Source organism: Apis mellifera, linkage group LG7, assembly GCF_003254395.2.
Source record: "Apis mellifera strain DH4 linkage group LG7, Amel_HAv3.1, whole genome shotgun sequence".
NCBI classification, from domain to species: Eukaryota; Metazoa; Arthropoda; class Insecta; order Hymenoptera; family Apidae; genus Apis; species Apis mellifera.
This window is the reverse complement of record NC_037644.1, coordinates 409,239-544,019: the sequence shown is the minus strand read 5'-3', so window position 1 is coordinate 544,019 and position 134,781 is coordinate 409,239. Positions and strand designations below refer to the sequence as shown.

General features: G+C 31.2%; 1 protein-coding gene across 4 annotated transcripts; it reads right to left on the bottom strand.

Annotated features, from left to right (window-relative positions):
• Nucleotides 1-21,927: 21,927 nt before the first annotated feature.
• Nucleotides 21,928-130,956, bottom strand: LOC412994 (octopamine receptor beta-3R). Of its 4 annotated transcripts, none has more exons than XM_006557667.3 (5): nt 130,395-130,956; nt 122,027-123,391; nt 119,561-119,798; nt 26,648-26,759; nt 21,928-22,374 (listed from the first exon to the last, which is right to left on the bottom strand). In XM_006557667.3, exons 2-5 carry the CDS (start codon nt 122,669-122,671, stop codon nt 22,164-22,166), a joined length of 1,206 nt encoding a protein of 401 aa, XP_006557730.1. In that variant the 5' UTR covers nt 122,672-123,391; nt 130,395-130,956; the 3' UTR covers nt 21,928-22,163. The 4 variants fall into 4 exon arrangements, with proteins under 4 accessions (XP_006557730.1, XP_006557731.1, XP_006557728.1 ...); XM_006557668.3 differs by having other exon boundaries at nt 130,584-130,956; XM_006557665.3 differs by lacking the exons at nt 119,561-119,798; nt 122,027-123,391; nt 130,395-130,956 and adding exons at nt 45,790-46,090; nt 51,804-52,700; nt 65,607-66,530.
• Between the last annotated feature and the right edge of the window lie 3,825 nt (nt 130,957-134,781).

Below are 134,781 nucleotides of genomic sequence, written 5' to 3'. Positions count from 1 at the left end.
ATGTCGTAGGATGAAAGATCCGAATCGACACGAGTGATGGGTTGTATACGTAGATTTTTGCACAATGACCGCGGATATTCATTATACCCGTGAATAGTAACATTTCTGTTTTATTTATTAGATCAGGATAGATCTTCTTGCACGTCGCGTTTTTAAGATAATATTGATAGTTAATATTAGTTTGATTGTTTATAGTTGAAAATGTTTCTGTAATCATTTGTAAAGTAAAGATTAAACAACTATATGAATCAAACTATATGAATAACTATATGAATGTAGTAATAAAAACGAATTGAATTTTAATTTTAATCATAATATATAATTATTTGATATGTTATAAATATATAATAACTATGATTTGAATTAAATTAAATTAAAAAGTATTCACTTTCCTCCGTAATAAAGAAATCTATGAAATATTATGTGCAAGAAGGTATTTCGCGACAGGTAGATTTCTGAATCAGGGCAAAAAGTTTTGCACATTGATTTTTTATTTTCGAATATATGCTTTTATGAAGAGATCGCCTGAGGTTATTTTCATTAATATTTTATTTAGAGTCAATTATTTTTTATTATTAATAATTATAATAAATAAAGATCTTTTTTATTGTATTTTTACTTTCTAAAATTAATAATTAATAATTCAATAATTCATTAAATTTGTTAAATAAAATATTTATCAAAGAATAAAGTAAAATGATATAATTTTAGTCCGTTTAATTCGCACTAATACTTTTTTTAGCTCAGGATTTTCAGATTTAATCCCTTCCATGTTTATTGCCAGGATCTCACTCACGTGCCCAAGTGCTACTTGAGTGAGAGAGAGGCGATGGACATGATGACTTTAGTTATAAGTTAATAAACATTTTTTAGCGACTGACGATGCGTTAGTGTATCGTGCACGACGTATTTTCCACATTATGTGTGTGTGATTAGGCTGTGGAATTGCGTCGTTTCATTTGTCTATGACACATATAACTTGAAATATTTAAAATTATAATATATAATTATAATATCATTATTATAATAATAATAATGATCAATGATGATCAAATTTTTATGCTACTTTAATAATTTAATTGACTTAAAAGATATATTCATTTAATAATAAATATTTATAATTAAAATTAAGATATACATGTTTTTTATCGCATTTGACGCAATGGTCACTAGCCATCGTCGGTCGATTTCAGGAAAATGGTACGTAAAGTTAGAGTGTGCGAGTTGTGTGCCAAGCTCGGGTGTCGGAGGCGTCCCGGGACGCTTTCCCTAGTGTAGGCTTTTGCGCCCGAGTATTATGCATGAGAATCGTAGAATGAATGTGTTGGTACGCCTGTTTTGCCATATTTTTAAATATAGGGTTAGGTAGGATAGGTAGTCTACTTCTGGTGTGTCTGTTAATTATAAGTAGGTAGGGCCGGGCAAGTTGTCACAGTCTCTGGTCGGGTAGGCGCGTTTTCGCGTGACAACTTGTTTCAGGAAATATAATTTGAAAAATCGAGGATGAAGCTGGAATATACGAATGGAGCATGTCATTCGTATTTGGCTTTATTCATCGATTTTTCGAATTTGCGCGGACGCGGTCGCGAGGTAAATTCGAAACGAACGTTGCGCTCGAGATTCTGCACGTGTACGATCGACAATTGATAGTTGGTCGTCTATGTGCACTTAGCTTCCGCGATTTAGCCTTTTTTTTCTTTTTTTTTTTCTTTGATTTGCGATTAGTGAGTCTCGAGCCTAGATTTAAGTTTCAGCGGGCATTGCGCCCGAAGGAGGAAGACCGAAGAGGCCCCGACAAACTGTCGCGAAGAGGGCTGCAACGAATGGCTTCTCATCTTTTGGATCTGTTTTGGGTCCAAAGGATGGGAAGTCATTGTTACTATTTTGTCATTGTGCTCGTTTTAGCATACGTAGTAATTGTTGTGTGTTGTCTGGCCGATTTGCATGCCGGCCCATCATCATCCAGATCCAGTCATCATGGGCATCGCGATTTTTTATTAGTGTTGCGATTATATAATAACGGGTTGAATTAGAGTTGCGTTTTAAATTTCGCGTTTGCATTAGTGTTTCGTTAAATGAAAATCACGTTTGCATTAGTGTTGCGTTAAATGAAAATCGCGTTTGCATTAGTGTTGCGAATTATAATATGTCGTGATTTTTCTTTTGTTATAAATTGTTACAGTTATAAAATAATATTATAGTTTATTATTAATATTATAAATAATATTACTGGTTATTAATTTCTTTATTTTTAATTATTAATAGCTTTCTAATTGTAGAGATATAATGATTTTTATTGAATTTATTTTCAAAAGTAGTGTAACGTTTATAAATAATCGCGTTTTTTCAAATAGTGTTGCGAATATTAAATGCCCAAATTTCCACTAAGATTGTGGAAATGCTTATGTTCTTGTTCCTGAATCACCTGAAGTGGCTGAAAAAGCTACAGGGACTATAACGACAGCAGTCATTAAGGAGACTGCACTGGATTTTTCGCCATTAGTGTTGCGTTATTTAAATTCGAGTGCATAGAGTAGTGTTGCGTAAATAATTGATTTTCGCGAATATTTCATCTTTTTTTTTTTTTTTTTTTTTTTTTAATGTAAATTAAATAGTATTGGATATTAAATATATTAAAGCACTCATCGCGTTTGATTTCTAAAAAAAAAAAATTAGTTTATTAGTGTTGCGATATAAAATGAACATTCCACTCACGGTTTTTTGCTCGGGTTCATATCGAGTGGAAAATATTTTTATTTTAGTAGCCACTCTGGCTATAGATTCTTTTCTTTTTCAGCATCCCTTATCACTTTCTGCGTTTGTTACAGAAAATATTGCCATGATATATATTTATTTCTATCGCTGGTAAGGAATTTTTTTAAAATTTAAATTCTTTTTATTAAATTTTTTTATAATCAATAATGATGAATGTTCATTATAAAACTTATATTATTCCATATCCATATCATAATATTTCAATTGCTGTTCTTTTTTTGTTTTTTCTTTAACTGTTATACTAATCTTCTAAATAAGTTTGTTTCAGATACATCAACTTTAAAAAGTACCAATTATTTCAAGATAATGATGTGGTACTTCAGTCTGTCTCCAATTAATAATTATATCTTATGGAATTTATTAATTATTTCTTTCAAGGATTATCATTTAAAGAAGATGCATCTTCATATAATACGCCAATTAATTGTATCTTATGGAATTTTATTAATCATTTGTTTAGTTTGATTTGTTTCAGGGACTATCATTCAAAGAAGATGCATCCTTCGTATAATACCTTTTTCCCTTTCCTTGATGATATCGATATCTTTCTGTAGGAGGGGCCCCTAAACAAATTTTAAAAATTTATATAAGTAGATAGAAATTCAAGGTACCTTGAGCATTTAGATTCTATATTTAGATAGGAATCACATGATTGAAAAATAAATTATGTATAAGATCACAAAGATTAATAAAAATTTTAACGAATATAATTTTAATAAATATATTCTACAATAACTTTTATATATTTTATATATTTTATATATTATAAAATAATAATATAATTAATAATATAAGATTATTTTATATAATAGAAAATAAAATATATAAAAAGTTATTGTATTTTATAAAATTTTTAATCTAATCTTTTGTATCCGAGAATAATAATGGAATGAGTGTGGAATGAATACGGAATGGGTATGTAATCAATGAGAGATACTTGTATTTTTGTATAATTCCTTTGATTTTATTGAAATTTTTTTTAGATAGATTCACCTATCTGCAAATAAATTTTTGTTATTGTATGGAAAAATATTTGTAGACTTATTTAAGAATTATCTTTAAGAACTATGGTTACATTTAACATATTTCTATGGATATTAATTAATCAAGGATTTGTGAAATTTTGTTATGTGAAATTCGTAAAATATAAGTATTGGCTTGTAGAAAATTGCTGCTTTAGAAAACTGCTTAAACTGCTTAAAGTAGAATTTGTAACTGCATGCATAATTAATGGGTAATGGTAGTAGTGGTATTAACAATGGTGGTGGTCAATAAAATAAATATAACTCTGTGTGAAATATATATTTAATTTTGTTTCCTTTTTCATTTAGAACCTCGTAATTATCAATATTTTGTATTTTCATGGCAATGAAAATACAAAATATCGATATTTATATCTCACCTAGAGTTATATTTTACATTAGATTAAGATAACATTTCAATTTTAATTTCAGGTTTAGTTTATCGCGTCGGTTTTCCTTAAAATTCCTTTCGCTGTTCGTTTTGCGTAACGATCAAGGATTGAACGTTTTGCAAAACGTCTACATCGAAAGGAAAATTTATCATTGATTTGAAATAAATTTTTGCGCGAAAGGAGGGTGGATGGGACGCCGTGGTTAGGGTGGGTCTCCGATTCGCAGCAACCTCCACGCCGGTGAGACCTGGGAAATCATTATTATTTACTATACAATTCATAATTATATCGTACGATACAATTACAAATTTTATAGCGAATAATATGAGCTAATGGCTGCGAACGCGAATATATTTTTCATACGTGTAAAATTTAGTAAGAAATTAAAGTTATTCGTTAAGTAGATTTAGGTCTATTTTTAGGTCGATTTAGGTCGTATTTTTTGTGCGATTTATTTTCATTCGTGTGTTTAGATTGTAGCATATTTCATGGCGTTAAAATCTCACTCCGATCTTTTTTGATACTTCGAAATATCAGCGATACGAAATGTAAGATGTTTTATTCTCGACTCTGATGATTCGTTCGATGAATGGAGGTTGAAGTAGATGAAAGAATCGATCGCTAGTGCCCTCTCTTAGCAAATAGAAATTAGACAAATATTTTTATTCATTTGCGAGATAATAGCTAATTTTTAGCCTACTTTATCCCTCGTTTCTGGATTAGTATTTTCGATCTCGATAAATGCATCTCGTCTTTGTTCCGTACTTTATCCGTTAGGAATTAATTATTGTTTGCCATTTTTCGAATGTCAATGAAGTTTTCGAAGATTTAAAGTGATAAAGTAGATTAAGAATTGAGAATCTGCTTTATCTTCCTAACGAAGAATCATTTTTCTTGGAAATGTTGGCGCTCACGCTCGATTCTTTTGCTAGTTTGTCGTTTTTCGAGAGATGGCGACAGTGGTCGGTTTTAGCTCTTCTCTATCCTTGTCGTATTATTTGTTTTTCTTGTCTATACGTGTTTCAGCGGTGACGCGAAGATGGCGTTAGTTCCTCATTTTAAATGTTTCTTTTTCTCATTCTTTGTTTTCACTTGTTCTTAGAAAATATTAAGATTCATGATAAAATGATAGATTCACATTAAAATGTGTGGAATGCTTTTTCGGCTTAGATTTTTATATCAAGATTATGAAATATGTAATGTTAGGAAAATTTAAAAATAATTAAATTGTAGTTTTTTTATTTTTTACATATACACACATTCATACATTTATATATGTAACAGATATAACAAAATTTATATAAATATAATAAAATTTAATAAAAAATATTATTTATGTAATTTAATGTATTTTATTATCGATAGAAGCTTTAAAAAGTTTAATTTTAATTTTTCGTATCTTGAAGTTTTTCATATTTTCTCTGATGGTATTTTATTCCTAATATTATATTTCGTTTTATTCATCTTTTATCGTCGTTTAATTGTTATTATGATTGGAAGAAATTGATCAGAATAAGTTATACATGTGATCAGATGTCGCGAAAATACAACATCGAAGCGCAAATATTATTATGATCCATCTACAAACCGATCAATTATGACAATAATCATTTAGATTAGCAATATGATCTGATTTGTGATTTAACGTTTGATTAATGTCAGCTGATATTGGACTGTAGACAGATTCGTAGCACCATTAATAAGGCAATCGCCATCGGTAAAGTATAGCCTGCTTATGGAAGCTGGTAGCAAACAAGGTCACTGTTCTGACAGGACCATTGTACACCTGTCCGGTTAAATACCTTATTAAAGTGGTGAATGTTGTTCGATCCAATCTCTTATTTATTTTAAACATCTTACCATTTTTGATTGTGTGTTCTACTTTACACATTATTGCGTATTATTATGTTGGTATTTCATTTTTTTAAATATTCTAATGTATTTAATTATAATATTCTTGTGTAATTATTTTTTTTTTCATTTGAAAAATTAGCAAGACTGAGTTATTTAGCTGATATCTATAATGAAATAATATCTATTGTAATAATCTAATATAATAAAATGATATAATGATTTGTGTATATAGTACAATAATAATTTTAATTGGTAGAGAATTATTATGTATACATTAAATATTTATAGTATGTCGATTTTCAAATGATCTTTAAGGGAAAAATTGAAGTTTAAGAAAAATTGGAATGTTAAACATTCGTAATTTGTATATTTAATTGAAAGAAGGAATAATTAAGATATGGTAATGAAACGTATTCGAATAATTTGAATGACGAAATTATTCTTTTGCATTTCACTCATTTATACTCATATTTTATGGTATGTACATTGGTATGTTGTACATTAAGTTCTCGAGAAATAAGTATATTTTATATTCGAAGAAAATTACAGTTAGACGAAATGATTAGTAATAATGACAAAAATGAAATTCAAGATATAATTGAATTTATCTTTTAGTGGTTTTTTAAGAAATTAATTTATTAAAAATTATATATTTTAAAAACAATACAAAAAAAGTTTAACTATAATTTCTTTTTTTTTTTTTGACATTCGTATTAATTAAAATATTTTACCGATATGAAAAGTAATTACTACACTTTCATCTATTGCGAATGTTTAATCAAACTTTATCTTTCGCTACTTTGAAGCGCAGATCAATCCACCGTGAAAGAAAAAAAAATAATAAATGTTTATTATTTTTAATATTCAATCAAAGTCAAATAAATTCTGTGAAAATTAACGAGTGCTCGGACCGCGATTTAATTCATAATTAGTTTCTTATTACCGAACGGGTTAAAAAATAGAGTCATCGCGGAAATACGAACAACTTGACCCAGTTCTGTCAATTAGTTATGGTGGCTAAATTTGAGGCTGCTGTTACTGCTCAGGCTCATTCTTTCCTTCATCATCTTCTACTTTACTTCGTGCAAATATTTAACGATATCCGATACACGAGATATATATTTTTTTTTAATTTCTGCAGCTTTTAATAATCCTCATGTCGAATTTATTGATCGTTTTAATAAGAAACTCAGAAAGCAATGTTACGGAGATTTTAAAATTACGATTTCGTGACACGTGATTTCAATATTCAAAATACTTTATAACATTCGAAAAAAATTAAACAAATATTAAAAGACGTTTTTATATCGAGAATGATTTCAATTTTAAATAACTAGAATAACTAGATAGCAAAAAGTAATTAGAAATTAGAATAAATCTATGTGTCGTATATTTTGTATAATTAAGATGAAACACTTTTGCAAATTAAGTGTTTAATTATTAGGTGAATGATTTGAAACTTTGAAAACGCAACATGAGAAAAAAAAAAGAAGATAAAATCACACGAAATGTAATTAAATAAAATCGATTTGTAACGGAATGTTAGTTTCATTAAAAAAAATTCTAATTTTCTGGTCAATATTCCTACATCACTGAATCGTTCCCTGTTGGTTTAACAACAATTACATTCCGCCTCGACAATCTTTATAGTAGTTGATGAATCCAGTTACCCATCGAAATCTGTGCTTTTGTCCAATTACATGTATCGATTGAAAATATAATCAGTATTACCGATATTAACTTTAATCTTAATTATGACAAATACACGGATATTGAATAGCAGTTCGGGTTAGTTATGCTCTGCAATTATCGTTGGATAAATTATTCATCCCATCGAATTTTCGATATCCTAATTCAAAATAGGATATTTATTACTTGAAAAATTAACACTATTCCATTATTTTATGGTTGAAGCGAAAAAAGCTTTCATATTCGTTTTTTTTATATTTTTTTATAACATACGTTCACTATAAACGTTATCATTAATACGTAGAATTGTTTCATTGTATTTTTTGTCATTTTTTGTACGTATCAAAAATCCAATGTACCAAAGATATCTCTCTTCGATTTTTTTCTATTTCATTTTATTCTTCTCTCCTTCGTCTACATCTGTATATATTAAAAAATTTTAATCGTTCGTATCATTAATTCACGAAACAAAGCTTTTTCTTCTTTATCGAAAAAAAAATTCAAGCTTTTCCGCAGTCGTATCGATATTTGTGAAAACGATCGTTCCTTGGCGGAAGTGCACGGCATCCTCGCAGTTTTAAAGCTACCGCCGGATGCACCCACGGAGGCCGTAAGGTCGCTCAAGTGGCGTGCAGTCGATTGTCCCAATTCCAGTTGGAAATCGATAGCGGCGCCGGAAAATTTATTTGCAAACGCGGCCTGGAATCGACGACTAACCGAGTATCGTGTCCCGTGGAAAAATCTGTTCGATTCTACTCAAACGTTCCGAATCCGATCGACTATGATCGAGCAAGATTATTCTTTTTATGAAAAAAAAAAAAAAAAAAAAGAAAGGAAAAAACTTGACGGTGAAACAAGATTTTATTGGAAAACTATATATATTTAAATTAATATTCCAGGTACGCAAACGTATTATAAATTTTAATTATATTTGAATTACAAAGTATTGTATACAATCGGATGATTTTCAGAATTTTCCATTTTATCAAAATTTCGATATGATATCGATAGAGAGATGATCAATATTTTTATTACTATTTATTATTCTCTTGGAGGTATATTCATTCATATTTTATTCATTCTTTTTGAAATTCCATTTCAAGAGTTGTGGCAAAGTTATAATCTGATTTTTCTAATTATCTAGAAAGCTCTTGGTTTGTACGTTTGAATATTAATGTATTATTATTGTAACGAAAGATATATATCGATCGTCGTCGAGGCAAGAAACATCGATGAAGTTTCGCGAAATAGTAGGATTGAAAATGATTTTCACGAGCATATTCGGAAAATGAATATGGATTGTGCTTCCGTGGAAATAGATTCGTTTCAAACGCGGCGTATAAGAAATTGAATTCGTACTTCGTATCGGTGCAATGTTGATTGAAAATAAGGTGGATGATCAAATTTCAAATACGCAAAAAACTTCATCGAGTAATCCTACGTATTATTCGCATTTCAACGAAGAAGTTTTCGTTACGTTTCTATTTCAAAAGTGATAAATTATAAAATGAACATTATTCGTTTTATTATCTTGATTCAAAAAAATTTGTATTTACGAAACTTGGCTTCCTGGCAAATTAAAAATTCCTGGGATATAAGGCTTGTTATTGTGGAACGATACTGTGAAAATATATCCCTTATAAACGTGTATCTGATTAAATTTTGATTATGTAAAGTTCATCAACGCAGATATTATATTATATTTAATTATAATTAATAGAGCGAGCAGTTAAGGTGAAATTATATTATTTTACGATATTAGGAGATTATTTTTACGAATATTCTTTGTAATATTCACATTTTATTCTATATTTTCAAATAACTTTTAAAATTATTACATCTCATTCTCGCCTGGAAATTTTTTTTTATCCAATATATTTAAATAATAATATAATCTAATTAATCAATTCACGGAACATATTTCGTCGAGAGAATTTATTATGTATTCTCTCACGAATAATTATAAATTCTACGTAACACGGTCGTTAGAAATTTATTTAAACTTTTCGCAAATTATAATAAGAAGAATTATAATACAAAAGAAACTTGCAAGAAAACAATGGACATCGATCATCGAAACATCGATCGATCACAAATTCGAATGAAGGTAATTATTTTTACCTCTCAATATCTGGTGGATAAATTAAAATTGTTGAAATCACGGCATTTATATAAAAAAAAAGGAAAAAAAGAAAGAAGACGGAAAAGAAAAAAGCAAAAATGAAGGAAATATTGCGAAGATAGGACGATTTCGCATTAAGTCTGATGATTTTCCAAGAACGTTATGATGACCTTTTTCGTAAGCGAGCAGGCATCGTGCCAGCTGTGATCTACCTAGATCAAGATTTCTTTTTTACAGGAGATAAAAACAGAAGAGAGAAGAAAAAGAGAAAAGGAAGAAGAGAGAAAAATTTATGTCGTTCCTTTTGTCCACCATCGAGAAAAATGGCGGAATTTGCATTTTATCATAGAAACGTATGTTTTGAACTTGGAATTTGGACGAGATTTAATATTTTTCTCTCTTTTTTAGATACACAAAAGAATCTCGGTATGTCTTTAATAAAAATGACGTGAAGCTTGTAAATAGACACGAAAAAATTCTTGCGAAATTATAAATAGAAATGGAAATCATCGTGAAATAGAATAAAAATTGATAAAGATATCGAGAAAGAGTTTTATCGAGGAAGAAGAATACATTGGTGAGATTACAAAAATTTGTCTTCTTGATCGAACATTTGCATTTCATCACGTTTCATTAACAACTTTAATGAAAATGATAATTCTTTTCGAACGAAACAGCAACTATATACACGTTTCGTAAAGAAAGAAGCTTTTTTTCTAAAGAAATTTCTCTAAACCACCGAAAGAATACTTGCTCCGTAAATTGAGCTTTGAACGAATAGCCGAGGGATATTACCGCAAGATAAAACGTTTATAATCTATAAAAATTAAAAATATTATACATATATTATCCACGATAAAAAATATTTTTCATTCGCACCAGTACATAAAATGATATTTTAAACGAATATAAATAAAAATATTGTTTCATATTGAAAGGTATCGTCTTTCTAGAGAAGAAAATATATGAAAATATCGAACGAGTAGCTCGCATTAAATTCATTTTCGAAGCTTGCCATTTTTCATTCTTGATGCAAGTTTTCTCGATGCTCTGATTTTCTTCGATGACTATTTTATCATGGGACATTGTCATCATAAAGACATCATGCTTGATATATGACATTCTTTGATCTCTTTCGCAATAAATATTTACAATATAATGGAACATGTCCATTAATAAAAATGGTTGTCATCAGAAGGTGTCAATTATAATAATAGAATTCAAATTGATGGTTGATGGCGTGTTATTTATGCATATGGAAAGTGAATTAATAAATAAGAATTAAATTTCAAGCAAGAGTTGTTGGAAATAATCATAGAATTGTTTTTAATCAAATATTATAAAATAACGATAAAGATTTATTTATTACAATGGCAATTAAAATTATTGAAGATATAACGATTTCCTTGACTGGCTAAGAACGATAGAAATTACACAACTGTGATTTATTTTTGGAAATCGATGGATAATCAACTTCTGTAAATTAAATTACATTATACTCATTGTTCCTTTTACAATGATTTGACACCAAGTGAAGATAAAAGCATTTCATGCATACAACAAAGAACGCAATTTGTTACATTTCGTTAAATTTATCATGCCCATATCATACGTGATACGTGTTTTCTTAAGCGTGTGTGAATGAACATCCGGAGAATTTATAAATTTATTCGTCAAGAATTATCACGCAATCGCATGATTTTACGAACGTTACAAAATCAAACATAGCCGACAAATAACTTTCCAAAATAACTTTTGCGAATCTAATCTAGATTCCATTTTTACAAATCTATTCTTACGTGTGTTAAAAACAAATGTCATCGATAAAATTATTATATTTGTTCCGTGTGAAAATATATCGCTTTGGAAAAAAAAACAAATATGAAATCACTACCAGAGCAAATATTATATGTACAAATGGAACAAAAATTTTACTCGAGCAATTATCTTGAATAAAACAAATATTTCGTCCAATACCGGATCAAACTTGTTACAATCGATCAAATCTGATTCAATTTAATTAAAAAATTAACAAAGAAGAGAAACTAACAATGCTGCAAAAGGAAACACAATTAAGAAACAATTGAAGAAGAAGATATGAAGGAATATCTTTTGTGAGAAAGAGAATTCTATAAAATTGATCGATTCCTTTAACGTTAAGAGAAGGAAAGAAGAATAGAAAAGAGGAGGAAAGCAATATCAACGGAATATTTAATTTCTGATAAAGTAAAGCTCGAAATTTTACCAGTTGTATAAAAATGCAGGGATAAAAGGTTGAATGACGGAAGTGTGAAGTAAGTTTTGAAGTAACGGTATACACTGCACCATGTTACGTTACTTTTATATGCACGTAACGTAAAAATTATTGCCAGGAATGGGAACGTTGCTTTCAGTTGTAAATACAATCACCAGTAAAAAAGAAGTTTACGCATAGCCGAGCCGATAATAAAATTTTCATCTGGGAATAGAGTTATGCGGACAACAAAGCTCGAACAGGGTCAAGTTGATTATTCGATCGACAGTGTTTTTTTGTCGAGATTGAAAAATGAAGGAGGAAAGGAAAGGAGAATGAAAAATTGATACGCGAGGATTGACGATAAAGCGCTTAGATTAACTTTATTGCGAAATCTGTTTTTAAAGATTATTTGTTTTCCTTGAAAGTTTCCAACTGTTAAATAACAAGGCTAAGTAAATTGTTTGCTCATATCCTCTTTCAACTTTCAACTAATTGGAAAATTGTTTGAAAACGAATTAGATATTTAGAATTTTGTCGGATAAACAAAGATGACTTTACATTTCATTTTTCAATATGATTAAGTCATTAATTTTTTTCGATTTTTTTTTTCTTTTATTTTGAATCGATATAAAAATGTTATAAAAATGTTAAACATCACCAAGTTGTGACAACTCGGCGGTAGAAATATGTTTCCGTGCAGCTACGAAGAAGATGTATAAAAAGATCTGGAAAAATGTCTCGGAGAAAGCAGAAGAATTTTTCATGTCTGTTCTCTTTTATACGATTCAGCAACACGCGAATTTCACGTATTGAAGATTTAAAAAAGAAAAAAAAAGAAGAAAAAAGGGAACAGCAAATTGTAATGCGTGTAATCCAGTCGATTCGAATAAAAAGACACAAAAGGGAGAAAACAAGAGTAACAATTTGAAAACTGCGGCGAGTAAATTTAAATACAGTTTGATTGTCGGACAACAAACAAAGCCATCGAGGTATAAAAAAAAAAAAAAAAAATTTATTCGATGTCTCTATTAAAGAGAATTTCTCTCAAGAGATTCGTAAATAAAATATCACCACGATGCCTTTGTAACATACGTATAACTATATCCAATTTTATTTTTACTTCATTTATCGATTTTTAATGTACGAGAAATCGAACATTTAAAATCGAAATTCTTTTTATTTTATTATATTAATATACAGGATTGTAACTGTCTTACTTTTTAGCAACGTAATTGTGTTAAGAGAAATATGAATTTAAAATACGTCTGAAGATATGAAATTAAATATTAAATATTCGGTAAAAGCTTTTTCAATAATTTTTTTTTTTATCAAACCATTTATCTTACTTTTATCGATATCTGTTAAAATGTTTTAGCGGATTTTTTTGTCGATACTTGATCACATTTTCAGAGGTTTCATTTTCGACCAAGCGTAGTTAAACAACCATATAATTCTTTTATTTCAACCGCGGTAACGGTACTTATTTTCAGAATCACAGTAAAAATCCTTTATTTCGCACAGAAGAGAGTAATTAAAAGCCGGTGGAAGATCGTTTGCGCTAAGAGCTCAAAGCGGATTAATAAAACTATTAAGAATAATCCTGGATTTGTAGGTGTAATATCTTTTTTATAATCTCCACTTTATATTTTTCTTTTCGTCTTTTTTTTTTCTCTCCCCAATTCAAATTCAAATTTGCTTGCAAATATCGATCGAGATAAATTTCATTATTAATTATTAATCGATGTTTCGTGTTTTAAATTAAAACTCGTAGAATTATACGTAAATGGTAATGTAAAGAATTTGTTTAAATGAATTAAAAAAATTCTTTTATTTATGCGTTTGTTCCATGTTCAAACTTTCATCGAATTTTTGGATCAGCTGAATTTCTCTAAGTAAATAAATTCCAAATATCTTTGCGAGTTTGATTTAAATGTCAGGGATTGACGAGCAAATTGAGATTTTTTTCTCGAATAAAACGAAACATTGGAATTATCGACTTGATATGTTTTACGAATTTTTAAGGATCATTTATTTTCGAAACAAAAACACGTTGATAAACTTTTTTCCTTTGACAGTGAAACGAAGTTTTGAATAAATTGTTTCTTTCTTATTGACAAAAAAAAAGAGGAGGGGAAAAAAATTAGATTAAACATCATAGGAAAGAATAAAAGTTGAATACTCGAACTAATAATAAATATCATCGAATAATTCCTCATTTTATTTTAATCCAAAAGAATTCTTATTCATTGTTTTACAATTCGAGAGAGAAGAAATTTTTTTTAAATATTTGTATCTTTATTACGAATACGAACGGAAATCCTCTTCTTTTCAAAAATCGTGATCCTCTTTTCCATTTTTCTTCGTTATTGTTACTCAATTGATATCGGATACCGGTCATGAAAATTTATGAAAATCTCGAGAGCTTTTCATCGAGTTTACACAGTGTTCAACTGTGTCTCATTAAACGGTGTCAAATGAAAAGCCATTCGAAAGGGTGGGGTAGAATATAGGTCGTTACCCACTTATTTTACCCAGGGTCGCTGCTAGGAGGAACATAAGGAATGAGAGAAGGAAAGAGGGAAAGAGAGAGAGGGGAAGTTCTTTGATAACTCGTACGCTGCATGTTAACTCGGTTTCTTTTTATTTTGTTTGAATACTTTCATCGAATATTAGGTTCGCACGTTGTTAACAAAACTTGAAATCGCCATTTTGAACGAGAATTCGAGCATCGGATAATGATGCGTAATATTTTCATTCTCTCGGCATTAATCTCACTTGACACGGAAAGGTAAACGAAACGATTATTATAACTTCTCGATTTTTTTTTTTTTTTTTTGGATAAAATGAAAATTAGACGGATTAAAAAGATTTTTTTTGATCTTGAAACAGAGTTCGTTGAGTTTTTAATTTTCCAAGTTCATTTTTTTTTATTATTGCATACGCAACATATATTTTCGCATCAACCCAAGATTTATTCTCTTTTTTTATTGTATTTTCAAGAATTTTTTCATATTTTTGTCATTGTACAATTTTTATTTTTATTTTATCTCTGTTATGACATTTGTTTTCTTTTTTCCCTCTCTCTTCATCGTTATTTGTCATTTATTTTATTCCTGCCTCTCTCTTTTATGGTAAAATATGGTAATTGTCCATTGATATGATCAATTTTTAATTATAAATTAATTTTTCAAGTTGTGTCTTGGAATCCGAGTAGAAAAGAAAAATTAAATAAGAATGTTGCGAAAATTGCAATACAAAATCATATAAAAAAATTCATTATTCTCCAATGCAACAATATTACTCTTTATTACGTGTTGATGTTGCGCTTTAATAACACCAGTGGTCTAAGCTCGAGCAATTCCTAGAAGAGGAAGAAACTTGTTAAAATTCCATTACTTCGATATCATCGATCTTTATTTATGTAGCATTTTATTTTCACATTTTTCCTCTCGATGTTATTTTGTCTTCCAGTTAAATATTTTTTTTAAAAGAAGTAGATAGATTAGATATAAAAATTATACGTTTCGAATCACGTAAATCATTGCTAGTGATAGATAAAATTGTTCATACAGTAACAAAAAGAAAAACGTATATAATATTACGTACATCAAATTAACATTAAAAATGGATATCGAAACAATAAAAATAAATTTATTAATCCTCCATAACCATGAGTTATATATTTATTTATATTTTTTTTATCTATATTTGTCTTTATTTTTAACGTTTATCACTTTTTTTTTTAGAATCGGATGAAAGTAATCATTATTGATTTTTGTGGGAATTGAAATAAAGGTTTGGAAAAATGATCATTCTCTTAGTCATCAAAGTGTATAAATAAAAGAATTGCGGTTACAGAGGTTTAACACATTTATTACCAACAGTGGATATCGTTTCGAACGTCGATCGAATCACACGTATGTAAAAGTAAAACTTGAAAGAAAGTAGAAACTTAAAAAGGTAAAGGTATTGCGACAGTGTTAAAGAAAAAGAAGAGAAAGAAAAATTTATAACGTGCATTGTACAGTTTACAAGAGAGAGAAAGGAATACAATACTGATCGAGTACAATCGAAGGTAGTAGTAGCTTTACTCTTCGCTCACATCCCTTACAATGAGAAAAATGACACGTCTTTTTATCGTTTCATTTTACATCGAAGCTACAGTTTGCAAAGTTAATATGTACTCTTTGGTATGATTTTACACAGAATCATGGAGGTTGTGTTCTCCCTATTTTATATAACTGTGACGCTGGAAGAACGGAAGCCCAATAGAAAATATCTATGAACGCGTCGACCAATGTAATTCGTACATATAGAAAAATAAAGATCGTGTCGATGCGTCGAAAGGAACACTTGCGCTTAGAAAAATAAAAGCTTGTCATTTGATTAATGGCTGCCAGTAAACTAAATTCTATTCCTAACTTTCTCCGATTCGCTCGAACATTATCCAGATTATTTCCGTCAATTTTTTTCTTCTTTTTTTTTTTTTTTTTTTACTTACTATAGAAAAAGACAGAAAGGGACAACTTGTGTAACGAGCAATTTTTACTGTGTCATGTCCAATAATAGCATCGACGATGCGTTCCATTGATAATTGTTCCGAATATAATTCCTGTTCCAATATTATACCGCTTTTCAGTCAATAACGATATCGAAACGATTCGCGTTGTAGATGTGTGTTATTATCGGACAATTCGAACAGATAGGATTAATCGGAAATTCGAGCGAAACGAGAAGCGACCGATGATATTTAGTTAGGTCAGTGACAGCGTTCCATCGAGTAAAGCAAACAATCTTCTACGTTCAAATGTGTCATTGAAAAAAGAAAAGAAAAACACGTTTAAAATACTTGCATTGTCGCTGATTAAACATTTTTAAAATAATTCCACATAATATGCTCGTAATATGATATTACAAGATTTAAAAATCTTGACGAATGAATAAATTAAAATAAAATTAATAAATATAGAGACAAAAAAAGAAACAACGAGCAATCGATCCAAGATTCTTCAAAACTGCTTCAATTTCTCAATTGTCAGAAACTTTGTGCAAACAATAATGTGATAGAATATCATTTCTCTATTTCCATTTTTTCCAATAGTTAGACTTTTTGTGCACGAACGTGTTACATCGTGCGAATCATTAATCGAGACTTTCGTAGATTGCGAGACTAGTGTACCGTCGATTAATCACCATGCATGCACCAATTCCACGGAGAGTTTTTGCACTGGTTGAAAATTTATTCGGACAGCTGTCACTGACGTATGAAAAACCATTCCAGGTTTTCCTCTCGACGGTCAAAAAATCTATTATTTCTACAAATTATTTCACCGGGAACCTATTCAATCTGCTCGATTATTGGGATATGATGGGAATATGATAATGACGATGATGATGATGATGATGATGGTGACGATGAAGATGACGATGATGATGATAATAATAATAATTGATGAGTTAGGGACGTGGATTAAAGGGTGGATTGTGTACACGTAAGCAACATGTAACACACACGCCGCACGCGAAATGACACGAAATGACACGTGGCCACTTAGAAAAACAGCGATCACAACACGCACTCGGCACACTCGCGAGAAAAAAATTATTCGTCGCCGAATATATATATTTACAGGTCTCGTTAATAATTATTGCTATGGTACATTTATACAGTCTAGACGCGTACAATAGGCCGTACGAATAAAAAGTGAAGCGTTCGCGATTTTTCTTTTCTTTCCTCCCTTTCACCATTTTCTCTCGTTCCTCTTGTTCTAGAAAAAACTCGACTCGCTCTATTCTCCACGAAAGAAAATGGTGGGCGTGACGCTTGATGCGGAACCAAGCGAAAACTTGATCCCTCGTATCATACGTCTAAATTGCTCCACGGATCGTTTTTTACCGCGATTCATTATGTAAGTTATGTGCCGTTGCTGGTAACAAATCGTTCGATTGATATTTTTTTCTTCTTTCTTTTTTTTTTTATCGTAATTTTTTTAAAAATCGTGAAACGAACTAAGTTTCTTTTTTTTTTTAAGGAATCTTGAAGGAATAAACAAATCAAGATTTTTGAGTTTGAATTACGAGCGAAACAATAAACGGATTTAATTGTGAAGTTTTATACGTATAGGAGAATGTTTACAAAAATGCAAAATTCAACTTCGAAAAGTGGATTCTAAATGTCAAAACGGTGAGAAAAGTTTATATGGTAAGTTAACGAATTGTACTTTAAGTTTGCGTTAAACGAAGCGAATAGAAAATGGAGAAAGACTATTTTCATTCTGTCTCGATTTCAACTCGATCTTAAAATATAATTCGTTAGGTAAAATCTTAATGCACGTATGTGTGTATGAATTATTTATCGATATTTAAAATCCATTTTGGAAAGATGTTTCACATTTTTATAAACATTCTATGCATAGGTATATTTGAACGGTATTAAAATATGGAGAAAAATAATTGTAAAATTGATGTACGGATCGATTGTTTTTATATGATATTAGTTTATAAAATTAAGCTCAATGAATTTTGTTTGTACAATTTGTCCACCAACATCGACTTGGTTGAATCTAATTTCAAATTGACTGGAAATTACTTGAAAATTATCAGAGGGTGAGCGTCTATCTTTTTTCCTTTTTTTTTTCTCTCTCTCTTTATTTAACACAACGCTTCTTTTTCTCGCAACAATCTCATTTTTTAATAAGTATCGCATTACAGGTAATACAGCTTTTCTTCTTGTCTAATTACATCTAGATAGCACTGTTTGCTTTTAACCTACGTTTACGACTGACAATTTATTTACAAAGTGAACGCGTATATAAGAATCCTGCACACTGATCTGCCCTCCATATTCGATTAATTCATAAACATAACTTGATCATTATTTGAAATTATTTTTAACAATTTATTAAAACGTCTCGTGATTAATTCGTGCACCAGGAATCGCGAAATAATTATCGATAAAATTAAAAGTTGATGCATCACTTTGAAAAATCACATTACTTTTTTGGAAGACAATTTCATTGAAACACAAATGATGACATGTTTGTATTTCGAGAAACGAAGAAAAAGAATGTAAAACATGTTTTAAATTTCTTCTTTAAAGTAATTGTAGAATAAAAAAAAAAAAAACGTGTTTCGAAATGAGATAATTCTTGAAATCTGCCATAGTAGATTATAAAGAAAAGTCGTAAACTGTAATTGACAAATGAACAGCGTGCAAGATCCCAATTTAACTGGCCCATCCGTAAAGATTTAACGTTTAGGGGGGAGGGCGATGCCTTTCCGGCACGTGATCAATCGTGAAAATTTGCAATTTCGTTGCGTGCCGGCGAAAGACATGTAGAAGAATACTTGTCATTCTCCCCTCGTTTCCGGTTACTGTTGATGACCGCGTCGTTCGCCTAACCAGCGAATTCGTTTATGAGCTTCCGGTTACACGTCGAATCCTTCGAATCCCCTTTAATACGTGCCATTGAACCCAAGAGGCGAGATTCGGTTTCCTAAACTCGTAAAAACATTTCGACACGGAAATGGAGAGGAATTTCAAATCGAGCTATTTTTATTATTCTTAGAACAATTGGGATCAACGAGGATTTCTAATAAAATTGAACATTTTTAATTATTTTTCATTCTTATTATTGAACGATGATGCCCTTTTAAAAAATTTATACATCTTTGGGTAATTATGCCTTATTTTTTCCAGTCCTTCTCTCTACTTTATTAAACAAAATTTTGTTGGATACCAAAATATTCTATGACAGAAAGTATTTTCTATTCTCGTAAATTCCTGCGAATAAATAATTTATATTAAGAGTGAAACGGTGCCTTGGTCAATTCTGTATCGCTTTAAATCCAAACTCAGCAGTCGAACAGTATTTGAACCTTCTGTAATTTCACTTCGTGGATTCAATAGTTCGAAAAATTTTCACGTATCTATTAAATCCAGAATTTCGTGAATTCGAGGAAGGCGATCGTAACGAGGAAGCTGATTGCGATCCACGGGCGAAAAGTATCTAGAATAAGCTCGATTCGAGTCGAGAAATGCATGAATATCAGTCTGAAATACAACACGTTGCACTCGTTCTTCGCGCTGAACAAAGTTCAAACGGCCCCGGATTTCCTGATTAATTAACGCGGCATTGATAGATCGTCCAACCGAGACGAGCAGCTCGATCTTGATCAATTTTATCGACAAGAACGGCCAGTGTTCGCGAATATAAAGCTCAATACGGATCAATTGATTTTGTTCTTGCACTTGAGTCGTTAGATAGATAATTGTTAGATTATCACAAAGTTTGCGAATATTTCTCGAACACATCAAAGACTCTAGTGACAATTGATTTTCAATCGCTTTTTTTTCAAACTTTAAGCCGAAATTTTTATGCGATTATAAGATAGGGATTATAAATTATATATTTATTTGATAGGATAAAATCATCAAAATGTTGGTAATAAGAAATATACAAGAAAATTCATTGGTTCGTATCAAGTTTAAATTGAAAAATCGTGTATTCCCAATCGTGCACGTGTGATGTGATCAAATTGAATTTTTTCGGTGAAGAAATTTTAAATAATGTTCTATTTTTGATTCGAAAGATTCGTGTTGATTTGAAGATAATTTTAATTGATAATTTTTAAAAATAAATAAATTTGATAGTTGTGTCTTTGTTCGTTTCTTTTACGTTAAAATAGATTTGTGAATTTAAAAATTTTCATTTCATTTAGCATAAATGGTAGATTTTTTCAGTATAAGACCACATTTTTAGCATCGAATATTTAACTTTAGATTAATTTAGAACAAAAGTTGGAATTATAATAAAATTGTAATGTTAGTTTTATATTTTGAATGAAACTACAAGAACGTAATTTCCCGTAGGCAAACTGAGTGAACCATTAGTGGAAAAATTTTGTTGTTGACTTTTTTTCAAAATTATCATTTTTTTTTTAAAGTTTTAAACATTTGACACTTTTTATGAACACAAATTTTAAAATTCTGCGGTGAAAATTTGATTCAACGAAGGACTGTAGATTTTTTCAAATGTGCTGGAATATTTTAAAATTTTTTGAAAGATTAAATAAAAGAAAAAGAAAGTATTTGGACATAACTATCGAGTATTAAATATGAATATATATAAAATACTTAATCTTAAAATATTTTCACGATATTAAATATTCTCATAATTCTCGTGAAAATTATTTCGTGAATATTTAAAAGTAGAACAATGCAGATATTTATTTATCAAGGTATAAAAGAAAAATGTTTGTCCAAAGCAATAAAATAGCAGAAACAAACTGTTCCAACTTTTGAATTTTACTAAAGCGACAATATTTATCTACCTGCCGGAAACATTAAAACTTTTATACGTTACAGCCACTATAAATTTATCCTATTTTTCTTCCTTCTAAAACATAATTCCTAACAAAATCAAATAGATATCCAACATAAGCATTGTAGAATATTTTCACGAATATTTGATAATTTGATAATTTCTCAAGTTATTCTTTATTCCCTCCTTTGATATTAAGATAAATATTTTGTTCTTGATAGATATTTCATTCGTCAATTTATTTATCTATTTTTTTTTAAATATGTCCTTGCTATGATTTTAAACACCGATTTCTAACTATACGTGATGATTCATGTTTTTCATTTTAATTGTATTTAATAAATAGATCATGTATAAAATAAGATATATATATAAAATGATATTCTACGATGAACAATCCAAGTAAATTGAATTCTCGCGTTATTTTCAATGGACATATTTATAGATTCGATTTTATTTGTCAATTCACACGTGCACGAATTTTAACGAAAATAACGGAATCTTATTTTTCGTGTTCACACAATCGACGTCTCAAATTTCCCCATCGTACGAAACTGCCACACGTAATAAAAGATTCTCGTACATCTCTAAAGAGGAATCGAATCACAATTGTAAGAAACCGGCTCGACAGGCGATCGACGGTATTATTTTTACCACGTTTAGGAAATCGAGTTGGACGAATGATACCGATATTCCCAATGGATCGCAACATTTTTTGCTCGACGCGATTATTCACGGGGGTTTTTCTCGCTAGACGAATTGCGACGGTGTTTTCCAGCAACTGGCGCAACAGGGGAGGGCGCTCTTCAGCGTGTCCTTGAAGGCCTCGCGGAAGTCGCGGTTGAAGTACGCGTAAATAAGCGGGTTCAGGGCGCTGTTGAAGTAACCTATCCAGAATAGGACGGACACCACCGTGTCTGGACAGTAGCAGGCCTCGCCGCACAAGGACGTGGTTAGATACCTGGAAAAGAAACAGGATTGATGGATTTTAGTAGCATGGTAAAATTCAAACTTTCTTTTCTTCTTCTCATTGCATCAATTGTTTACAGAAAATTAATTCAACATGGATGATGCGAATTTAGATGCGAGGATGGAGAATTTTTTATTCGGATGATAGATTTGCGTGAAGAAAGAAAGAATTTTTTTAAATATTTAAGTTGAGTTTAATGTATTAGCATAACATTTAATCGATTTATGATTGATATTGGTTTTTTTTTAAAGGAAATCCATCGAATGTATTAAATTTAATAAGTTTAATTCGCGATCCTATATCTATCACATTGTACAAAAAGAGAAGAGACACGGTATAATACTTTTCATCTGGAAATTGCCATTCTCGAAGCACTTCATTTTCTATTGTTTCTGCCTTTGATCGGCGACAATATTATTTTTCACATTTTTTCGTCGCCATATGATACTTCGTATCGAATTTTCACGATATGAAAGACAATCTTTTAAATTCATTTCGAGAGACGCGCCATGAGCCAGAAATGGAAACTGATTCGAAGGAACGTTGCGGTCACGTTCTGCCATTTTAATTAAAAAATTGTCCACAAACTCGAAACGTTGCTCTGACGGTATAAATGAGAATTCATCGCTCCGGTAAAAAGTTGCCCGATGTTCTCGCGGATGTTTGGATTAGAATGGATTCGCTTCTTCATAATGTTTTGAAAATTTATAATTGAAACGAGATTTATTCTTTTATTTCCTCGTTTTATTTATAGAAATATTTTCATAAACGTGTTAACTTTGACTTGATAATTATATCTTTTTTGAAATATTATATCTTCATCTTGTTACAAATTTATTCATAGGTTATTTTTTATCTTACGTTTACTTCTTTTATTTCTGAACTGAAAAATAATAATTATAGTTGAAGTAATTGGTGAATCGAAATTGTTAATTCTTTCATTCGAGCTTGTAGGTAGTACACGTGGTTTACATTATTAAGAGACTGTAATTTCGCGAAAATTGAAAATTTTGAACGATTATTCATCAAGTACAAAACAACGATTTAATTAGTATTTTTAAGAGTTGAAAAGATAAAGATAGGAAATGTATTAAAATAAAATAACTCTATCTCGTTTCATTTTGCTTGAAATTAATTTTTATATGAAAGGAAGAGAAAAATAAAGACTTTGTTGCTATATTGTATTAATAATTGCGTATAATATTTATAAATAAAGATGGTTGGCCACGTTGAATTTACAATTGAAACAAATTCAAAGTACATATGAATTGGAGCCAAAATGACTCGAGAAACAAAATTATTACCGTATTACGTTGCTCAGCTTGTTGCTCCATCTTTAAGATTGATCACAGTTTGATGATAGTTCCATTCATCTCGTGAAAATAAATTCACGAAACTTTGAACGTAATTCTTCGTTGTTTCATTAAGACGAGAGTAACGCGGATCATCCTTATCCTTATGAGAAACTTTCTTAACAATTTGTACAGATTCTATTAGTTTTTTTTTTTAAATATCGATGGGAATATAATAAATAGATGGAGTGCGGCCAAGTTGTTCGATTACGATGATCGATTACAACTTTTGCTTCCTGTTCAAGATTTTCTTTTCGTTTATCAAGTAGAAGAGATTAATCTTACTGCCGAGTTTCTTGCGAACTTTAAGTTTCGCCCGCTTTATAAACTGTAATTTAACAAACGTGTAATAAGAAATCAAATCTCTCTTCCAACTTCGTTCAAAAAGAATTATTTTTTAAACAAAGTTAAAATAACAAAGTTACTAAACGTTAGTAGAAGATTGAGAATGACATAAAACAACTTTGTTCTTCTCTTTGTTGTATCGTAGTAACGCGTTTAGATTGGTGTATAGATTATTCGTTAAATAAAAAAATGTCATAAATACAAAAGAAAAGGCTTAGATTTATGTAATCAAGTAAATAAATAACAATAAATAAAGATGGTTTAAAATTTCGAAAAGGAAAAGAAGGGATAATCAAGATTAAACAAAAAGGAACAATCAAACAATGAGAGACAACGAGCAGCAGTTTCTCCTGTAAACGAATAAACGAAACAATGAATTAATCGAGGAATCTTTATTGAGAAATAAACAATTGAACGAATTAAACAATCATTTTTTATCCACGAAGGAATTAAAAAAAAAAGAAACAATGGAGTTGTTTCTCTGTAAATTAATAATACAACATTGAAACGTTTAAGGAATTATGGAATATTTCCCGGAAAAAAATAATTAGAACAATGAAATAATTAAAGAATAAGTACCACTTCCACGAACAAATTTAGTAATTGAGTTAAAAGAAGTTCCTATTCAATGAACGCATGAAAAAGGCATTGAAACGAAAATGAAAAATTATAAGTCTTGCCTCTTTGTTAACTTTCATTTCTAAATTGTTTAAGAACTATCTCGATGATACATTATTCTTATAATTATATATATATATATATATTTTTTTTTAGTTGTAACTGTCGTTAATTCGCGAAAAAAAAAATGAACACCGACATTTCGTGTTAAAATCAGAAATTTGTAAGACGATGTACACACACGTGTATATATTGTTTTTAATTTGTCGAAACGAATGAAACGATAAGAAATAGCGAACAATTTCAGCAGAGATATCGAAGAAAAATAATGGCTATATATAAAATTTTGAAACAATTTATAAATATGCGGGGAGAACATTATTGTGCACTCGCGGCGTATACGGTGACCGCCATAAATCATAAGCTCGTACAGCTCGATTAACTCGGCATGGTATCGGACTCAGGTTTGTGGACCATGGCATATATTTCGAAATGTGTCATCTTTAAAATAAATATTTTCCGCACAGTAGTTGGAAATATGGGATATTATTTATCGTTAATAGGCGGTGCGTTTTTTTATTACTTCTGAATTATTTTTTCAGAAAGTGTACGAAAAGGACAATTTATATTAACATTGGAACATATGTTACACGAAATATTTACTTTTTAAGCAAAAGTTCGAACACACTTTTTGAAATATTTGAATAATGTAATTTCTATTCTGATTTTTTTTTTAAATTTTAAAAGTTTGATACTTTTTTTTTTTTGTTAAAGAATGCGTTTAGATGTTTTATAACAGATATATTAGTTTTTATATTTACAATATCGAAGACTGTATTATCCTGTATCAAGTTGTACGTTCACAAGTACGTTCACACGATTGTGGTTCGTTCAAAAGAAATTTATAAAAGGAAAATTCGGTGAAAAAATTTTCATCTTTATGTTACTTTTAAAACGAAACTTGCAAACAGCCTTTTGGATCGAGAGAACGTTCTGCAATATATATTTGCATTATTTATTCAACAAGACGTGTTCGACAAGACGTAATTCAAAGTGGGAAATTTTAACCAGCCACTTATTTCTGAAAATTTTATCCCCTTTAAAAAAATTTAAAATTTACGCGGAGGAAAATTTCTCCCCGTGACTTTTCTGTAACAAAGTAGAGATCGATTATTGAAGAGGATCCACGATAAATCGAAATTTCACAGAGCGAAATGCATAATTTATTGGTAAAAACGCGTGCATTTATTATGAAAAATTTTGAAATATTCAGGATCGGTGGTTTTTCCTCGTTATTCGTATCGCTAAGAAAGGGTATTTCTCGGGGAAAATGGCGCAATCGCATCGCTTAGTCAAGCAAATAGTTAGATTCGACGCGAGGAGATGGGTAAAACTCGCGATAAACTTGATACACGCGGTTCGGGTTTGCATTAATAATACATGCGGTTGGCTCGACTTTCGCGAGTATTCACCGACTCTGGAAACTTGTTGGTCGATGAAACGAAAGCCCGGTGAACAGCTTGCATCTGGCAAAACTCGTTCGTACGCGAATCCGGGATTTTTCTGTCTTGGTCTTATGACGGGATTCTAGCCAAAGGGTGGAAGTAAGCACAATATTATGGAAATATTTGTGTGTAGAATAAACTTTCTACGAAAGAGAAATAATTCGTACAGTTGTAACAAATCTTTTTCTTCTTCTTTTTTAGTCGAAATTAAAAAAATAAAAAGATGTCACAATTTAACAAATGAATCGATCGAGATGGATTGTACCAATTATTCGTGATGATATTTTTTTTTCAAGTACAATATTTTTTTGTTAAATTTGATGTCGAATCGTCCTGTTTAATGAAGATATTTAATAAAAATAGTAATCGAAAATAACGAACGCAAAGGAATAGTCGTTGGAATGAAAATTAGAATCATTGTCAAAGTACTGACTCGTTGCTTACCAAAGGAAAAATGGCAGCCAACAAAGAAGGAATGCGCCCATTATTATTCCGAGCGTCCTCGCAGCTTTGTGCTCGGCTCTCCAACTCTTCGTTTGTTGTCGTATCGAAGTGCCTGAAAAATCATAAATTTACATTATTAACGATAATGTAATTTACTTTCGAAATTAAAAAGCCGAAGATAATTCTCATATAATACCGCATCTTTTCAAAGTGTTCAAAGCAAAATGTCAGATTCATCGAGCTCATCAATAGTCGCATTGTCGTGATTATATAATGTTAAAAAACTTTCTTAACTTTAGTTCTGAAAGGAAATTTTAACACTTTGTGAAAAATTGTGCGCAGTCCTTTCATTCAAAAAAGTTGTAATCCTTTCACGAGAGTTTCAAATTTTGATAGAAAAGATACGCGAGGAAAGACGCATCGTTGCACAAAAGATTGTCAAGTTTTTGACATAAAAAGTTGCGTAAGTGTTTCCAAGACCTTCAACTTCATTTTAAGATTGCAGAAATATATCGATGATTTCGAAATTTCAGACAGATTTGGCAGAAAAGGCACGCGATGTTATGCGAAACACTGCCAATTTTGACTTTGAAAGCTGTGTTATTATTTCAAAAACTTTCAACGTTATTTTGAGACTGTAGAGAGATGCATTTATGATTTTGAAACTTTAGATATTTGAGAAAAGCATGCGAAAGATAACCAATTTTGGCACAAAAAGCTGCATTGATTCTTAGCTTCGTTTTAAAATTAGCAGAATGCATCGTTTAAAAATTTTAGATAAATTTTATATATTCGTGAAGAATAATATTAATTTGAATTCGAGTATCATAATATTCACAGATCAAGAATAAAGTATAATAAAGGGAAAATAGTAAATTTTCATTTATAAATACATAAATGCAATAATAATATAGTTTCATAGATAGCAAAAGCTGATAGAGAATTTTATAACAGAGAAACTAATGGAGTGAAAATTTCCCATTTTTGTTCGAAAACTTGTTTCGCTGAAATTTCAAAGTACTCGTTAATCGTTGTTCAGTATCACAAAATTTTGATATCGTGAATTATTTCATCGCATATTTCAATCTATTCTATTTCCATCGCTGTGTATTAATCGCTTCGTAATATTTCATCGAAATATAGAACTATTGAATATCAAGAAACATTTAATTTTCTCGTTAACAATTGTTTATTAGTCTCTTGTAAGAGAAAAAAAATTTTAATTTTCCAGTTAATTTTCAAACATTACAATACTCTAAACAATATATTACAACCGAGTATAGAAATATTTTATAATTATTCGTTCTCGGTTAAGAAAACATTTGATCAATAAACGAACGAAAATACACTATTATCACGAGAAATTTTCCACGTTTAACCATCAATTTCATTCTCGTAATATAAATATTCGAAGCAGGCACGATCGTTTTTAACGAGATCTTTTCGTTATCACTCATTGTTCGATTGGAATGAATGTTCACGGGTTTATTAATATCGCGAGAATGGCAATCAATGCAATCGTGTATCACGCACGAATTGCATTGATAAGTAATTTCAATTTCATTTTTACTATTAATTTACTATTTCTTTCTCTCTCTTTCTCTCTCTTTTTTTTTAAAAAAGAAGACGTATTTAAATTTTCTAACGATCTTGAGTAATTTTTTCGTACTTGCATTTCGAAAAGTCATGATCCTAATAACTCGAATTTCTCTTCGAGTTGGTGAGAGAGTTTGAACGAATTTTAGATGAATTTTTTAAGTAGATCTTAAACCAACATTTTTCAAAATCTTGGAAATTTGAAAATAATAGAATTATTAATATTACAGAATAGAGTGAAGAAGTAATAAAGTAATATCACTTAATAATCCTATAAGTAATCCTATTTTCTTTCCTTGAATTTTATTAACAAGGTCCAGGATCTCGTTTTTCTCGGAAAAGTGTAGGTGCTCGTGTGTTTGCTCATTTATTCATTCAACGTGAGAAAATGTTAATAAAGATACGTCGATATGTAACCAGAAATGCATCAACGCGAGCGATAAAATCAGTATATTGGCACATTAAAGCAGCGATACTGATGTTTGTTTAAATATTTATTAATTATGAATTTCATTCATTTAGCAAATATTATAAAACAGATAGTTTGCATTTTATTATTTTGTACAAGGGTTATCTTTACACGGCTCGTATTTTTTCACTAATTAGTATACATTCTCGTTCTTTTTTTCTTATTTTCGATATTTCCAGTTTAGAAAGACGTATTTTTTCAAGCTGATGTAAATTCTTTGTACTTATATTACTGTTTTCGTACATCGACAAAAGTTGAAATTGTACAATACATCATAATTGAAGATGATATTAGAAATTATTATAGCAGAAAGCGTTTCCAAATGAAATTCATTAAAAATAATTACAAGTTTTTGAGATCTGAAATATTATAATGTATGATAGTAAAAATATCAAAATTGGATATAATACAAATAATTTTTTATCGAAAAAAAGAAAGATGGAAAGCGAAATCTTAGACATTCAATTTGTAATAACTTGATCGAATAAAAAAACTTTCTAAGAAATAAGAAAAAATATATAATAGGCGTGATTCTCTCTTTTACGTAATTAATTATTTATTTTTACCAAAAAAAGATAAATTATTCGTTTTATTTTTCACATTTTTTTTCTCCATATTATTTTTATATTATTTTTTGCTACTGGATGGTTTGTAATTAAACCAGGTATATTACCTAATTAGCTCTGGACACAACTTTTCTTCTTGATTTAATTTTTACTTCCTCGTCTTTGTTACCGATCAGATTGCAAGATCTTCTTTCACGAATAATCAATTTTCCTCTTAATTTGTAAAATTATATTCTATCGAGTTTTTCTTTTGTATACCTTTACTACTTTCCTACTTTTCTATTTTTTTTTTTTAATTTAAATATTAGAATATGAGTTGAATAATAAATCTGAATAATGAATCTGAATTGTAATAATAGAATAGAATAATAATAAAATTAGTAGATAAAAAAGAAAAAAGGACGAATTAAAGAATAATCTAAATTTTCAAATCGTATGAAAAATATATATTTTTAATGATAAATATTTTATTTTAAAATTTCTAGAATTAATATTAATATTAATTTTATTTCTTGAATTTGCAAAATTGAAAATATAAAATAATTAATTATTTTTAGAAATTCAGAAATTCAAACAAATCTCATAAAGTTTCCTCATTCGAGTTTCGAGAATTTAAAAATTAAATTCGAATCTATCACCTTTAATTTTTCATTCTTTAAGTTTTAACGAACGATGAATGAATTTTTCATATTGCTTGTATCGTTATATTATTATATCGTCATCTTATTCATTGACGTGAAATATATTTGGAAAGCTGAAGTCCAAAAATAACGAGTTGACACATTAAATCGTGAGAGTTTATGACGCGTGAATCACGGATGGAGAATAAACGAACAAAGTGTTGCAGTATAATATAACAGTGACATGGAACTGTTATAAGAATAAAATCGTTTTTAACTTTATCCTCTCTCTCTCTTGTACAAATTATCCAAGAATTTTTTCTGATGCAATCTTTTTTCGCAATATTATTTAACATTTGAATAAAGTAATTTTATCCTTTATGTTACGTTCTCTTTTATCCACGTTTCCTGCTAACAATTTTTAAAGAATAATTTCACATTTATCGGTTTATACACGCGTTTTTTTTATTTTATTTTCGATTGCAACGAATTGTAAATAATATTATCATTAACATTTTAAAAATTTAATTCTCAATGTTTCGGTGGTGATTTTTTAATTTTTTACAGGTTGTTTTTTTTAATTTAATTTTAAAAACACGAAACGTGAATGAATGAAAACACAAGACGAGCAAGTTTATTTTGAAACAATAAAAATATTTCACGTAAAAATGATACATTCGAATAATGTAATATTATTTTGCAACGAATCGTGAGATATTTACATCTCGAGTAAAAAGAGTTCTTCGTAAACTTTGGACATAATTCCAGAAGTTATTTCTCATTCGTGAATATAAATTTCGTTTTTTAAATATAAAATTCTCTTTTAATGATAAATCGAATCGAATCTCCTTTATTAAATTGTAAGATGTATAAAATTTGTCTTAAAATGAAAAGAGATAGAAATACGAGTTATCGAAATAGCATACAATCAAAAATATCAAAAATAATATTTTTTAAACGGAATTTCGTTTATTTTAAAAATAAATTATTAATATTCAACGTTGCAAAAAAAAAAAAGACTCGATAATGAAGAAACGTGTCTAGATCCAATGACGAACATCGATAAATTTGTAAAAGTTGACAGCAGTATTCTAATTTATTTCCTCATTTTCAATTTGCATACAAACAATGGACCGAAACAAAGGAATCGAATCGTGAAATGAAACTTCTCCCTAAAAATATTTTCGTCCTTTTGGAAAGGTAACGAATTAGTTTGGACGGTATGGTGTTGAGGCAGATGTTTAGATAACGTATAACTCGAGAACGAGAAATCGGTCGCGTCTGAAAGGCGAAAGCTGTAAAGTTGGCGTGCTCGAGCGCAGTCAGCTGGATTTAGGTTGGTTGGTCGATGCTCACCGGCTTCTCCGCTTTCGTACGATCGATGCGCTCGTCTATCAAGATGCAGGAAGCTTCAACCTCGTGGCATGCCCGATTTAAATGTACACACGCAATTACTCGTCGTTTCTATCGAACACGTCCACGAATTTATACGGTTCCAACTTGCAAAAAAATAATGGGATTCGAGGATGGAAAACGAAAATTCTTGTGGCAAGAATGATGAAATTGAATTTAATATTCTTCGTTCGAAAGAAAAATTAATACACGATTAATCCTTTATGAAATAACTCACGTAACGTGTATCGATGAACCGTTATTAATAGGGAAAATTTGATCGGTTTCTATTTATATAACCAATTTCTACTTTAAAATTTTACTTTCCGTTAATATTTTTAGAAAAAAGGCGCGCGCAATTAACCGTATTCGAATAATTTAATATAAGAATTTTTTTTCTAAATTAAATCTCAAAGGCAATTAAAACGCGATGCTGTAACCAGAGACGTCCCCGTTAAGCAAACGTTTTCAAACGTTCTGAAAAATTCACCATGGTGAAATTGGATTCGCGTGTTGTGAGAAACGGACTCTTGTCAATTTGTTTAAACTTCTCATCAATAAAACTCGGCGACGTTTTTAATCGTGTTCCACTCGAGCTTGTGCGAATAAACGGAACCGTGAGAAACCGAATTCTCGAATATAAAAATTTTTTAATAGTAATGAAAGACATCGTAATTGAAACCATTACGAGCGGGGGGACAGGGAAAATTGTTTTGCGGATCAACTTCTGTTATTGTTGAATTCGATAGAGCAGTCCCAGGTAATTTTTTTCTATCTTTATTCCATCTTCATCGATACGAACTTTTCGACAGCTTTCTTGCACGTAAAAAAAAAAGAAAATTCGTATTTGCAAGAACTTAAAAATCTATGCTACTACTCCACTACGCGCTCTAGCGTCGATCGGTAACATTAACGCGTGAACGATCGATATGAAATATTCCTTCGACGCATGAACGATCGATATGAAATATTCCTTCAACGCGTGAACGATCGATATGAAATATTCCTTCGACGCGTGAACGATCGATATAAAATATTCTCGAATTATTCGTAAATTCAGATTTTCAATTAACGATAATTGGAATGTGTAAAATTGAAACTTCGTAGAATGATACAAATTGAAAAGAAGAAACGATATCGGTATCGCGAGAGAACGACGGTTCGAATTCGTATGAATTGAAGGATGCGAATTTAATGGTCGCTATTTTCAATTACCACGTACTTGGAGTGCATTACGAGGGACCAGGTGACTGGATGGAACCGCTTCGATGCGGGCACAAAAACGATTCGATCGTCCGGTCGTCCTCGTAATGTTAACGCGTGTGCCATGGGGAAATTTGGCGCGGAGACACGACGGATACACGGGCGTGAGTTTAAGGAAACAACAGTGTCCCACTTTCGAGTAATGCGCGGCCCTCGTTAAACGAGAATTATACGTATTCCGCTTTTGTTTCGCTACGCGCGTGAGCACGTCCAATTGCGCAAACGCCCTTAATTGTTAATAACTACGTGCCTCGTATCATCGAATGATATTTTTACGTAATATAATTTTATCATTTTTCTTATCTTATTGTATTACAAATATTATTTTCAAATTTGTCTTCTTTCAGAGATCGCTGTTTTTTCACGATGAAATCACGACGATTGCGATATCAGCGAGAACGAAAATTTTAGCAACGATATTAAATTGTTATTATTATTTTCTAAAATAACATTTTAATCAATTTTCAGTTTCGATTCAAGAAAATTTCCAATTATCGAGGATAAATCCCTATTTCTTGGATATACTTGGTTTCGATCTGACGTTTGCAAAATGAATTATACTTTTTAAAGGAAATAAGAGAGATGCTATAAAGTCGATCTTTAAAATGGCCGCGAATGCTTGGTTTGGACATTCGAGACGTGTAACTACTCGGTATTACCGGCAAGATTCTCGCTGTTCGATCGGTCGGTGGGGGAAGGGGCACACGGAGAACAGCGAAATTCAATGCGCTTTCGCCATTGTCGAAATGTTATTCCGCGAGATCGAACGTATCTCGATGTTCCAGATGCCTTGTACCTGATCTGGATCTGGATTAAAGCAAGAGAAGGACGTTTTAAAAGGGGCTTGGACACGTTCCGTTTTATGAACGATTAAATTCTAACGAGAGACGAACCGTAACCGTGAGTTACATCGCGTTTGCTTCTTCATGCTTAATTGGATTTGGGAAGGAACGTTGTAATTTCGTTGTTGCAACGTTGATGATCGCCGTGCTTCTGCCGTAATTACCGAGCGAAGAAGACAGATGTTGGAGATTTTGATATCTCAATTGATGGAAAGATAAAGTAAATTATTGGGTTGATCGGAATGTTCTCTATATACGTGTGTGTGTTACTCGCAAATTAGAGTTGCTAGATTTACGAGATTCCAGATCGCAAATAGAGTTTCTTAAGTGAAATGTAAAGTTTATTCGGAACATTTATTAGTCTCGTAAAAGAGGTTCTCATTGTTGCAGAGTTTGTTGTTAGAATTCAAAAAAAGAAAACAATTTACTACTACACAAACTTTTCTTACACGAAAAACTGTGGATATTTTGTTAAAAATTAAAGATTGCATCGATCGTTTCCTTTTAATGGCTTCTCTTTAAAATAAAGAAAATTTATTTCGATATATTTAATCGACGAATATGATCGAATTTTAAGATTTATAAAATTCTTGATTACATAAATTAATTAATTTCACGAAGCTAAAGTATTTGATCGACAACTAGGAATCGGCAAGTTCGAAATGCATATTCCACGTTTCTGCGAGTCACGAAGTTTAAGGGTTCTATGGCATGGTTCTTATAGAGTTTGGAAGTGGGTTAAATCGGATATCATGGTTTCGGTGTTATAAAGTTTCCATAGAGTAACTCTTGTAAACTTGGAGACTCTATCGTTTCAGGATAGAACCTGAATTGGTTCTTTATAAATAATTATACTTGTTGTTCCATTTGTTGGAAAAATTCTTTATCATTACGACGCTTAAATCTATTAATTTTATTCAAAGTATGGAGATAATTATTCTTTTCTTCAAAGAAAAGAATATTGCGATAATTTGAATATTTATATAGCGATCTCTAAAACGAGTAATATTAAATTAAAATGAACCAACGTGTTAGAAAGACATTTAAACAGATTCATCGACGAGAGAACTAATAAGTTCCTTTCAACATCATCTCTTTCACCTTTCCCCCGAAGATTCTCCACAAACAAGATTCTTTCTTTGTCGAGACGTGTTTCGCTCGTTAACGAACTTGTTAAAACCGCGAATCTGAGAGAAAAAGAAGAAAGAATCCCTTTCTAAGACGCGAGGGATATTACATTAGCGCGTACTTGGTAAAATCTCGGTTAATAAAAATCTTTGATGACTTCTATTCAAATCTTCCGAGCTTAACAAGCTTCGTCTCCCTTTTTTTTCCCCCTCCTCCGCTCTTTTCGCTTTTCTTAAGTAAAAGAAGAAACGGCCACTTTCATCGAGCCTCTCTCTATATCGAATCAATCTTCTCTCGGCGACGAGAGAAGAGAGAGATCTCGTGACGTGGAGAAGGACCACTACCATCCTTTCCTCTCGACGTGGTTTGTCGCGCGATAAATTACTTCGGCCGCTGGGAATTAATGCTATTTTTTTTTCTTGCCGCGTTTGTTATTAAAGACGCGGCTGCCGTCCCAATGAAGAATCGAGCGATTCGTTTTTCCGGTCGCGGAGTATCCTCTTCCGGTTTTGTCGGAGGAAGAAAGATCGGTCGATCATTCCGGGAAAATGAAAAATCGATCGGGAGAAATTGCTCTCCATTTCCCTAATTAACCGTTATTAAGGGGAGAAATATCGCGAAGGCAGATTTATTAGCCGTTTTTTTTTCAGTTTCTTCTTCCAGTTGCAGCGTAATTGGAGATATTTCGAGAAACGGATGTTGAACTTGATAGCAACCCGTGTCGCATTCTTCGCGTTTAAAACGATGCGATAATTTAATAATCGCGAGAGCAATTTGCCAATTATTAGGATTATTTCGTGGTTATAAATAACACGAGAGCTTTGAGCTCTCGGCAAGTTCGATGAGAGGATGAAATAAATCTGAGAAAGATCATTCTAGGAATTATAGCTTTGGTTTGGAGAGAAAAAGGATACGAATAATTATTCGATTCAACGTATTAAGTTTCTTTCGTAGGATAAATTTTAATATTTAATTAAGAACGTAATTATTTTTCATTTGTACACAAAAATTCTATTCTAATTCTATAATTTTCTATTGCAGGAAGCACGATTAGTATGACTCGTAAATAACGAGAAAAGGGGAAAATTCGTGAAATACTCGTGAAAGTTGAAAATTGGGATTCCTAGATCCAATGAAATCGCTTTTATCAACGATATTTATGATTTCATTTGAAACGGCGTTGAATTCCCATTTGACAACAGAAATAGCAGATGTAAATGGAAATTGGTTTTACTACGGCCGTTTTGTTTAAACATTCTTCAACATGTTGTCGTCTATCTACGTTCCACTAAGTTGGAATACAATTGAGAATTACGCCCTCGTCTATTGGTTCTACGCTTTGAATTATCTATTCCCTTGTTTCGTTATGGAAAAGAATCGAGTGATTGTCTTCCTTAAATTGTCAATTGAAAAAGATTGAAATTAATCCTTTAGTGTCTACAATTGGAAAATGAAAGATTCAGAAGAAAAGGAAATAGCGAAATTTAGATTAATTAAAGAAGAAGATTGAAAATACTTTGAGCGTAAAATGTATTATCGATTTCTTAAATTACTCGAAATATTATATCTAAAATAAAAGTAACGAGATTAATTAAACTATGCTTCAAAATCGATATGAATATATTTAAAATATAAATCTCTATATTGGAAATGACAGACATTATAATATATAATACATATAATAATGCGTATGCAAAAACGTCTATATCAAGATCTTAAAGTTGCACTGTTTCGAGCTAAATCCTTATCCGATAAAGAAACATCGAAAGGTCTTCGCTAACGGTATATATCTTATAACGACCCAATTCTTAAATTCATCGAAACCCCCGACTAACGGACTATTTAATTTACGTAGAAGAAATGGAGCTCCTTTTCCAAGAAGCCCCTATACGCGGTGCAAATTGAATCCAACCTTCGTAGATAAGACAGATCTTGCAGCTCTGTCATCGCTCGATCCAGCGCGTTTCTTTAAAATAAATTTTCCATCTCGCGAGTACGCCAGCTGGTCTAATTTGGTTGGAAAGTCAGCCTAGACGCAGCCTATCGTTCATTTACCATCTTCTCGTCGATATTGTTCGCGATGATGGAAAATCGATCATTCGCGTCCTCTAAAAACGAGGTCTTATCTCTCGCCACGATTTCGATCCGCGAGTCGAATCGATAACGGCGAATATCGTTACTTCTTCGTTTCTATTCGTCTCTATCCCTTTATCTATTTTTATCTCGATGACCTTCATCTTTCCGAGGATACAAGGAAACGGGTTCGAGAGATTTCAGAGATTTATATCTACGTTTTTTCCCAGAGCCCTCGTTCCAAGCGCGAGCTTGGATTTTGGACCAATATCTTAGCGTCCCCTTTCGTTCGCCAAACGAATATAGAGATTTAGAAATGGAGTGATTTATATTTCCTGGGATAATTGATTATTTCCAAGAATAATACAAAGATACATCTTTCTTTTAATCTATCATAAATATCTACCTTAATTGTAATCGCGTTAGGGAGAATAATAATTCGATTAGAATTTAAAAATTAAAGAGAAGACTATGGCAAAAATTATATTTATAGTTGAAGAATCCTATGCAATAGTTGAATCATTAAACAGAATTACAGAAATAATAGACACATATCGTTCAAATAGAATCCTGGTAATATTAAATGGATTGGACATATCATAAGCAACGACATCCGCGATATATCCTTTCTTCTCAACATTCACCCTCTTTTAATTCGAAACAAAATCGTAGAAACGACACCATTTCACCAATCCATCGCGATCCACAGCTTCTGCCGTTCCACCACCCCTTCTTTCCGTTAAGTTTGCAGCCGTCGTTTCCAGATATCGAGCGGAGCGAGCGAGCGGAGGGCGAGGGTGTCCCGGGGTGTTCCTACTGGAACCGCGTTCACTGACCTACCCTACCGCAGCCTGCGAGGGATCAAGCCTCTGCCAACGCCACGCACCCCTTCCTTCCACTCTCCTCCTTTTTTCTCCTCCTTTCTCTCCTCCGTTCTCGCCACTTGTTCTCCTCCCCCCGCGTTCCTAGAACGTTCTTCAGACTCGTCTTTCGCTTATGCCAGACGCCGCTTTTCAAACGGAAAGACCCGCCGTTCTTTCCTCCGACTTCTTTGACGCCCTGTTGCTTACCCGAGGAAATGCTCTAATTATTCGAGAAACTCGAGGAATTTCGCTATGGACGATGAGGAATGCTCGCGATGGGATGGGAAATGCTTGTTTCGATAATAGCGTGTAATGAGCATTAAAATTGTACGTTTTCGGATCGTTTCCAAAGTGGACGGGATTAGAGGACGAATGGTAATTGGATCGTATTTATTTATGAGGGTTTTATGAGTTAGAGAAAAGATTGATATTTCTTTCTATTTATATTTGATTTTTGTTGGATGTTAAACATTGTTTTATGAAATATTGGATAAAATGAGATTGGAAAGTATGAGGGTGATGTAGAATTGAAAAATGATTATTAATCTTTCCCACTATTTTTGATAAATTAAATATTTAAAAACAATTCGTCAAATTACTTTTTAATAAATTCTTCAATTTTCAAGGAAAGAAAAAGAAAAGAGATATTAGTAAGTTTTGATGTCATATTTTTGCCAATATTTTTCAAGTTATTAAAAAATGAATATTAATCGTTTCACCGATCGATTCATCGTTTAATCGCGTCTAATCGGATTAGCTTTCGTTGCAATAAAAAAAAAACATTTTTCCATAGTCGTTTCACACGATTTCAATAATCTGGCTTTCGAGCGACGGGGTTAGGTGAAATAAAAAGGGTGATGAGAAGGGTGGGGAAACAAAGGGAGACGAGAAAAGAAATATTTTTCTTGCGGTGTTGGAGATCTCGGCGACGTGACGGGACGTGGTGCGAGGGACTGAAACGGGAAGACGAAGAAAAAGCGGATGGCAAAGTTCATCTGGGGAATAGGTCAGTGCACCTTGGCTTACATTATTCCACGTGAGGGAAATGGTAAATAGTCCTTGAGACGCTCATCATTCATGCGGATGAATAATGAAAGTTACATTATTCGTTCGTTTCTTTACACATCTTATGGATTTACATCCATATTTTGCTTTTCTATTTTTATTTTTCCGATTTCATCACCTTCTGACGACAGTTCAAAAATTTACAATCGATTTGAAACAATATTAATATTTCGTTAAAGGAAAAGAATTAAAGTATAAATTTAAATAAAAATTGAAGAAATTGGAGTCCTAGTTTTCCTAGAAGATTATTGTAAGAAACTTTTAACTCTTGTAATGAACCTTTCGATCGATTATATATATTGTTGTTTGTGCAGTAACTTCTCTTATTTTTCGAACAGGAAGAATTCAAAGAATTCCATCTAATATTTTCGCGAGTAAACTTTTTCCAATCGTTGCCCAAGATTTCTCGAATCCATTGATTCGGAATATAAAGCGATTGTTTCGAGTCAAATCTCGCGAAACGGCTAAGAATTTCGATGCGGCATTCCTCATCGACCATCTTTTTTCACCCTTGTCTTCTTTCCACAAGCATCGTGAAAGTCTCGCTTACAACTCGCCTTTGTACGACCCTTTCTGGGTCAGTTTTTAAATAGGCTCTCCGACTTGCAAAAATCTACCATGCTCGTGTAAAGAGATGAAGATGTTGTCGCGGAAAGGGTATAATTGGTACGAGATTCATTTTGTTTTAACATGACGTTTCCACGAACGACTCGATTAAGATAGAAGATCGTAACGATGAATTCATTACAGCGCGACAAATGATAATTGTATTTTATTTTAGTGTAGCTGTATCGCAAAATTTATTATAAAAATATCACGAAATAACGATACTTTGTACTCGAAAATACGTAGAAAGATTGAAATACGAGAGGAAAATATGCATTATAAATCTTGGAAATGGGAAATCGGAAGAAAAAACAGGGCCAACAGATTTAAATAAACTTCTATAGACTTACGTAGATTTCTATAGACTTTGTAGCATAGAAATAGATAAATGTCTATATTAGAAAATGAGTGAAAGAACGAAATCGATGTTAAGGAAATTAAGAATTCTCGTGAAATGATAAATTTTTTTTAATCTGACTCGAACTTATCCAGATTTTTTAATTAAAAATTATTTTTACACGAAGAGAAATATTATTTTCTGAAATCAAAAACCAAATTTATAATTAAAAATTAATTATTTCGTTTTTTAATACAAGTCTTGAAGTATAATTTAATAGTAGATTTCATAATAAAAATTGAGTTTATCGTGAATCTATATTTGTATCTATAAATGTAATAAATTATTCAATGATTTCGATATCTTTTCATTGAAATCAAATCAAAATTATAAGCATGATTTAATAAAGAATAATATTTTCATATTTCAAAAAAATTAATTGCGCGAACCAGTGCAATAATCTCTCAACAATAATTGTCGTAATTAAATAATTGAATTTAGAAGTGGTTATTTAACAATGTTATTATTAAGTTGCAATTCAATATCGTAAGAGGATGTAATAAGCTTATACGTTTACAACATATAATCTTTCTCATTAATTTTGTTCGCTACACGTTGTGCATCTTGTAGATAATTATTTCACGTTATTCATGTGTTTGTACATATGGAAAGAGTAGAGATAATTAAAATTGTTGGACCAATGGTAAAAAATATATTTTTCTTCCAAATGTTGATTTTTGATGACAATAAATAGAATGCTGTTTCAAAACTATTAAAACTAAATCGAGGGTTTCGAGCTTTTTTGAACTGACGTAGATTTTAAGAATCAATAATAAATGATGGATAAAAAATCGGAAATTAATATTTCTGCGTCAACGTATAATTCGATATCTGAAAGAAATTTGATCATCTCGAGCAAGATTCATCAGCAAGTGGATTTTAGCGTGCAAACGAAAAATCATTCATCGTCCAAAAACATGTTCATCGTTCTTCGCATCCTTGTCATAATATTAGTCAAATAAATCTTTTTGTAAGTATTATATAACTTCGTCTATTTAACATTTTCACAGGTTATAATTCACAGATCTTCGCACAAAGTTATAAGATTTATTGTATCTTGTACCCTGTGCAATAGATCTTTAACATTTCCATATCTTGGATTCAAAAGTTAAATAAATCAGCATTCTATATAACGAAAGAAATCTTTCTATTAACATCCATGTTTTCGTAAAAATCACAAATTAAATCGTGCAAGAGTGTGCACGATTTGCACGACACGATTGGAACCTCATGGTCACGAAATGTCAAATTTTCAAGCTCTTGGCAACGCTTCTGTCTGGCTGTTCTCCATCATGGCGATCGTTCGCGCGAAATGCATTTTCTGTCATCGTCCACGTATTTATACAACGTAGTATTTTCAATTTGTTGCTCGTCACCGCTTTAAATATTACCAGAGATAATAACAAGAGATAACGGGAGAGATAAGGGAATACACGTGTAATATCGGTCAAAGGTTACGACAATGGCGGAACGAGCACGTGACGACTGCAACATAACCTAACTATTGAACGAAGAGATGAGATTCTAACGATTCATTTCTTTTACACGCGTTTTCAACTGCGATAAATCAGCAAAAATGACAACCCTCGATCAAAGCGTTGTCCATCTTCGACAGCATTCGAGACAGAATTCGCGCGACAAACGACGCGTCGTTGGGATAATGTATGCACCGATCATTTTTTTTTTTGCAAAAATAACAAATGATACGTTTGGTTACACGGCGGATCTCGTAGGCGCGAATTATTTTAAGCGAAACGCATTTAGCGAATGCATCGACGACATGGAGACAAAATTTTCATTCCGTTGGATATATACGGGATGGGTTAATAAAAACGACACTTAGGCTGATGACGTGCCTCGCGCTAAATGCTTTCGGCTGAGAAATTTCATTTCACGCGGCTCGTCGAATATACAGATACTTTCAGGTTAAAACGAAGACCCAATAAGTAGACCGTTACGCGGGAATTTATGAAATTACGGCGGACATCTCGTTACTCAAAATAGGTGGAGAAGATTGAAGGGGAGGAGGGGAGAAAAATGTGATTCGAACGGTTAACAGCACGGTGGAAATCTTAAATGAAATCTCTCCTTTGAGGAGTGCGAGATAATGGGTCGAAAGGATGAGATTACGATAAGAGATCTCTCGGTGAATTAAAGTAATTTGAAATTGGTCCGCATAATCCGTCAGTTCTTAAAACTGACCTCGATGTGCGCCTTTCGCTAAGCAGTCGATGCTTATTTTGCCATTTATAAAAAAGTGAAAAAGTTTTAAAATAAAGAGTATGTATGTTTTAATTTTGATAATAATAATTTAATAGATTTATTTCTTCAAATTAAACAATTCAAACGATACGTTATAGGGAAAAAATATCTTTTGGCTTGAATATTCAATGCAGATAATATTCGATAATAACATTCATTACGATCTATCTAGCGGCAAATAAGTGATCGTTTAATTTGTTTTACGGTATTTTATATTCATTTTATTTTCATCATTTCCAAATTTCAAGATTATTTTAATTTTTAGGAAAAAATTACAGTATACTTATTTTAATATTTTCAAACAATAAGGCGTAAAAGAATTATACATCTATTAAAGGCTGAAGGTGACCTTAAGAATTTAAAAAAAAAAAAGGAAGAAATATAGAGGATCTATTATAATCATTTTAAATTTTAACCCTTTTAAGCTTAGTTGGACACAGATTATGCGATTCATTTAATATATAAACTATAAAAAATCTTCATCGATATTCCTATTTTTATTAGTAGCCATTTAATAACGTTTACACGAGTAAATAATAAATATTGAAGCAGAAGATGATGGAATTTTTGGCAATAAAATTCGTGTCGATTAATTTTCAGACAACTCACGATGTGTGTAGAAGAAGCCAGATTCTCCAAATTTTCAAGGAATCAAGGAAACGTCGCTCAAACATAGTATTAAGTGTTGGTCAAGACAAATGTTGATGCAAAATAAATTTGATTATGACGAATCGAGATTTGCATACGAAAATATACAAACTCGAGTATTATTGGCCGCATAAATATAATGGTAATGTGACATTTATCTAAGAAGAAATATATTTTTAGACAATATTACAATTTTAGCAACTGATATAAGTTTACGAAGAAAGATGTTCTGAATCCGATTGCCAATGATTTCGAGATCGTAAAAAGCTCGTTGAAAAACAATCCAACTATTACACAGGCCGAGGGCGTTATTTATTTCCATTATAATGATTGCCACCTTGCGAGACGATTCGATTCCCATTTGAGATTCGAGTTTCTCTTTGAATGCGTCACGTATCGTATTTTTACACGACACAATGCGTTAAATAATCTTTTAACAAATGATTTAAACTTGTGATAAACTTGCTTTGAAAATTCTATTTTTGATCGTACCAAAATATATGTAGCTTAGATTTAGGAGATAAAAATTCTGGTATTTTTTTTTCAATCTGAAAAGTATAGTTTGAAACGAAAAGAAAGGAATTAATAATTAAAATTTAATTATCATACAGATTTATATTATAATTTCAATGAATTCTATTCTTTTTCCTTCTCTTTCTTCTCTTCCTTCTCTTCAGATCTCACGTGATTAAATATTTCCATTCTTATAAATTTAAATATTAAAAATTTCCATGAATAAACCGACAATAAATCGAATAATAAACAACAATTTAAGAAATAATATTCGTTGGTTAAAAAATTAATCATCAACATTGTAAGAGAGGGTAATTTTTATATTTATATTTTGCAAATATATCTGTAACGGATCAAAATTATCAGAAAAAGTGACGGAAAGATTACACGCAATCCCGTAGTAATTTCGACATCAATCGTACGTCATTTTTGGCCGAGCAATAATTGGTACCGGTGGAATGTATTATTACACCGCGATTCGTGGCGAAAGTTGCGGCCTTATCCTTTTTGCGCTCTGCATACCAAAATTATTCTCGCTTTCCGAACGATTTCCATTCTGTATCAAAAGCGTCCCAATCATTTCGTTCTTCGATCGAGAAAAATATTTTCTCCAGGAATTTTTCCCATATGTGTATACGTTATTTTTTTACATTTTTGAAAAATTTTAAGAAAGAGAAAAAAATTAAATTTTAATTTCGTAAAAACACAGTGGATGCGCGACAGAAATAATTTTGATGACGCAGAGTGATCTTACGAGTGCGAAAGATTGTTTGTTTTCCGCTTCTTCCAAGCCGCGAGTGTCTACTTAATAAACGGCCGCGAAAAGAACGAGCACTTCGAGATCTAAAAATACGAAAGCTCCAGAACGAGTCGTCGTGCTCCCGAAAACGATTGCGACAATATATTATCGCAAATTCACGTACGTGGAGCTGTGACCTCGTTGAAAAAACAACGAGGAACTTTTCGTTCGTTGAAAAATTTATTAGAAAAGAAATTTGAAAAATTCTTAATTTTCACGCGAAAATGCAGGATTCATCGTTTCGGGTTGCGATTAAACGAAATAAAATTAATTTGAGAGAAAAATATCTTAAAATTTAATATACGTCGAATACTTCTTTGGAATAGGAATAGAAGGAAATAACAAAAGGTGGAGCGGGAACGTTTAAAGCGACATGCAGAAAATGTGGAAATTTGTACGATTGACGGCGACAAGGTCGAAGCAAACAACGCCGACGTTGTTCACGGTACTCGATAAATAACACGGATTCACGATGCAAGACGACGAGAGTATCGGGTTTCAACGAACCAGGAAAGAGCGGGTTTATTGGATAAAAATAAACGAAGATACCGTGGAAGAAACGGATGGGTTAACGTTGACGCTAGTGGCGCTATTTCGGATGTTAGGATTAGCAACGATTACGAGCCAATTTATTAATTATTGGAGAGATTCGAGTTCTTGGAAAGAAGTTTATTCGCTACGTATGGAAATCACGATACGTTTAGAACCGCATGATTTATCGAGAAATTTATTTTATGGAATTTGTGACCTCACGTTCTCTCCGGTATGCAATCTTTGATCTCAAGACTGGATGACAATAATTCAATTGCCGAGGGACAGGAGATATCATTAATCGGCTATTTTAACTCTTGAATGCGCGTTCTCGTAATTGGATGCGAAAAATTAAATAAATTTAAATACAAAAATATATAGAAAAATCGAGACTGCCACGTATATTTATTTATGCTATAAATATGGGAAACGAAGATATTGGGTTGGCAACTAAGTAATTGCGGATTTTTTTTAGAAAATCAAAGACAATTTTTTCATGGAATTAAATAACTTTATTCTGTAATGTGTTGCCCATTTTGATCAATGACCTTTTGCCATCTTTCAGGCAGCATCGTAATCCCACGTTCATTAAACTTGTGGTTTTTATTAGCAAAAAACTGAATCAGGTACGATTTGATATCATTATCATTATTGAAATTTTTACCATTCAAGAAGTTTTGTAAAGATCGAAACAGAAAGTAATCGGATGGTGCAAGGTCAGGACTATATGGTGGATGTGGCAAAACATCCCAACCAAGCTCCAATAATTTTTGCCGAGTGACCAAAGATGCGTGTGGCCTTGCATCGTCATGACGGAATACAACACCTTTTCGATTTGTCAATTCGGGCCGCTTTTCTTCAACTGCATCGTTTAATTTCGTTAGTTGTTCAATGTAGACAACAGAATTGATCGTTCGATTGGGTGGTAAGAGTTCAAAATAGACAATTCCTTTGTAATCCCACCAAACTGATAACAAAACCTTCTTTCGACGAATACCAGCTTTCGATGTTGTTCGAGCTGGTTCACGTGGTCTGCTCCACGATCTTTTCCGCTTGATATTGTTGTAAACAACCCATTTTTCATCGCCAGTTATCAGTCGTTTCAAAAATGGATCATTTTCATTACGTTTCTTTAGCAAATCGCAGCTGTTAATGCGTCGCGTTAAATGCTTTTCTTTCAGTTCGTGAGGAACCCATGTATCGAGTTTTTGAACATAGCCAAGCTGTTTTAAATGGTTTTCAATGCATGTACGCGATACATGAAGCTTCTCTGCAATCTCACGAGTTGTACTGTGACGATCCGAATCGATTATTGCTTTAATTAGGTCGTCACCATCTATGAATGAAATCCGCAATTACTTAGTTGCCAACCCAGTAATATAAAATTAGTATAAAATTCGTGTGATCGATCGGTTTAAACCCATCATCTTGAATGCATGGCGACACGTTTCAAATATGTAGGGCCTTACGAGCGTTGCTCGAGAAGCGCTAATTAGATGAATCACTCACCGTTCTCCACGTTCAACTCCGCCGCGGTTCTATACGACATAGGTCTGCCAAAGTCGCTGGCGTCGCTCGGGTGCAGCAACAATTGATGGGACGCCCTGGAATGATGCCTCGAGGTGGACGCCCGATGCAAGTGAACACTATTTAGGACGGTATTGCTCGAGGCACGGCTAAGCGCCTCTTTTTGTCGAACAGCCTCCTTGTAGATCTTGCAGTACATGACAATCATCACGAGACCGGGGATCCAGAAGGAGACCGAGGAACTAATCACAGCGTACGGTGGGTTCACCTCGAACGTGCATATCTGATTCACCGACACATGTGTTCAATACTTTCTCCTTGGAACGATCGAGGAGAATGTATTATTTTGTGGTACATTTCTTTTTTTTTTTCGTCTTATTTTTATCGGATTTGAGAATCATAATAATATTTTTTTTTAGGTGGAGGAGAGGAGTAATTAGTAATTAGTAATTGTGAGAGAGATTCGGGCATTTTTTTGATATTTTGAGAGTAAATAATAGTAAAATAATAGGGTTTCACATTCTTTAGGTTTGTTTTCTCGATATTTCTTTTATTATTTTTAAAGTTTCTGCTATTTCTCGAGATAAATCTATTATCTTTTTGCTTTAATATTCGTACCTTGTGTTTATTTTTTTTTACTGTCATAGAAGTTGTGAAAACAAATTGTGAAACTTTAATAATAATATTTCGCTAATATTTTATCATGCTAGTGTTTCTATTTCGTAAATTTAAAAAATTTTTAAAATAATTTCTAACTTTAGTTTCGTTAATTTATTAAATAAAATATTTCGATAAACAAGTTTAAATTGAAAATTAAAAGTTTCTTGAACTACGGTATTATTCTCTAAATTGAGATATTTCCGGTTGAAAAAGAAAATTTTTATTCCGAGTTATTTTTTTAAAGCGATGTCCACGTATCGAAACTTTATTTTAATCGAAATGATAATACAAAATGATCTATCGACAGTATTTAATATTAAAAGAATTTTTCTGTTAAAAAGTATTGACGTAGATGCCATCTGTCTCATAATTACTCCACGTTGGAAAAGATTTTTTCTTTGAGATCAATCGAAGATTTTTCAAAGAGATAATTTTTTTTTTATTAAAACCTTCCTCTTCGCTTCTTCTGTTTCCGATGTTCTCCGTTTTCTATCGATTTCTAGCTTTTCTCTAATTGGATTGAAAACTCTGATGTCAAATTGTAAATATTGGTTGGATCGCATTTTTCTTAATTAAGATTTTGATTAATTACGATTCGATCTTTAATTTAATTATTAGAATTTGATTTTCGTAGTATTTTAATTTTTTTCAATGAATTTTTTCACTTTACTTTAATGATTATAAAAAATAAATTTTATATTGTATCTTCTTCTCTCTTGTATCTTCTCTCTAATCTTTTAAATTTATTTATATTTCCTTTTTTTAATATATCATGAATTTTTTCTAAAATTAATGATTTTCATTTTTAATCGAGAATAATTTGAGATTAATTCTTTTCAATATTTACTTGATGTTTTTTTTATTTATACTTCATCCACGAGTTTTCCTCTCCCAACTTGATCATTATTTCTTACACGTTTAAAACTTTAATCCAAAGTTCTTCGAAAAAGAACTCTTGATTTTTCGATCTCATTAATTTTTTTTTTTTTTCTCTCTAAAATTTTATCCCAACTCGTACAACTTTCGATCCACTTACTTAAATAAATTTAATTTAATTGTTTTATTCTTGTCATTCTACGTTTATCTATAATCTACAATTGTACAATTATACAAATTATTATCATAGAATTAATATTAATATTTTATTTCGTTATATGTTTTAGAAGAAAGAAAAGAGAGAAAGAAGAGAAGAATTTTGTTTAAATTTTAACGAAACTACTATTTATTTAAAAATATAGTTATGGAAAAATATTGGAGAAAGGATCGCTATAAAGGTAATGGGTTTTTAATCAATGGAATCTATAGAAACCATTATAATCGCATAAATTTCGAAAGCACGAAAGAATTATTGTTCGAGGACAGAGAAATATGAAAGTGGAAGTCTCGGCAGAATTTCGATTAACGGGACGTCCATTGTTCGAATCGTTCATTGTACCAGGTGTATTATCGAAACAATATATTTCGTCATGCCATATTGCTCCTTTTCTCGCCAATATTTTGCACTAGATCACGATTAATCGGGAACTTATTTAACTGTGACTTCATTTGTTGGAGAATGTATAAATTCTATGCGCATTGCATTTAATAAATGATCGTAATTTATCGTTACTTTTGTATTTAGTGTTATCCAATATTGAACGAAAATAAATGGATATTTTAAAAATGGAAATAAAATATTGGAAAAATGAATAATGAAATGGGGGAAAAAAAAAAATAAGATTTCGATATTATTCGATCGAGGAAGGAATTTTTATCCGTTTTAAAAATCACGCAAGAAACAATTGATAAAAAGCAATTGGAAATCAAAAAAAAAAAAAAGAAAGAAAAAGAAAAGGTTTAAGAAGAAATGAATGCCGATAAGATTAAAAGAAACGAAAGTATAAGATTAAAGGAAGTAAGAAGATTGAAAATGAGAACGAGAAAATTGGAGATAAAATAAAACGAATAAATGGTAAGAAAGAAATTAAAGATAAGGTATGTGGGTAGAAGAATCAAGATCCATTATTGCAGTAAGAAAATTAAAAATAAAGGAGTAAGAATTAATAATGAAAGCAGCGAAACCAAAAAAAGAAAAAAAAAAAAACAACGGTCAATTTAAGGATAAGCTGAGAATATACGAGTAGTTATAAGAAATAATTGAAAATAAAGATGAAAGGAAGTATTAATAGGAATAATGTAATATTTAAATAGTTAGAAGTTAGAAGAGTTACACGCAGAAATATAATAAAGAAACTTTAAAAATAGACATTGGAAACACAAAAAATAAACCACGTAGAAAATGAAAATATATGTTTAAAGAGTTATTTACTTTGTTCAAAAAAATTCTTAAAAATACATTTATCTCTATTCACGTATTAAATTTTCATATTTCTCTCGTTATGTTTTCTCGAAATATCCAAATCTTTCATAATCATTAAAGAGGAATCAAAATTTTTATAAATTATTACGATAAAATAGAAAAAAAATTCATATAAATTGTTTTATAGATAAATTAAAATAATAAAATTTTCACGAATGTTATAGTTTGAAAAAGTTTCCAGGGAAGCATAACTCGCTATGTTGAATTACGTAATAACGCGAGCTTGATTTCGGGACACTGAAAATTAGGAAACGAGTGAAATTCATGTCCGACTTTATTAGCCGAGTAAAAAGATTATGCTCGAAACTCGCATAAGAATTTTCACCGTCCTCGAAAAATAACAAATTCATCGTTTCTTCATTCTATAGCCGCAATTTTGTCAAATTATAATGATAGGGAGAGACTGATCGTCGTCCATTGTAGGTGCAACGTAAGTTAAGAGATTACATTTGACGAAATTGAAGTTGTACGTAAAGCGATCGAATATTGGATAAGAGATTACGATGTAAGGGAATGTGGCCTGGAACATAATAATCGAGCACGTCGGTTGGAAAACTTTGTCGGTTCTGTTGAAGCTGAGAGGCATTGTGCAATAAGATGTTCTGCCTTCTTCTCATGAATACCGAGGAAACGTAGCGGTGATTCAAATAGTTTGGTGTTTGCTAAATCAGTTGTGTCTTGTTTCCATACCGCTTTTGTCCGCTTTTACACTCGACAAGGATCAAGATTTTCATTGTTACGAAGAATTTTAATAAATAGATTAACGTAGAAATTGTCTTAAGAACTTTCGTTTTAATCGTTTGAAAAGCACTTGAACGATTCAAGAATTTAGAAGCAATTTTATATTGGAAGAAAATCTAGAGTTTAGAAATCAAATTTGTTCAAATGGCTACTTTTTTTTTCATCATCTCCAAACGAATTTCGAGCATTTCATCAAGAAATATTTATCATACGCGATGTTATAATATTTTTATAATATTCAATCCGAACTATAGTATGTATATATTCGTTCATATACTTGAAGAAATTACGAGGAAGCTTCAGAGGATGAAAACAAATTTTTTATTCTTAATTTATTATCAACTTTCTATGAAACAGGTTGAAACAGGATCGTCGAATAATTCAAGGGAAGGGAAATAAAAATAAAACGAAGGTTATCGGCGATCTAGAACAGAAGGAACAAAAGTTGATAAGAATGGCATTTTAGTAAGAGAAACGCGACGCACGGTCGTTGGACGTGGAATTATCGAAGCTATTAATTCCTTTTACAGTAGGGTGGGACAAGACAGCGAATCATCTCTATGCAAATTTGGAAAATCGTTTTCATCTTCCTCGCCCGGTTCCTTCGTGTTCCCTCGATCCACGTTCGATTTTTCTTAGGATAAAAAAATCTTGTCTTGCTCGAGTGTAAATATTCGATGAAATATTCTATTAACGGCAACGACGGTAAATTGAACGCCACTTATCGTCCGTTTCCCCATCCACGAGGTTAACGCGGAGAAACGCGTTCGAATTACAAATTCGAGGGATTATCCTCGACGCAGTAAACGTAATGAGATCGAATTTATTCGGTGATCGAGAGAAAGAGAAATAAATCGTGGTTCACTTTTCAAACAGAATTGAGATATTCTATATACTGTAATATATGTATATAAAATTAGAATGCCAGAATTTACGAAACCTTTTCGAACGTGTTTTTGAAACGATCGTTTGAAACGTTTAACAATTTTTTTGAGAATTTTTTAAAACCGAGGAATTTATGTTGAACTTTGGTGAAAAAAAAGAAAAAAGTACTTTTTTAAACAGCGTAATTTTCAAAGTTTTTCATTCAGATATAAATTCTTTGTACTTTGAAACTTGTATTTTTCAATTTGATACAATTTTAAATCGTTTCTCTCAAATGCAACTCGTAGCCGGCGTTAAATCGAATCAACGGTTATTTTTACGTTTTAATAACCATGAACTACTTATGTAATCAGCTGTTTCTCATTAATTTGATATGCACCGTACCGAGAAATCGTCGCAATTTACGAACGCTCACGGTTCACAAAGCATCGACACCAATTAGATCTATTCATAAAGATTTAAAAGAAAAAAATTGTAACGAAATGCTTCGTACAAATAAAAACACATTTTTTTAATCGAAGGAAAAATAATTAGGAACAATATATATGCAAATTGTTCGTTTCCTATTTCTATTTAAATAGTATAACTTTTTCTATCGTTATTGTAAAAATGACGAGCAGAATTGTCTCTAAATCGTTAAAATGACGGGAAGGAAAGTATAAAAATCGAATTATAAAAAAAAAAAAGGAAAGAAATATTTGTTTAAATTGGGATTTTCAATCAGTGGTCGGAAAGTTAGTATCGTCATGCTCTGAAAAACTTCACTTTAATATCCAGTGGAAAAGCATCCTCGGCAAAGTCCCAGTGGTACGTTATCTCGAGCGAATTGTGGCTTTCCATCTTGGGAATATCTGCACGTAAATGCGCTTCCTCTCGGAAGAAACGGCGGAAAGGAAGATGAACAAGAGGAAATAAGTAGGATCGTCTAGCATCAAACTAACAAAGCGATAAATCAAATAAAAGAATTGATCGTAAAAATTAATAATCTTCGAGGAAAGATTCTTTTCTTCTTTTTCATTTCGTTCGCTCATTTTCGATATAATTCCTCCATTCTATCCAACCAATACCGATATTCTCTTCCGATCTTCGTCGGAAACGATTTCACTTTTCAAAGAGAAAATCTTTCCAAATTCGATCGATCATCGAAATTTCAAAAAATAAAAAGAACCTCGAGAAAAATCTTCTTCGATCTTCTTTCTCTCCAATTAACGTTGGGAAAATCGGGACGAACAAGATTCAATCTTCTTTTACTCAATGAGAATAATTAGACACGCGTAGCCACAAAATAAGTTTTCTCGAAAGAGAATTTCTTTCTCCCCGAGCGACTCTTGAATCGTTCCAACCTCGCTACCTGAGAATCATTGTCCAATTGTTCCAGATGCTCGTCCGTGGCGTACCACCCCATGAAAATGGGAATGAAACTGATGAACGCCGGCAGCAACCATGCACTGGCCAGCATACAGGTGACAGTGAGCCTCTTCATGATGGCTGGATACTCCAACGGCCTGACAATGGCGTAATACCTGTCCACGCTGATGCAGCAGAGATGGAGGATCGAGGCTGTGGAGAAGTACACGTCCAACGAGCACCACACGTCGCACATGATCCTGCCGAACATCCATCGGCCGCTCAGCTCGACGGACGCGTTGAAAGACATGGCGCAGACCGCGACGAGGAAATCGGCAGCCGCCAGGCTGACCACGTAGCGATTGGTCGGCACGCGCAGCTTCCTATGCCTTCTCACGCTCGCGATCACGAGAGCGTTGCCCACGAGCGCTGTGACGATGATACCGATGATCACCACCCCCTTGACACCCGTCCAAACGACGTTGATCGGTTGATAAGCGTCCCCGGGGACAACGGGTAACGCGCCGTGGACGCTCGAGTTGAGGCGCTCGACGCCGGAAGTCGTGGTGAGCCTGCCTATCGATCGGTCCACGTCCTCGTCCGATGGCTCACTGACTTCCATTCCAACGCGAACCGCCTGTCACCATGTTACACACGCGTGTTCAGGGTGAAGTCTGTTCGGACGTGAGCACGGCGTTGGAATTCTTGGGGGCGGAAGACTGGCGTCGGGAAAGGGATCGATTCACTCGCGTGTCCACGTGCATTGTGCGTTGTGCTCTTCGAAAATTCCGCAGGTTTGTGGAGATTTCGTGTCCCGTGATCGGCAAATTTATTCGATCGATTCGCTCGTTACCTGGATATATCGTGGATATATTTCGAGATTAAAATCGTTAAAAGGATTCTGGAGCGATAAAATTGAGCGATAATATAAAAGCGTAAAATGATGAATGCATACGAAAATGGAACTAGATGGAATTAATAAATGGATGTTATCGGATTTCGTTTCATAAGTTTTTTTCTCGTCGTTACTTTCGAATAATTGTACAAATTGTTCGGATTGATTGTCAAATCCATTCGATTGTTCGAAAATCGTGCAAAACGTTATCAAAAATTGTACGATTTAAAAAAAAAATCTTCCAATCTTCTTCGACCTGGAATTCCTGTGCTTCGTTCCGTTCGTCAATTTTTTCTTTTTTTTTTTCAGGAGAATTGCACGCAAGAAAAGGGAAGAAAAGAAATGACTGGAGGCTGTACAATAGACGAATGCGCGTGAGTAAACGAGTTCCTCCTGTTCCTGAGCGACGGGATATACTCTTTTAACGTTAAAACAAACAGCTGATGGTGAGACAAGTTGTGTGCATATTTAGCTTGCTCGAAAAACATCTTGCTCTCAGGTATTCCAAGTAAAATGCAAACAGCCAATGACCCGATCTCGTTAGATGTTACGTTTCAAGAACTACAATTACGCTACAGACAGAGAGAATTCGTTTCTTTTCCGCGCGCATATTTGATGTTTTAACCTTTGCGAGGAATCGATAATGCTTAATTTATTCGCTTTTTCGAAATTTAGAAAACTGCTACGCTTCTGACGCGACGAGTATCACATTTTTGCAACGTTGACTTTTCAATTTTCGCAATGTAAATTTCTTTCTATTAGAACTCTAGATTCTATATACCGTAAAAATTATTACCAAAGATACATTGTTCACGGTTTTGCATCGGTTGGCAAATAGTTTTCATTTACCAGATAAGAAGAATTTTCAAGTCATTTCATAGTCAACATTTTTGGTCTCGATTCTTTATTTACGTATCGTAATAAAATAAAATTACGAATAATATCACATAAGTGGACGAGTCGTGGACGGACGATATAAACCTAACGCAATAATCGAGGAACTACAGCGCCACCTGTAGTTGCTCAATTACAAACCATAGCCCGTTCGAAGTAACTTGTGCTCCTGTCCCAAATGAATTCCCCCGAGTTCAGCTTATCGCTTACCCCGTTTACCGTAAGTCTAACCGCAAATATTCTATCCTCGAACAATCTAATTTCTCGTCATCCGACGTGTCTGGCACAGTTCATCCGGAACACTGCCACCTCAAACCACCTGCCACGCCATGGAAAAGACAGTTTTCACCTCGCGAAATCCTCCACCGCTACCTATAACCAACGACTGTATAGCGAATAACTTGATAATCCCAGATACCCAGGTGTCAAACGCAAAATCGGTCTCGGAACTCGTCACCTGGAAACGAATGTAACCTGTTTTCTCATTACGTAACATCGATATAAACCAGTTAATTAACCCCCTATATTTTTACGATATAATATTTTTGCAGATTTTTTAAACACAGAAGAATTATTTAAAAATCTTGAAGAGTTAATAATTATATTTCTTACTTATCTATAACTCGGTTAATAATAACGCGATAATCCAGCAAAGAGCCAAGGTCTAGATCGTGATACCGTACGGGAGATGCGTGAGAAAGGGACGTGTTGGAGATGCGAAGCCTCAATGGGCGTAATTAATGGCACCCGAAATGCCGTAGTTCCGGCGGAAATGTGAATAGGCACATGGTCGACGTGGATATCGGGGACTGGCTCGATTTCCTGCGTGTGACGCGTTTGATAGAAACTTGTCGACAATGAAGAATAATTGGTGTGTTTTTTTATCTTTTTCTGAAAAACGTTTACCTTGGAAATCGAATAAGTGAAAAGGGTCGTGATTCGACGAGTATAACGTGTATAAAATATCACATTCGAGGTAAATATTCTAATTTTGCCGATGATGCGTATATGTATGGAAGATTTTTCTAATATTGGTATAATTTGTAACAGGATGATAACGGTGTTGCTGAAATAATAAATGATATCAACGAATTGATTTGAGCAAGTTGTTTGGAATATTTTAATTATTATTACGAAGAATATTTACTCGGAGTGATAAACATATTACAATAGTGGAAAGAGAAATATATATTCACAGAAAGATGTTGCATAATATATATTTATTAAATATATGATAAAAATTGATTTAACAATAAGTGAGTATCGGTTGTTATTATATCGTTGATATTACATTTATATTTTAATAATGTAATATTATGGATACACGCGTGAAAATACGCATGAATTTAGAAGATTAATTTTGCGCAAAATTTTCCCTCTCCTATCTGCATAGTTAGCTTTTAATTCTATTAAGCTTCTATTAATCTTCTCTAATTTTAACACTTTCTTGGGAAAGGGGTCAGAGTTCTCATTAAGAGTGCTACTTTAAACGTGCTAATTGGAATTATTGTTACATTAACAGACGCAGTGATTATCTTGCTGATTGCGATAAGTGTAAATTTCGTTTATTATCGGTTCCAAGTTTTACTTTACTCGTTGCAATTCTCGTTGCAATTGCAATAATTACCGTACAAAGGGAAGTAAACGAATTTCGCTGATTTTGCTGGATACTTTGTATTCCTGTATACAGGGATCCATGTTTTTATATTTATATATATTGCATAAACAATTATTTTTTCATTAAGATTTCTTGTTTGCTTTAAATATATACCTTTTCCAAGGTAATAATTAGTAATCAACGCTTTCGTCGAGTTAATGATAGGTGTGCAACGGTGATAAATTAAAGCGGTAATTACCAATATTTACCAACGATTCAATAACTGTGTGTAATTTATACTGGTTATAATTCAAAAATCAAATTTACATTTGAATTGTATTATTCGCATTGTTGAATTACAAGTTAAAAAAAGAAAGAAAGAAAAAAAGAAGAAGAAGAAGAAACCTTTCTATTAATTCTTGTAACTTTCTATTAAGCAATATCAGATTTTTCCATAACAGATTATTTCTGTTATTCTTTTTAAGACTATTTATAACTTACGAACGTATGCACGTGTTAATATATTCGCGAGACATGTTTGGAAGGCCGATTCTCGAAGACACAAACATGTCTTCAAAACAAACACAAATATATCAATATATTATGTACATATTTATACAGAGTGTATTTAAATCTTTTTACTTAAAAAAAAACGGAATCTCTATAAAGCAACAAAATCTTTCAACGATCCAAGATTTATAATTTAAAAGTAATTGAATTAGATAATCGAAATAAAAAAATAAAAGCTTTTAATGCTTATAGCTCTTAAATGATCACATCTAGATCTTCTTTTCGAGCATGAGCTTTTTTGCTCATTATGAAATAAAGAAACGGAATAGAATCCGAATCTAGATATTATTACATTGTTTCGTCAAGCAACTAGTGGCTAGATTGAGATGCTTCATTAACGATTTTTTCAAAAAAAAACTACTACCTCATATTGTATTCATGATCACGACTATAATTTAAGAGCTTCCAGTTGTCATTGTTAAGCTTCGCTATTCTAATCTCTGCTCGTTAATTAAAAAAGATGGATTTGTTTTCTTTTAGAAGTATCGGTTAAATTACGATGGAGTAAAAATTATCCATCGCCATCGATGCATCGATTTACGACTTTGCGTTAGTCGCTCTTAAGCCCTTGTCGACCGAATTATAAATGAGATCATCGACCCATCGAGTTTAGGAATTGTAAGTGATTTTTTTTTCCTTCTTGAACAATTGTTAAACGTTAGAATTTTTTATTTTCTGCAAATGTCTTCGCATCTTTGGAATTGTGTATTTTCAATAAGATTCTTAAAAATATCACCTCTTCCTCAGATTAATGACACGACATGGCATAAGAATCTGAAATAATAAATGAAATAAAGAGAACCAGGATATAGTCGACGAAACGTAAGAACAAATCAAAGCGAGACAAGCGAATATGATACAAAAACTAGAAGAAGAATCGAAATAGAAAGTAATAACGGACGATTGAGAGGAATTTATTTTGAAAAAGAAAAAAAGTAGGAAAAGAGTGAAACGAAGTATGAAAAATAGGATGAAAAGGAAATAGAAATATCACAAAAATAGAACGAGATACCCCAAAATATCGCGGAATAAAAATAGAAAACGAAATAAAAGATGGATAATGGAATAAGTAAAAACAATTGAAATACATTTGAGCTTGAAATAAAGTACGCGAATTGAAAATGAAAGGAAGAATTATCTTATGTAATTTAAATAAGAAAAAAAAATAAATAAATAAATAAAGCGAAAAAAGTTTCTCCTTTCGATTGATGCCAATGCGAGGAAATTAAGGAAATTCGAAAACAAAAATGGCCTCGATGTTCAAAGAAATTCCTCCTCATCGAAGATCGTTTAAACTTGGAACAAGACTCAAAGGATCCTTGTAAATTTCAGTTGCGGTTATTGTTGATGAGCATGACGCTCAAAAGCGGTTCGAAATATTGGAATTCTGGTTTACATCGACTCTCGAAATCATTAGCAGTCCGTTCGATATCTCTCTTGAACCACGTCTACGATATCGAGTGCCGTTAACGAAGACAATAGAATCATGAAACAAGTGGCGGAGAAAAAGAAAAGGAAATTGTAATCAATTGTTGTTTCATTCGACGAGGATGAAGATTTATTTTCCAATTAAAAAATGATATTCGTACAAATTATTCGATCTTTAATCGGGAAAATCTTGAAGATCGAAGCTCGGTGCGAATCGAAAGAATATTTATTATTCCGTTATTATTTGAAATATTTCTATTCTCGTTTCGACAGAATCCGATCAACTGTGATCGATTGCCGGCGACACGAGTGTCACGGCCATAATACGAGCAACGAGAGAAAAACCGAGAAAGGAAAATCCTGGTCGTAATCGGCTCGGTTACGAAGGTTGCTTCTCATAAATCGCGTCCCCGTGTCGAGAAGAGACTCGTCACAGACGTTACGTGATCTCGATGCGAGATCTCTTATAAAAGAAACCAGGGTCAGCCTTTCCCTTTCCATATTGTTATTCGGATAGATCTTGGCCGCTGTTACATTTTTTCGACGCGAAACTCTCGAGCGAGTATACGACGATGGAAAATTACGTAAAAGGAATCGCAAATATTTTTCGAAACGAGTAAGAAATGTTTATAACATTTTGCGAAAAATTTTTTGAATACAGAGCGTGCTCGAACAAAACGTGGAGGTATTAAGAAATTATATCGGAGGGAAAAAATTAATGTAAGAATAATGATGATTTATGGGAGGACAGTTTTCTCTAGGAATAATTCGCATAAAAGGTACAATTTTCGTAAAAGGATATATCTCGAGTGTTTGTCGTTTAATTTCGAAACAACACGCAAAGGAGGAGAATTGAATCGTTTGAAAATTTATAAAAATTTTGCCGGTAACAACGAAGCTATTTATTTTGAATTGAAATATCTTGAGTTATAATGTTCTAAACAAAATTTTGATGAATCGAATTATAATTATTTCCAACTGTGTATTTTTCGAAAGAAGAATTTTACAGAATATAATCTCATTGATATGTATGAAGCTTAACATTCCTTCAAAGACAACGATGTGAATTAAATGAAATGAAACGAAGCATCGCGCAAAGCGCATTAAAATGCACCTGTGAAAACATCTTTAAAATCTCATTGTTCAGTGATTTCTTTTATTTTCAAAGAAACAAAGTGTCATTTTCCGAGACGTTGCGATCTTGTCTAAGATATTATTCCACAGACGCATTATTTTGTTACGTAAAATGTAAAAATCGATTGGGAGAGAATCGTTAACGATCTTTCAAAGATTACGAAAATGTAAAAAGTCAAATGAGAAGATAAAAAAAGACAATATTTTCGATCCTCTCGTCTTCCAAGTCAACTATAAATTAAACGAGATTGGCAATCGAAATTGTTCTTCTGTATGTGAAATATAAAAAATATCTAACAATTATAATTTTCATTTATTTTTGTTATTATTGTTAATCGGTTCCGTTTCATTTGTAATCATTTTCATAACTCGGAAGAATAATTACTAAAACTAAATCGGTAGAATCTAATTTATCTTCTTTTCCACATTTCCATACAAATTACAAAAACACGCTTCTCATCGATGTCTCTATAACGACGTCTAGAATCCGAAGGATCAATCTTCGCGAGCTATCAATAAGCGTCTTTTCTAATTTCCATATTTCCTCCACATATACGATCACGTCTGGTAATAATTGACGATACAATCGATTACTTGATTTAATTGGAAAAATAGTTAATTTTACTTGGAAATTTTTCAAACTGTATACTAAAAAAATATTGATCGGAACTTATTTTCGTCGACAATTTAAATTTACGCTTTAAACAAAGCAAGAGATAACTATTCACGTCTGGCTTCGCCCGCAAATTCCAATTTCATTTTTTCACGCCAACTTTTGCTGTGTGGCTATTTTCGGCCCCCGGAATAAATTCTTCAAAAGTATATTTCATGAATATATTAACGCGCCCGTTAATACGTGATACAAATTTACCGATATATTGCCGGTATATCCGATACATCGATTTCTCCTCGTGCTGGAAGACAGCATTAACCCGACTGTTCGATTAATCGGCGATAAGTTAATCGAAAGCATATTAGGTGTGTCAGTAACCGTTTCGAAACACGATAAACTAGAGACTAGCAACCGGATCGATCGGATCGATGAAGGAAAAATCGAATCGAGGGAAGAATGGTCGAGTAAAATTCGACCCATATTTCTCGAATCGCAAAACTCGAACCGTGGAAGCCGGAAGAACGATAAAATGTCCACGCTTTATGGTCATGCTCTGGATAAGAGGAATATTTTTCAAACGAGTGGAAAGTAGTCGAACGAAATAAAAGTCTAGAAGATAGTGGATACCTTTCTACGAGATTATTTATATAATCATGTATATTACAATCATCTATTATTATTATTATTGATGAATTTAATGGTATTCATATTCATAAATTATACAGAAATATGGAGACACAAATAGAAAAAAATTTCTTTGTTTTATAATATATGGTATTTCCTCGTTAAGAATAAAAATAAGGTGATGCAACGTATATATGGAAACATGATAAAATGAAAGTTTATTTTATTCTCCTAAACCTGAAGAGGATATAAATGATGAAGATGGAGCGAATGAAGAGTATTCCATGTACCGTCAAATAATAAATCAATTTTCGCCTTTTCTCATCGATCGATAAGACTCGAGTGTTTCAAGCCACGATATCTGTAACCAAGTTTATATAAATTTGAAGACAATTTTTATCCGATATGATGAACACGAAAAGAAGAGAAAATTAGTGTACAATTAATTATTGATATTTGGGTGAATCATGAGTTTTAAAATGAAATGTTGAAAGAAAATGATGGATAAATAACTTGAATAAAATTTTTTTTAAACAATTAAGTAATAATGGAATGGTCATCGAACGATGAACTGAATGCAGGAATGAAAGTTCGATTAGGCAAAGTGAAATATGTGACCAACTAATTCAGCGCGGACAGATAATTTGCTGGTGGAACGTGTCATTCTATTGGAAGCTTACGTATCGAGCAATCAGTCGAGTAAACGTCGATCAATTTCTTAACAAACGCTATTTACAAGATAAATACATGGATTGTTTTCTTCGTTTCGATCTCACGATTCATCACGATTTTCGTCTTCTTCTTTATCTGGCGAATAATATCGAGGATAAATATATAAAATCTCTTTCTCTTTCAATTAAAAACTTGAAATTAATATACGAAATGATGATCCTTCGAAACGTTAAGAATATCGAGATGGACAAAATGGAAGAATATCGTTCAAAATATCAAGATATTACGAAGAATTAATTACGAATGGAATCTAGAAAAATATTCTTCATCCTATAATTTTTGGAGACTGAAAATATTGAAATTAATCAATTGTTAATGATGAATGTTTCGTTTGTTTTTTATAAATGAAACAAGAAATCTTGGGTAAATTTGTAACCAATTCTCCTAAATAGACCAAGAAGATAATGCAATATTCTGAATTATCGTAGAAAATCTCGTTAACTTTGCTCGACGTAAAATTGGGGCAAATGGTTGATTTCGGATTTATCTTGTGTCACGAGAATAAGTACCGCATTACCAAGATTGAAAAATTGAGATAACTTTTTGGTGCGAGGAGGATAAGATGACGAAGGTAGAAAGAGAAAATAGCGGTGGCACGCAAAATAGAGCAAGTTCAAGAGGGATGCATTTACATACTGCAATATTCATAGAGACGACATGGTGGCCGCGATCGAATGCCAACAGACGGTGGACGTTTGCGTATGCAAATTGTTCGTGACGATGGGTGAATCTAGACGGATAAGCATGGAATTCTATGCGAAAGAACCGCATATTTTCGCTTGTGTGGTCGATCTCGATCCAACATCCAACAGATCCTTTACACTTTTCCAAATCATCGAGATCGCTGTGAGATTAAATATTTGGAATTTATTTGTTTCTTTTTAAGTAGAAAAAATAAGATAACTGTCAACTGTAATTCATGCATTGGAACTGAAAGAACTGAATCAGCAAATGGGTTGTTGAAAGTTGTTGGATAATGTTGGATAAGATCTGAAATGATATTTCGATGAATTCAAAATATCCAGAAGAATGATAAAAATACTCGGTCGTGCATTAGAAACATTTATGTAATCGCGATTACGTACGATTCTTTCGAAGAATAAACTCGTGTCTTCTTAAATAAGTAGAGTAATTGACTCGCCGAATGAATCGGATAAACACGAGATGCTTTAATTTTTCCACGGATTGATATGCTTTTCCAACGTACAAATAACGATTAATCCCTTTCGACAGATCAAATATTCCACGATATTATATTACGATCAGTTGTACCATTCGTTCGATATTTTAAGAAATGTTTGTTATTTAAACCTTCGAGGTAAGTAATTTCAGGACGATTGAAAATTACGATTGACATCGAAATGATGTTAATTTATTAAATCTTTAAATGGAAAAATTAATTTGAACTCGTCGAGAAATCTTTTTCAAATCGAAAAGAGCATCGAAACTATGATAAATATCGATTTATATAAAGTTTTAATCACACAAATTATCTTGGATAGATGGGGCAGTCACCTTTAGCCTCGGCAAAAACTAACGACTCTTAATTCCCACAAAGTTCAATTATCTCCCAGCGGCATCGTTCAATTAACCAAATATCGTTCTTCCCTTGGAAACGCAAACCCAAACTGCTCGTTGACCCAAACATCATCCGACCAAAAAGCTTTTAACACGGACAACGATCTTAGAGAAAGCTGTAAACGTCTCGGTACGAACCTCTCGATGCTCGACCGGAACAACAGTTTCCACGATCAACAATATACACGATGTTTCCAATTTTTTCCATCGGCGAGTTACACGGATTTATAATTAAATGAAATTATAAAAAGTGACGCGTCGAAAATATCCTTTATCCTTTTCTTCGTTGATTAAGAAAATCTAAATGGAAAAGCGATCACAATTTTCGAGTGGAAAAATAAATAAGACGATTCAGATTCGTTCATTGATGCAACGTTTCGAAAACGCAAGAATTTCCTCTTCACTTGTTCAATTCAACCGATAAATTTTTGGATAATCGTCAACTTCGCTTCCAACGAAAGGGAACAAACCTTCCAATCTAAAATTTCCTCGATCCAATACGACGGCAAAAAGGAATGGCAGGAAGATTCGATTTAAAATTGAAACTCTCGCGATAAGGGTAAGAATCGGTATCCGCAAGCAAAAATACTCTCGTCGAGAGTGATTCGTGACTGTGAAATAAATTCACGGCTTTACACCCGGAAGGCTCGAATCGTAATAACGGTTTCCAAGGCAATTCCGGTGCGAGCGTTCGCTGTTAATGAAACGCACTCGCGGACTCGGGCCAATAAAAAGGTTAACCATCGAGCGGCACGGATCTATTTTCTCGATAAAGCCTCTTACGTACGCGTGCCAGTTCCTGTCTATCAATGAATCGCGTACCAATCTCAACGCGTCTTTGCACGCGTCCTTGTTCACGATCAAACGAAGGAACGAGTTGCGGAAAACCGACGAGCAGTTTACATAATTGTTGAACGCGATGTACGGTTAATTGGAAGCGTGATAGTTCGTGGAAAATGCATTTGCGAACGCACGTGAAACGAGCGTTCTTGCGTTTCGATCGAAACGAACGAAAAAGATATTTAAATATTTTTCGTAAAATTGCCATTGAAAAATTCATTCTACGTATACGTGAATATAATATTTTAACACGTTAGAACACGAAGAGGATGAATTTATTAAGTATAGTTCAATTCTCGTATAGAAATGCTATTTTTCGCTTATTTTTAATTTGAAATGATTGCAAATTTATTTATTTATTCTACGTTTAAATTAAGAAGAAAGAAAAAATCGAAGGACAGATTCTCGATATATGCATCAAGTTCATTAATTAAAAACATCTTTTTCTCGATACATGGTATATCGATTTGCATATTGACCGTATTAATATTTCTGTCCACAACTTGTAGAGAAGATGTTATACGTATATATTAATATAAAGAGAGAGAGAGAGAGAGGGAGAGAGAAAAGTACGATGAGATTGGCTGTGAATTCACAAAGAAATAAAAGTTATTTTTTATAAATATTTATCTATTATTTTATGAATGTTCTTTTTTTTTTTGATGAAGATAAATCGATGTAATATTTTCATGATATTTATACATCTCAAAAACTATTTTCAATGAATTTTATTTTATATTGCGTTTGATCAACAATTTTTTTTTTATATGTTTTATTTTTTTCTTGGTTGCTCAACTTTTCGAAAGCAGAAAAACAAGTAAAGTAAAAATTTATATAATTATTCCACCGAAATATTTTCCTTTGCATTAAGAAGTTAAAAATATAATATCATTACATTAATAATAATATACAGGTTATAATGTATTAATAATACGTATTTAAATAATATATAACGCTTGACACCAACGCGTGAAAATAATGTATTCTTACTCGTCTCACGATATTGTGTCAATAATTTACATAAAATATAATGTCACGTAACATAATATTCCTGTTGACGTCATAATAGTGTCTAACAATAACAATTAATATATAATATCAGTGACCGTGAATAAAACGTAATTTTATTTAAAAATATTATAATATATACTTTCATCCGATCATAATTATTTATTCATATAATTCATTTACAGTTCGATAAATCAAGTATAATCAAGTTGAAAGTATCGAATAATTTAGTAACAACGATCTTATCATCTTTTTTCCTCCGATATGAAATTTTTCTTCGTTATCGAAAAGAAAAAAAGGAAAGAGAGAGATTTTAAAGGATTTTTTTATCCTGAAAGTTTCGAATAAAATTGAAGAAAAGATATAAAAGACATAAAACTTTTCTTTAATTATAAAACGATAACATTTGTATTTGTATTTTCTATACGTAGAGTTTAAAATCGCGCGTAAAATGAAGACACGTTTCTTTCACCGCGTTAATATCGCGTCCCCCTCCCCCCTGTGTATCGAGAAAGAGGGTCGGTTATCTTGCGTGCTGTTGGTTATTAAGCTTGCAGAACTGTCGGACTACGTGTCTGTATAGAACGCAACATTCTTCATCGAGTTATAACTTTCGCGTTTGCTCAAGCTTCTCGTACGGGGCACGAAATGAACACGTTTCTCGGGCGAATTGCACAAAATGTTATTTTCCCTCGAGTACTGAAGTTGAAACGACATTTTCGAATGTAATATTAAAAAATCCATTGTTCCTTGGAGATGGGATAAAAGGTTTTTCGGTAAAAAAAAATTTTCATGAATGAAAATGAAGAAAAGAGAAATGAATTTTCTTTCCTCGGTGATTCGAAGAAGAGGAGATTTCTTAAAAATTAGAAATTTAAACAAACTTGAAAGTTGATATGCTAATAACGAAATTATTCTTCGTTGCTACTCTTTGCATCATCTATTCTCGTTGCGATTTTTAAAGCATCACAGAGAGTTGTTACAACGATGGATATCGGCGAATTCCTCAAGATTTACTATCAAAGTCGAATTTCTAAGATTTGCAGAGGAATCAAAAAATTCTTTGCAGAAATCTTGCAGAGAAATTCGAATTCGAATACGATCGCACAAGATCCGTGCACAATTTCTCCTAGAATTTTTCTCCACGAATCGAGCGACAAACGACTGCTTTTATTATCCGCTTGCATCGGCAAAATTTTCCCTTGCTTTATGCCGCGGAAATGCATTGTCTGGTATACGAACCGCTCCATCGTATACGAGATGCTTTCCCATGCGGGAAATATTGTATGCCACGAGCTAAAATGTAATGAAAACGGGAAGAAACACTGCGAAACTGGTTATTATTTCCGGAATGGATCCTCCGCCACCAATGATTTCCTTAGTCTCGCCAGTTTAGCATTTAGTAATCGTACGAACTAGTTAAAGTGCTGGTCGAGTAGAAAAATGCGAGAAACGTTGAAATTATAGAGTTTAAATGTGTTTTGAATACAGGAAATATAGAAAAGCAAGAGAAAGATCGTTGCGCGACCAATAATATAATGAATAATACGATAAAATAATAATCGTATTTGAAAGAAATATAAAATATTTTCGTACTTGCTGTAATTTCGAGAAATATTTTTCTTTGTTTTCTTTTTTTGTATTCGATAAATTCGTATCGCTATGCATGACACATTCTTCGCTTTGAATTAAAAGTAGAATTTAAATCTGTAAAAAGATATTTTAAACGATTTAGTTTGCTTTTGACAACGTTTTGTGAAACACGAATTTTCGACGCGAAATAAATTAATTTGGATCAATGTCGTTGAGAGAGAGAGAGGAGAGAGAGAAAAAAGATAGGAATTCGAACAACGCAAGCGCTGTGTTGATAAAAATAATTTCAAATCACTTTTACCGCTTTATCCACTTTTTATAAACTCTTCGTCATGAGAATTTCATTTTCTTGGAAAATTTGCTCCTTGAGAGAAAGAAAAAGTTTTTCCCCATTTATAATTTCATTTTCGTAATTATAAAATGATTTTTTTGGTTTAAATTCGCGAATTTTATTTCTTCGCTACACTGCCAATCGAAACATATCGAAATTTTTAACGCTAGAAAATTGTGCAGCAAGAATAGACATCATATTGTTGTTACGAATGATATAAAGAGTTCTGTATTTGTACACTTTTCATCGATAAAATTAATTAACGATATAATTTCATTTCTTTCGGTAGAAAATTTTCGTTAAAATTTCATAGACGAATAATCGCAATTGTCACGAGTCACAATTATTAGTGTAAAATTTTAAACCGATATTGGAATTATCTCGAATTGAATTCAAAATTGTATCGAGCTTGGAAAATTTTCTACATTGCCCGCATTTTATATTTTTCCGCTCAATTCACGCTAATTTCCCGAACATCGTTCTCAAACTGCTTGGAAACTTGGATTCCCATTGAAAGATCAAAATATAGAAATCGTATAGAATGGAAAATTCTTTCGTCGAAATTATCCAACTCGTATTTTTTCCAACACGTTTTAAATCACTTTGAGAAACTATTTATGAGCTGTTCTCGAGAACACCTTGCTCACAAACTGCCACACCATCGTTTCGATATACGAATGTTTATACTTTTTATCGAGCGCGCACACACACACACGCGCACACACACTCGCGCGCGAAATAGCGGCGAAACGAATCGAAGAAACGATTTTGAGCACTGGAAACGACACTCGAGGCGAATTTCCAACAGGCACGAGATCCACGCGACTTTAACCGGCAAAGTAACGACTCGGACCGTTCATGTTTCACGGACGACGCCGGTAGACTGAGCGTCGCGACGTGCACAGGCGCCGGACCTCTCTCGTGCTCGCGACGTCTTTCTCTGTTGCGGCGTGCCATTCTCTCTCTCTCTCTCTCTCTCTCTCACTCTCTCTCTTCCGCTCTCTTCTCTTTTTCCCTCTTCTTCTAACCACCACGCTCCGTTTATTCACGAGCGTGTCGTTACGAGCTCTCCTTTGAGTTTCTTTTAAGATCTCTGAATCCTTTTTGAATCATGGACATTTTTCGTGGCACGTCGTTATTATTATCCGTTATCTGTTGCTTGGTGATATCGTAATTATCATTGGATATTGGATACGCGGAAATTATAAGGCATTTAAAAACATGGAATATCTATGAAAGTATGAAAATATATCTCTTCGTTTTTTTTAAACAAAATTTTTCTGTTATTAGTGTTCAACTATATTAAAATAACGAATTGAATCGTGAATAAGTGATACTTAAGAAATGTAGGAAAATACAATTTTTATTTATTTCTTTCGAATAGAAATACACTTTTTCGAGTATCAAGATATTTTTCAAAGAAAGAACACTTTATGGATATATAAAATTCAAAATTACATTGAAAATCGTTTTGTTCGGAATTGCAAATACATCAAATCGATATAAATAAAATATACTAATCCCATTAAAAGCATATAAGCTTTGCGTAATTGTGTAATTAATTCCTGTCGAATAATTTAATGCCAGCAAATAATATGACGGTGATTAATGAGAATTGATCGATCAAGCTTTTACTGGTTCCACCATTGGGTTCGAAGAAAATGGCATTAGAGATTCCATGCGATAACGTTGCATGCCACTTAAAGTTGGATGATTTCAAACAATTTTCATTTTAGAGATTCATAAACAACACCGATGAAAGAGCTGATCACAATAGCGAAATATCGATAGTTAGTGTTTTCATTAAATAAAGCTTTGTTCCCAACCCGTCACGATAATATAACCTTTTGTTTCGGTAAGTAATATTATCCTATTATTATATATTTTATATTTAACGCATATATATATATATTATTATATCGACATGATTATTTTAGTTATAAATAAAACTATACATAATAATGGGAATATAAATGGCAAAAAGGAAGAAATAAAAGGAAATTATTTATTCCCACGTATTTTTTTATAAAAATATACTGACATTATAAAAAGTTGGCTAACATAAATAAAATATAAATAGATTCAGCCTTGACACGAATTAATTAATTCTATAATAAATTCGTAAGCGGATAATACAAATTTTCCACTACATTCAAAATAAACGGAGAGAAGAATTAAGAAAGAAGAAAAAAGACTGCTAGTTGATTTTACCACCATTGGCCAGACGGATAAATTACCGTCGTCTCAACGATTTTAAGACGATAGTTCTCCCCTTTATCGGAGTACATGTCCTCCCCTTTCGTAGCTCGTATTTTCCACCAGAGTTCGGATTGTTGTTGCTACTTTTCGACGACGACATTCGCCGTACGACAATCATTTCCTTGACGACCAAAGGGAATAAGAACGTATCGAGAAACCGATCGCGTCTACCCATGGGAGCAACGCACCATTTAGACGTCGAAAATTCTGTCTCGTTCCCCGGCTTACGCGACACGTGGTCTCGACGGTTTTATTACCCGTGCCGTAAACGGGGTATCGACCTCGTCCACCTATTCATTGCGAGTTTACTTTCAAGGGTTGTTAACGTTTGGAAAGAAGATTTTTCTCTTTAAACGTTTAATTGTTACATTGGACGATGGGATCTGTAAATGTTTGACGATATAAAATTGGGAACAGATTGTTTTATGATAAATAACGTAAGTGTTATTTCATAAAAGATACATAAAAGAATAATAAGTGATGGTAAAAATAGTAGAAATGATTCTTTCTGTCGAAGAATCGTGAAGAAACATAATGTGGATTAATATATTCGTGGAATATCTTTGGAGAGTTGATTATAGAGAACAACACGAAAGTTGATATTCTTGGTCGAGCTTTATTTATTAAGTTATTTAAGTAAGTAATTTAAGTTCGAGTCGGATGAAGCGATACTGGAGACAGAGGGAGACAGCTGACGAAGATAGAAGATCTTTCTAATAAATTTTATCTCATAATTATAAAAGAAAACTTGCGAAACTACTGATAAAAAGAATCACAGAATTTTAATTAAATCACGAAGAAAAAATGCACATCGCCTTAACTTATTCGTCTTAATAATTACATCCAGGGTGATGCTTAGATTTAATTTTTTGATAATAATACAATTCGAAGTATATTATATTTTTCTATTATTTGGACAAGATTTGAAGATACGATAAGAAAATTGAGAGATTAAGGAACGATAACAAATTTATACGTATTTAATACGATTGAAAGATTAAGAATAATCGAACAAAAGTAAGCAGCAATTAATAAAATACTTTTAACGTAAGAGGATTAACGTTCATGCGAACGAAACAGTACCAAAGTACCTGAAATCTTTTGTGCGCATAGTATATCATCGTTTGGAAATACTATTTATCTCTCGGCTAAAAAAATATTCTTCGTTTAAATTCAATTCAATGAATTCGTGGAGAACAAATATTTCGTGACGGATATCTTTTAATTCGTCTATTTATATGTAATTCTACAAGAGAAAAGTAACTCGATTCTTCTCTTTTTATAATATAATAGTTTTTATGAATAATATAATAGTATAATATAATAGTTTTTATGAATAATACTTTATACTTTACATATAAATAAAATGAAAAATTAATAGCGAATAATAAAATGTATCAATTGTATTAAGATTTTGTAATCATTTATTAGAAATAGAAATGCAAAAGGAAATGTGAAATATTTGAAATATTTATTCCAAGAATATTTTGTATATAATATATTTTAAAAAATAGAAATGGAATCGACAGAGACATAGAGTTGAGGTACAGAGTTACAAGAAATTCGAGTCACACTAACATTTCATAAACGTTTTAATGAGAAAATAGTGCATACGATGCAAACGATCGACCTAGTTTTTAACAGAATGGATATTTATCGAAATTTTGTGCGTTTTCCTTAACCTAGTGAAGTGTCCTTCTGGAAGAAAGATGAATCTGAAATGCTTCTCGATAAATTTAATTGATCAAGGATATTTAATAAGTATCCTTTATGACAAAAAGTTCTGATAAATATTTTTATTCAAACGGAATTTATTAAAAGAAACACATCGAGGAAGATTCGTCATAGTTTGATAAAATATATTCGTAATTGTACAAAAATGAAGATATATATAAGAAATATTTTTAAAAAACAAACACGTGTTTTTAAATTGTTTAAAAAAGAAACATCGATATTTCGAGAGAAAGAAACTAATGATATATCGATAACAAACAAACTATAATTTTTAACCAAAGTGAAACGAATCAATCGAATGTCAGACACTTATAATTTTACCTTTCGTTCTTACTTCTTAGAATGTAATAAAGAAGTAATTCTATAGACAGAGGGGTATTTGAAAAACGTAAAACAAATGTATTTTTATGACAAATAATCGCAAGAAACATCGTTGAAAAGATTACGAATGATTGGGCCTTGAGAGAATTCCAAATTCTTCTTAATCTGCACTTGGATCGCATTGTGAGACAAACTGGCGGCTCTGTATCGATGCCTGTGAGCATTTCAAAGATTTTTCTGGCAGAATTTAATCAAATCGATGAAATGGAAATAATAAAATGAGCATTCTTCTAAAGTAATTCTTTTCAACAAAGAATAAATATTTCGTCGATTTTTATATGTTTTAATTGTGAATTGTTATAAATAATATTTGTTTACATCTAATTATATTAATTTAGATAAGATTTAACGAACAATAAATAAATTAGATATATTGCAATGGATTTTCGAAATCATACGTGGAAACATTCATATAGTTAAAATCTAAGAAAAACTAATACAAATATTAATAATATCATTACAGTCCATAAAACAGTTTTCAAACAGAATTGGTGTATATCGTGATATCGGCAGACATGCATACGATCGAATTTTGCAATATTCATGAAATTGGCCGAGAAAAAGTCTTTCGGATTGGTTACTTGTTGAAAGAATTTTAGATCGAGTCTATTCGAGTAGCGAATCGCAATTGAATCGATCGAGAGACTCTTCTAAATGTATTATATTCTTAGAAAAAGAACTTTGTTCAAGAGATATAACTCCTATATTAGACCTATATTAGACCTCGCTAAGTCCGAGAATCTTTAATTTTACGAGTTGATTAGAAAACTTTTTTGTAGATATTTTATCAGAAACGAAGTGTTTGCCAATCAGATGTAATATCTAATAGTCGTAGCAAATAACATATTTTAACCAACTATAATTCTTAAATTTATATTATTAAAAAAAAATATATATATTATCTAATAAAATTTAAAATTAATAAAAAGTAATTAAGAAAAAGAAATTCAGGATAATTTTTTATTAATTTTTAAACAACGTTAAAATAAATAGATTGAAAAAGAAAAGAATATTTCGAAACACTCATCGAAGAATATAACAAAATTGGACATTTCTAACTTCCAAACTTTTTACTGATAATCAATAATATTCATTAAGTGATAAAACTCAGCTTCAACGCAGTTACTGAACTTCACTTCCTTTCGGAAAAATTTTCTCCCTCCACTAAAGGGGGAAGAAACGTGAAAATTCTTACTTGGGCGTGAAAATTCGGTAAAAGACAATAAAAAATTCGATAGAAGTTGTAACTCTCGGCCTGAAATCAACTGGAAAAAGAAAAAAAAAAAGTTGAAAACCTTTTCTTCTCGAGTTCGAAGTTCGCTCAAGTAGTACAAGTTGCCTTCAGGTTGTCCAATGCATCGGAAGTGTCGTAATTCTCGGCGGGATCAACCGGGAGGAAAAGTCTTGGAGATGCACTGCTTGCACGGGTGGAAACTTTTTCTTATGTAGTATAACCCGATTCTGTAATAGACCACACACCCGCCTCCCAACTTCAGAATAGGAGAAGTTTTTAATTGCAGCCATTGTTCGCCACGATGTTTCTACCGGTAACAAGTTTCTCACTATGGACCAACTTTCTATCTTCTCTTTCGCTTTTTATTTCGTTCGAGCAGAAATTGGAAAGTGGAATTGAAACAGGAATTTTCTATCTTGTTTCTCTCTTTTTTTTTTTAACCGATTCGATTTTAATAAATATTCGTTATTTAAACTTGTAAGAACTTGTTGTTCTTCGATGTAGTTTTCTTCTTCTTTCAATTTCGATTTTAAAATAACATGAAATATGTTAAATCAAATGATGGTGATTTTTGGCCAAAGATTGTTGAACAGTCAATCGAAAATTTGGATATCTTCAATTCTTCTTTTCAATATATCTTTTCTATAATTACATAAATAAAAATTACACGATTTCCAATGAAGTCACAATCGTGCAAACTTATTGCTGAACAATAAGACGCTTGGTTTCTTTCAATCACGAAAAATCATAACGCGCGGTCAATCAGACGTGGTTAATGATTTCTTCCAGACAAAAGCGTGAAAGTGGAGCATCATTGGCGACTAACCAGCACGAGATAACGATGCCACTTTTACGGAGACAATGAATTCGAGACAAGATCCGCGAAGGTATCCTTGATTAACGGCCACGATAACACTGACAATGAGAACGATCGATTCGAATTGTCTGCGCGTGCAACTGGAACGAGTTCACCCTTTGAGGAGATCAAACGAACCAGATTATTCCGTTTGAGAATTATAAAAAAAAAGAATTAAAGGCGTCGCTCGAAGGAAGCATCATCGTGAAGTGGGAAGCTGAATTGTATCCGAGATAAGGCGTTTATTACGGAGAATTTCAAGAAATTTAGCGGTAATGCAGCAAGTTCGAGATAATGAATGAAATGTATGCTATTTTGAGAACTCCGATACTTTAACGAAGATTGTAATATCGTGATATTATTGCAATTTACGGAGGAATATCATATTTCTTGTATTATATTTATCGTCGAGGAGGAATTTAACACGATAAATATACATGTATATAATGTACAAGTGTTGTTGTGCATTTATGGAAAATTTAAATAAACAAACGTGATGTGCAGAAAGAATTTCACCAATTTTACGATATTTGATAATTTAATAGCATAACTATTAAAAAATTCTTACAAAAGAAGATAATACGTTTGTGGATTATGGTGGTTGCAACTTGTTTATTAAGTTACGAACAACTTAAGTTTGCGTTAGATGAAACGAGATAGAGTGAAGTGACAGAGTCATCCTCTTCAATGCAAACTTAAATTGCTTATAACTTAATAAATAAGTCCGAACCAACTAGAATAGAGAACTCTCCATGGATGCCCTGACGAATATATTAACAACCTGTACGTATATTTATGTATAATATATAAAATTATACGTAAAATAATATAAAAGGAACAAGCCAAAAAATTTCTGCAATTCAATTTATTTTCTAATATCGTGTAATGCACAATTTCCAGGGATCGTTTTTCATTCAGATAATCTACGCGACTTATATTACGAACATGAGAAGCAATGGTGGATCAGGTCAAGAGAAAGTGCGCGATCGAACTCGGTCAAGTTGATATTTTTCATAAATGAAAAAGGGTGGTTTGGAAGTATAATTGGAAATGAGACACGTCGGATAAAGTGGTTTATCATATCGATCCTCGTTTATTAGTTTTCTTGAAATTATTTACGCATTATCAATCTTCAATACGATTGGAAATCTTGAGAGACTTGAGTAAGTTTGTACAAGTTGAAAAAGAGTATGAAGTACAAGAATATGAAGTAAATTTTATTTATTTTAATTCCTTTGAAAATGATATATTTTATATTTTTAAATGATCAATTTTTTCAGTATTTTCTTACGAGAAATACTTCTTTCGAGATCGAAGTTTAAAAGAAAAAGCTTTTCAAAAATGGAGCTTTACACCCTACTATTCATCATGTATCTATCAAAATATTTAGTAGAAAATATCAAGAGCAAATTCTTTATATACGCCAAGGTCATCACTGATTATCACTTTTTCCTGATATTCATCGCTCCTCGATCATCCATCTATCCTTGTACTTACTGTGTCAAGTTCATCTGTACGCCAATCGATAAGTCGCGAACTCTCTTGTCTCGTTTTCACCCTTTTAACACTTTATTCCTGATAACCTTTGTACCTTTTATTATATTTTCTTTTAAGCTTTTTCGTTTTTCAACTGAAAAATAGATGAAGGATGCGAGGAAAGATAGATACTTTATCTTCGAGTTATATAGCATGTTCTGATAAAAAGATGAAAAGATTTTTAATAGGTAATGAATAGTGATTGAAAAAAAAAAGAAAAGAAAAAAAGAAAAAGGAAATTACTCAACGTGTGCAACTTTTAATTGGAGGAAAATTGGTAGATGTATTAGAAAGTTTTAGAATTGTTCTATTATGTTCGAGTTAGGTTCGTTAAAAGTTAGAAAATAGATTAAAGCGAATATTTTGGTTGTTTCGATATGTCATTAATAAGTTTTCGAATTATTGATTAAAAAGTAGAGCTAATGGTTGAATAATAATTGATATCTTTTCTTTCATTTTTTCATAAATGATAAATATCTGAAGAGAATGAAAATTATGAAACGGGATATAAAAGCAATAAAAAGAAGAAGCTCGAACGAAAAATAATTGTTTGAATTATTAAAGAAGAGCGTATACTTGGAATATAACTTTTTAAAACTGAAAAGTAGAAAATAAAATGAAAAAATGGAAAATACATAACATTTAGAGAGATGAAATTTCTTTGTGAATACTTAAACCATGCAGATTTTTAATCTCTATCAGTGTAATAAATGTATCTTCTCGTGAAAGAGACGAAAAAAGACAATTAAAAGTTAAAATTAATCCTCTCGTAGAAGCTTCAACACGCGCATTCGACCACTGAACATTCAACTTACATACATAAATCTCTTTCTATTTCCATGAATTTTTTCACCTACTCAAAAAATATCTTTCACAAATTATTTTATTCTTCCGCGTTATAAATTTGTTAAAATTAATAAGAACAATAGTATAATTTGTTTAAAAATATATTTTTACGTAGATGTTAATTATATTCATAGAATACCTTTGAAGGATCTATTTTATCGAAACAAATAAAAATTGTACATTATTGTTGCACTCTGTTCTCGTCTCGCTTCATCAGTAAATTTAAATTGCTTCTATCTCGATAAATAAAAATCAATTGTTTTTAATCTCTAAAATCTCCAACGGTATTTTACAAATAATAACACTGCGTATAATTTTACCAATCGGATATTAATTTAAATTTTATGCGATTTTTTATACCACCCGTAAAATAATAATAATATTATTGTTAAATAATTTTATTTAAAAACCGTAGATTATCGTAGCAAGAAAAAATATTTTAAATTGTATCGTAATTTATCTCGACTCGCTAATTTATTAACGAAACTATCAACTAACTATTAACGAAACTCAAAACTGTTTAATACAACAATAATTAAAAAGTTTTTTTTATCAAATTATTTTGAGGATTATTTAAAAAAAAGATTATAAAATCGTGAACATATTTAAATTGAACGTCAACGAGGTATATTATAAAATCAAAAAAATTCTGCATAATCCTCGAAGCAACGCCTGTCAGGAACGTCATAAATAACGAGCATGTTTCCATAAATAATCGAGCAGACAGAAAGTAAGAAATGTAGCGGTCCCGATATCGCATCAGTCTCGTGAAAATGCAGTTTTCCAGTTATAAAATGTACATGTTCTCACCAATGGATAATATATATATTCTCGTGGAAATATCCATAGAAATTTATGACCGCGTTCATTGTACTTATTGTTACAAAACTTTATCGAATATTTCGCACGAATGGATTTCCGTGAATTTCTGTTACGATCCAGAGATCTACCTACCTATAATAATTTCACGATCGTGGAAAATGTGTTGTGATCGAATGGTCGATTAAGATGAACGCGTCACGTAATAAAGTTTCGTGGAAAGTGGAATAATATTCTCGTTTAAATTTTCTTTAATCTCTGGTTAAGGGTGTTTTCGTTAACGGTAAGTCGTAGATCAACGCTAATGAATACGCTCGAATGGTTCGGTGAATATCGTAACACAAGGTACAGGAAGATAAATCTAATTGTAAGAGTTGAACCTTTGAGTACACGGTATCTATTACGTATTTATAGACAACGTGCTGTATTTATACTGCTTAAATAAGCACACGATTATACGATTTGGATTAAATATACATGGATTAAAATAGATATGCTAAATTCGTAAGGAAATAAAATAGGAATAGAAATGGATGATATCTCGAGATCGGAAAAATTGATAGACTTTCTCGCTAATACTAGACGCTTTTAAACATTAAAAGGGGAGGATTTTGTATTTTTTATCAGCGAAAGGTCGAGAAGACAGAAATATATTTTAGGTCGACGAAATTGGATGACAGGATAAAACCAGTGGTCGAATAGCGTTTCCTTTCATTCCATATGAAGCAACAGCTTTCGTCATATCTACAATTCTAATTCTAAAAGGTATTGCATTTGCTTCGAGTAAGTCTGATGTTCAAATTTATCGAATTTTTGTTATTATTATTAAACCCTTCCATTTATTTGACGAAGAAATTCTCATGATGTCCAATTATTATCGTTTTATCGCGTTTTAAAAAAATTAAACAAAAATTAAATTTAAATTGTTCCACGAGAAAATTGCACATTCCTATATAGAAACCAAACTCCATTCCGACATTTGCAACATTTATCTTACTTTCGTTAAACATAAATTTTTTTTAAAACCATTCTTCGTAACGGAAGTACAATATAAATTTACATATGTATATTAATAATGAGAAATTTGCTTCCATTTTTAACTCTTTCAAAGCAGAAACACATCCGCTTAATTATTTTATTCTACTCCCGATAAAATAAAAATTTTTCATCTGTGGAAAAATATACGGGATAAACGTTTCGATTATTACACTTCATTCTACAATTATTTCTTTGAAACAGCAAAGATAATGATGATTCTTACTTCCTAATTAATTGTAACTTTTAAGTTTCATTCTTAAGTGATTCCTAATTTTTCATAATTTCAATAGTTTTAAAGATTTTTCTTTTATTTTCACCAATGAAGAAAATAAAAAAAATAAATAAAAGTATTGTTACATAAATTGATCGATTAATAAGTATGAAATTAAATCGTTGAACGAGTGTTATAAAATTATGTAATTTCATTAAATTTGATAGGATTCATTGTTCCATTTATACTTTTATTTATCCGTGTTTATAACACGAAACATCGTATGACTCGAGAGACAAACTCTAATATTTCTCAAATAACTGCAATAACGTGTACCCGTATCTTCGCTATACGGGTATACAAAGAGATATATATTAATATATTCATAAATGAATCGATTCTAGAAGCCAAAGCAAACACAAAAGTTTTACATGCAAAAGTGTCGATCGAGGTTTATTTATCGAGTTTTCAGCAATTTAAATTTTTGTTAGACTAAGCGAAATTGAACGAATAGAGAGACAGCTCTGATAAAGCGATTTATAGATAAAGTAATTTTTATTTCTAAGATAGTTAAATGTCCCGATTAAAACAATTTAAACAACAATTAAATATCTCATCGTTTCTCCATCATTAGAGTTGCAATTTAAACGAAATTTCACTTTCAAGATGGAATAAAGATACTTATATATTACAAAAAGAAAAAAGGGGAAGATACTTGGTAACGATTTAATTTCCCCTTTTATTTTCCATCGTCGATTCAATTCCGGTACAAATTCAGTTTCACGAGACAAGGGTGACCGTGTATGATCGCTGCTTTGACGAAACAATCAGGTATTAGAGGGCTTTTGGGCGCAAATAATGTGTACAGAGAATCGTGTATGCGTGCTGATCAGTGGATAATGATGATCCGATAAATTGCGCTAATATTCCTCTCGATTGATAGACTCCACATGACAATACGCTTGAAACCGGCCGAAATTATGCTCGATACACACGATTCACACGATCTCTGTCTTCGAACGGATGAACGAAAGTTAATGACGTGTAGATGATCGATCGCTTGAAACGCCACGATTCGTGCCAGATTCATAAAACATGGACCAGTTGTTGAAAATTTCCGGACAGTTGGATAGAGATTCTCTCGTCGTTCTAATTTCTCAAAAAATTGATTTTCCAATCGATCGTGAAATGATTGGAAAAAATCAATAATTATCCAATATTATCCGATAATGATTGTCCTGTTTAAAGATGTTTGAAATTCAATATTTCGAGATTAAGATGGAGCGATTTTTATTGTCAATCATTGTTGATTCTTTATGGCAATACTATAATATAAAGTTTAACAGGTGTCAATGATGTGAAACAAATATCACGTAGGAAATTAAAAATTATTTATCAAAGAAATTTACTCGTTTGTTTATACGAATCGATAAGTTGACAATTATCCTAGATAGATAATGTTATGGATTTAACTTTGATGGATCAATTCGTACTAGAATTGACAATGTATCCTTCTATTACTCGTCCAATCGAATCTTGTTTGATCGAATCATTGAAACGCGTAATTAGAAACCAATCGATGAACGACAGAATCAACGTTCAGAACTAATACGCCAGAACTGCTCATTAACTACAATGTGATCTCCTAGTAATTCCCTAGGACGACGATAACGAGGATAAAAATATTATTCAAATTAAAAGAACGAAGAATTTTTAATCCATCTTTTTTTCTTTTTCTTTTTCCATAATTTCCACGCGACGATCAACATATCTTACACGAATACGAAATACGAATCCATAGGATAAAGAGATTTTATCGTGTACAGTTTATTCATAGAGAAACTTCATCTTGCAATTTACTTTGCAATTTACTTGCGATGGGCATTCATTCATTTCCACATTTCATGCAAAGAGATTTTGTTCTTGAGTCGAGTTGTCAATTTAGGATTCAGTGTGGGCGATTCTCTGTTAATTCTGCAATCGAAAGTTTGCGCAAAGATTATTTCTTTAAATGGTCGTTTATTTGCAATAACTAGCTATACACGATGTTTATATGCTCAATTTTGGAGGATCGATTTTATAGGTTAAACAAACATTTTTGATGTACAAGATGTCCATCTTTCGAAAATATTATTCGAGATATAGGATCGAAATCGATTTAAAAAAATCAATAATTTAATTCAAGTAGAAGTACGTAAAGTCTTGAAGAATCAATTAATTAAGTTATGGATTAAATCAATTAAAGTAAAAATCGTGTAAAAATCACGTAACGAAATATAAACCCTTTTACATTACTCGAAAGTTTCGTTATCCGCTACTTAAGCGATAATCGATTTGACAACGTTAGTGAAATACATATATATATTACTATGTAAGAAAGTGGTCTCCCTAAACCTTTAATTAAACATCGAAGCTCTAATAATAGACGCGGCGTTACGTAATTTATCGTGCCGTTTGGCTAATTTTGGCCAACTTCCGCTCGCCCGATGATATACCCTACTCTGGAGTAGATTGTAACTATGCACGATTTGCAATCGTGTTGAGAATTTCTAATTATAAACTTGCAAGGTTGTGCACACCGTTTTCGATTCCTTTCGTGTTTCGTGCGAGCTAATTTGTCTAAACTCTCTTACCTCTTTCGTCCCCATATTTTTTCACTCGTTGATCGAGTCGTTTAAAATTATATTTTTATATTTTTATTATATGTACAATTGATGATCATGATATTGCAATTATTATAATAGTTTAATAATTTCAATGCAAATCGTGTCCAGCAGGAATTCTATTTCAATGATTTGCAGTTGATATGTAGCTTTTTTAAGACCGAGTTGATATTAACTCGATGTTAACGATGCTGGTATTTTTACATAGTAATCGTATTCACGTTATATATAGATCATTGATCACCAATCTTGGGAAATTTAATTAGTCTGAAAAACTTGATTTTAATTAAAGCATGGAGTATTATTTTTTCGTAAGTGCAATCATAATATTCTTAATATTTTTAAATCTTTGCGAAACAATTTCATCCGAGAATATTTCAGCAAGATAATAGGGAATTAAGATTTGACATTTTACATATTTAAGGTTTCTTTCTTTGTATCATAAGATTAAAAATGATTGATCAATTAAAGAAACGTGAAAAAGATTGAAAGAATTCGTTCCATCCGGAATAATAATAATTTGTATCACAATGTTTCCATTTCACTTTCATTTAAATACTATTCAAATAAACATAGGATTATTATTGATCAAAACTTTTGAATATTTATTCCGAATAGTAAATAGATTCGAATATTATTATGAATATTCAAACGTTCTCGCCATTGCTTTTTATTTTTCCAAAGCTTTATTTATTACCAAATCACTTCTGACCATTTGCAAACATTGCGAGTTGAACATTTCAAATATTTAAAATGAATGATCGTGAAGAAACTCTAACTCTAAATACGATTGTAATCGAATGAACTCGCTTATGATATTTTCTCTAATCAGAATACAAGGCTCGTTATATCTATTTATTACTTCGTTAAAAAAGTAATATAATATAATATAATATGTACGTGTATTACTTTTTATCGTATCTCATCAAATTATCAATACCATTGACAATTCTCAATATATTAAATCTTCCGCCAATGATCACAAACATTATTCTCCCTTGGTGCCTTCATGCATTAACATTATTTTCATCAATAAACTTCTGCCCGCGAATACTATCGTCCTTATTACCATGTAATTAAATATGGATCAAGAACACGTTTCCACCACGACCAACTGATATAGAAACAAAAACATCGTGATACAGAAACGAAATATTCTGCTCGTCCCAAACAAACGAAATTTCTTCTCTCGGAAATCAATCCGTAACGAGTTCGGCAACGAGAGGATGAAGAGGGTGGCTTCGTGGTTTGCAGGCTGGATCGGTGCAAGTGCATGCCTACAGATTTATCATTTTCGTTCGGGACATTTCGCTTTCTCCCACTATCGATTCGCTAAGCGGCTCGTAAGGAAGAGCAAAGCAACCTTAAAGGCGCACGCTCAATGCCGCTAACCTATTTACCTATGTAGGAAAGAGCACGGCTGACTCATTCCTCATCGATCGGTGTGCACGTGTATTTTGAAAGAGGCCGGGATTCTTTTCGAATTTTTCTTTTTTCTTTTTTTTTTTTTTTTTTCATTAACGATGATTTTCGCCATTCGTGAAAAAGTTCGTGGGTTTCTTTAGAATTTTTCTTTATCTTTGCGTTTTTAAATTATTTAACAACGACGATTTAACAATGTTTGACATTCGTAAATAATAGAATTTTTTTTTAATTCCAGGTAATTCTTTGGATTATTAATGGTGATTCAAAGATTCTTCCTGTTATTCGAAAAAATACTATTCATCCATTGACTTTTGACTTCAGGATTAAAATCAGTGACGTAAGGATTAAAGTGTAGATTGATTGTACTTTCGCGACAAGAGCATTTACCAAATTTGAAGATTTAACATTTCAATCATATAAGATGTATAAAATTTTAGCAGTGATAAACAAAACTGGCGATATTTTTCGCGAATAAAAGTGGAAAGAAATGTAGAAGAATCAAATCGAAATGGAATAAAATCTTGTTCTGTGACAAATTATCCGCGAACAGGTATCTCGCATGGAAATTTGAAGTATACGTAATAAAAGATCTATCTTTCGAGCATTCAGCTGGAATACTTTCATTTTATCACAATGCTACAAACAAACGATAGAAAGAGAAAAAAGGAGCTTCGCTTTGAAAGATTCATTTTTCACTTATCAAATAAAATGAATTTATATAGACAGAGATTTGTATATCGAGAAACAAATCTATAAAGGTGTAATTTAATATGCGGAAATATTTAAATTTTAAAATTTTGCTTTTACTTACATAATGCGAAAAAAATTCAAAGTCTAGTATTTCGAATTTCTCTTCAATTTCAGCTTCAAAAATATATTCCATGGAAGAATAAAGAAAAAAAAAAAAAGGAGAAAAAGAAATTACATTTGACCCAATATTTCTAAATTGTAATTCCACGTGAAAATTTGTCTTGAAACTGAAAAATACTGAAAGCCTAAATATTTGCAAACTACAATTTTTAACGGAAAAAAAAAAAAAAAAAAGAAAAAGAAACGAGAGTCGCAATTTTTCCGCGAAAATGAATCTCACGCGAAATTGTAAAAATCGATTTACCGTGACGATTTTGAATTTTCGCCTTTGATTTTTTTTTTTTTCCACGTTACAGAATTCTCGACTATCCCACGTTTACTATCGATATAAATCTTGTTATTGGAAATGGCTGATAGTTGATATCCTAGTTAACGCGGAATCCGCAAATGGAAGACCACAGTGACCGTGTATCGCGAACTAATTCGAACTGATCAACTGAGATTCCAAGTTGATTGCGGTCATCGGAAATCTAAATTTGATTGCTCCGAGTACACAAACATTTCAACCATCTAAACTACCATCTTGGTAAAAATAATTTGTCAATCAAAACTTTCGTATGATTTTTCTTTACGTAAATCTTCAACTTTTATTATTAATCATAGAATTTCGCTCAATTGCATAATCCTTATTACGATTCTGCGAAGAAAGAACGATTATTCGGGGTGCAATGTCTGCTCACGCGTGAATCTGCGTATCTTTCCGTTCTTACAAAATTATTATTCATTATTCATTCACCGTTCTCTAACTTTCCTCTTTTACAGGTCGGAATAGAGTGAAAATAAACAGGTCGCGAAACATGATTGCCCACGGTATGAACTTCAAACATATTACAGAGAGAGCTGGTCTGCGAATAATAAACAGTTCGAACATCTTTCCACGTGTTTTTATTGATCTTAACGAATTTAATGCTGCGTCTGTGTGTACACGTTTATTCTGTATAATGATTAGAGCTATTCCCGAACTCTAATACGATATTTTTGTTGCTCGCAAACACCTTTATCCAGTGTAGACAGTATTATCAACTATTATATACGTGTTAAGAAAACATTAGATTCTTTAAAAAAAAAAAAAAAAAAAATAGAGCAGTTATAGCTACGCTCTATCTATAACTTTTGTTATTTGCAAACAGCTCGTGAATAGCTCTATCCGGTATAGACACATCATTACGGATCGAGATAGCGTGTATAAAGGTGGTATAAAGAGGAAATAAGATTCTTGTGGAAAGAAAATATTACGTCTTATATATATATATATTTTTTAAACGTTTCTCCGTAAAGTCGCGCAATTGTCGTAGAAAATGTCTAAACAAAGTTTAACACGGAACGAAAGTTAAAAAATAATCGAAACCGTTGCGCCCAAGTACTTTTTCCCTATGGAAAGAAAAATAAATACTTGCACTTTGCTCGTGAAAGTACAAAGAAAAGTGGAAAGTGAAAGAACGTTCTCGAAAGAAAATATGTGGAGGGAAATTGGAAAGGGAGTGTCGTACGTTTTTCCACGAGCCGTAACGAAGGGGCAGGGATAACCGGTGGATCGCGAAAATACGTATCGATGGTGGCTGATAACCGGGTATCGCGATGAAAGCAAAATAGAAAAGTTATTTGGTCGGGTTCTAGTGTTGGGGGTGGGTGAAAGAAAACCACTACCCTCCCCTCTGAAACTCTGTTCCTATGCGACGCGAGGTTTGCGCCACTGCGGAATATATATCCTATTCCAGCTGTCTCCTATCCTCTCCATTCTCCGCCTCTATCTTTCTTTCTTTCGATTCCGCCATTGAACGAAGAATTTCCTCGCGCAATGACGGTAAGAATCTTTGCTTTGTTAAAGGAGAATGCCACGGTAACGAACCCGTTTTCATCGAGATAATATTGAACGTTAAAGGCGAATTTACATCTTTCCATTTTTGCATACGATTACGAAAGAATGAAAAGTACAGTTGAATGATTGAATTTCGTAACGAATATGAAGTGTGAGAAGTTATTATCATATAACAGGTTTTTAAAATTAGTTTCGAAAATAAAAATTAAAGAGAAAGTAATATCCGTTTTGTGACAAGGAAAATAAAGCAATTCATTTTTATATCCAGTTTTAAGATCATTTAAATTGTAAATATTATTACCTAATCTATTGATAAAATTTTTTCAGATAATTAAATAATGGAATAATCCAAATATCAATATATCAAATTCGTGTAAATAGAAAAATGGTTATATATTATTTAAATTTATCAATGTTCAATTATCAATATTCGATATTCTTTTTCGTCAAAATCACAAATGAAAATGAAACGATAAGGCACGTCATATTAAAGCGCGTTACAGATGCAAAATGCGCAATCAAGATGCTCGGTTGTTAAACACCGAAGATGTCAATATTTGTGACAAGGATCGGCGAATCGAGCAACGCACTTAGCGCACAGTCATAATTCGATTGTACATATATTACTAGAATTGCATTATAGATACGTTACACAGACAACGTATTAGAGTTCCGTCACGTAATTACAGATACTAAGCAGATTGTGACACGAAGAGTAGCGGATGTTGACTGCGCGCCATATTGTTCCGTATGACTCGTATTCCCGATAAACTTATCCGTCAAAATATTGGATAACGACGAGATAAATCTTATTATACTAGGTACTGAGAGATAATTTTACTCGTTGATAATTGAAAGATATTAATACAACTTATATTAATTGTATTGTAATAAATTGTATCATAATATATAATTATGATCGATGCATCGATTAATACAAAGTGAATTATAATAATATTAGGTGTGAAATTGAAAATATCGAATTTATTATAATTAAGAATCAAGATGTTAATATAATTGTTGTAAATATATTTAAAATTTTTAAACAAGATTTTTCATACAAAAATAAGTCGAATATGTAGGATGAATATTTTTGGTACGATTTGGAAATAATTGATTATGAAGTTTTATGATCTACAACGAAAGTTGATTGAATTTGTTTCTTAGAATTATTTTGTTTCTATTATTTATAAATAATTGTAATATTTTTATATTTATTGTGTGTTTTGATATCTCTTTTCTTTTATTGCTTTTGTTTACGTTCTATTATATTTTCATTCTTATTCTTTCCATCTTCCTATTGTATCACAATCTCTTTTTCCCTCTGCTCTTTTTCTCTTTCTTTCCTTCATTTAATCTTTTTGCCTTGTCCTCCCTTTGTTTCGAGATCTTTTCTTATTAATTTCTCTTTTTCTTCTCTTCCGTTTACAACGTTATGAATATCATGATTTACTTCTTAAGAGCAATCGTCGTCCTTGTATCACGATTTTTTTTTTTAAATTGATTCATAATTCATCGCTTCAGAGATATGTAACATTACGTAACTCAGAGTGTTTATTCTTCTCCAAGCTTATTTCTATTTATTCCACAATTAAGCATTAGTTTCTCGAATGTAGACAGGAAACAGGATATCATTCGAAAATTCCGAGTAGCGAAGGTTCAAGGTTAAAGTCATTCCTTCCATCGTGAATTTCACGGTTCTGAACACGCTTGGCAGCTGTATACGGATGAAACCACGGATGAAACCGTAATAACAATAAATAATGGCTGCAAATTCGCAAGCATTTGGATGGCGTTTCCAATTTGCATCGATGCCATTTGTCATCGAAATAACAAACGATTTTTTGTATTAAGGGATTATTTCTGGTAACGATCTTTGTGTCTGTTTAAAGTACAGAGAATGAAAGAACATTATTCTGTTATATGATCTTTACATGTAAAATATGAATTTCCTTTTTAACATTACGAAAATTGAGAAGTACAATTTTTTTTTTTGCAGGATTATATATTTTCGAAACGATTTACAATATGAAATTTGTTTGCAATATTTATCAGTAATTTGTTTCCATATTCTTTATCTGAATCATTTTACTCGTACAATATTGTATAGAATTCAAGAATTGAAGAAAGAAAAAGAATTTTGAGTAATTTTATAATATTTTTTAATTGGAATGGCTATTTTTAATTTTAATCTAAATTAATTTAAAGATATATACATATGAAACTTTATATCTTTTAATTTTGCCAAAATGAATTTTGGTAATTTAAATTGCACGACTCTATTAACTCTAACACGGAGATTGAAAAATTAATTGGTACGAATGAAAATATCTATAAACATGTCACTTCTGATCGATTCCTATCGTGGGATGTCTATCAGCTGCAACAATGATATAATTTTTAAAGAATTGATTGATTGATACAAATAGAAGATTAAATTAATTAAATTGAAAGGAAATCAATACAAAAATATTAAGTACGGAAATAAAGTTAATAAAATTGTGAAAATTATTATTACACAAAATTAATTCTTTTATTAGATGTAAACATAAAATTTTATAAAAACATTTCAAATATAAATCGATATGTGAATATAATGTGAATCAATATGGTTTTAAAAAAATGTACCGCGGTGGTGATTTAATTAGGTAAAAACAGTATTAAATTTTCCTATAACTTCAACGCGAAATTTAATAAATTAATTACTACCTTTTTTTCTCTGTTGAGAATAAATCTCAATATTCACCTCTTAGTTTTATTAATATTTCCTTTCCCTGAAATAGAAAGATTATAGGTATATTTTCAAAATAATCGGTAATAAAAATATTCGAATTGAAATAATATCAACGTCAGAAAGAAATTTCTCCATTCCTCCCCACCATTGTTCCATCTCTTCAGTAATCGATTTTCTTTTGGAATAAGCGAAATGGACAAATGTTTGAGTTACTAATAACATTATATAGTAATCGAAGAGGAGAAATTGATTTTTCCCATTATTCCCCATTATCACATATATCTCCTATATTTTTACCTTCGATTTTTTAATTGTAAAATAATCAAAGAGAATATACAAAAATATTAAAATATATCAATAGAAAAAAAAATCTAATACAAATTTAAAAAACTGAATAATATTAATTCATTTGTCTCCATTCTTATTTCTTCATTTTAATTGATCAAAATATTGATTCGACGTCGATCATTGAATCAATGAGATATATTTTTTTCTACATAATCACTTTCTTTATTCCTAATTTAAACAAAAAAAAAAAAAAAAATATTCAAATACTCTTTGATCAAGAACAATAAGAAAATTTCGCATTTCCTCCATTAGAATCGGAGAGCTCGGTCGCTAAGAAGAGGAAAGAGTCGATAAAGTCTGCAAGCAATTTCAACCTTTCTTCGAAAACTTTTCCATTTTCTCCTTTCACTTTACATATTGGTTTTCTTTCTAGCTCTCGCCAGGCCAGATTCCCAACCGTGAGAATTATTAGGAAATTTCTTCCGGCGGCTCTTTCGAAATATTCAGGAAACATTGTACTTATACACACGCGAACCTTTCAATCTTTTTGGATTATACCGGTGGTGGTGAACGAGTAGGAAGACGAAAACGAATATAACTTGGATCTAATCCAGTGGATAAAGTCGGTGTCGCTTGTGTTTCCGTGAATGAGATCCCCACCGTGATGAATGTCGGTTAATTCATCGAAACGTGTTGTCCAGTCAGTGGAGATTATTTGCTGACCCGTTTCGCCGATTCAAAATTGCCGCGGTGTTTATTCGTGGTTGGAAATGGTATTGATCGTGGCAAGTGAAAAAAAAATGTTCATAAAAACCCATTTTACACTACTTTGTATTTTATTATAGGGAACAAAAAATACAATTATACGAAAAGCCGATAATGCTGATAATTTCGACGACTTCTAACAATCGAAAAAAATTCTTTTTTACAATCATATTTATGCTTGTATTAGAAAGTCACAATAAATCGTTATAAAATAAAACGTTATTTCATTGGATAAACAATTCGAAAATTATTTGCATAAAATGCTGGCAATTCGATGAACGGAAAATAAAAAAATTGTTGAAATTATATACATATAAGAATCGCATTGGAAATCGGATTCAACGACAACACAATTCCGCGAGATATTGACTATAGATGACACGTGCAGTATCAAGTAGGGGAAGAGATTGGAAAGAGGACAAAGGAAAGAGGGAAAAGAGGGGGCTGGATCAAGTTCAGCAGAAAACCTAGAACTCTAGAGGAGGATATCTGACTATCGAGGAACCGAATTGTGTAATAAGGCCATTGGCATCGGTCCAAAGTCCACGGTCTCGTGGCTGTGCCAGAGCCACGAGCTCCAGAATCCACGGTGTAGGTGGATCAGAACGGCGGGGAGAACTCTAGGTCGAGATGAACGTGTTCGAAATTAGGTCATACGCGAGCACCCGTTGCGGCCCGACAATTAATGCGCCAACGTTCAAACAGTTTCTTGCAAAGCTTGTGCAACGCGTACAACGAGACAACGATCCAGGGGATGTATAGATTTTCCAATTGTATTCCTGTCAACCACTGTGAAAATTTTACGTGACGGAATATAAGATTAGGGGATTCACTTTGTTTTGTTTGGATTCGTGTCGAGTCGAGTGTATCGAATATAATGAAAGAAATTTCGTTTTTTCCCCCCTTTTTTTTTTTATTAGCAATCAAGATATAAATTCAATTCAGTCGACATAATATTGTCCAGTTACAACAGTGAAAAGATTATTTGCTCATCGACGATTTTTCTTAATTCTTAATTATTTTATCAATTATCGATCTTCGGATTGAAATTTTTTATCCTATAATTTTTTCGTTTTCTGAAAGAAAGAAAAGAATATAATATACATTGATGAAAAAAATAACGAATTACGGGTCAAATAACGAATTACATGATTTTCGATAATGATTTTCAAAGAAAAGTACGCCGTTTCACGTGTTGCGAAGTTTCGTTCTTTAATATCGCGTTAAAAAGAAAGTGACAAATCTGCCCGAGCAAATCATTAAAGAAATTCTACATTTCGTGCATTTTAATGAGGGTTCGCCTCGACAACGGACCCTTAGCGCCGCGAAGTGGAAGAAACGGGATTATTTTAAATTTCAAACTTAGCTTGCAAGCACTTACCCACTTTTCGCTTTCCCTCGCGGTTTAAGACAGTCTTTCTACCCTTTATTATTACCTATATAATAATTTTATTCTTAAAAAGATTGTCGTTTGCACGCTTTATCCACCTTGTGTCCTACATTTCCCACAATAATCCAAATAATAATAATAATAATATACAACTCAGCGAATAATTTAGGAGGAAATTAGGAAAAGAAGGGTAAATAAAAGAAGAAAAAAATAAAAAGACTTAGAATTCAAGAAGTTTAAATGTTTCGATATCTGTTTCCAGTAGATACTAACTGGGTTTTATTTTTAGACTGACCCTGAATGGCGACATCCCACGAAAGGGTTGTTTTCCAATTACACGTGTAACTGTTGGTTATTTATGCGTCACCGCAATCTGCCAGGTCGAAAGCTGTTCATTACTCTGAAAGATTGTAACGATGATCAAGATCAAACGAAATCATGCAAAATGCATTCACCTTCGCCATTTTTCACCTATCCTTTCACTTTCGTCTCACTATCCATTTCATCTCCTATAATTTTTCTTATAGATAATAGTATCTCACGATTTGATGATTTTAAATCGTTCATTCAATCAATAATTTCGATACGTTTCTCATTACCTTTAGAATTATCTTTTTATTTGTTTCAGTTTTTACTCCTGTCTAAAGTTGTCCGATTTATTATCCAACAGATACTTTTCAGAGGAGGTGAAAAAGAAAAAAAGAAAATTTCAAGACACCTCGTAAAATTTCAATTTCAAGTTTGAAAGTGTAAAAAAATCAGATTTATCCATTTTCGTCGAACGATCACCTAATTTCTCTTGTTATTTCTTTAACCACGAGGTGATCAATAAACTGTCCTCGTCGTCAATTTTCCCCGATGAATGTCCGCACGATACGATTAATCGAGCACGTCGAATGGCCGAATGAAACACGACAGGCTATGCGAAGCACGACATTCTCTCGCGCGACCGTGAGGAAGTGAATTCGAAGGGTGGAAGGGGGAGAAGTGTTGGATGGCACGAGATATAGATCCGGTTTTATGGAAAGCAGAGTGGAAAGCGGGATCACGAGGTTATATAGCCGGGCCTTTAGTTTTTGGAAAGAGAAATTTCTCCGGAAGAGAGAGTTGGAGGGAGAAAGAGTTAGAAAAACAAATTTTACGATCCTTCTAAGGAGGAAACACTCGAGTACAAGTTCGAAGCGAATTTTTACAATTTCCTTGATGATTTTTCATCAAAAATGGAGAATAAGGGACAAGAGTTGTTAAAAGTTAAAAACTTGAAAAGTTATGAACTTCCTTGAAAATATAAATTAAGTTATAAGGAAATGGAAGAAACGAAATTATTATTGAGAGATGAAATTTTAGAAATTTTCTTTTTTTTAAATTAAGAAGAATTGAGATTTATCGAGTTTAAATAGGGAAAAAAGGTATTATGTATACAATATAAATGTTTAGTATGTACAATAAAATATATGATGGAATATTTTCAGATATATTCTCCTTCAGAGAAATATTGTTTCTTAGAATCGTCACATTGCTCGTTCAATGATCCTTTCTAACCCCAAAGCACTTTACATAAATTTTTCGAACGAAATATCGTATCCCCTTGTTCGTTCTTTATCTAACAAAAAAATCCACGGAATAAATAACGTTTACTACGAGCCATAACCACGAACATCATTTTATCAAGCGCTTCCCTTCGAAATGCTTTCATGGGGTGGAAGAACGTTTTGCAATCCTTGTGTGTATACACTGTGTACAACACTGTATAAAATCGTTAGAGAGGAGAGTGCATCACTTTTGGATTCACCAATTTAGTTTAAATTTTAAAACCACTAGATTTCGTCGTTTAATTTGCATAAATATTCCATTACAGGGTTAGATATTCAATATTTTTCGAGATACTCGCGAATAACTTTCTTCTAGTATCCTCTCGTTTTACTAACATCCTAATATACATCCCTTTGAAAAATATGAAAATTTTCAAAGTTGTCTATCGACAATGTTTGTTTCATTGCCAGATCATGAATGTTTAATGAAAATGAAATCTGCTTCGCGATTAGATTCTGAAAATATATTTTTTATTTCGTATGTTACATATGTTTCAATGAATAATAAATCAAGAAAAGAAATAAGAAGTGAATAAATAATTGTTGGAACGAGATTCTCCCTATTTTTTAGACAATTAGACGGGAATGTTTCGATCGATCGAAGTTATGGTATCGAATTTTCTTTAATCGATCGTTCTATTAATAGAACGTTCTAATTGAGATTCTACTTTACCAAATTCCAACGATGAAGCTTCCAATTAGAAGCTTTGAAGAACAAATCGCATTGTATTTTATTAATTTCCGCGATTATCGCGTCGTCTCGAGTTTTTCGAGTATTCGAACGATGTCAAATCATCAATTTCTCCCAAATTGAATTGTTGTACTTTGTATTTGAATATATGGAATTGTTTCATCGAGTGTATCTTTTACAAATATTGGAATTTCTCTTCGTGACAAATGCATATACTATGGAATAATGCTTGTGACATAAAAGATAAATCCTTGCTATATATGCAATGTTCGAATAATAACCATAACGGAGATACAGATATAACGAGATTAGTAGCGCGACATTTTATCTCTCAATTGAATTTTAATTCAATCAAAAAAGAGCGATACGAAAGATATTCCGTGTGCTGTTCAAAAAGAAATGAAAAAAGAACTTGCTGCGAAGATTGTATTGGTCCATATATGATGCCGTATTTCGTGATATATCATACTGAAAAATAGTTTTAATTTTCCTTTCATATATCGGTCATATTGAACGTGATATTTGTCTTTCCTGTACCCAAGAAAAGAAATAAAAATATCTCCTTTGACGATATTTAATTTTGAAATCTTGTATATTAAATATACATGTTTAAACATTTTTTTTTGTAACTTGGAAAAATCCCATAATCAAAGGGTTAATTCCGTCATTTTCGCATTCCGCGCATCAAATCTAATAAATGGTATGGAAATAAAAACAAAAATTATATATGTTCTATTTTAAATAATATATATTATTTTATGTTCTCTATATATTTTTCTCGAATAATTAAAATTATCACGTATTCCTTGAAAATCTCAGTAATGCTTTAATCACGAGTTTTAATTTCATCCTCGCAAATAAATAAATCACAAATATTCGGAAAATTATTAAGCGTATGAGACGTCGAGTATGAAAAGTAAGCAAGAAATAGTGTATATGATGAGAGTAAAAAAAAAAGAAAAAAAAAAAATATTGAAATTACGATCACGTTTGGCGTGAATGATTGGTGGAAGAGCGAAGTCCGTAAAACGAGGAGGTTACGGTCTTTATGAGCGTTTTACAATCGCTTTTCGAGCCTGCACGAATATCCTGACCTCTATTCCACCCATTCCAACCCCTCTTGTTCGTTGATATCGGGCAGAGAAACGACTGGTCCCGATTCGATTCGAAATGGTATCTGGCTGACATTCGCGTACGCCACCACCGTTTATAACTTATAGCTATGTCCGAGAGAGAGAGAGAGAGAGAGAGAGAGAGAGAGAGAGAGAGAGAGAGAGAGAGAGAGAGAGAGAGAGAGAGAGAATTGTATCCAAACCAGAATAAGAAGAATGATCTTTTTGAAAGTTGAAAAATCGCGTCGAGGATCCATCCTGTCGTTTAATGGTCTACCTCGAGGAATTTTGGCCGGATACTTGACTGAAATTCACGAGCATACTTGAATCCATTCGTTGAATCTTTTGATCATTCGATGTTTGAGTGGAAAAGGAGGATGGAAAAAGGACGATGGAAGATCTTAATTTTGATAAGAGACGCTTCTTTGCGAGGCTTTGAATCTAAATGAATATATATATATATATATATATATATATAATGGAAGTAAAATTATCGATTAGTGCTACTTTAAATCAATATCTCTTGCGTGAGTGGCATTGTTATAAGTGAATTCTGTTTGAAATCTGATGTAATTTAAACAGAAAAATACGAATTAATTTGAAGAAAAGGGAAAGAAGAATTGAAACGATCGATGAAACGAAATATTTCATATTCTTGAATTTTTCATTTTTTTAATTGCTTTTATCTTGTACGAAATTGAGAATATAATTAAGAAATTGGGGGAAAAAATATCGTTTGTCTAATACACGTGAATAAATTTGCAATTAAAGTTCATGGAATAAATATAAATGCAAGAATCGATCGATTGACGTAATTCGAATTAAAGGATGAGAATGAGAAACGATGACGTATTAAAAAGATTTACACCGAGATTGATGGGCGAGCGTTATTGTAACGTCTTCTTTTGGATTTTTTCCCCAAGGCTGTGCGTAGGAGGGAGAAATGCAAAAGAGGAGGTCAAGGATTTCATACATATTATCGAGGGATTCGTTCCAGAAAAAAACAAGTGCACGACTATGTATTGGTATCCCTTTTATTTCTATTAATTTCCCACCACTGATTTTGTAACAAGTGTTTCCAACTATCACATCGTTATCTTGAGACTTGACATTTATTATTTATTATTAGTTTCATTTTTTTTTTTTGTATTTTCTGTAAATAACGTGATATTTATTTTTATAAACTTATTTAACCTTTTTTTTATAATTCCTTTAATAATGCGTTTTCTTCAATCATTTTTGTCTCTTTTTTTTTTTTTGAAATTATAAAATATAAATTATAAATTCTTTGTACAGGTTTATTAATTCTCGTTTGATGTATTTTTTATTCAACAAATTTCCATATATGAAAATTTAATTATTTGTTTTTTTAGCATTGAAAAGTGTTATCCTTTTCGCAGTTTTTGATTTATCACGATTGATTATCACTTTTAATAAAACTCGAAACGACCAATATTTATACAACGAGAACAATGTTTATTTTTTTATATTTATAGCCATAAAACTAGAATGTTTGTTATGGAATAAATTGAATATACATATACATATATAGAGTAGCTCACAAAATTGTTGGACATTGGGAAATTCAGCTAATCCAAAAATCCTGATTTTAATGAAAATTTATACAAATGTATATGTAAATCCACTTTCAAAATTTCAGCATTCTTTTAAATTTATAATTTTGAATAGGAATTTTTATATAGGAATATTACTTACAACAAGAATATTTTACGTATATTTTTACTCGTACAATTGTATGTAAAATTACACTGATTCCATTAATTATCCTTTTCACATTTCGTACCATCTACCACGTACCATCTTCAAAATCTTAACGATTTCCCTTTCAGATTATTCTATATAAAGAAAGGAATTCGCGTAATTTCAGAGATCTTCTTCTAAAAATATTTTAATCTCAATTCTTTATTTTCTTCGGTACGAAGAAAAGACAATAGAAAGATAATTTAAAGAAAAACTAATTAGAGTTCTTTTTTAACTTATCTTCCTATTACATAAATTTTTCATCTAAAATCGTAGTCGAAATTTGCACGAATAAAGATTGCTTTGTATCATCTTTATATTCAAATATTTTTATTTATTTAGATAAGTATTCTTCCATGCGATAAATTATGATTTTTAAGCCAGATATATTTTTATCGTTAAAAATCGCTTCTGGAAAAATGTGAAAAAATTACTTATCATAAAAGATTTTATTTTTTATTTCTTCTATATTGAATAATAATTCAGTCAGAATTTTAAATAATCTTTATTAAAATTCCTCTTTCATTTTCTTTGTTTTAACGAAAATTTTGTATTCTCTCGATATTTGATTCTCCACTCATCTGGAATAATTCTTTACGTAAGGAAAGGAAGTAACGATTAATAATAATTTATTTTCATTAAAATTATTGTTCATTAAAACAATAGCTAATATAAAAATCAAACAAATGCAAGCTCTACAAATATTAATTCTCTTTTTTATCAAATGCCTTATATCTCCTCAAAAAAATATATCTTAAAAAAAAAGTTAATACGATAAATATAGATCCAATCTCATCCATTAGTTATTATTACTTGGCAACGGCTTGGCATGCTTTCCACCAATTTTTGGCATACGAGATGACATTTATCTTTTTCAAATATTATATAATATATCAAAGCTCTTAACCAAATATGTTTTTCTCGATATATATCGTAATAAATCAAACTTCGTATTGTATAAAATTTGCTTCGAGGGATATATAAGTACTATCAAAATTATTGTTTTCGAGAAAATATATATATATCAAAAATAATCTATTTATGAAAATACCAATCGTAATCAGGATGATAAAGTGTCCCTGCATTAACGAAATCTTTCTAAATTACATTTTGTATTCATTAAGAGCAGTATAATTTAAAGCTAACAATAATGAAAAAGAAAATAATATAATATAATAAAGTAGAATATTAATTAAACTTGTAAATTGATTACTTTTTCGATTCAATCACATTTCACTTCTGAAACGATTCAAGATTAATTAAACTTACCGATGATTTACGTTTCACGTTTCTTACGTGTCACTTCTAAATCATGAACCATATTTTTACACGTCATTTCTAATTCAAGAACCATTCCCTTTTCGATTCTTCTCAATCTCATTTCTGAAGCGATTCGACGAACTTGCCACGATTCAGGCTTCGTATTTCAACGTGTCGTTTCTGACTCAAGAAATCACATCATCTTCTCGATTGTTCGCCATCTCTCCTCTTTCCGAAATGACACAAACCAAAGTTATCGCCAAGATTCGCGGTTATCCATCCGAGAAAATGGGGACGAGGGGGACCGATGGGATCTCGAGGAAGCGTATCCGAGTGTTTTCGAGGATGCACTCGAGAGTCGGCGATCTTTGGCCGTGAACGTGGAACGACAAATAGCGGCGGCTCGATCCAAGGACGGTGGAAGCAAAAGATGGCGGGAAAGCTTTCAACCGTGTGCACGGTTAACGTAGATGAAGCCTTTTCACTTACCAGATTATGGAATATCGATATTTTCGGCCCGTGACCCAGTTGTGCGTTCCACGCCACGAGGAAATGTGGAAGAAAAATAAAAGGGTGAATTAAGGATTAATTGTGATTTGGCTCGTGAATAACTCTTTGATATTTCTACGAATTCAATTCGATGATCGTACATTGTGTTCCTATATAAGAGATACTAGTATTTGGGTGAGTGTTAATTTTTTTTTTTTCAAAGACAAGAACATTGGATATTAAATTTTTCTTCTTCTGGTATTCATTAGATTGAAATTTTTTTCAAGACGAAGTTGATACAATTAATTAAATTTATTTTATTCAATATTTTTTTAGATTATAATAAACTATATTATAATCTTTCGTCTTTTCCATCACGACAATCAATTTTAGACAATCAAAAAGTTATTCTTCTGTTAAAAATCTCGTTAATCAAATGCTTACTGAAAAGGAAAGAATAAATAAATAAAAAAGAGAAAATTTAACGTTTACGGTTCTGGTTCACAAAAAATTTCAATTCATATCTATTTTCCCCAGAAGCGATATATCGATCTCTCGTCCGGACGAGACACGTACAGCTGTCACACGGAGCGTGTTCGAAAACAAGGAAAAGTGTCGGTGCGGCCGATTTAAATCGCGTTTATCGTGGGCCACGGGCGTTTCGCGCACGCGATAAACTGCAACGCGTGTCGAATCGCCGCCGATATCAATATATTTAAGTTGGATCACGCGTAGCAAAAGCAGAATACCTCCACCGCCGATACGCGACCGAAATTCATATCGATGCTTTTTTTCGATAAGAGAACGCTGCGTTTCGAATCCGACGTGTGCATCGTATTGCACACACGTAACACCTCGACGTCGAACGGAACGATTTCGTTCCGTTGCCGCGCGTTGCAACGCGGAAAATCGCAGTAAAAATGTTGATATATTCCTTCCCTTTCCTTTATTTCTTTTCTCTTTTTTTTTACTTTCGTACTCCTTTTTCCCCGTGGTTAAATCGCGGCAGCGTTATTCAGAGCTGGAATGAAACGGAATTTTGAATGAAACCGATATTGATCCCGATGCATCTCGTAATTTGAAAGAAGATTAGCGAAGTTTAATTAGAATTTAATCGATGGATGGTTTACACTGATAATTGAAGCGATTGGAATAAAATCGGGATAAAAATTAACGAGAGGAGAACGACGAGATCCGTGTTATGATGTATTTTTGTATGAAATGGAGATACGAGTGGATCTCTTTCGAACGAGTTGAGATCATTATTTCGTTATGTGTATACTTTTTCTGAATCGAGAGGATTAATTTTCGTCGTCGTTCGTTGCAATTACACCGGAAGAGATGTAAATATGTATAGTATGAACAAATATTATTTGATATAATCGCAATGAAGATGTTAAGAAAAATATCGAAAGAATAAATTCGATTTCAGTTCGAATATTAAGAATAAGTAAAATGTCGCATTAAGACAGGAGGATAAATTTCATTAAGGAGAATCGTTCAAAGTTTCTTTTCAAGGGGCGGCTAATTCTCACATTTTCTTCGAAATCCAAAGTCCAAGATACGGAATTTTCCCTCATCGTAACCTCGTAAATCTATCGAGAGGGATCAGATATCGGGTAATCGGAGTCGGAATCTTAAAATTTTGCACCGTTTATAATCTAACTCTTGATATTGTTTCAGACTGAATTATTATCGAAGGATTATTATCGTACCCTTGACACGAGATTCGCCATCTGGCAAAAGAAACGATGAATCCGTGTGTGTGTGTGCGTGCGTGTTTCCCCTAGTTTCGAAAGTAATAACGATAAATTTTGGACTGTCGGTATTTTGCGAGATGATTGCCAGGATAACGGCTACGTCTATGAACAAAGCTAAGAGCAGCGAGTAAATTTTTACAACTTGGCTGACCGTCTTGCCAAACGCTCTGCGATCGATTGAACTTGACACTGGGGGGAAAGTTTTATAGGCGATCAATTGGACATCGTTAGGTGACGTGACAAGAATTGACGCGTAAACTTTCATGTTTGTCAACTTTGATCAATTTTGAACGAAACGATTGTCGAGCGAAATTGTTGGATGCGATTTAGACGATAATATCAGCGAAATTATTGGTATTTTATATTATTATATTGTAATAATACGTATAATTTTATGATATTATTAAAAATATTTCTGTATTAGGTTAAGAATGCATCGGTCTTTGTGTGCTTCTTGATTTCTCTTCTGAATTTAATGATTGTTGGACTACAGATATTTATGCAAAAATAAATACTTTGAGATAATTATTCCTTTTTGAAATTATATTAAGTATTCGTTTGTGCAATTATTAGAATAATAATAAAAAGCAATAAAAAATAATAATAATAATATTGGAATGATATTGGATAAAATCGCCGCATCAAGTATAAAATATTAAAACGAATAATAGAATGGAATAATAGAATAAGAATAAAATAATAGAATTATTAAAATTATTTAAAGAAATGAAATTTCTATTATACAAGTTATTTCAAAATTGAATAATTTCCTTATAAAACCTAATAATTTATTTATTTCGCAATATTTTTGCGAGAGATCGAAAAATGTTTGGACTTGTCGCTTACATTGATGTATCATCATTTATGTGATTAAAATCATAGTGAGACACTTTATCAACAAGAGCGTATTACTTGGTTTGCTCTTAGAGAAATCTATAATAAAAATTTCATCTACAAGATTCGTTTCTACAATTTTTATAAATATTACAATGAAGATCATATTATTTATATGATGAAAGAAATTCAAAAAATTCTAGATTTTTCTTGTTTAACACCATTCTTTGTGAGATTAAGAATGAAAAAGAAAAGAAAAAAAAGTATTATGTAAAAAAGAAGTTAAGCATCCTTTAAAGGAGCACGTAGTAAAAGTACTAGGAGAAGAAAGAACTGTTAGTAGATTACGTTATAAATCAGGGAACGCCAGATAATAATTCGCTACCATAAAACGACAAATTGGTAGTAAAAATAACGCGTTGCGGTAAATGGAATTTATAGCGATTCTAAATGCAGCTGAAAGCAGTAAATGTGCAATAAAAATACGATTATTACACGTTTTAACTGATAGTGAAAAGTGACAAGAAAAAGAACGTTTAAATTGTAATATTCTGATATTTTTCTTTAACATCGAAGTTTGATCTCCAATCATTTAAAAAGAAATTCTTGAAAAATATCTTCACCTTTTCCTTTTTTTTTTTTTCTTTTTAATAAAATTATTTTGCTCGTCGTAAAACAGGAGAAGTTGCTTCAAATTTTTTTATCTTTACGATTTTATTATGGATCGAATAAATGTTTAATACGTTAGAAATTTAAAATTACTTATCATTCTTTAATTTCATTCGAGTAATTAATCACAAATGCCATCAAGTTCTTTCTGTCAATACGATTGCTGTAAAAATTTTATTCGATGATCCTTATTACGATATTATAATTCAGAGCTGTAATGTTGGTAATATATTAAAAATATCATCAAGATCGGAGATATATAACATCATCACAAGCAAATATAATTTCGTAGTAATAATGTGTAGATAACAAAAGATATATCACTACTGGTCCAATTTATGATCCAATGATTCGATTAAATTTATCAGATTATCATTATTATACTGATCAAGAAAGAAAAGAAAGAGTGATCGAACGAATATCACAAAAGAAACAAAAAAAGGTTTAATGAGAATTAAAGGAAGAAAGTTTGGGATGATAACGGAGAGGAGCAATGATGCATGAAAATCGTGGGTCTATCGTGGACGATTAATCATGGTGATTGACCGCAGATGAAACCTCTGCAATCGGCGATATTTTGATTTTCAATCTTTTCCATAACATCGGCTGGCTCGATGAAGAGGAGAGATGTCGGTCAATAACGAAAGATGGCACGACCTATGGATGGAAAATTGGAAATCCATTATTAACCGCATCCTACGTCGACAGGCAATTTGCCGTAAAAACAATAAAACCGATGGATCCTTTCGGTTGAAAAATGGCCGACCTCGTAACTTTCGTACGTGATATTTGGAAGAAGTTTACATGAAAAGATATTCCCAACCTTATCGAATAACCTTTGCTTTTCTTCGCGTTTTTTCGATTTATTTTTTCCATTTATTTTGAAATTCTTTGAACGATCGATTTTTAAAAAGAGAAAAATAAGTTCTTTTTTCAAAGAATATAGGAAAGTTTTCTTTTTACATCTAATTCTATATCGAGTAGCATTTTGAATTAGAATAGATTAATGCGATCGATTAATTAAAGTTTAAATCGAAACTTAGAAGGAAATAATATTTACTTTTATTTTGTCCTCTAATCTTTCGAAAATAATTTTCCTTCTACAATTCGAGAATAAAAGAAAAAATCGTAGAAATTTAAATCAGAAGATTTAAAAGATTTATATTTCGTGTTAAAATTACATATATTTTCATTCGTTAAATTTGCCATTAAATTTTTTCTATATATTTATATTTATATTGGAAATAAAAAACGTGTTTAATCGAGTATCTCTATCATTGAAAACATTCGCTGCTAAAAAGATTAAATATTGAATATACGTATATTTGAACGTATATTTTAAACGTATTTTCATTTTCACTTGAAGTACGCGATAAAAAATGTATATATTTAAAATTGTATATTATCTTCTTCTCTTATATCTATATATTTATAAATAGTATATATAATTATAAGAAAATCCAATAAAAATTCAGAAATAATAATAATGTGACAAAATATATAATATAACAAAAACCTATTTTTGTAGACAATAATTTAAAATAATATGAAACACATAGAATACCGGTGTTCTCGTTAAGTTAAATGAAATTGCTTAAATGAAATGAAACGAAAAAGAGATGGGGAAGCAAAATATATATATATAGAATTTTCGTTTCGATGAACCACAAAAAAAAAAATTCAAACTTCGAATATGAAATATTCACCATTCTGCTCGAACATAACATAACATTTTAACAAATAAAAAAAAAAAAAAAAAAGAGGAACAAAAAAGGAAAAACGAAAATTCGCTATGAAAGCAAATATTGTTCCACGTAATACAATCCATGGAATTATTCGAAAAATGCGGGCAACCGGATATGGAATACTTTGAAAAAGTCAACTTTCATGCTCTAACTGAGATAAAACGTTTGTTCGATTTGCAATATCGAATATATATATAGAGATATATACAGAGAATTGAGAGAGGACGAATTCAAGGATCAATTACAGCCACGTAGTAGAAAATAATGCACCAAGGATTGAAAAATCAATTTTATTCACAACGTAGAAGCCTGTTTTCTCGATCATTTCGCACGACTTCCGGTGAAAGAACGCTTTTCGCTTTATGCAATTCTACATACAGCCTCGTATCTAGAAATTACGTGCAATATGGATGTGAAGTAGAAGTGAATGTAGATTTCTATATGTCCTTCAACTCGTTCCCTTTCATTTAATTGGGGGAAAAAAAAAAAGAGGAAATTATACGTGATTGTTGAAAAATTTACTATACAATGATGAGAAAATAAGGAATCTTTGATATTTTATTTTGCGTTATATTATTATTATAAATATTTTATCTTTATAGTTGATTGAACGTGATCATCATCAAATTTTTAAAGATTTTTAAAAATTGAATTTATAGTGAGATATGAAGTTTTCAACTATAATAGAACTGTGATAGAATTATAGACTAGATCTTTTATGTTTAATCTATTAAACTTATTTTGTTTTTTTTATCATTGAATCTTTTGTTCTTTTTAAAAATCAACGAATACAATTTTAAAATATTCAATGAGAGAATTTATATGAATTTCGCTAAATCACGATGAATTTCGTAATTTTGATTACGATTTATAAATAGTATTTGAAAATTCTAACTTATTATCAATTTTTTTATTTTTTAATATTATGATTTAAGATTTTTTTATTATTATTTTGCAGCTCATTTGAATGAGAACTTTACGATTAGAAAAAGACGATGTGAATCCCGCAATATATATAAAACATTTATAAGTTTTATGACTTCCCCTCTTCCGATTTTCAAAAAACTATAAAACTTTTTTGCATAACTATTTCGTGTTACGCATGAATGTACGTGTCACGCAAAATTGTCTGACGACCGCAAAAACGTTCGATTTTTCTGCATCGTGGCTTTTGACATGTGAAAAAAGTCGCCACATGTTACAAGTTAGTTATTTTGCGTCGTCGAATCTCTCAAAATTGACGGATATCCTCAAATCGAGGAAATTTTGAGCAACGTAAATAAATGAACGAATGATAATAATAAATACACGTATCGAGATAAAATAACAGATGGACGATATTTTTCAATCGATTTCTATTTAAAAAGGATAAAATTCTATATTTGAAAGACAAAATTCTATATTTCCCGTTGCTGAAATATTACGTACGTATATTTGATAAGATAAATGATTTATAATTTCGATGGAACGAAAAGGAAAATTAACTTGTTGAATATTTCATATAGAAATATATTTGATACAGGGCGACGATTCATTGACTCATACTACTATTACGTTACGTGATATTAATGACTATGAATGAATTTAGATTTCTCAAGATTAATTAATTCTTATTTTCCGATTGTTAAATATTTTTAATTAAATTTTCTTAGTTCTTTGTTTATTAAATATTCAAAATCTAAATTTTTCTTAATTTCAAATTAAAATATAATCACTTTTTAGAATATCTCGAACTATAAATTTAATACCAATATTGTTTTGTTTGATTGCACTTTATTTATAAATATCCATCAATGCGATCAATTTATAAAATAGAATTTATAGAATAAAATATACTTTTTTAAAAAGTGAAAAAATAAAACAAATGAAAATAAAGAGAAACTTACTAATTTTTTTAACAATACAAATTTTTCTTCATTATAATTCTCTCGCTACTTTATTATTATTTAAACAAAAGTGTTCATCTTTTTTTTACGTAATCCTGGAGAAATTTATTCGAATTAAATGAGAATTTTCAGTAGAACAATTGACGATATCCAATTCAATTTCGATCTCTAATTCCATTTATCGGTAGCCAACGGCTACCATCGATAAAAAATTAACAATCTTCAACCGGCAATCTTCGTGATTAAAAGCGGATCGAAAATTTTCCGGAAACTTTACCCACACGCGTTTCACCGGTGTTCGCGAAAATTTATTTCACAGTGGAACGTGACTATTATTGGGCAGGCGCGTCATAAATTTGAAACCAGGTTACGATTAGAAAGACGTATGTTATCGAGAAACAATCTTCTAGAGTGCCCTATCTTCATCTTTCTCTTCGTTCGTTCCACGCTTCTAGTCATCGCGTATGATTCTTGCATCCGTACAATCGATCGACAAAGCGATGTAATCTCGATTGCCCTCCACCGATGGGACTCGTCCTCCGTGTCCAAGTTTCTCGTTCAGGGTTGCTTTTGAACGATGACCCACGTAGACACTCGTAGCTCTCTAGTTTTCTTTTCACGGTTGAGAAACACATACACAGAGAAGAAAAAAGTGTCGCGCGTGACATGATCCGAGTTGAAGAGGATATATACCTCGAATGGAAATATCTCTGATTTTTATCGTTTTTACGATACGATACCGTCCGTTTGTCATTTTCAAGTGTCGAAACGATACATATCTGTCAGGTCGTGAATGAAAGTGTTATTTGATGTTATTTAATACAGATGAAGAAGTTTAAGAAAAGAGTGATTGAATGATCGAGTGGATTTTACGACAGTGGATATGAAAATAAAAAGTTTATTTTATTAATCTTATTTCTTTAAAAATTGATTTAAATTGGTTTTTCTTCGAAATATACGAATATGTAGTTTAAAAATATTGGAAGAACAATTTTACGAAAACTTTTTAAGTATTTTCAAGTGTATAAAAAATTTCTTTTTCTACTAAAATGCAAAAATTTCGTTCAAAGATTTACTTACTCGTGTGTTATATTTTTTTTTTAAATGTCGATACACCTTAAATTTAATATAGATATCTTCAATTTATATTTTTAATATTTTTTCATCTCAACAAATGACAATCATCATCATTATTCTTCCCACACAAAGCATCCATACTGATTTCTACGAAACATTCCTTGCAACGTACGTGGTATTTCAATCACTATATCTTTCTAGAAGGTTTGAAAGAAGTCATAGTATTCGAAGGACCGGTGATCAGCTCCCCATTCAAGAACTATACTTCGAGTTCATTTCTGGTATTCGAAAGGAGTAACACGTTCGAAAGAAGAAATTCCAAAAAAGGATACATCCGAAATACAATTGGTTCGTTGGTGATGAAATTCCAACGACTTTGAAATTTGTACTCCGCAAGGATGGCTTCGATGGAACGAAATATCGATTTTGTTTTTTTCCTTTTTTTTTTATGAAACTCAATCAGCCTTCCCTTTGAAATAATAAGCACGAGTGAAGTTTCGACTGTGCGTTAAAATCATGAATTAATTGTTGAAGTATGGATTCGCAAATTGCGAGGGATGTTATTAATAAAGGAAAACATTGTGTAACGATTCCCTTTGTAAGGAAGAATAACGATGCACGATCCATTTAACGGCTTTTGTCCGATCTTAATGCATGTTCCAGTAAATGTATGATCGATTCAATGTGGACGATGGTAATTGTAATTCTTGAATACTTCAAATCTCTCGACGAGATTGCAGTTTTATACGATTGAAATTGAAACGTAGTAATTAATTGTTATGTATTATCTGTTGTTTATAAGATAGTTTATAATTCGTGCGATTTAAGAGTGTTATTCTTTTTTTCTTTTTATCATTATTTGAAGTAAAACAAAAATGAAAAGAAGAGCACAATTATATTGGAGGCTTTATTGTAAAATGTAATGAAAATTGAATATATTACTTGCAATTGATTGCAATTAAATAATTAAATGAATAAACAGGATATATTACATGCAAAATTAGATAAAAAAATATAGAATAAGATTTTTCTTTCTCAAAGGGTCCTTTTCGAGAAAATGAAAGTTTTGAAAATTCATCGCAGTGCACGTGCGCCTGATAAATTTCTTGACTATTCCACTTAATTAAAGGATTAATTAAATTCGTGTGTATCCTCTACATTTTCGAATTTATAAATTGAATTTGATTTTCTCAATAATGAAACCTCTAACGTATAATTATTTTTAAACCATAGAATCTCTCTGACCCCGTTTGTACGAATGAATTACGGCCCACTCTGTAGTACACAGGTTGAAGCATCTAAAACAGGTCACCTGAATAAATCGTTTGTTTTTTATAATAGAGAAAAAATTCTAAACCAAATCTGCTTGCTTTCAAAGGGCGTGTAATCTAATCTCAATAATTCGCAGATAAATTCATGGAAGAAGCGTAAAAATTAATTCTGCTTGTTTTTTGCAAACGAAACAAATATAGTTTCATTTTTATTTCTCAAAAAATATTTAAGGTATACAAATGACCATTATTATTCTCATTTTCATTTTTGAATTTGAAACATTGATGCAAAACGCAACAACAATCGTGAAATAATCATGAGAATCGTGAAACGTGGAAATCGATCGATCAACTTTAATCGCATCAGGGATTCGACGACGAGGCCGATTGTTCCTCCAATTTCGGTCCATTCAAACGGAACGATACTCGAAGATACAGATTCGATCGATAGGTCGACTACGTGACACGCGAACAATTTTATGCGGAACGCCTTTAAGATCGTTTAACATCGTGACACGTAAAGGAAATTACTTTTCTTTCGTCCATCAGATACAATCAAAGCAATAATGCTGATCTTTTCAATTAGATCTTGAATTTTTAAACGAAGATTTTTCTCGAATCTTTCTCGAAGCAATGGCTCCGTTTAAGGAAAATTTTATTTATATAATGTGAGTATCTTTAGATGTGAGTATATTAGAATATTAATGTTTAACTTTTGTGAATAATGTGACATTGAGTATTGATTATAATAATATATTGGATACTTTCTTTGTTCTCATTATTATTAAATATGTTATTTTTACAATGATTATAATACATGATTATATTCTTCTGTATTCTTTGCATGCACACAAAAAACGTTATTCAAATTTGATCTTTCTGTATTCAAGTTTTTCATTTCTTTTATTTAAATTCAAAGATATAAACTTTTTATTTCGTATGTATGTAGAGAATGTGGAGAAGTTATATAAAAACATATTTTCAAAATTAGTAACAACACGATGTCTGGTACATCTGTATCCTGTTTAATACCTTTAGTATTATAAAAGTTAATTAAATCAGTAAGTAGAGAAGTAGAAACTTTAAAATGGAATTTTAAGAAACTTCTTTAATTGCATGAGAAATTTCCAAGAAATATTTATGTGCCAACGTACTATAAAATACGATTAAAATTATCAAGTGCTCAATACGTGGTATGGAGGATTTAATTTCTCGTTGAAATGAAGGTCGATTATATAGAGACGTTAATTTCCCCTTTTTTTTCTCTCTCTTTTTTTTTTTTTTTCTTTTTTTTGGGAAACTTACTGAAACGGTGATATTAACTCGAGTTTTTTTTTTTAGGAAAACGCGGTACTGAAAAGGGGAATAAAAGCAAAGCAGTGACTTTTTCCAACGTACAGGAGTTTCCAGAGGAGATTAACTCGGCTTTAACCCTGAGCGATTAAATCTAGATCACTGATTTTTCATAAAAATGGATCAAATTTCCATCAAATGTTATATTAACCCTCTTCACGTTTCTTTGAACTTTTTCTTTAATTAAGAATAATAGTTGTTACGAAAAGTAAAGTGAGTATATTTTGGTAATTTTCTAAATATTTTATTTTCTAAATATTTTAATTCGAGAAAAATTCGATGATGCAACCATAACTTTAGTCTTAAAACTATTGATTCGGTGTTCAATTGTCTTCATTTAGGTGAATTCACATTGAATTCCCAAACGAGCAATTCATTCCTCATTTCCAATTCCAAAACATTAACAAGCTTGAAATTCGATTGTTTCAATCGTGTCAATGCGGTGGTATTTTGTCCAAGCAAACGTTCCTTGAAAATGAATTACAATACCGTCTCTGTACTGCATTTAACTAATTTGCTGGAGTTCGTTGTAAACCGGTTAATCGATTGATTAACCGCGAATTTCTATACAAAAACAACTACTTTATCGTACAACTCTATTTTCGAATGCAACGATTTTATCATGTCGACTAGTGTTTATTATTATATCTTTAAAAGAACATTTCTATTTATAGAAGAAATATTAGTACAAAAATAAGAAGAAAAATATTCTTAAACTTTTATCTAAAATTAAAAATAAACTGAAAATATTTTAAACACAAAAATTAATATTAAATAATAATTTAATAATTTTTTTAAATATTAAAACGATAGAATAAAAAAAAAGAAAAATTGCGAAATATTCAATTGTGGAAAATCTAACGGTAAGATATTCCTCTTGGAATTCCAATGATTTTCCTCTATATAGTAAAAACTTTTTCTTTTTTTCGCTTTCAGTGGCAAATAATAAATTTTGCTATATTTTATTCTATTTTCTATTCGAATCATTAAAGCAAAAATTCTTTTAAGCTTTCTATAAATCTTCAAATGAACCTTACAAATCTCTAAATCAATCCAGTAATTTATAATAACGAATATTATGCTTCATTTGTGTAAATTGATTTGTAATAAACAGGAAGCACTGGTCGATGATTCCATAATGATCAATCGCATTGTATTTATGCTAATATTTTGAGATACAAAAGTAGCTGCATGTATTGACAATTGTAGAAATATGTGGCATGTAAAGATAGCTAACGGTCAAGTTCGAGTTTATGAATCAGGAATATCTGACAGTAATTGCACAACAAGTAGCCACAATGGCTATCTTCTGTATAGAAGTGAAGGGTAGTTTCAATATTGACCAAGAATGGATATTGCTAATACATTGTAATTAATACTCTTTTATAGCGTTAATACGATTGAACATTTCTCAATAAAACAAATTTCTCGTCTATTTTTAAATGCACGTAAATGAAAAACTTAATTTATGTTTAAAAATTTAAAAATTATTTAATTCCTGATTCCTAATTTTAATTTAATTAAATTTTTTAATTATAATTTATAGAAATAATTTAAATTTGCCTATATAGAATATTTATGTGGATTATCTTTAATGAAGAGACTCAAATTTTTTTCAACGTTTATAAATTTAATATATATTGTTCATATTTCAGTGATTTTTAAAAAATTCGATATTAATTTGAACTAAAATAAAAAAGAAAGGAAACTTATTTGACTAAAAAAGTTTTTTAACATTTGAACAATTGAATATCCATTTTCAACGATCTCTAAATAATTCGACCAAAAAATATGTCTTCGTGTGACAACGAAATATTTGATTATTTATACTCGTATCTACAGCGTTCATTATTTATGAATCGCACATATATATCGCACGATAGCGCCGAAGAGTCTGGAGGTCGAGCTAAGCCGATCGAACTTGCTTGGAAACGTGTAAAAGTGGCTGAAACCGATCTCTTCCGATCGAGCCGAATTCAATCGACTTCCATTCTAACATATCCCACTGTGCCACTTAACCAAGTTAAACAACGTCTGAAAATGTTCGATTCGATATTAAGTTAAGCGATTGTTATGGCGAACTACTTTCGTTCGATCTCGATTCGTTTCTTGAATCAAATTTCCATTATATCTTTTTTTTTTCCAGGTCAGGTTCGATTCATTTATTAAGAGTATGATGGTCAAGGTGAATTATTCGGCGATTCTATTTCATTTGCTCTGATGTATATCCCTTTCAATTTGCTTTTAACCGAAAATGAAAATTGATCACGGTTGATACGAACGGATTGGCTGGAAGGATAGTTTTTACGTTAATTAAAAAAATATTTTTAATTTGATTATTGAATAGTAAGGAGTAAATTTAACGAATTGAATTTTATTTCTGAATTTAATTATTATAGAGAAGAATATTGGATGCATTATTTGGATTTTTTTGAATTTAAAAAATTAGAAAATTATAAATCTAATCATTAACAATAGAAGTTGAAGAGATTTTTATTAAAATCTTTTTAATTATATTTTTCGTCTCACTTTGGTATCTTATCTTATTTAATTATTTTTCTCAAGTACTTCATTACTTAATAATCTTGTTTAAAAATAGAATTTAAAATTAAAAATTACAAATTTATAACATAATTATATGTATATCGTGTACGGAAAATTTAAACATAAATAATCAATTGTATTATTTCCAAGGTTAAAATAATTAACATTACATTTCATTTAAAATATCAATTATTGGAAAACAATTAAATCAATAATTAATTAAACTTTCGAATGAATAAATAATTAATAATCGCGCGTTTGATCGTATTTCGGAATAAGTTAAATCTCCATCATTTTTTCCTCGATTTCTCCAATTCACATTTTCTGAATTCATCTTTAATCGGGAATACGAAAAATTTCCAATTCGAATCATTATCCTCTCGATATCGTGCAAGTACACCACTAACTCAAGAAGAGCTTAAGGTCGAGCTCGCTCGAACCGACGTTGCATGCTTGTAAAAAACGACTATTAAGATACGAATCTTCAAGTCGATGGCAAAAGTGGTGGCAAGGTCCAAAGTCGTACATGTATTCGTCATGTATTCGTGAGCTTGCGCGTTCGCGCTTTTCATCTAATAAGTAGCGATGGAACTAAACATATCGCGAGTAGATTTGAACGATGTCAGACCAGATTCGAATACTTCATAAATATCTAAAAGAAGAAAGATTTTTTTTAGGTAGATATGTAAAATATTATAGATTCGAATCCTATATGAGTAAATTGTAAATTGAAAAATTGAGTAGGATGGAAGAATAATTTAGAAATAGAAATTCATTTAAAATCGACTATCTTTGAAAGTAAATTATTTTAATTCTCATACATGATCTAATTTTATATTAAAGCGTATCAAAATAGTATTATTTTGCTTGTAAATGTGATGTATTTTTATTTTTAAGGAGAATATATATAATTATATTGAAAATTAAATATTATTTTAATAGAATTGGAAAGACTACATTATGAGAATTTTACGAAAAAAAAATTTGATTATTTGAATAGCGAAATATTCATAAGTAGATTTTTTAAATTTGCAATTATTTATTTTCAGATTCGAAGTTCATAAAATGTCTTTTGCGTGGGATTTGGTTGGATTTACAAGTACATGTTAAAGTTAATCCCATCACTACTAATAAGCTTCTCTCGTTTTCCTCTTCAGCGTAATCTCAGACTAAACCTTTGAGATTAAAATTCTCTCGAGGAACCGCTGTTTCTATTTGCCAATTTTTAACATTTATTTATTCTGATGTAATCGCATTATTCTACTCTATATAAGATATTAAAATAATCCACTTCCTTTTTTTTTTTTTTTAGGAAAAACTTTAGAAAACAAATATTCTGATGAGAAAAAACAGAAATCATTTTCTTTCAATAAATAAAAATTAAATTATATGCAATATTAAATTTTAACTGTATATTATTATATAAAATTAAAATCTTATAAAATAGTATCATAATACAAAATATTTAAAATATATCAATTTAAAGATTCTTTTTCTCATATGAATATTTATAACAATATATTTCCATGCTTTTGAAAAAAAAGAATAGAAAATCGTAATACAAATAAAATATAAATAAGAACTATAATTAAAACTAGAATTTTATTAACTTTTTATGTAAATCTATCGTAATACATTATAAATTCAATATAGATTGACACGTAAAACCGATAAAACGTCACTTTTATGTATCGATTAAAAATATTTCCACGTGTTTTCCAAGATTTTAATCGGATTAAAGTATCCCGAATAGAAGCAACGTTTAATTCACTTACGGAACGTCTTGTTAATAACTTATTTACCAATGTCCAATTCAGTTATCGGAGAAAACTGCTTCATTTTAACGATAACAATAATAGTATTGCGGCACGAAGAAACGTTCTAGATAGTCAATAAAGGGAATGATACCGATTTAATGCTCTCTTACGAATCATGTTCAATCAGAATTTTCGACCTCTTGAATTTTCTCTCGAGAATTCTGGTTTTAAAAGCTTTTGATTTTATTGGATCGAACTAATTTTTTACCGATTGATTATTTTTATCCACATTTTGTCATGGAAAGAAGGAATATGAGGAAAATGGAGAAAATGGAAATATAACGTAAAATATGAAGGAATTGTAATGGAATGGAAAGAATTTATTATCTTCTCGAGGTTAAGACCCGAATTAATCTTGTATGATCTTATCCCAAACGTTACTCACCAAATTGATCTTCAGCAACTGATATGATGGAATGATTGATAGACCAGTTATAAAGTTTCCTCTATTTATACGTTCAATCACACGTAATTATACGTTCATCGTCACACGTAAAATTGATTCAATATCTGTTATTTTATTATTTTAAGAAATGCAAAATACAATCTTTATATCGCATCTTTAAATATTATTAAAGAGATATTAGAAGCTTCTATTTTTAAATTTCCTTATTTTAACGATTAAATAACGATCAGAAATGAATAAATAAAAAAAATTAAAACCTGAAATATCGACCTTTTTTTGGCGCTTCAAATTTAATGACCCAATTTCCTGCAAATTTATTCTCATTAATTAAATTATTGAAAATGAGCAAATCTGCAGAAAGATTGGAAAATTCCTTCTGGAAATTTCGAATCAAAACTTGATTGCAATAATATTGATTATATTCCATCGTTGTTTGCGAGCAATCAATATTACCGATTTAAAGGGAGTGATTAGTGCAAATATTGAAAGTATCGAATGATTCCGAGGATCGAGAGGAACGAGAATCGAATCAAGAATCAGGAGGGTTGAAATCACGTACACATCTGTGATAGAACGCAATTGTTCGATTCTTTTACCCGTTGTACGTGATACGAAGAAAATTTTCAATTCAGCCACACGCGAATTCGAATTTTGAACAATTTTCTAATAAACCTCGCTCGAGAGATTTGAACTAGAGAACGATTTTTATAAATTAAAAATTCTATATTTGAAGATTTTTAATTTTTTGAAACTACGAACATTTAACATTTATAATGAGGAGAACATCGAAGTAAGGATAATGTTTTTTCTTCTTCTTTCTAATCATGTGCAATTATTATAATGATTGGAGGATATTTATATATAAAAATAGATCGTTAAATAGATATTGGTGCGTGATTGCACGAATTTGACATGAGTGCAACAGGAATTGCAGTGGAGGAGAGGATGCATCTCCGTCGAATATCGATCGTCCTACTTGTCAATTCGAGTATAAAGCGATATACATACATATTTGAAAACATTCCACCGTAAATTTCGTGAACGTCCTCTAATGGCCTACGTTAACCCTATTTGTTATGCAACCAATAGGGATAGAAGTCGTAGAGAGCAGAGTCTGGTCTTGATCGTTTAGAAAAGTACGATTTGATATCGGAATTTGATCGTTATCGAAATTAAAGAAGATTGAAGTAACGAGAAACGTGATATCGTTCATATGTATTATAAAAATAATCTTATAAAAGTAATATTTTCGGCTCTCGACATTCGCATTTAATTACCTAGTTGAGCAATTATTCAAATAACAATATTGTACCTCAATGGTATTTTATAATAATATGTACGCAACATTTTGTAATTATATATAATTGTGATAAAATTATGAATTACATTAATTGCGTTACTAATGACATATAAAGCTTCACAAATAATGTTATTAACATATTTTAACATGAAATTATAGTAGTAATATAGATAATAGAGCTAATCTGAATATTGTTAAATATCTCGTAGATGAGGAAAGATAATACCATCCAATCATTTACGAAATACCAAGTACTTAGTTTAAAATGCATGGTTGTTAAATTGTACATGTAATTATATCATTCATTTAATTGGTCAGTCGTGGCCATATTTGTTTTTTGAAAAGTTTTAATTTCTCCTCGAAATGAATAAAAAAAAAATTGCGATTGACTATAATAATCGTGCAAAAATCGTATTCCAGAATTTTCAATGGCGACAAATTCAAATCTCTGACACATTGAAACTATGGATAAAATTTTATCGAATTATCCTTTATATATTTTTTACTTTATTATTTCATAACGTATAAATTTAACGTAAAATAGAATTAATAAATTCAATTCTCGATTTCAATTATGCAAATAATCAAAATATTGATGATCACATTTCCTTGAATAACAAATTGAAAGAAGAAACAAAGAAATGTTGTTCTTTCATTGCTTGTAATAAATGACGTATTATATTTTATTAAACTTTTTTTTAATTAGTGAAATGGATGAGAACAAGTGTTGAAAAATGATCCAGATAAGAGCAGTGTATACTCTCGAGTAAGATTTCGTTAGAACAATGACGAATCACATAGAAATAACCAATTTGTTGTTAAAACGTATGAATAATCCAACAATGTCACTCTCTCGAGGCGGTTGAACCATAATTTATCAACGTCCGCCACTGAGAGCTTTGCTAATTGTTGCGGAAATCCGTATCTGTGTCCATTTTCTTTGTTATAATTTCAACGTTCAAGAATTAGAAGGATTGCTTAAAATTTTGCTTTCTCTAAACATAATAATTCGTTCTTCATTTTCCATAAAATTAATGAGTATATTTGTTCCAGTTTCAAATTGTTTCCATTTCAATGTGTTCACTTCAAATTATTTAACGAATATATAGATCAAGCTTATCTTTTCCATATATTATATTCGCTTTAAAGTTATAAATTTAATTTAATTTTACATCGTTATTAAGACAAACGAAATGACATTATTTAAATTAAGAAGAAAATTCTGCGAAATTGTATCTTCAAATTTTTATATATCATTCAAAAAATACAAAAAAAGGAAAACTACTTTCAGTTTACTACATGATGAGACTAATATGATAATTTAATGAAATTAATATACATATAAAACATATAAATACAATAATTTTCTCGATAACGGATATAAAAATTTTATTGTCTTTGAATATTAATCAATTTAAAATTCATCGTTTATTTTGCGTTTGATAAAAAATTTAGACACACATCCATAAGAGGAACGAAACAAGATAAAAATAAAACAATATTGCAATCTCTTCAAATGAATTTTTACAAACTCTTCAGAATTAACTTTGAAACACTAATTGCTGCTCTCGTGTAAGAATATAACGAGCCACTTTTCTTTGTCGTCGTGCAGTCTGGAAATTTCCTTGTTTATGTAACCGAAAACAACTTCTCAGCGATAAAAACTGCGCTAGCAATGTTCCAAGAATAAAAATACGTCGGTAACTGTCACCCTGACCTTCCACGGCCACCCACCCCTCCGTTTTCGATCTGCTAACCACCATTCACCTCGAATACAGACGATGATGCGGATCGTGCTAGGTCAAGGTCATTGGTCGAGACACAGGAAATCTTATGGCTGATCTATGCGATCCGTTACTACTGACGCCCTCCAGTTGGGATTAGCGACGGCTTCGAGCCGCTCTAGATCAAATCTAGTTTGCGTGATCGACAGAATTCTTTGAACGTTCTTACGAAAATTTAAATTATTTAAATCGTTTAAATGTAAATTATTTCATTTTATTCACTGATTCATCATAGCTTATTTTCGTTCTCCTTGATTTAATTATCTTTGTTGTAAGTTTAATAAATACAAAATTTAATGTGGTTGGAAATTTCAATTAAACTATATGAAATTCAATTCTAGAAACTTAACAAAATTATTGAAATACAGAGTTCGAGATAATTTTGAATAAATCCTTATAATCTTTTTGAAAATTTCAAATCCATCCGTATCCACACGTATTATTTTGTATTATTTTGAGTTAAGCTTTAATTCAAGTAATTGTGCGATAACGAAATATTTTCCATTAACTTAATTTTGTTTAAAACTGTGTTTGAAACTGATTCAAATGTGCAACGATAAAATTCCACCAAGAAAATTTGAAAGACGTTCGAAGATGTTTGGAAAAAATTGAAAATTGAACTGTCGTTATTTTCTATCTTCAATCTCTCCATTGCTATAATTTTCAGTCTTTACCGAAATAAAATTGCAGCGATGACAGGATACGTTTGAGGGTCAAGGTCGGCTGACCGACGAGTCCTCTGCGCACCGGGGAAAGAGGAGGGTGACTTGCAGTCGATTCGTAATTTCGTTGCAACTGCAGTTGAACAGGCGCGCTCGTAAATTTCCGACACGTATCGTGGTGTTACATATTAATGACGGGTCATTAAAGACGATATAGAATCGAGCAAATCTCTGTTTATTGTTTGTCATATTAATCACTTCCTCCTTTTTCGTCACGTTCGAAATGCGTCACAATGACGTTTCATTCGTTTCTTCGATTCACGAAACTCATATCAACCAACGACTTTGTTCGATCAAATTTATCATTGAAACATTATAAAATCCAAACAATTTAAGTACTTGATTATTTAAAATTCAAATTAAATTTATAGTTTTAGAAATAATTAAGTTTTTTTTAAAAAAAAGTCAACTATCTGTTAAAAGAGAATAATAAATACTTTGGATTAAAATAATATTAAGATAATTTTAAATTCAATTTCCAACTAATTTGAAAATTCTTTAGTTTTTTTAAATTAGATACAAATTTACTCTTATTGAATTTTATTTGATGTTTGACGTAGAAAGTATTCCAGAATTATTGCTATAGAAATTATCTATTTGATAGTTTATGACTTAAAAAATATTATTTTCAATGAAATCTGCAACTATTCCACCAAGAACTTTGTAAATTCATACATTTCGATTGTATGATCGATAATACATATCTACACTTATTCTTGAATACCTTCTATTTTTATTAGTATAATACGTTAGAATTTTTAACAAACATAAAATATTCTATTGATTCAAAAAAATCATTATAATAATCGAATAAATATTTACAAACAAACAGGTAAGATTTTTCCAAGAAAAAAACGGAGAATGATATAATATAGCAAGTAACGATTTAAATGATATTTTGCAAATCCATTTGACGATCTCTTTTTACATTAATACCTTTTTTTCGATTGACTGATCTTTCGACACCCACGTTTGATCAGTGTATATTCACACTATATATTCACGTCGCTCCATTGTATCGTTCTTGTTTAGAACTCGACTCTCGCTTTCCGGTTTGAACAAAGACAAAGCATTCGTTTTATCGTTTGCAAACAATATTCATACGTACAATACACCTATATTTTGGATGATTTCCGACTTTTATAGGTTTGCTGTTAGCTTAAATGAAAACTTTTGATGCATTGATGCACAATGGATCGAAACTTTAAATTATCAATTAATATTTAATAATTTATGCATGATTTGTCGAATTAAAAATTATTGTCATTGTTGAATATTTAAATTATTATGTAGAAAAGAACGCATCTCGATGATTTTAATGATATTATCGATCAATTTATTAGAAATAATAATGAAATATGGTTTCATTTGAAATCTTATTCTCTGTATTAGCTATTTCCTTCTAAAAAGAAGGAAATAGTTCATGAAACGAAACTTCACTAATAATAAACGATGAAAATATATTCCTCTCGAATACCAAGTTCGTATCATTATTATGGAAGAAAGAAAATCATATATTTGTGAAAATATTTGTTCTCAGAATGCTGCATTGTGAACAAATCCCATCTATGTCAACTCGAATGCCGTTTTAACGATTCTCGAAATCAATCAGTTTTTTCATTCGTTTATAATCGTTAGAATGAATGGATTATCATCATCCAACATGGGAACGAAAATAGCCGAAAACCACGACTTTATCAGGAAACCGCAAAATCCCATTTAATCGGTTCAATCGTTTTAACCGCTTTCAATCGGCGCCCTTAATTGTAAACCGCAGTGACTGTCGATCAAAATACAATTGTAAACTTCAACATTCACGTATTTTTCATTGATTTCGAAAGCTCGTATTTATTCGATATTTTTATCCTCGTTATATCGAAACAGATTGCAGAATAACAAAGATATATATACTTTTATTAGCAACGGAATAATTTTATATCAAGTCTTCTTAATCTCTTGCAGTTGTGATCAAAATCATTCCAAATATAGAGATTCTATGACTCGAAATGAGATGAAAGTTAATCACGTTGAGAACATTATTATTAAAAAAATTAAATTTAAAAATACATGAAATAGAAATAAATTTGGCTAATTTCCAACGAAATATGATTAAATAATTGATAGGAAGATGTTAAATTAGAACGTGTTGACAAATGAACACGTTAAATAATCAATTGATCAATTAAAATATATATATATATTATTAGTGAAATAATCAACGATTGAGCAGACAAATGTGCATTCGAATGTTTTAGTTGTATTTTCTCGAAAATGAAGTTTTGAAGAAAATGTTATATTCTACATTTTTTATTTATTTTTGCATATAGATCTGTGTTCCATACATTATCTATTCATATACAATTGGGAATAAGCTAGGTGCATGTGTATTTGATTGAAATACATTTTGCTGAAAAATGAAACTCTTACTGTTATTTTGTTTTCCATTTTCTTCTTCTATTCTCGTTTTATTTTCGTTTCTTATTTATACAATGAATATTTTGTATTCAGCAGTAAAACATTAATCGATAATAAATTAAGGAAATTTCAAACAATATAATTAGCTATAATTTTACCATTTATTATCATTCATTATATGCTTTATTTATTTTTATAAAAAGTTGAATCTTCAATCAAAATTTCTCACATAGAATTATAAATACATAAATTTAATTTAAAATTTAAAAATCATAATTGAAGTGTAATGTAAATGCATCCTCTAATTTATTATTAACAGGAAATAATTCAAATTAAAAAGAATTTTTAACGATTCGTGCCTGATATTTCTTTTTCTTAAAGAAAAGAAACGAAGAACATCGATGAAATTTCTTGTTCGACGTGTTTCCAACTCGATTACACAAGAAATAATCCTTCTTCCATTGGTTAATCGTCTTACGAATCGCGTGTCATCGCGGTCTTCCGCCTTGTTCCTCAGTGTCCGCTAATACTCGCTCCCCCCCCCCGATTGCTATTTTCTCCAACGATACGCCCTTGCACCGTCATTGCAATTTTAAAAAAAGGAGAAAGGAAGCGGTGAATGCTCCTGCAAAATCCTCTTATCTCGTTAAACTATATATTGTATAATACCGTGCACAGACTCGTGCCGAAAATGCCGAGGAAGATACAATTTCCTGTCGTCTCTGCGACTTCTCCCAGATTTTAAAGTATTTCGCGTTAACGTTGTTCGTCAACCGGAAATCATGCTCTTTTGGAAATTTCTTCCAAATATTCAACCATCTCGTGGAAATTTCTTATTTTTTTTTTTTTTTTTTTTCAATTGAATCCTATTGAAATTCTTAGCGAAACTTGATTGCACGAGATACTTTTATTTGCATCTTGTAATGCGACTTAGAAAGTTCAGTTACATTGCTCTATATATAATTTTTTTTATATTCATCTGGTTTATTTTTTAATTTTGTACAAAGTGTATTTCGCTTTTTTCATGAATCGATCGTATCGAAATTTATGATGTTCAATGTTCGAGAGAGAGATCCAACAATGATATAGTAAGATTCATGCGTATAATAGTAAGATTAGGATAACCATTACCTATCTAAACCGTCCCTAGATAGATGAGATACGTCATCCATAAATTTCCTGTGTCCCATTCACAAATGGAAATTTATTATGTTTATAACAATATTAGTAATTTATCAATTACTGTTATGGAAGAATATTACTTTTATATTATTATTATCGCAAATATGTCAAAAATAAATAAAAGATAACTGTATTTTACAAAATGATTTAAAAAGATAGGAAAAATTTTAATTGTTCGTCTGTTAATAAAAATAAATACAATACGATTTTATAACAAGAAGATTTATCATTTTTTTCAAATAATTATAATATTATATTATTATTTCTTATAAAAGCATTAAATTAATTAAATTATAATTATGATTTAACAATGTAAATCAACAATATCCTTTTTTATTCTTAAAGAATGTAAAAGGATTAGAAAAAATGAAAATAATTCAACGAAAATTTATAAATTTGTAAGAAATCTTTCATCACCAAATATTAGATATTACATCACGTGTTTAATTAATCGTTTAATAAAAATTCTTCGAAATCAGACGAGAAATTGCAACTTTTGTAATCAATTTTAATTAACACTCGTTTTCATTGACGATGCTTCCGATATTTCCAAATATTTCGATCATTGACGACCGTTAATTTGAGAAATTAAAAATTAATCAAGATCGTTCGATCGATGTTTTAGCTTGAAGCTTGGCCAAAAAATGAATAGCACGCAATGATCGAGAATATTTTTAAAAAATATAAAATGAATTGTGTAAAATTGTGTAAATATAAACGTAAAATAAAAATTTCATATTTCATAATTACTTTGGGAACCATGAATTAGATATTTATAACATTTTAATTTCGAAACGTTAAATTATTTATTTTTCTTAACGTAAAGTTAACGAAAGAGATTATTCTAATATTTTATGTAATATAATTCTGCATTTACATGATTCATTTTAAATTTAACGCGATATAAATCTTCCTTTTTTAAAATTCTTAAAAGTCATTTGTTTTCCAAATGAATGCCTTCTAAAGGTCTTTATTTTAACTTTGAATATTTCATCCTATTAAGTATTCTATGAAAACTAGAACAATGGTTACCTTCGTGCTATGGAAACTCGTCTAAAACTTTCTAACAATAAAACAAGTTAAAAAAATGAAAAGACAGCCAATATATCCTTATTCTATAACCTAAAAATTATCAAATTTTTCACACCTTCGATTAAATATTAATTTTTATTATTTTTAACAAAACGCGTTTCTTCTTCATCTGAATGAAATTCATTACTTTCGAAAAGACGGATATATCTCAAGATTGAACAATCAGAAGAGTAAATGAAACAGATTTCCTGAAACGTCAGAAAATGACTTTGAAACAAGTTTGCGCCGTTGCAACAATAAAACAGGAAGTGGAGACAACGCTAAAACGTTTTACGTGTAATCGTGCAAACTCACCGGTTTCGGCAGCCGCTTGGAGCAGCATCTGCTGGTGATGGTGTTGCCTGGTCGAGGACCTGTGATGGTGCACGCTGTTCAGCACGATGTTGCTCGACGTCCTGCTGAGCGCCTTCCTTTGTCTGACCGCCTCCTTGTAGATCTTACAGTACATCACTATCATCACCAAGCCGGGTATCCAAAAGGAGATGCACGAGCTGATCACAGCGTACGGCCGGTTCACCACGAAAGAGCAAACCTGCAACGATGGGGATACGCTATAACATCCTGCTCCTCAGTCTCGGCAATTTATCTTCCGATCGATACGAGATTTACATCGGGATACAAAGGGTTGCTTTAAGATGGTAATGCTCAGGGTGAAAACACCTGAGGCTTCGACGGTAGATCCTAAAAGGGAATATCCATCGCGTGTTTTTCGATATTGATAACGTATGTTGCTATTCGCACTTAAAATGTTTATTTAAATTTTTTATGGCAAAAGTTGTACATGTTTTGCTTTAAAGAGGGTGGGTTGTGTTGTTGCTGGAAGCTAACGCGTAAGTGATTATATAAGTAAATGAGATTATTGATTTATTATGTATAAAGGGTGTGTGAAGGGTACTTGGATTAAGTATATGCGAAGTGGTTTAATTAGAATTATGTCAAAATTTCGATAACTAAGAGAACATATTAGATGTCTAATCTTAATAGAAATCTCATCCTATTGATACACCTATCAAATTGAGAATATATTTTGTGTATGGTTTTGAAAATACGTGACAATAGATTTATTCTTTTTTATTTTAATATTCAAGGTTATGTCTCGAAGAGAATATGCAAATTTCTTTTAAATAAAAGTTATTCAACTACGAGTGGCAATATTACGAGCATTCTTTTCGACGAATCAAAGGGATCTTGTCATGTTATAGCGTTGTAACCGAGTTAAGAAAATTTTATCAAATAATTATGTGCGTATCTCGATGATAAAATAAAACTTCTCTGTTTGATAGAATAATTTCCGTTATATAATCTGGGTATATTAAAAAATATACAGTAATAAATTTGTTGCAACGCACGAAGGTTAATGGCATAGAAAATTGTTCGATCGAGTTCCAATTTTCATCAAGGGTTAAGCAAAATTTTTAATTCAATTTTCCTCGTAATGGTAATCTTGTCGTGTATGCGGAATTTATATTAAATCTGCAACATAATGAGATGAAACCTTTCCCCGCGCTTACGTAAACTTCATTTTGAAACATAAATCCACGTAATAATAAACCTAGTCAAGCTTGTGGCCGCGAGTCAACGTTAATTAAAAGAAACGCGTCACTTTTCAATTTCAATTAAGCAAATAATGAAATCAATCAAATACGTTTACTTATTTTATTAAAAATAAATATATTTATCGAGAAAAAAAAATATGTTTCGGTTAAAAAAATCCATTGAATTTACGCACAAATAAAATAATCGATCGATCATTTTCTCGAGTTATTTTCAATTTTTATCTCTGTTGGAATTTTTATAAAATTATTGTCCGATGATGAATCGGTTTCGTCGAAAGAAATCTACGAAGATTTGCAAAAACATTCGTTAAAAAATTGACGAAAAACTGCAATTTAATACCCATAATTGTATCGTCCGATAGTACTTTAGCTGAAAATGGAGCATCGATTCTTCCATGTCGCTTTATTTTTACTATAGTCGAGTATTTAAATTGGATTTGTCTGGCCAACTGGTGAAACAGATACGAACACTTGACGTTTTCATCACAGAGAAACAGAAAGACATACAGGGAATCATTCCATCAGATTAATGAATAATTTTACTTATGTATAATATAATTCAAGAAAATAAGAATAGATCATTAACGTTATAAATTTAATTTTCTAATCTGGTGAATCATAATCTGGTGAATTTATAATGGGATGAATTCACGAGAATGGTGTTCGGCCACTATGCATAACCAAATTAGCCAATCAAGGAAACAATAGTGCAAGTTACGTGGACCAAGTGAAGGACGTGATTGGTCGATTTGCCTATAACGCACGCGTATGCAAATTGAGGGAAAGCCTTGCACAAATCCTCTTATCCCGGAGGAATTATTGTCAGTATTCATAATTTGGTATGCAAGTCGGAACGCTTATTAAGCGGACACGTTACAGGTATCCAGTCGACCGAAAGTCACGTTGTATAATGCACATGAAAGATTGTCCTTACGAAATGCGTGTCACTTTGACGTATAATTATTATCTTTGGACCTCGTAAATTCCCATTAAGAAAGAGAGTACTTTGTGCGTTTGGATCGTGATTAATGATCATACTTTACAAATTATTTTTAAATAAAAGCTTACTAAAACTAAATATACGAATCATCGAGAGAAAAATATATAGCATGCATTAGAATTGCAACGATCGAAAGTAAAATTTCAAACTATGCATACACATGTGATCCGAATACAATGCAAATAATCGACGCGTGAAACTCACCTCCGGATTCTTCACCATGTAATCCAAATGTTCCTGCGTGGTGTACCAACCCATGAATATAGGTATGAAGCTGATCAAAGCGGGCAAAATCCACGCGCTGCCCAACATACAGCCCACAGTCCCCTGTCTCATGATCACCGTGTACTCGAGGGGGCTGACAATGGCGTAATACCTGTCCACGCTGATGCAGCACAGGTGAAGAATGGAGGCTGTGGAAAAGTACACGTCCAACGAGTTCCACACGTCGCACATGAACCGGCCGAACAACCATTTGCCGCCCGACAATTCGGCCGAGGCGTTGAACGTCATCGCGCACATAGCAACAAGGAGATCCGCGGCTGCGAGGCTCACCACGTAGCAATTCGTCACCACTCTCAATCTTCTGTGCCTCCTCACGCTGGCGATCACGAGGGCGTTGCCCAGCACAGCTGTCGTGATTATGCTCCCCATCACGATCCCTTTGATCACTACCACGAACACGTTCACGTTTTCGGGCAGATTCTCGACCGTTGGGTTCTCCACTGGAACCGAGGTGACGTTGTTCGCAGCGGTGCTCGACGGGGTGCTCGCGTTGCTGGAAGACGTAGGGCTGGGATCCACTCGGCTGGGCAGACTCGTCGTCATCGCTGCCATTACGTTCAACATGATGAACCGTTGATCGCTCCGCTCGCGCGGTTTTCTTACTCGATCATGGCCGTGGAACGCGCCTGATCGTTTACGATCATCGCCGTCACGCTTTTTCTTCCTTAAGTTGGTAACAGGTTGATTATTGGAATTTGAAGTAGGTAAAATTGGGTGTTCGTCGAGCCTCTTTTTGGATTGGTAAGTGTTTATGATCGGATCTCTATTTATTAGAATTTGTTTTTAGATCGATAAATACGTAATCGATGATGATATTGATTCGGTTGCTCGAGATATTGTTTTAGATGTTGTATGGAAGATAGGTGTAATTGTTGGCAATTCCTTGAGTGGAATCTTCTTTGAGAAACGGTTGTCTCGACGCATTTGCCCGAACGAATGAGGATTCTCCTCGATGACGTGCGCGCATTCGTGGCGATTGACCATGATCGTTGAATGTCCATTGTTGAACGTGCAATGTATTTTGTTGCGCAATTTCTTTGAATTCGAGGAGGATTAACTTCGTCAGTAGAAAATGTCTTTCCAAGTTGATTCATTAAGGGAAAACATTGTTTTTATTCGAGTTGTACGTTTGATTTCACCGGAGAACACTCTGTAAAATTAGAGTCCAATCTCTGGGATGTTGTTCGACTCGTGTTCCAGAACGATGTCTGTTTATCGAGTTAAACGATGGCTATCGAAAGCATTAGCCTAATTCCTCGTGCCTCTGCCTCTGCCTCGTAGTTCCTGCAATTCAGAAATACGAGAATACGTGCAATTGGTAAATTATCAAAGAATTACGTTACAAAATTTTTGAATAATTTAATTTATCGTCAATAATTAAGATAAATAAAGTATATGAACTCACATATATTTTCTTCGATATTAAAATCTAATTATGCTAATTTAAATCTAAAATTGATATACTTTTAGTAATAACGATCGATCGCATAAAAGAAAAATAATATTTTATCCCACTCTAAAATCTTTCTATCCAGGAAATTCTCAAAACAATTCCAAATATATCTTTAGAAAACTTTACACTCTTTTTATCATTTCTTCTCTCTCGTGTCTAAATACGAGTAGCGGTATAAAAATTCTATCGTTTCCACGATGCAACGGGTGGAGGAAGAGCGCAACAAATGTTTCGCTCAACACGGTGACAAGTTCATCCTTTGCGGACTTCCGTTACAAATTGCATCGATGACGGATCACCCTATCTCCGGGGAAACGGTGGTAAGGAAAAGTTTGCCATCCGGTCGGGCCGTAGTTTCCAGTTAAAAAGTGATTGCACCGAGATGGGGCTATTTGCGAAGAAGATTGCAAGGGGGCCGATGGAATTACGCAGCGCGACGATGAAATACTTTTCCGCATCGTTGTGGGACGAGGAGGCGAATACAATGAAAGGGGCGAATTCCGGCTTGCTGTTCCCTGTTCACCAGACCTTTAATTACAACCGATGTCGCCATAGTTGGCTCGCCATTCGTGTTAAAATGGAGAACGGTTTAATAACATATTCGAATAATTATTTAATAACACGGTGGGATTAGAAAGAATTCGTTCATTTTTTTCTCTTTTATTTAAAAAAAAATATATTAATTTTATCCATGTAATTCGTTTGGTGATCAGTTTTCGTGATCGATCAGCCGATGTTTAATTAATAGTTGTGAAATAGTCGTTGATCGGTCAGAAATCATTTTATTCTTGGTAATTATTTGTACAGTATTGTAGATTCGCGTAGAATTGATTTGAATCGAATATTTTCGTCTCTAAAATGAGAAAAATATTCATTATTTGTAAAATGTATAACGAGAAGATGCATTTTTGTACAATTATACGATTATTTTTGCAAAGTTAGAAACGCGATACGGCAAAAAAGATTTCTAACGCGAATAAAAAAGTATCGTAAAGATGATTTAGTAGATCCCGATGAAGATTTTAATATTACCAACGACAAATGTTCTAGAGAAGATGAGTGAAAATAATTTGTATCCGCATCAAACGAGAGATTGCTAAAATTTTATTAATATCAAAGTTTAACTGAGAAAAAAAATAGGTTTATATTTTTTTTTAAATTCCAGTACTCTGTGAAAAAAGTACTCGTCTTGTGCGACAAATCATAGGATATTTCGCAATATTCGACCGAGATAAACTTTCATTACAAATACATGCACGAATGTAAAAACCAAAGAAATATACGAGCCAAGTTCAAATCCATGATTCTTCGCTAAAAGATCATTTACTTTCTCGTTATCTCTATCTCATGCTATATAAATATCCTTCTACAATAAAATATATATATATTAAAAGTTTCCCCTTTTCCTACAGAACTTCGAACTTCTATCCGTAGAATTTTCGAATTCTACGGAACATAAATTGAAAACTCTTTCCCCCGGACTGAAATAGTTCTCGACATCGAGGGAAACGTGTACGTAACTGTGGTCAAATTTTTAATCGACATCTTATAAAAGCAAAAATCCAATCTCGTAACCATCGGCAGGAAACGAGATGAAAAGAGATAGGACGTGGAAACCGAGCGGAACAAATCGCCCACACAGCACGTGGATGCCAGAAAAGGAGACGGAATGTGTGTCAATCGATAGACGTTCTTCGAAGTATAAAACGCACAGGATAGATCGTGGAACAATTTTATCGGCGGCCACGTCTCGATTCGACCTTTCCACGCTTTGTACTTCCTGTTTATGCTCAACCGTGTTCGACTAATTTCCGCCGCCTGGACGCGTCCCATTCCAACCCATCCACGAATTTTCTTCTTATCGTTCGTCTCCGTCCCAATGGGATTCGAGATTAATTTTTCAAAATTTTCCACGGATGCTGGGCGATGGGCAATTTTCCGAAAGAGAGGAAACATTGTTCCCTGGCAACTGTTGGAAGCGCGACACTGTGTATGCAGATATGTTCCTCCAAGGCCTAGAAAATGGTCGAATAAGGATAAACTAGGCCACGTAAAAAGCAAGCGTTTGAAATTATTGCGACGTTCGATTCGAAAGATTGAATAAAAGCTTGGAATAAGAGAATTGCGAACGTTTCTTGGACAAGTTCACAATGGAAGGCGTTAACTGTAGAATAGTAATTTCGCATGACAAATTTACATTCTCGTTAAATCGTGTTAATTTCTAATTGTTAACTGTATTATGGAGAGTAGAATTAGTAAGTAAAACAAGTAGATACAACTGAAACTCGAGAAGATGGAAATTAGAAGTTGAAATATATTTTCAACAAATTTTCCTTCTCTTGGAATAATATTATAAAATATAGTATTGTTTAAATAATTATATTTTGATCGTATTAAGATATTTTTCAGGAAAAGGAAAATAATAAATAATAAAAATGAAATTATTTGCAAATTAAATAAATTCTAACTCATCTAAAGATCCTTAAAATGAATATTTTATCATTCTAATTCTCATATATGTATATGAGAAATAAAATATTTTCATGGGTAAGTCGAAAGAGAAAGAATTACAATATATATTGTTATTCAATTATAAAAAGAACGATAAATAATTTTCAGTAATATTTCCTCCACACAAAAGTGGAGATATTCGAGCGGAAAATACGAATGTTTGAAAAGAAACGAAACTGATAGAAAAGGAAAAATGACAAACGAAATTGAAAAAGAAGAAAAAGCTATGAAAACAAAACAGCCGACATTTCTCCGTTCAAATGCAACGGACACGTTCGTATATACGAAACCCAAATTTTTCTCTCTCTCTCTCTCTCTTTTCTTCCTTGAGTAAAAAATAGGTTAGCCGCATTTGGCGAAGTGAACAGAGTGTTAATTAACAGGGTCGCCCTAGCGAAATTCAATTTCAATTTTACAATATTCGAATCCAAGGCAATTTATTTTCACGAACGAAAACGATGCGAGACGAAAACAGCATTTTATTCTGTTTTCTTTGTCTCAAGATAGATGAAGCTGCATCGTTCCATTCTTCTTTTCGCGCAATTACGATCGTACGATTAAAATCCTGAGAAAAAAGAAAGATAGGGATATATCACATACACATAAACATGTTTCTTTCGACTTAATCGCACCAGTCATTAGCTTGATACTCATTGGATCGAATCTTTAAAGAGATTGCAAAGAGAAGTTGAAAATATTTTACCATTATCAATTTTAATCATAAAATATATTTTTACTTATAAATGGCTAATTCAGAATTAATTTTTGCAGAATTCTATTTTCCTAAGATCCATTTAATTCTCGTGTTAAAATATACGATCAATTATTAAGTTTCGAAAAGCTAAATAACTCATCTTGGTAAAATTAATCAGGTTAGTTTCTGCGTGACTTCAGTTTCCAAGATATAATGCAAAAACGCTATGTATTTAATAACGCTTTAATAACATTATGTATATTTAATATTGTGCAAATTTCATAATTCGCGCGTAAAATGTCATCCAAAGTGTATTTAAAAAGTAACAAGAATGATTCTAAACAAATAATATTTTAAAACATATACATTTCCAATCTACCTTCGGTATCAATTTCAATTCGATTCGGATAATACAAACGATTCAACAAAATTTTATAAGAGAACGGTACTATCGTTGTTATTGATACTTGTTGTTAGATAACCAATAAAACTTTACGTAACAAGATAAGAAAATTACTTCAATCCCATTTCCCAATTAAACAAACAGTGGAATAAATACAAAGTCGAGAACAATCTCATCGATTATCCTTATTACAGTGTTCCATTAACGGCCATCTTGCGTTTGAATAAACACACGATTGTTCCGTGTTTGGGCGCAGCATCGAGCGGAAATATATGCGAGAAAAATATTTGTAGACGAAAATTCACAATCCAATGAGAATAAGCGTGATCAATTAGCGTGACAGCTAGTGTTCAATCGATGTGGGAGAGCGTAACGCCTCCCAGCTACGCGATGGACCAGAACAATTACTAATTGGACTAGAGTTGATCTCTGGTGGCCAATATCTCCTCCGATTATATCCGGAAAATAATCGGAATTCGATTATCATCTATACATACCCGAATAATTTGGATTGTAATTATTGAGATTTTAGCGTAAGGATAATCGATATTTCGATTGAATTATTTAATAATTTCTTTTTTTTTTTTTTTTAACATGTACAATCATCTGTTCGTGGAAGCTCAATGTGAATTATCTCGAAGTATATAAGAGCGTTTCATTTATAAGTCTTCTAAATCTTGTTGCAGTACATGGAATGCAAAGAATTAAACATTTACAAGATTTTATATATTCATTGGACACGTTTGAAGGATTAAATGAAATAAATATATAATAAAATGTCGATCGAGACTTATTTATTAATGATTAATATTAATATTAAATAATAGTAAATAATTGAAGTTTATATTAGATGAAACTAGGTGGAAATAAAGTGAAACAATTCTATCTGTTATACTATCCTCTGTATCTCGATTTGTCGTATAAAATAACAGTGACAGATAATAAAAAACGTGAGAGGATGAAACATACTAAAACCTATTAAAAGAAATTCACTTATATAATAATCAAATACGACAAAATTATTAAATCACGTATAATGATATTAACTATTTTGAAAATAATTTAAAAGAAGATACTTTCTTTATCCAATTGTAACATGTCTGACAACAGATGTTTCATTCTCCTTATATCCTCTTTCTTTCTTTCTTTCCTTCTTGTATTATGTCATATCTTCTTTATAAGCTTTATAAGTTATATATGTATTAAAATCTACAATAAGATATGATTTAACATTTAGATAAAATTTTTAATATAACTAAATAATATCAAGTAATAATATAAATTCTAAACAGTAATAAAGATACTTTTCAACAGTGATAAAGAAAAGAAATGAATGTCATTAAGGACATTCATCTCGATGTTAATGAAAAGCTATTTTCATTTCAGAAAAGTTGAATAATGTTTTTTAGCGATAACAATGGTTTTTATTATTCATCGTGTATAAATATGGAGAAAAATCGAGAAACAATTACACTTAACCTCGAAACCTATAATAGTTACAGACCATTACCAATGGAAAATCTTGAGACAATGAGCGTTACAAATACACATATACTTAAGTATACTCTCGATGCAATGGAAGATGTTTCGATGGAAAATAATTTAATCTCTATTGCGGAAGATAATATACGAACAATTGTGCGATATAATTATTTCTTTTAATAAAAAAAAAAATTGTTTTTGCATCGTTAAACATTTTATATTGTTTGATTAAAATATATCATTAATATATTTTTTCTAATTTTATTTTCATTATTTTCCAAATTAAATAACAAGGAAATTGCAAGGAAAAGCAATTAAAAGAATTATGTTTCATCGTTATATGAACAATAATGTTTCACTTCGAATATTTTATATTTCTTTTATATTGTTTTTAATGATTTTAATATTTTCTAGCTTAATATCGTATAATTTTAGCATAATAATTTCATTTATTTTGTTTTTTTATTTTTTTTGACTATTATCGGAATATCTGAAATTTTAACATTTTTAAAATATTTCTCTTTTAAAAAATCGATTGATGAGTCATGAAGTTAACACATAAATTGCTTCCGGCAACAGAGAATGTACAAAGCCAGTTCAAATACCGTTGTAAAAAGTTAATAACTGCACGATAACGACGAGGAACCACGAAAAATTTCATTTCAACACTTCAACACAACGAAAATTCAAACACTTAGCATTTTCAATCAAATAAAAATATATGTATATATTTGTATCATACTTTACATATTTTACATACTTCGAAAATAATAAATAAGCAATAATTATTAACTTATTAAAAAAATCCTTAGATACACATGACTGAGAAACCCTGTGTTGCTTAAAGTAAATGATAAAGTATAAATATTCACGCTGAAATATTTATCGATAATAAATTGTCAATAATATTGTCAAATTCCCGAAGGAGGAAAATTAAATTATCAGAATTTAATTCATTAATAAACTAATGCCTACAAATTTTACGTATTTTAAAGATAATAAATCGAAGTGAATGAATATTTAAAATTTTGAAAAGATAAAATGTCATACTTTGTATATTTATAGACAAGCATCTGAAAGAATCATTAATGAAAAATGTATTAATGTCAGGAAGCTATCCATGGAAGAAGAGATTAAATTTATCTTTTCTATATTTAAATTTATAGAAAGATATTCGTATTATTAGAAGTTTCTTTCTATATTCAATTCTAAATTCAACGTCTAAAATTGAATCCTTTCACAATAATTATTTAATCATTTATATAGAAAAAAACGTTTTATCAACGTTTTTTAAAAAACAAAATTTCTAAAATTCTTGCAGAATATTTCTTAAAACAATTTCTAAAATTTAAATTCTCTCCAAAGTATATTACTTTTAATATTCTCTCATAATTTAATTTTATTAAAACCCTAATCTCTCAACCCTCTTAAGGAATATTATAATTTTAATAAATAATATCTAAAGCAATCTAAAAATAATCACCTTTACTAAGTCGCTTTATTAATCTCTACAAAGAATACGACACAACGAAGGAAATTTTCCTACCAAACTTTTATAAAATAACAAATCTTAATACAAGTACAAAATAATTCTGAAAACAACCCATTAACGAAGATCCTACTCGAATTCATTGGCGAAGAATCATTGGCACAGAGACATCGAGTCATTAACGACACGAATAAAAATCGTATACAATCTCTAAATACCTTACAATCGTCACTTAAACTAATCCTGAAAACTCACCCTCTGGCCGATAAACACTGCATTACCTCCGCAGAGAGGAGGATTCACATGGAAACAAGCAGCTCGTCAACATCACAGAAAGATCTTCGAACAAACACGAACAAACAGCACAACTCTAAATTCATCCCCTTTCTATTAATAAATCCCCCCCTGACACTTTCACCGCGGACATTTCAAGCGGAAACTGACCTTCCCGCCGGCGTGTTGAGCCTCTGCTCAGCCTTTACCATGCACTCGTGTATCCTTTCCAATTAGAGCAACGAACAAACGAACAACTCTCGAGCGAGACATCAACCCTTTGTCTCGATATTTCTCTTTGTCCTCGACGCATGGTGTGTACCGAATAAGAATAACGTATTCATGGTGCGAATTTGGTTTCAAAAGACGCGAGGTCATCGGTTGTTCGCGTTACAGGCAACGTTAAAATCCGAGGCGTGGATCGGCAGGGAAAGGGTTGACGGCATATTTTCATTCATCGTTTCGAACATACACCGTGTAGAAACGCGATCGCGGATCAGAGCCGCGAGGCCGGCCGCTTATTTCAGCGGGTCAGAGCGCACTGTCCGCTTTGGGAAGACACCGATTGATTTGGCCAACCGCCGTGGATGGCGCCACCGACGTCGAAAACAACCCCCTCCGAGCGCCAGGTGCGATGCACCAAGTTTCTGGCGAGAAAGAAGGGCGGCAGCGGCGGAGAGGGATGCCACCCTCTTCGCCGCGATAAGCGTCGCACTGGCAAGTGCAAGGTTAATTGGCAGAAGCGACCGGAATGATTTCTCCTTCCCGTGGACTGGATTCGGTGCTGTCGATTTTTCCACAAATATTCTCTCGCCGATGATTACACAACACTTTTCGCGCAACGTTTGCGCTCGTACTTGTGTGTTTTTCACCGTTGAACCTGCGATCAGATTCGCCTGTTATCATTACTTCTTAAGTCGTGCATACTTTGTAGCATCTCGATCGATGATAAATTGTTAAAAGTTCGATAATTATTTATGTTCGTTGAGCATAGAAGGATGTAACGAAAAGTGAATTGAAACTTTTATTTTTCGATCCTTGGTCGATTTTATTTCATTTGATCCAGAGATAAAATAAATCTCTTAAATAAGAAATGAAGTTTAATTTTTTAAAAAATTTTACATTAATTTTTAGAAATTTATTGATGTTTAAGGTGAGTTATGCATTACGAATATTTTTTTTTTTCCTTGCAGTATTGGAAACTATAATGATTCATGTCCAAAATAAATCTCGTTAAAAAATATATTATTTTCGACAAAATTACAATTATTTAAACAAATGCTATCTTTTTTTATTTTATAACAAATAAGATCCAATCATTTTTTTAATATCATTTTCTTTTTTCTTTTTTTGAAACAATAAATTACAATAATTAATTAAATATTCACTATGAAATTGATTATACATTAGATTTAACTTATTACATCGTTAATTAATTTGATTGAAATTCGATTGGAATCAGGAAAATTCAGCCGTGATACGTATTTCCTTAATTGAAATCAATTTATTAAATTTCGCTATAACGATGAGTATTTATTAGATTATCGCTTTATAGAAAATAATACTTTTTACTTTTTATTACTGATATACTGATATAGAGATTGTTGAGAGATTGTTATATTTCTCTTAAAATAACATCTAACATCTAAATTAACATAAAATTCTAATTCTATGAATAGTAAATGTGAGGTTCTCTGTTGAAATATATACATTGGCTGTCCTATTTATTGCAAAGTTTCAAATAGTTTAATACAAATATAATAATAATACAAATATAATAATTATAATATAAGCTAATTCTAAATATATTCTAATTCAAATTATAAATAAATTAGGCAGAAATGATAGCAAGCATTTATTATTACATGTTTAAATTTAACATGAATATTCTATAAACTTAAACTATTTTAAAATTTTGTTTGAATTTTAAAAACTTATTATTACTTTTCTTTTGATAAATCGTAATATATGATAAAAAATAAATAAAAAATAAAATTTTCACATTATTGCTACGAATCCTTTAATTTATTAAAGTAAATAATAATACAATTTTAAATAAAGTTTAAATAAATTTTATTCCCGAAAAATTGTTTCCGCCTAAAGAAATCTCATCAATCTCGTAATTAACCAACTCATTTATTCGAAGAAAGACAATTAGAATTAAGTTGGAGAAATGAAATTTTTTCGACGGTTATTTATTCTTCTTTACGAAGAGAATTCATCGTACACTTAATACCTTTGAATCGTTCCCATAAAATACATCAAAGAACACTTTGAGCATTGATAGATTGAAAAATTAATTAATAATTAATAAAAAAAAAATTAAATTAATTAAATTTCAAATAATGTTAACTTCAAATAATATAACTTTGATTAATCAATAATTATTCGAAATAATGGAATAATACAAAGAGCGATTAATTAAATGATCAGCCAAATAAAGATTAATTACTGTATTTAACTTTGCTTTATCAAAAGCTTGGAACAGTTCAAATATAATAAATTTTGATTCATATAATAAATAATAAATAACAAATAATATTAATATTTTAATTTTAACTAATTTTTTTATTTCTAAAAATAATTTATTTTTATTTTTTAATTTACTTATTATTAACATCATTTCACAAAGTAGTCAAAGTAGAGAATCAAAGATTGCTTGAAGAATAAAGAATTTCAATTTCATATCTCCGCTTTTCTTTGAAACAATTTTACTCTATGAATAGAAAGAACACATGTGAAAGGATTAAGGCTATTTTGTTTTTCACTTGTCGTTTCTTTTTGAAAAAGGAAAATCGGTCTGACTAATCATTAGCTTGTACTACTGATACTTGTCAATTCGTACACAGCATATGAAAAATGAAATAAAAAAAGGAATCATCCAATTTGTTATCGTTTATAAGATTATTTTATTGCTTTTTCTGTTATTTCATGAACTTTATTATTTCACAAAATAGTAAAAATAAAATAAAAATATTTCTTCGTGAGAAATATATTTATTATTAAATTATGTTTAACTTAAAATTTAATTTAAAATCAGTTCAATATAGACCGATTAAAATCAATTAAACATATTTGGAATATATTTTCATTAGAAAAATGTTATTTTAAAATAGGATATCTTCGAACGTCTTATTATTAAAAGTTAAAGTGTATGATTACTTATTAACTGATATAAAAATAAAATATCTTCAATAATATCTTCAATAATATCTAAATAAATAAATAAATAAATATTCTTTAATATCTTTTAAAATTTATCTTAAAACAGCAGATATCGATTGATTTTTAAAAATTATCTTCATTTTTTTTCATTTCGTACAATATTTATAATATTTATTATTATTACAAGAAATCATTCATAATTACACGAGTATTTTTTAATTTCATCATGGCAAAATTTTGCCATGAATTTTCTTTAAATAAAAATCGTGTAGTTTGTCACTTATTCTTCCATGGCCTCAAGCTAACTACGAGTTACTTTCGTAGCAAGCTCATCAAACTTTTACCACGATCTCTTCTCTTCTCGCCAGAGAAATGTGTCGTCGCCTGTGGAATTTTCAAAACTTTCTTGTACTTCCTCGACGAAACATGAAAGTTTCAACTTTTCGTGAAAATTTTTTCAAGTATTTTTTATCTATACTGAAATACAGCACACATATTAATTTTCTTTCGTTCATGTTGCACAATTTTTAATTTTATCAATTTAAACAATAATTTTACTTGATTTATTTTCTAAAGACAGCTATAAAAATTGAATATTTTATTATTTTGTTTGGCATTATAATACAATACATTATTTCATCCTGTTGAAAGAAATATTCTGTGTAATAATTCTATAAATTTTTTTGTAGATGAATTAGAATTCAGTGGCACGCATAATTTATCAATCAGTATCACGCACGATTCGATAAATCGATTTACAAAAGTAAACTATAACGATGGTATACTAAAATTCATGTTATGAGAAATTGTGCTTATGCTTCCTATCAAAATGATCGATAATGTTTTCTTGCAAAATATCACTTTACAATTTTGCAATATTATAAAATCATGATCGATGAATATCGTTATTTTAATATGTTAAACAAATTTTTAACTTTCCATAAAAATCTTTTATTAAAAATTTTTGCTTTCAATCTTAAAATAGTTTGACATGAAATATAGAAATATTATATAATTAATTTATAATCTTGCATCGAGAAAGTGATAAAAATTATTGTGGAAAATAAAAATACAAATTTAAAAAAAAAAAAAAAAGAAACAAACTGAAGAAAAGAAAAACAAAAAAAAGAAAGAAAGAAAAAAACGATTTGCGTTGAATATATGATAAACTTTAAAAATGAATAGGATTTCATAAAAATATAGA

What these genes read in the sequence shown, in the direction of transcription:
- LOC412994 (XM_006557665.3), bottom strand. Translation starts at nt 52,421, where the DNA reads ATGGAAGTCAGTGAGCCATCGGACGAGGACGTGGACCGATCGATAGGC. An exon ending in GGAGTTGAACGTGGAGAACG is followed by an intron (nt 26,760 to 45,789) that starts GTGAGTGATTCA and finishes ATGATTTTTCAG; the next exon opens with GCACTTCGATACGACAACAA. An exon ending in TGGCTGCCATTTTTCCTTTG is followed by an intron (nt 22,375 to 26,647) that starts GTAAGCAACGAG and finishes TTTCTTTTCCAG; the next exon opens with GTATCTAACCACGTCCTTGT.